Source organism: Sorex araneus, chromosome 6 (genome assembly GCF_027595985.1).
Source record: "Sorex araneus isolate mSorAra2 chromosome 6, mSorAra2.pri, whole genome shotgun sequence".
In the NCBI taxonomy this organism is placed as follows: domain Eukaryota; kingdom Metazoa; phylum Chordata; class Mammalia; order Eulipotyphla; family Soricidae; genus Sorex; species Sorex araneus.
The window spans coordinates 156255721-156399899 of record NC_073307.1 but is presented as its reverse complement, the minus strand read 5'-3'; the positions used below and the strand labels follow the sequence as shown (position 1 = coordinate 156399899).

Here is a 144179-nt window from a genome sequence, read left to right as displayed (position 1 = left end):
AAGATTCTTAGGAATTAATTTTTGTTGATACAATTGCAAATAGAATTATGTTATTCATTTCTTTTCTTTTAAATTTTGTTGCTGGTATGTAGAAATGCAAAGCACTTTGTCGATTTGTAACCTCCACTTTGCTACATTTTATTATTATTATCATGTCAGGGGCGGCAGATCTCTGCCCGGGGAAGACTCAGAGAGACAAAAGAACACAATCAAGACAACTCTTTCTGCAAACACACGGGGTTTATTTAAGCCAATATAGCTATATTGGGACCTTCAACTGTCCCTCAATAGCGTCGCATAGCATAGCCGAAGGCCCCAACTCAAAAAGCTAGCTGTTTTTATACCCTTTTGGGGGAGAAATGAAAATATCACATATCAAAGGGAATCACATCTATAGATCAAAGGGGATCACACATAGGTCACTTAATTTGCATATCTAAACATTTGTTGACTGTTAACTGTTTCCCAGCAAATGTTTGCTTACAGTTCCTAGGGCAGTTTGTTGGCCCATTTGGTGACAGTTTCCTGCCCAGCGGGAGGTCGTGAAGAAAACCTTTTGCAAAGCAGTCAAACAGTTACAAAGGAAAATTTAACCCTTAACCTGCCCTCCTCTTCAATTATTATTATTATTATTATTATTATTATTATTTGCTTTTTTGGCTCACTCCCAGTGATATGCAGGGGTTACTCCTGGCTCTGCACTCAGGAATTACTCCTGGCAGTGCTCGGGGGACCATATGGGATTCTGGGAATCCAACCCAGGTCAACCATTTGCAAGGCAAACACCCTCCCTGCTGTGCTATCGCTCCAGCTCCCATTTTATTATTTTTATTAGTTGCATATAATTAAGCCACTAGATTTTTCTATGCATGTTACCATATCTAAAAATTATGATAATTGAGAGTTTGTTATTGTTTTGGGACTTTGTCAGGGCTTACTCCTGACTCTGTGCTCAGTAATCAGTCCTGGCAGAGCACAGAAGTGATAGGGTCCCTGAAGATCAAACCTGGTGGGTCACATGTGAGATAAGCACCCTACCGGCTGCAAGATCTCTCCACGCCAAGATTTAAAAAACTTTTTTTCCAATTTGGGAAGCTTTGCTTTTTTTTTTATTTCCAAATTTCTGTGTCTAATACTTCCACTACTATACTGAATAATAGTGGTGATCATAGACATAATTGTGTCTGATTTCTGAGGAAATGTTTTTAGTTTTTCACTACTTAGTATGGTGTTAGTTGGCAGTTTGTTGTACATGTACAGAAAAAATAAATAAGTTAATAAATAAATAAATTAAAATGGACTTTCATTATTACCCAGTTATGCTGTTCTTATGTATTTCTATGAAGGCAGTGAAATTGCCTTTATTTCAAAGGCTATTTGCATCTATACTTTGTAGCAGCATTATTCACGGCAGTCAAAACATAGTATCAATTTAAACATCCATAATATTCATCTACAGGTGACTGGATAGAGGACTGACTACATATGTGTGTATGTATATATACACATATATATGTATATTGAATACTATACTGCCAAAAACAACCCGAGTGCCGGTAACAATTTAATATCTCAACATCCATGTAACTACATTGTATTGAATAATTGAATATGTTGCAATAAGTGATCATTTTAGTAAATGTATAAACTTTCAAAAAAATTTTAAATGACAATTTTCCATATATGCAATGGAATACCACTGCAACTATGAGAAAAGATGAAGTCTTACCTTTTGCTACAACATGAATATAACTGGAGGGTGTAAAAATAAGCAAATGAAGTTAAAAGAAGAAGGACAGATTCCAGATGATCTCATTCATAGGTAGTATATAAAGAAACAAAGCCAAGGAACAGACAATGTCCAATAAAAACAAACCCTTAGACTCTGACAACAGAATTGAGTTTATCCAATGAGAAAAAATCAAAAGGAAGGACCCCATGAGCTGAGATATTGACACATTGGTGATGGGTGTAATGTGTGACGCCGTATTCTTAAAACAAGAATTTTTATACTTAATAAACTATGTAACCTCATTATATTCAAAATCAAATCATGCCTTCTGAAGTAAAATGAATTTAACTTGAAGCGGTTATGCTAAGTGTAATAATAAAGAATCGAGTGATAATCACTGAGTGAAAATATGGTGGTTAGAGTAGTAAATGAAAAAGGGAAAAAATTTAAAAAATAAATTTTTTAAAAAAAGGAAAAATGGGTAGAAAGAATTAGTAGAGGGGTCTTGTTGGTGGATGGATGGCTCTGAAACATTCATGGTGGGAAAGGGAACAATAGATAAAAGTAGGATGCTAGATCCTGGAAATCCCATAATGTTGTAAAACAATGACAAGTCAAAAAGAAACTTTCCGATGAAAATATTTACCTAAGAATCTGTCACTATCACTGTCATCCCGTTGCTTATCGATTTGCTCGAGCGGGCACCAGTAATGTCTCCATTGTGAGACTTGTTACTGTTTTTGGCATATCAAATATGACACAGGTAGCTTGCCAGGCTCTGCTGTGCAGGCGAGATACTGTTGGTAGCTTGCCGGGCTCTCCAAGAGGGGCGGAGGAATCGAACCCAGGTTGGCCTCGTGCAAGGCAAACACCCTACCACTGTGCTATCGCTCCAGCCCAACCTAAGAATAGTCCAGCTAAAGCTATTAAAGTAATCATATTAAGCCTCTCTAAGTTTATATGAAATAAAGAGGGCAGAAAAGCATATTAAACAATACTAATAAGACTGATTGTAATATTGTCATTAACATGGGTGAACTCATGAATATCTGGGCTGCAGTTACATTATCAAAAAATAGAACAAAACAAAAATAAAACAAAACAGTTGGAGAAGTAACAAAGATCAAGGCACTTGCCTGGTTTGCAACTGACCCTTGGGTCCATCCCTGGTATGCTTATGGATCCCTGGGCTACCAGAAGAAACTCCTGATCACAGAGCTAGGGTAGTATGCCTTGAGAACATCTGGGTATGGCCTAAAACTCAAAGAATTTTTAAAATATAAGACAGGTATTGAATATAGAAAAAAATTAATTTAATTTAAATTTTAAATAGGATAGTATATGTACATTTTATAATAGAATTTGCAGTTTCTATTATAATTGTGTAGCAAAAGCAATAATAAGTTCATATATTATATGACCTCAATTTTAATCAAAGTATTACCATAAGTAATTTGGAAATCAACATAATAATATTACCAAGAATAAAATTCCAAGCATTACCACGCACTTTGCAAATATCGCTTCCTTTAAGTTCACCACGGTCCTATTAACTACTAACTACTATTATTCTAAATTCACTCTATTATCAACTTAATTTTACTGACTAAGTAATTGAGGCACAGAGAGATTAAGTAAAAAAAGAATCAAGGTCACATAGCTCATAAGGAATTTTGTCAGAATTCAGCTTGGTTGGATTCAACCCAAGTTGAATTCTTGGGTTGAAATTCAAGGTTCAGGGCCCGATTTCATAATCACCAAATATACAGCAAAAGAAAATTGAAGGCATCAACTGTTGACTGACCACACAATCTGGTTTGCCTCACACAGTCTTAATTTTTATGTTTCTTGTCCTGACAGGACTATTAATAGTTCTACTTTCCATGACCCAAATTATCCAACTGGATGATCAATGCTGTAATCACTCTATTTGGAGAGTTTGTCTTAAATCTATGTTTCAAAAATTCCTGAAGGTAAAGATGAGCTTGATTCAACTAGGTCACGTGGGGGATCATGACAGTGTTTAGAAATGGAATCGACTGGGGACATACCTCTATTGTTTGCTCCATCCATCACTCTAGAGAATAATTAACAGATAATGGCGCCTTTCTGTTAATTGCCTCATCTAGCTATCTTCACTAAGGACCCCGCATTTAAGAGAATCTGTAGTTGGAATCACCTCTTCCAAATATGATATGGCTGCTAGAGTCATATTCAAAGTCTCAGAGCCCAGAGGATGTCCATCCTGAACGCTCATATTCATGTTCGCGTGCTCTCACTCTCTAAAGAACTCTGTGCACTTCTGGCACTTCTGGTCATCCAGAGTGCAGTTAAGATTTGGGTCCAGAAGAAAGCAGCTGTGACGGAAGCATCCCCTCAAATTTGCCAAAACACTCCTGTCCAAGTATTAACAAAAATATCTAGGTGGGTAAATTCGCCACATGACAAATTTTCTTCCTCTCTCCCTCCCTCCCTTCCTTTCCTTCCTTCCTTTCTTCCTTCCTTTCTCTATTTCTATCTCTTTCTTTTTCTTTTTGTTTTCTTTTGCATTCGTATTCTCTAAACTCAGCACAGAAACCTCATGTCTTCAAGGTTAATTGTTATTTTTCTTTTTTATTTTTTGGAAATGTTACTACAATAACCATGTTCCCTTTTCCCCATCCCTGTGAGATAATTTGAATTCATATATATATATTTGAATTTCTATATTATATATGTTCATAAATCCAAAATATAACAGAAACCAAGATATATGTGATAAAATAAAAAATATAACAGGAATTTCTGACATCAGAAAGTAGGTGGAGTGAGAAATGTATTGCATAGAAGTTTATGTAAGCAAAAAAATGCTTTAACTTTTTATCACCAAATAATCCTATTCTTTCCCTGTAAGAGATTTTGGTTAAAATTAAAAGATGTAAAAGACTTTTAGTTGAAAGAACATTTAAGATATAATCAATATTTTTACTTATTATATCAACTGCCATTTTTGAGAGTTTATTATGTGAACTGCTCTCCATTGCATATACATACTTAAATAGGTCTTTACCAAAAACACTTACAAAGTGATAATCATTTCTTTTTCACAGATCGAGAAATAGATGGAGATGATGTTATGTGCCAAAAATCATAATATTAATAAATATATTATTTCTCAGTAATTAATGTTCCATTTATATTCATCAAAGATAACTAAAATTTCTAGATTAATCTGAAGTAGAGTAGCAGAGAGAGGTGATGTAATATTACTACAGTTCAATTTTATGATATTATTTTTGCAAAATATATAACTTTCATAGCTTTGGGAAATATTAAAAATTATCCCCAGTGTCTATCTTTATAGGCCTGAACGATGATGATCATAGTAGTTGATGTACTGGGTGTTTTCCTTTCCAAATCTATTCATATATGTTTATAAATTTAAAAGAATCTTCAAATTTTAAATACTTATATATTTTATGAAATATATACAAAGCTAATATATATTCACAGTCTTTTAATGCAACTTTTTTGCATGGTGTAATTGTTAAATGCACCACCAGCATGCTAGTCTACTTGACTAGATTTTTTTTTTTTGAAGTAAAAGATTTTATTCAGAGATTTCTAAGAGAGGGAGGAAGGGATAAGTGGAAAAGAAAAACCAGTAGGAGTAACGCGCTCAAGAGAGAACGCGGGCTTCTCCAAGGGTGGAGGAAGCCTACTTGACTAGATTTTTAAATTCCAAGTTTATGGGCATGATAAATTCTCCAATTCCATCTACATTATATTTAGATAGGGCTGTTGCAAAGATGTAATGGATTAATATATGTATTAGAAGCACGACCAGATCATCAAGTTCGTAACTGTCAAAGACAGAAATAAAGTGTAGATATCCACACTCTACCCAAAAAATTATAGTTGATTTGACTGATATTCAAACCCTATCAGAATGCAATCTCTTCTTGGTTCACAGTAGTTTGCTTCATTTCATAATATCCAAGTATTTTAATAAGAAACAGTATTTATTTCACATTTATAGTCACGTGTTTCTGACTAAATTCCTTGTCCTACTTAGAACTTAATATTTATGGCATGTAAATGAACTATCCCAATTCTTACCCAAGTCCTGAAATGTGGAGAACTTCTATAATCAATGAACTAAATGTTCCTCATTGTTGATTTACATCCTTTTCTTTCCTAAGTGTGGCACTTCTTAAGATATGGACATCATTACTATTCTGTCTTATCACTTCCTTCGTTTTTTTTTTCTTCTATTTCCTTCCTGCAAGAAATAAAAGGAGAAAATGACTTATGAAGGAGAAAACACATTTGCCTTTGATAATTTAAGGCATTTACATTGGGCGGTCTTTTCTAATGGTTTACAATGAACACTGTAAATCATAATGACACCATTTATTGCATGAAAGGTCCCTAATTAGTTAATCTCACTAAAGAAAACATCCTCAAATCCCAAGAGAGTCATTGTCTCAGAATTTTTGGAGTCCCTGTCCTGGGAAACTAATTTAGCAGAAAACATAAGGACAAATTGTGCTGCTTCCAAAAAAATGGGATATTTTTCCATTTTATCTCATGCTATTGTCTTAGAGAAACTTGAACTTTGTTTCTCAGTCTGTAATAAAATATTTGGAAGTTTGGGGACACTATATACACAGTAAATATATATATATATGTATATACATATATATATATATTTCCCTCCAGTGGTGATATTTCAATGAATTAATCTCTTACAAATCTTATTTAGCTCTGTGAATATGCTTGTTTTACAACATGAACTAAGATTTGTCATATTTATACATAGTTTGAATATTTATAAAGAGAAATTTCATTATCAGTTTGAAATATCTTAATCTTATATTCTGACAACCTATTGGTCATATGTATATCCTCATTGAGAAAGTGTTCTTCAGTTCTTTCCCATTCTTTGATAGGATTCTTTGTTTTATTGTTGTAAACTTTTGAGAGTGCTTCATATAACTTGATTATTAACTCTGGTCAGCTATATGGGGAGTAAATAATTTTTCCAGTCACTAGAGTATCATTCTATCATAGTCTTTTGCCCTTTTGCTATGCAGAGGTTTCTAAATTTGATACAGTCTCATTCGTTTATTTTTACTTCTGCTTTCTTGCTTAATGGCATTGAGTCATTGAAGGTGGCTCTAGAGTCACTATCCCCTGTTCATAGACTGGAAGGATTATCATTATTCAAATGACCATTCTACTCAAAGCCCTATAAAGATTCAATAAAAAGTACCAATAAAAAGTACTGGGCCTTGTTTTAAGGATAAGGACTAAATACTGTTAATATTTATATGGAGTAATAAAATATCCTGAATGGAAAAAATAATCCTTAGGGAAAAAGGAAAATAGAAAACTCTTTCTCCCAAACTTTATATTATAAAGCTATAGTAATCAAGAGGCATGGTACCCAAATAAAGGCAGACTCTCAGGTCAAATAAAATTGAGAGCTCAGAGACAACCCTTGTGTCTCTGAGAAACTGTTACTGTCACTGTCATCCCGTTGCTCAACGATTCGTTCGAGCAAGCACCAGTAACATCTCTCGTGAAACTTGTTGTTACTGGTTTTGGTATATCCAATACGCCCCGGGTAGCTTGCCAGGCTCTGCCGTGTGGGCGCGATACTCTCGGTAGCTTGCCGGGCTCTCCGAGAAAAGATCTAGATCTAGATATAGGTATATCTAGATATATGAATTGGAACAAGGAATGGTGCTGGGGAAACTAGTCACATGTGAAAAAAGATATATCTAGATGCCTATCTCACACCATACTGAATAGTTAGCTCAAAACCCATTAAAGACCTTGATAATTTCCCATATCCATAAACTATATTGAAAAACTATAGGCAGAATTCTTAATTTGTAGATATTTCACAAACACCGATGCCTGGCTTCTAGTCCTGAGTCTCTGATTGAGTTGGTTTGGGCACCAGATGGTTTTTATGCAGAGTCAAGACTGAGCACCTCTACTTGAGAGCAATAATGTTCAAGATGGGTTGAGTGAGCTATGAAGAGTGAAGATATACCTGTTATGGCAACAGGAGGAAGAGTGAAGATATATTCTTGATAGCAACTTCCTCCTGTGCCACTGGACTATAACAGTATTTGAGAGCAAGACACTGAAGAGTACAGTTAGATGGATTTAGACACCTGACTCAAAGTTAAATTATAGGGATAATGTCAAGGACTCTTGTAACTACCTTCTCTTTCACTTTTCTCTTGTCCTACAAATTGCAGAATTGAGAATTTTATGAGACTGTTCATGAATTAATCAGTTACATTCTGGATATAGAATTTTAATGAGTTGTAGAATCAAGGTGTAGGGTTTTAATTTTTTTTCTATTTATTGTATTGTTAGTTATATTTACTGACTACACAAGACTAAGACTTTAAGCAATGTGGTCTTTACAATCAAAGTATTTTCTCCTTTTATGATTTTTTTGTTTTAAATTTACTTCTAGATAAATATTCTTAAAAGGCTCAAAGGCATAGAGACCTTAAGTTCCTCATGTTTAAATATGAATGTAAATTTGCTTTCAGTCTTGAGTAACAGCTTTCTTAGGTACCAAATTTGGAGCACCACACTTTATCACCAAATTTCATGAACATTATTCTTTACTAGTCTATTGCTGAATGTACACGAAGAAATACGTGGTGGGCTGATTTTCACCACCTCCTGTAACTTGATAATTTTCTAAAGGATGAATGATACTTTTTTTAAAAAAATATGTAAATTTTTGCAACATAGTGCACAAGTAGATTTTGACTTTAACTCTTTTTCATTCCAGGAAAATATAGGTGAAACATTTTATAAGTACTTTTTCATTTCCCTTCTTTGGGATTGATTTTCTTTAGTGACATCAATTTAATCTTCCATCTGTGTTATATACTCACTACTCCTTTTTAACTCTTTCAATTTTTATTTTGATTTGTAAGCTTAGTTATTTTGTGTTTCACAAGTCTTCAGTAGCTCACGGTCTCAGTCTATAAATCCTTCATAAGTTTATGTTCTGTTATTGCCTTTCTTAAAGACTTGTACTCTAGGTATTTGTTTCATGGATCATTTTTCTCAGTGAGCACTTAAATTTCATAATATGTTAGTCCACAATTTCCATCTGCCATGGAAAAATATTTTCCTGCTATCTTCCTCTGCTGTTTGTTTTCACTGGTCCATCAATCATGTTTTATTTCAATATTTTGTATTTGTGCTAATAAATTTTTATTACAGAAGTTAAGGCTACAGTAAATCAGGAATAGTTATTTGTGGGGAGATGTTTTGGAAGAAGAAGACATGTCCTAACTAAATGGGAATTTTAGTCATCGATAATATAACTATGTGTGTGTTCATTAGTGTTTAATTCTTCACCATCATCAAAATAATGTAAATTCTAGTTTATCATTAGCTTAGCATTAATTTTTTACCAATTCATTATGTGCTAATGAGCATTTGAATATAGAAAATTATTTTCCAATGGTAAATTTGTTACTTGTGCCAATTTAATAAAGTCTGAATTTATACAATTTATATAATAATTATTTGGGTTTGATCAGGCAATTTCTTCTATTACTGGGTAAAACCCCAAAACAAACAAAAAATATTGTCTTCCAATACATGAACATGATTTATCATTCCATCAATTTTCATGGAGATTTATAATTTCATCCATCAGGACATTTTTATCTTTTGCTAAATTTATTCCTGAGTATTATTTTAAATGGTTTCTTTAGCTTAAACTTTTAAGCTGTTTTTGTGGATTCTACTATTTTTTTATTGAATCACTATGAGATACACAGTTACAAGGCTGTTCATGATCAGATTTCAGGCTTATGGGCCACACACGGTGGTACTCAAGACTCGCTCCTGGCTCTCCACTCAGGGGTCACTCCTGGTGGGCTCTGGGGACCATATGGGATGCTTTGGATCAAACCCAGTTTGGCAGTTTGCAGAGTAAACGCCCTACCCTCTGTACTGTAGCTCTGGTCCTACCTATATATTCTTTTGAAATTTCTACATAGACATTTAGATCATCTGGGAATAATTATATATTCCAATAATTGATATAAAGTTTCTTTGGGTTTTTCTACAAAGAGAACCATATTTCCTAGAGTAATGAAAGTAGGATTTCTATGAAATTCAAATTCTCATAGCCTTTAATAACAATGTCAAAAGAAACAACTAGATAAATTGTGTGGATATGTGACTTTTTTATCAATAAACTAGTTTGTTTTTAATATTTTTATTATGAAAAGAATGTTAGTTTCTTTTAAACTTAAGGGCATACATATCAGATAATTCATCTCCAACTTATTTAGCCTTAAGATACATGTCTGTACAGTGATTTGCTGATTGACTTCCATAAATTGTTCATTTATAAGAGCTAAATATTAGAAAAATATGAATATCTATTAAAAGGTCGATAGAGGAACACCTTGTTGAATATATATGTGTATATGTGTGTGTGTATGTGTGTGTGTGTACAGGGTAATATTACTGAGCCAGTGAGATCAACTAGTATTTGTCTTTTTCCTTCTGACTTATTCTGCTTAATATGGACTCCTTCTAGGTCCATCCAAGATATATTAAAGCACAAAATTTTATCTTCTTTTAGAGCTGAATAGCTTTCATTTATGATATTATGTTTCAGGTATGCTGCATCTTATAATTTTACCTCTGCATTCACTGAGAAATTATTAGCTCCCAAATATAATTCTCATGCAACATCAAAAAATTGATTGCCATTTATCTAATCACCAACCCTCCCCCCCGTGTTTATATACTACATTTTAACCCATTTATCCATTGATTGGATCTCTTATAAATAACACCTTTATGAACTTAAGGATATACATGTATTTTTAAGGAGAATTTGTACATTCTTTAGAATATTTTTTTAGGGTTAGGGAACAGTTGGATCGTATGGGATTTGGTCTTAACTCTTCGAGAAATTGTATGTTTTTCACGCTACACCAATGTACATTCCTACTCACAATTTATAAGGGTCTTCCATTATTTACATCCTTGACAACACTGCTATTTCATGTCTTCAGGAAAAGAGCTGTTATCATAGAAGTGAGATCATTGCTCACTGGTATTTTGATTTGCATTTCCCTAATAGTAATAATGAACCTCTTTTCATGTGTCAACCACTTTGTATGCCTTCTTCAGAGAAATTATTCAGATCATCTTCCCACTTTAAAATTGGGTCTGAATGGTAGTCCAGTATGTAGGACATTTGCCTTGCACGTGGCCAACCTGAATTTGATCCCTGGCACCCTCTACAGTTCCCCAAGCCAAACAGGAGTAATCCCTAGGGCAGAGCCAGGAATAAACCTTAGCATTGCTGACTGTAGCCCAAAGAACAAAACAAAATTTATAGAATGTCATCTAGATAGCCAACTCTGTAAAAGTTTAAAAGCCTTTACAAATCAAAGGAGTTTTACAAATACTAATTATCAAAATATAATAATAAGAGTATCTCTGGCTTACTATGTATATATGTATATATATGTGACAAAAACATTACCTGAATTAAAACCTATAGATAGTTTCTATGATCACAATTTACATATGAAATTAGTAGTCATAAAGATAAAATATGACCTTCTTAGAGTCATGTAACTTTTGAGTAACTTGGCTACAATTCTGTGTGACATCAAAGGCTTATAGAAGGGAGTTAAAATTTCATTACCAATGTACTAAAATTTCTAAAGCATCTTTTAAGAAGAGCTTTTCAAGCTATATTTATTATACTTTGTTCTTGTAAGAGTATTATGGGTCAGTAATGAAAGCTTCAATTGTTTTCTTTTGCATGACACATAGAAAATTAATACACGGAACCAGTGTTATTCAAAGGTAAAGTTAAATGGCTCTATTTCTCCTAAAAGGGCTCAATTTTTCTCTTGGTTCTGTCATCAGTGTGCATAGAGGTGATTAATTTCCATAGAAATTGAGATAGTGACTGGTTTAGAACATTATTCTTTTATTTCACTACAGATTCTAGAATCACCAATCCAATGTCTGAGGAAAAGAACAGTACAGCAGTTACAAAGTTCATTCTCTTGGGATTCTCTGAATTTCCGAAGCTCACCATTTTTCTCTTTCCAATATTCCTAGGAATCTATATCATGACAGTATCCTGGAACGTGGGGCTAATCACACTCATTACAATGGACTCCCATCTACACATACCCATGTACTTTTTCCTCAGTAATCTTTCCGTACTAGATATTTGCTATGTTTCCACTATTTCCCCCAGGATGCTGTCAGATTTCTTCAAGAAACAGAAATTCATCTCCTTTCTAGGGTGTACCATGCAATACTTTTTCTTTTCTGGCCTCGGTCTGACAGAGTGTTGTCTCCTGGCCGCCATGGCTTATGACCGATATGCTGCCATTTGTAACCCTCTGCTCTACACAACCATCATGTCTCCCACGCTCTGTGTGCAGATGGTGGTGGCTTGTTGCGTAACTGGATTCTTGGGCTCATCAATCCAACTGTGTGCCTTATTTCAGCTCCATTTCTGTGGGCCAAATGTCATCAACCACTTTTTCTGTGATCTTCCTCAACTACTGATTCTATCCTGCTCCGACACCTTCTTCTTTCAAGTTATGACCTCAGTGCTCACAGTGATTTATGGACTGACATCTGTTTTGGTCATCATGGTATCCTATGGTTATATTGTTGCCACTGTGCTGAAGATCACTTCCGCTGAAGGCAAGTCTAAAGCCTTCAACACCTGTGCTTCTCACATAACAACAGTGACCCTATTTTTTGGCTCCGGTATCTTTGTTTATATGTATCCTAACTCTGGTGATTCCTTGAGCCAAAACAAATTGGCATCAGTCTTATACACTGTTATAATCCCCATGCTCAATCCATTGATCTACAGCCTGAGGAACAAGGAAATCAAAGAAGCCCTAGGCAGATGGAAGAAAAGAGCCTTTTCCTGCTGTTATTAGTTATGGAATTTATCGCAGGTTTATGTTGCCTGAGAAAGAGCAATTAAACACAGAGATCAATACTCTACCAATTGTGAATTACAAGACAGTGAACACATTGTTCTAACAGGAACTCACAATTGCCACAATGACAGAAAAATGTATGAGAACTGTGTGGGAGCTCTATCTCTCCATTCTTTACCAGTTAAGGGTCTAAGAAATCATTAAGCCAAGCAATCTTCAGAAATAATGTAGCTAGTTGTTGTGGTGTAATCTTTCACTTTCAATATTCCTCCCCTACCTACTTCAAGGTTCAGAGATGCCAAGACTACACAAAGATGCCAATAGTACAGCAGACCTCACTATCCAGTTTTAGATGGAAGGGATTACTACCAATACTGAGAAAATTTTTAAAATAATTCCTTATCTGATTTTTAATATGCTCTTCATCTCTGAAAATGAAGTTTCAATTTATTCACTTGTGGGTTAATTCAATGCAAAAGTAATCATACTGCATTAAAAATTTGTTAACTTATACAAAATAATCTAGGAGTGTTTAATATAATATAGGAGTATTTAACATCTGTTAAGGTTTGTGACTACGTGGTTCAATTATCCCTGGATAATTCCTTGACTACTATAGCTACAAAGTCATCTTTTTTCTGTATCTTCATCTTACAACCAGAAAGGAGATAAGAAACTGACATTATGTTGATGAGATGATTTAGTGCCTGATTTTGGTTCCTCTAACAATTTGTTAATGCTCCTTTTCTTTTGTTTCTTTTATGAAATTTTTATTTTGTAATGTAATTTGCAACACTTTCCATATTATTATTTTAAACTTAAACACTACCACTGCACCATGTCAATAATCTACTATTACTGTGTCAAGAACCCCTCTGCCCTCCTCTATCTCCATAGATCTCTGTTCTGTTAGCAACATTTCAATGCTTGTTACCTTTAGAAACGATCATTCATGATCTTTTACCTTCTCACTCACTTCACTTTGTATGATACCCTCAGACTTCATCTAGGTTGCAGCTAGTTGCATGACTTCATCTTTTTTTATAGTTGTATCATATATATGTGTATATATATCATATATATGTGTATATATATCATATATGTATGTGTTTATACATATATATGTGTGCCTCATAATTTCCTTATTCATTTATCTGTTGTGTCATGGAATTTCTATTCTTAATTTTCTGAGAAATCTCCTCATTCTCACACCATTTTCCTTAAGGACTGGACCATATAAAATTCCTATGAATATTGAATGGTCATCCATTTTCTATCACATTCCTGCCAACACCTGTTGTTGGGAGAGAGGGATGCTGGGGGGCTAACCAGTGCTTAGAATGTCTGGGGGCCCCACCTATCATTCTCTACCAACTGGGTTGATGCTCAAAGGATCTCAGGATGCAGTACTACTCAGGTCCAGTGATGCCAGGGATTACCAGACGGCCTTTCAATGTGGGATCTCCAGGGCCACACCCCTCTGTGCTTGTAGTATTCCAAAGCAAAACCTGGCAAACTCAATGCTTGGGTATTTCCCTTCTTTCTGATGAGTCCATTCTCACTGGTATGAGACAATATCTCATTGTTGTTTTGATTTGAGTTTCCCTAATAATCAGTGATGATGAAATCTTTTTTGTATGCCGCCCAGTCATCTTTACAGCTCCTCTGAGGAAGTGTCTGTTCAACTTCTTTTCCCAGTTTTTGATTGTTTGGCTCTTGCTGTGAAGAAATTTTGAGTCTGTTAAATACGGTGATGAAAACAGGCAGAATACGCCACCATATTGGCCTCACTTGAATTTTCAATGAGGTGAGCTCTTGGACAAAGAAAAGAAAAGCAAAGAAATAATTGGACTAGATTAAATTTGCTGTTAAAGGAGAAAATAGGATGTTATTTCTCCAATAATTAATTAATCTGAGGTAGACAGTAAAATTAACAATAAGAAGCAGAATTGGTATATAAATAAAATTTAGATTTGATTTTTCCCCTGTCCAGCTATGGCTGGAATTACAAAGCATATTAGCAGCTGGAGCAATAGCACAGCAGGTAGGGAGTTTGCCTTGCCGCGGCCAACCCAGGTTCGATTCCTCCATCCCTCTTGGAGAGCTCAGCAAGCAACTGAGAGTATCCTATCCGAATGGCAGAGCCTGGCAAGCTACCCATGGCATATTCAGTATGCCAAAAACAGCAACAACAAGTATCACAATGAGACGTTACTGGTGCCCACTCGAGCAAATCAATGAACAACGGGACGACAGTGCTACAGGGATACTAAGGAGTTAGAGCTGAGACAGAAGATATATTACTATTGGTCTTTCAATGGGATTATGATATAATCTTAGATGAGGAATAACAAACATATTTAACAGATTGTTTCTTGATTTTTCTTAAATCATTGTAGAATTAGACATTTTTCCCTTTTTATTCAAAAGAGAAAATTCAAAATCCCCATGAGAATTTGTGTGGTAAGAACTTGAACCTTTTGTACAGCTGTAGGCACTACAGTTTTGAAGGTTCTCTTTCCAACATTCCAGATTTCCTTCCATAGTAGAATTCAGTTTTATGGAGCTCAAAGGTGAAAGAGAAAACTGCATTAGTCAATAGCTGAATTGAAGTTGTCAGGTAGTACTTTATCACAGGTGTTAGATACACCTATGTAATTGTTAGGCAGTATTTTATCACAGGTGGTAGCACTAGGAGCTAAATTTCACCTAATGCCTCTTCAGCTCCAGCAGCAGTAACCTTATTCAGACAAATATCAGGGACCTCAGGTAAAGCCTGAATGGAGATGAGAAAGAGAAAAAACTCCCTCTGTGTCATACATTTTGCTTCGTTAGATTCTTAGTGTTTCCATGGTCATGATCTCTGAAGGAAGTCCTGGTTGAAATTAATTATGGGCAGCAGAAATCTTTGAAAAACACAATCATTTTTTAAAAAAAGGATAGCGCTCTTATTTTATTTTTTATGTTGTATTTGTTTTTTAGCTCTTTGGGTCACACCCGGCATTTCACAGGGGTTACTCCTGGCTTTGCACTCAGGAATTACTCCTGGTGGTGCTCGGGGGACCATATGGGATGCTGGGAATCAAACCTGGGTTGGCTGTGTGCAAGGCAAATGCCCTACCCACTGTGCTATCTTTCCAGCCCCAGGGCTCTTATTTTAGAGAGATCTATTTTCACAGAAGACCAGCATTCCTTTTACTCTAAATTTCCATTTTGTTTCATATCATATGTAAAATATGGTTGTGTAAGACACATGTCCCCATGTAGGAGTTGCTTATGAAAAACTAAAGACCTATGGTTAATTAGTCTTGATGGAGATTCTATAATTATATTTCTAGAAAGTACTATATATTCTTTTTTTTAACTACATGGAATTAACATTTTTATCTTGGTGGTATTTTTTTCTTTTTTTTTTCCTTTTGAGTCACACCCAGCAATGCTCAGAGGTTACTCCTGGCTCTGCACTCAGGAATTACTCTTGGCGGTGCTTGGGGGACCATATGGGATGCCAGAGATCGAACCCAGGTCAGTCATGTGCAAAGCAAATGCCCTAACCGCTATACCATCGCTCCGGCCCCATCTTGGTGGCATTTTTAAAGAAATAAGTATCCTTTGTTTAATACTCTACTGGGAGTATGCACTATATCTATTAACTCTACCCAGAGTTATATTACAATATTTTGTATAAATACAATATTTCTGGGGCTGGAGCAATAGCACAGCAGTAGGGCGTTTGTCTTGCATGCGGTTTTGAACCGCCAGGGAAAACAACCCAAGGCATGAGACCCATTCCCACATTGGGTGGCCTGGCATCAGAAACCTAATGCATATTCTGGATGCATTTCTGCCAAAAGCCACATGTTTCATATTCAGCAATACAATGATCAATCACCTATCCCTCCACCAGGGCAAATTTTCCACCACCAATATCCCCATTATCCCCTCCTTTTCCATTTCAGTCCTTACCCTGCCTCTACGGCAGACAATTGTTCAGATACTTTCTATAGTTTTGGGCATTGTATTTTGCTTGGATATTCCCACCACCATTCAAGCCTTCTAGGGACAGATGCTAGATCATTGCTCACTTTGTATAACAGGAAAGATCGCGTGGCTGCATAAGCGGCCGCACAGTTTGGAGAAATAGTCTTGGTCCCCACATACAGGAGCCATTTTTGCAGAAGCTCATGGTCGCCGAGATTCCATCTGGAGGAGGCGGGGAGACTGCACCTTCTCCATCTGGGGCACCTCAGCGATATCAGCTCAGTTTGGGGCCTGGAGCATTCTCCGGTGTTGTGGTGTCCGCCTGCCAGGATTCTTCACTGCTGAGTCTCCAACTGCTTCTTAAGCGCCCTCTCTGCTGTTCCCCAGCTGCGACGCATGCCCATGCCGTGTGTGACCCGTCTTCCTCTCTGCCTCCACACTGCCCCCATGAAAGCCGAGAGACTCAAGGAACTGCTGCAAACTGAAGCTCATCCTGCCTCCTCTCTGCATTCATTTGGGCTTATTATTTTCTTTGCAGTCAAATCAACTGAAAAGTCAGACATGCAGTTACTACCACACACTGCCAGGGAGATGCTGGGGGGGGATGGCACTGGGTCAACACCAGTCCTGAGTGAGAGACACCAATCAATTATCAGTGTGGTCACGCCAGTGCATACTGATGACATACTGGCCTTGTTCGTCAGGAACATTATAATAGAAACAATAAATTTTGCTATGATATCTTTGGGGGGTGGGTGGGGGAAGTAGGAACCTACCAAGCAGTGCTCCGGGCAGAGGCAGGTATGAGGTGGGGCGGGGGGGACGAATGAAGGGGTCACTCCCAGTAGCCCTCAGTCAAATGTGTTTATAGTGTGAAGTTATGAGGATTTTATGGTGCAAGAGATCGCCCAGGCCCTCCATATCTGCTAGTGCTCAGGGCTTAGAGTGTTTAGGGGCACACGTAGTATCTGGAATTAAGCCAGACCGGCCACATACAAAGCACATACTCTAGCCCTATACTATCATTCCAGCTGATAATGCTTGTTAAGTCTGGATGAAGTGCCAGGCACTGTTCTGTGTGCTTTATACATGTTTATTAGTCTAATTCTTATGATCCCAGGAGAAAATTTTTCTTAACTGAGTCACCGTGAGATACAGAGTGATCATGGTCTGGTTTCAGTCATACAGTGTTCCAACACCATCCCTCCACCAGTCCCATCACCAATGTCCCCAGGTTCCCTCCTGCCACCCTCCCCATAACCTGTCTCTATAGCAGGCTTGCTCTTTCTCTCTCTCTCTCTCTCTCTCTCTCTCTCTCTCTCTCTCTCTCTCTCTCTCTCTCTCTCTCTCTCTCTCTCTCTCTCTCCCCACCCCATTGGGGCATTAGGGTTTGCAACATAAATACTGAGAGGTTATCATGTTTGTTTCTTTACCTGTTTTCAGCATGCAGTTCTTATTCAGAGTGATCATTTCCAACTATCTTTGTTATCCTGTGAGAATTTTAATACTGTGATATTCAAACCTTGGGTCAGCTGCATGCAAGGCAAACATCCTACCCACACTCTACTCTCACTCCAGCCATGATAGACTTTATTTAATGCCAAAATATTGGATCAAGAGGCTCTAAGTGTCTTCCCTAATGTTTAATAACTCAGGAATGGAAAAGAGAGAAGTCAAAATAGGTGTGATCTGATCAGATCAAACATTTGCTACAACACAATATTCAGGTTTGCCCTTTTGTTGTTGATTTGGAGTACCATCAGTGCTCAGGGCTTACTCCTGGCTCTGTGCTCAGGAAACAATCCTTGTCGGCTGCATGCAAGGCAAGGGAACTACCCAACTGTAGTATTGCTTCAGCCCCTCAGCTTTTCACATTTTTATATGGTATCAGAAATTTACCAATGTACTTTTAACTTCTTTTAGTTGATTCCTTTGATTTTTCTTTTTGATGAACCTTGAAAATCTTTTTCCAAAGTCAGAAAGTCAGATAGTCACTCAGAACAAAGGAATAAATGATGTGGGTTTTTTAAAAAAATAACTCAAGAGATTGCTTTAGTGAAGACTCCAAGGATTCAAAAGGTCACAAACACAAAAAGTGATGAGCAGAGGAAACCAAGATCTGGGTGAAATATGGAACATCTGAATTCTTTAGTTTGGAGAAGCCTTGTACCCAGTCCCTGATCATTTTAGATTGAGTTAGGATAAGAGCTCTTTAAAGAATACAGAAAAGAAGGCATTCACAGATGTTCTTGGACCAGCCTGGGAAACAGCACAGGTCCTGGAGTTCTCTTATCTCCTACAACAAAACAAATTGCCGCAGCAAGAAAAGTCTAGGAAAGTCATCAGACAGTTCCTCTGAGTTTTCCATAGCTGCAGAGAGGTATGGAAGATCATAAAGTTTCTCCTGCACTCCAAGAAGGATGAGAAACTTCTGGTAGACAAAACTATCAAGATGGATGTTGAGGAAAATGCAGATTACTTAAATTAATGACTAGACACCATCAGTCACAAACAACAGCTCAGTCAATGGGTGTAGACAGAGTTGTGATTGGTTCAATGTCAACATGAAGGAGATAAATGGACAGAAAAATAATGGCTATTTTTTTTCCTGACAACTACCAAACATATTATGCTAAACTACTTAGAAGCTCCTTGGAGTGAGTCTCACTTAGGAGGAAGGGAAGGAGAGAGGAACTGTATCACTGTCACTGTATCACTGTCATCCCGTTGCTCATCAATTTGCTCTAGCGGACACCAGTAACTTCTCCATTGTGAGACTTGTCACTGTTTTTTGGCATATGAATATGGCACAGGTAGCTTGCAGGCCCTACCATGGGGGCGGGATACTCTCAGTAGCTTGCCAGGCTCTCCGAGAGGAGGAATCGAACCTGGGTGGACCACGAGCAAGGCAAACACTCTACCCACTGGGCTATCGCTAAAAATGTAATATTTTATTAAACATATTATGCTAAACTACTTAGAAGTTCTTTGGAGTGAGTGTCGCTTAGGAGGAAGAGAAGGAAAGAAGAAAAAGAAAGGAAAATGGAGGGGAAGAGACAGGTGGGAAGAAGAGAGGAGAGGGGAGGAGAGGAGAGACAGAAAAGGCTAGAAGGTGAGGGGGAGAGAGGAGAAAGTGAGAGAGAGAGGAGAGAGGGGGGAAAGAGGGGAATAGGGATAAAGAGAGGAATGAAACCGGAGAAAATGTCCCATACATTCTGTCATCTTGGAGTATGGAATGGAAGACAAGTTTTATTGGCGCTCTCTGCAGTAGTAACCTAGGATGAGAGTCTGGCCAAAACTAGGCCTCCATCCTTTGCTACTGCAACCAATAAAACTGTGACAGCTGCAGCCACTCATTTGTTCTGGGTACTCATTTCCACACAGCTGCCAAGAGACCGGACCAAAGCAGGCCACAGTCTGTAACAACCCAGAACTGAGTCACAGCAGCCTTCTAATTTGTAGCCAATCATTGACTGCTTCATTTAGATTTTTCAGGGGCCCTTGTGGTAGGAGATTTACAAAGCAATGCTCAGACGACTTTATTTCTCAATCCAATTCAAAAATCTGGATTTAATAGCCTTTGTTCGAATTCATTTGCAATGTACTCAGTCGGTCCAAGTCGGAGCCAGAGCCTGGCTGGGTGGGACGTGATTTTCTGGTGTGCCCCTTGCCCCTTTCTCTCTGTTAGACCCCTGGATTATCAGTGCAGAAAACTTGGGAGTTTGTGGAAATAAGATACCCAGCTACCTCAGATTTATTGGAAAGCTGACTTTGGAAGGATTTAAAATTTATGAGATTTAAATCCCTAAAGTTTCTGCTTGAAGTTCCCCAGTGTCTTAGATATGCACTTCCTAAAAAACATTCATGACCTCTTTCTTTGTCCAGCCCAGCCACCACTAAACAGCACTCACTCTGGGGGAAATGTATGAAGTTCTCACATAGCATTGGAAGATGAAAAAGTGGGAAGTAAATTTTGAGCTTCAATAAAGGGTGAAGAATTCATAGCCTTTTAAAACATTTCTTTAAAAAAAATAATAAACTGGATAGTATAATGGGTAAGGTGATTGCTTTGCACACATGTGACCAGGACTTGGTTCCTGCAGCACATGTGGTCCCTGGAGCACTCCTAGAAGTAAGTCCTGAGAGCAGAGTCGGGAGTAAGCCCTGTGTGAAGAAGGAAGGGAGGAAGGGAGGAAGGAAAGAAGGAAGGGAGGGAGGGAGGGAGGGAGGAAGGAAGGAAGGAAGGAAGGAAGGAAGGAAGGAAGGAAGGAAGGAAGGAAGGAAGGAAGGAAGGAAGGAAGGAAGGAAGGAAGGAAGGAAGGAAGGAAGGAAGGAAGGAAGGAAGGAAGGTACAGAGGAAAGGAGGGAGGGAGGAAGGGAAGGAGGGAAGAATGGGGGGAGGAAGAGAGGGAGAGAGGGAGGAAGGGAGGGAGGGAGGGAGGGAGGAAGGGAGGGAGGGTGGGAGGACGGGTAAGCTAAGAGCACAAAATATCCTATTATCCTGTGGACTACAGAAACAAACTTAATATAAATTTTTTCAGTAAGGGGGAGACGGTGCAATAATACAACGGGATAAGGTATTTACCTTGCACACCACCAACCCAGGTTTGATTCCCCAGCAACCCATATTGCCTTTTGAGTACCATCGGAGTAATCTCTGAGCATTGCAGCATTGCCAGGTATGGTCCAAAGCCAAAAAATTTTCAGACATCATACTTTATATCAATATTTAATGGACATGACTAGTAAACAAGTGCTGAGAAAGATTGATACTATACATTTTTCATAGACTATTTATTCTCAAGTAAGACAGATGAAAATGTCTTGGTTAAAATGCACAATAAAAATTATATACTAATTATGTTACAATTTTAAATCCTGCCTCTAAAACTCAAGGTAGATAAGCCCAGAGTGAAGGTACAGCAGGTAGGGCACTTGCTTTGCACAGACAGCCTGGGTTCAATCTCCGGCACCCCATTTAACCTCCTGAGTCCCAATAGGAGGATCCCTGAGTATAGAGCCCAGAGAAAGCCAGCACCACCGAGTATGGCCCCAAAGCAGAAATCACTGTATCACTGTCACTGTCATCCCATTGCTCATTGATTTGCTCAAGCAGGCACCAGTAACGTCTCCATTGTGAGACTTGTTATTACTGTTATTGGCATATAGAATACACCAAAGCAGAAAAATAAATAAACAAACAAAATTCAAGGTAGAGGCAACCCATCAAATCAAAATGGGCTCACAAACTCTAAGCTATAGTATTTGTCAAGATTTTACCAGAAATCACAAAAAGTCTAACTTGCAAGTACTAAGTAGTCTTCAAATGCTAAGACTATATGCACATACCTTTATCGTTAATAGTGTAAAGCATGGTTTCTCAATAAAATTAGGGAGGAAATTATATTTTATGTTTGTATATACAATTCTCCCATCAATCCTTAATAAATTAGTCTTAATCTTAGTATTCACCTCTAACATTAGCAATCACTCCTTGTTTCATACATCCAAATTTCATACATTTCAACAAAGCATAATATTCCAACTGTACAGATAAAAATAAATAAAAGTATCAAGTCAGTAAAAACTAAAAGAAAATTAGTTAAGTTTTCTTTAATTCCAGGCTGGAACTATAGTACAGTGGGTAGAGCTTTGCCTTGCAGGTCGCTGACCTGAATTTGATTCCTGGCATCCCATATGGTCCCAAAAAAAAGCCCCTGAATTTTTTTTCTAAATTTCTAAAAGAGTAGTATGAGGTTTAAAATCAATGGAAGAAATCAGAAGAGTGGTTTATGGTGAAAAAAATAGAGATTTTTAATATTAGGAAATTATAAATAAAATTAAGCAAAAAACTAAGAAAATAAATTTGTTATAATAAATTTATGCTCCTTTCCTGGAAATTTATTTTACAGTAATTTATCTGGCATCAAAGATTTGAACACTGATGTCAGAAAAACCCTAGATTGCATTTAAAATACAACAGAAAAAGCACTCCAACAAAGGTGAGTTGATTAAAGTAAAACTATAAAACTTAACTGATAACTTAATGATGGTGTCCATAAGTAATCTCAGTATCTACTATAACATGTTGATGAAACATTTTCATACAACATTTCATATTCAAAGACAAAAATACTCAATAACGAGAGCTTTTCTTTTAAGAAGTACATAAAATTAAGGTGCTGTGTACATTTTCTATCCTAGTGATTAGTTTAAATTATGATTATTACATAATATAAATTATTATTATTAAAGTTTCAGAAATGGAACTCAAACTTTCAAAATGGAATCAGCAGGGGAAAACTCACATAATTCTGTCGTTACACTTGAGAACAATTACCTGGACAAGTTAATTGACTCTCTGTCCTCGCCTTGGGTATGAGGAAGCCATTTAAGTGAACCCCAGGTGGAAGCATCTCTTCTCTTATGCAGAGAGATTGCAGGACCAAAACAGAGTTTGGAGGAGGAAGATCCTCCCAGAGGAATGTTCCTTTAGAAGATGGTTGAAAGTAAGTGTTCAATGACTTTCCTGGGAATCTGGGACACAGGTAGAGTCCAAATCTGGAAGGAACAATAAATGCTGCTAGCTTCCCCAGACTCCTGTGGAGCAAAGAACCATCAGTATCCCTCCTTCCTCATAATCCTCTAGGTGAAATTTGTGGTCCAAAGCAGTATGGGGCAGCATCGGAATTATGTTCATTGACCATATGGAGTCTGTCCCCTCTGCGTCGCCATCTTTTCCTGTTTCTACGTCATGCTTTTAATGTGTCCATAGCTCAGGTCATCTCTACTGGAAGTAAAATGCTTTCCCTCCGTAGAGAATTTTAATCTAAACAAAAAAAAGATGTGCTTAAGTGAATGATGTCTTGAACTTAGGAACTTTCTATTGATATGAAGAGCTTGGTGTGGCCCTGAAGGCCCCCAAATATTTCCAAGTTGGCTCTGGTGGACTCCAGGATTGAATTGGCCAAATATTGCTGGAAGTAACCTGGATGTCCCCTGAGCACTATATGGGAATCCCCCTTCAAAATCAAATAAACAATAACAAATACTTCATTTGCTTGATTATTGTTCCTGAAGAGAAAAGTGATCTTGAATTTTTAGAAAAGTGGTATCACTGTTGTAAAATGTTTCCTGGACCCTATTTAACCTTTGGTACACGCTAGTAAATTTTTATTGGAGACCTTTGTTGGCCATGGATTCTCACAGAGAATGAGTCTTCTAAATTCACCAGATATTAACTAAAGAGTAAAATTTAAAATGTAAAGTTCAGACATGAAAAGAATACATTTGAACTTTACAAAGTGTAAAGTAAAATTCATTGACGGACACACAAAATTTTTGTAACCAAGATAATACCAAATTCATTTAAAATTTTTATTGAGCACATTTGTGTTTTTTAAAATATATGTGACCATCATATAAAATAAAAGGATTATTGAACCCCATCTATTAACATATGTCCAGTATCATTGTGTGGGGAATGTATACATCATTAGGAAACTGAGCTCTTAAATGCAGGTATACAAAAATTATCTCTGACTTTCAGAAATAAAAACTTAGCTAAAAAAATCTCAGTGTGTATTATGCATGAAACATAAAAAAAATAATATCTAAGTCTCCTGGAGTTGTAGTGCAAACAAAGAGAAAATAAAGGAACATTTCTTGAAAGCCTACCCTGTCTCAGATAACTTCAGAATATTAGTAACCATTATAGAATCAATCACCTACTTGATACCATAAATTATAGAAGATGCTTTGACCCTACAAAGAATTCTTCTACCCCCAATTCCATGAGTGAAGAAGGCGAGGCTCAGAATGTGAAGTAATTTAATCAATATTGCATAGTAAGAAACTGTCTTGGCAGCCTCTGTGACTTTCCACTGAGACTTCTGCTGACCAGATGACACATCCCAGCCCCTTTCAGGTCTTCCTTATTGCCCACACCCTGACTTTTTGTCACATGACCCAATCACCTTCAAACTCCGGAATTTATCTCTTGCCTTCATCATTCATCCCCCTTATTTTTGGATGAGGATTAAATGGGTCCATTTTAGACATGAAAACCATTCATAGAGATAGGCACTTTGTACTGAGTAATTGTTGATTCTTGACATTGTTGGCTGATGATAAACTGCACAGTATTTTCAACAGTCTCACTTTAAAGTGTATTGTCCACGTACTCACTGGAATAAAAAATGTCCACAAAGATTAGTCATTGGTGCATACCAAGACCTGTATCTCTATTTTGTTTGATTGGTTGATTGATTTTTGTTTGGGGGTCACACAAGTGATGCTCACGTCTTTTTTTTTCTTTTTTTCTCTTTATGGTGTTGGAATCTTCTGTGTAGCCTTCCAGCCTTTTCCTTATAATCACAGAAACAAACATATGTGAGCATTTTTATCATTACTTATTTTATGCTCATATGTATTTTAATGCCAGTAATATTATTATATTAATTAAACAATGTGGCACAATACCATAGGTGCTCAAATATTCTTACTTCTGACTCCACTCAGGGATCACTCTTGGTGGGTCTATTGAGGTGCCAGGGATCAAACGTGGGTCAGCCACATGCTAGACCTGCTGTGGTACCTCTCTAGCTCCAAGATCTATATGTCTTTTCTATAATGATTATGATGATTATTATTATCTAAGCAGATAGGACAAACATTTGTAGAATAAGGAACTCAGATATCAGTTGTGAAAGATGGAGCGAGTAAATGGAAAATTAATTAAATATCATAAATTACATCATAAGGTATATTTTTGTGTTTAAAATTATTTTTAAGAGTATTTTATTTAAATATTTTAGAATATTTACTGAAAAGACTTTTTCAATACTTTTATGACTCAACTTGTTACTAAAAAATAAATGTTTGTAAATCCTAAATGAATGCTGTTGTAATCATATTACCTAACTCTAATAAAATTTTAACTGTTTTAAGTACTTAGGAAGTACTATGTTTTTACATTTTTATATGTTTGAAAAATCAACTATATTTTTTACTTTATCTACACCTATAATTAAGTATAATTTTGTTGGTGTGATCTAGTTAATAACCACTCTTAAGGCCATGATTTTATTGTTTATGGCTTTTGTGAGTAGTTACTCTTATATGAAATTTATAACAAAAAAGAATTATGCATGTTAATTCGTTTTAACATTTAATTTGGTGCTCTTTGTATATATGAATTTGAAACAAAGTGTGTATAAACATATAAAATGGAGATTGCAGTGTGTTTGCCTTTTTGCCTAACTGGTTTAGAAAGCAAATAATTGCTCTGTGGCACTCAGAAGTGAGTATAAAAATACCATTGACATCATTGACCCAATTTTTGGGTCATTGCCAACTAACCCTATTTTTGTTGTGTTCAATCTCTTTCCAGAATCTCGTTGTTGAACTGTCTCATTTTAGGAGTCAAGTCTGGTTGAAGACTCCAAGAGTAAGTACTTTCAATCCAGTATTCTAGATGAGCTATCGAGCCAATTATAATTCCACAAATATTTGTCCTATAACTACATTGTTAAATTCAGCCACTGAACTAACCAAACATGTTCATTGTTGCATTAATGAACACCAATGAACCATACTTTATATCTATGTCCTGTGTTGTCTGTCCCCTTCCAAATCAATTATTTGCTTTCCCATGTGAAGCATCTGCATTTGAGATGGGAGGGAGGGAGCTGGGATGACTATTTGTGCTTGAGACTGGCTTTCTTGGAACTCTGAGGTCATGCTAAGAAAGAATCCAAGATATGTAAAGACAGAATCTCAGTCATCCCAAGAATGCCAGCTGTTCCAAAACAAATGAGATCATCTTTGACTATACTGTTCCATCTGAGGAGAATGCAGCCACATCTAGGGTCTCAGTAATTTCAGCAGATGGACACCTGGTCAACCAAGAAAAATTTGATAAGTAAAACATCTGGTGTTTTAAGCCCATAAGTCTGAAGTTGTTTGTTACACAGAAATAGCTGGTATATTATGTATTTAAAATTCTTATTTAAAATTTTTTTTTAATTTTTATTAGTGAATCACCATGAGGTACAATTACAAACTTATGAACTTCGGTGTTTGCATTTCAGTCATACAGTGATCATTTACCCATCCCTCCACCAGTGCCCATTCTCCTCTACCACTGTCCCCAGTATCCCTCCCACCACCCCCACCCCATCCCCCACCACCTCACCTGCCTCTGCAGCAGGGCATTCCCTTTTGTTCTCTCTCCTTTTGGGTGTTGTGGTTTGCAATAGAGGTATTGGGTAGCCTTCATGTTTGATCTATAGTCTACTTTCGGCACGCATCTTTCAACCTGAATGGGTTTTTGGCTTTTTAGGCCACACCTGGAGGTGCTCAGGAGTTACTCTTGGCTCTGAACTCAGGAATCACTCATGGCCGCGCTCAGGTAGCATGCCAAGGATCCAACCCCAGTCGGCTGCATGCAAAGCAAGTGCCATATTCTCTACTATCACTCCAGTCCATATTTAAAATTCTTTCCCTAAGTCACAGGTTAATGTCTAATGAGAAAAAAAATCACAGAAGTAAAATACAATGAGAGCTGAGGAGATAGTACAGCGGGTAAGGTGCTTGCTTACGTGCAGCCAACCCGGGTTCAATTCCCAGCACTGCACGTTGAGCTTGAGCTTGAGCACCACAGTGATTTATCCCAGAGCATAGAGTTAGAAGTAAACCCTGAGTAAATATTCTTACCCATTCTGTGGGTCATATGAGACAGGGGGAGGGGTGGGATGGAGAGGGGAATACTGAGGATATTGGTGGTGGAAAATGTGCACTGGTGAAGGGATGGGTGCTTAATCATTGTATGACTGAACCTCAAACATGAAAGCTTTGTAACTGTATCTCACAGTGATACAATTTTAAAAAAGAAGTAAACCCTGAGCTCCACCACTCTAAGACAAATAATGGTAACAGTGAGATTCTTACAACACTGGAAAAATACATGGGTGCAGTAGGAACATAGAAGAAAATACAAATTCATAACAAGGAATAGGGTCCCGGGTAGCACTGTAGCATTGTCTTCCCGTTGTTCATCAATTTGCTCCAGTGGGTACTAGTAACGTCTCCATTGTGAGACTTGTTGTTACTGTTTTTCGCATGTTGAATACACCACGGGTAGCTTGCCAGGCTCTGCTGTGTGGGCGAGAGGGACAGAGGAATTGAACCCAGTCGGCCACGTGCAAGGCAAATGCCCTACCTGCTGTGCCATTGCTCCAGCCCTAAAAGCAAAACTAAGTTTTTTCATCAAAAAGTTGGTTTGGGTGTTAGTCTTATAGTCTATTATTCTATATTCCACAGATGAGTGCAATCTTTCTATGTCTGTCTCTCTCTTTCTGACTCATTTCACTTAGCATGATACTTTCCATGTTGATCCACTTATATGCAAACGTCATGACCTCATTTTTTCTAACAGCTGCATAGTATTCCATTGTATAGATGTACCAGAGTTTCTTCAACCAGTCATCTGTTCTAGGGCACTCGGGTTTTTTCCAGATTCTGGCTATTGTAAACAGTGCTGCGGTGAACATATAAGTGCATATGTCACTTCGACTATACTTTTTGGCTTTTCTGGGATATATTCCCAGCAGTGGTATTGCTGGGTCAAATGGGAGCTCAACCTCTAGTTTTTTGAGAATCGTCCATACTGTTTTCCAAAAGGGCTGAACTAGCCGGCATTCCCACCAGCAGTGTAGAAGGGTCCCTTTCTCCCCACATCCTCTCCAACAGCGGTTGCTTTTGTTCTTTTGGATGTGTGCTAGTCTCTGTGGTGTGAGGTGGTATCTCATGGTTGTTTTGATCTGCATCTCTCTGACGACTAGTGATGTAGAGCACTTTTTCATGTGCCTTTTGGCCATTCGTATCTCTTCCTTGGTAAAGTTTCTGTTCATTTCTTCGCCCCATTTTTTGATGGGGTTGGATGTTTTCTTCTTGTAGAGTTCAACCAGTGCTTTATATACCCCAAGAATAGTAGAAATAAGTACCAGGAGATTGTTTCCATGGCTTGGAGGCTGGTCTCTCATTCTGGGTAACTCAGGGAAGGGACCACCAAGTAAAATGTGGTTGGAGGTCATGTGGGGGAAGGGTGAGGTGGGCGGAATACAGACTAGAGACTGAACACAATGGCCACTCAACACCTCTATTGCAAACCACAACACCTAGTCAGAGAGAGAGAACAAAAGGGAATTCCCTGCCATAGTGGCAGGGTGGGATGGGGGGAGACGGGTCTAGGAAGGGGGGAGGGATGTTGGGTTTACGGGTGGTGGAGAATGGGCACTGGTGAAGGGATGGGTTATTGAACTTTGTATGGGGGAAGCATGAGCACAAAGATGTATGGATCTGTAACTGTACCCTCACGATGACTCTCTAATTAAAAATAAACTAATAAAAAAATAAAATTAAATTTAAAAAAATAATTTAAAAAAATGAAGTAATTCAAATTATGTTAATGATAGCCAAAATCTGATGAGGAGAAATTAAATAAATAATCTAAAATGAAATGGTAAGTTTTTTGTAAAAAACAAAAAACAAAAAAAAAGTTGGTTTGGGGAGATAGTACCAAGGGTAAGGCAGTTGCCTCACATGCAACCAATCCATGTGTTCATGTTCAGTCAATCAACTCCATACCACATATCCCCAGTAGGTTAGAAAAATGTGCTTCCCTTTTTACATGTACATTTTCCTTTTTATGCTACATCGCTATTATTTTTTATCTTTTGTTCCGAAAATGTATGAAGAACAATAATGGACTGTCCCAGAAATATTTGAAACACTAACTTAATCTTCCTTCTATTTCTTCCCAGGTGGTTGTCTTTTTTGGTGCCTTAGTGAAATTAGATATTCAGCAAACATCAATTCATTTGATGTGCTAAATAAAAACATTTTTAGGACTTGAATACTGATATAATTAGACTCTTACTAATAGAAATAAATGTGAAGCGTTTAGCTCATGGGGGAATACTATTTTATTTAGGAACTACTTATATTCTGTTAAAGAGAACAGAAAATAAAATAGAATGACTCTATTTAACTGTTAAACTGTTCTCAGTAACTTGTACTGTTCCCTTGGGTTGTCAACACATGAATAATTTATCATTACTTTTTGTTAGTATTCCCAAAGTTTAGGAATTTGTTTCCATGTAGAGCTTACCAGGTTTCATTTTCAAACTTCTAGATCTAGTTTCACATAGCATTTCATACACTATTGTTTAAGGGTGTCTGCAGAGACGCTTCACAGCAAATATTATAAAGTGGTACATTTGCCCCTTGAGATACAGTCTGTTTACTGCTCTTCCTGTTATCCTTTTGACGTCACAGGGGGATAAAATCAATTCTTGGCCCGCCAATCCAGCTCACACACTGGAAGGAAAATGAGAAGGTGGCATTTATTCTATCCGGGACTTTTTCTGTTCTTCCCTTTTTCTGTGACAGCTCAGGTTTGGGATCAAGGCTTTATGTATCAAGAAAGCCAGATATATAAAAAATAATGAGTGGTCAGCACTTCTGGAAGTAGAATAAAATCTTTATTTCAAAGCACTTTTCTTTTTTGCTTAGTATTTTCTTTTCTTGTGTCCATTTTTTTAAAAATTAATTCACTGTCAGAACTGTTTTGAGTAACAGGAAAAACAAGACTTTTAATTTTATTTACTTATTTGGGAGCCACATCCTGGCAGTGCTAAGCGTTTACTGCTGGACCTGCACTCAGGAATCACTCCTAAAGGGGCTTGGGTACAATATGGAGTTCAGAGAACCCAGGTTAGCCCTGTGCAAGGGAGAGCCCTACCAGCTCCAAGGCCTTTTTTTTAATATTGGGGATTTTTTAAATATTTTTTAAAATTTTATTTTTATAAAGTTGTTCACAATAATTGATTACATTCATTATTACAACACCAATCCCACCACCATTACACCTTCCCACCACCACGTTTTGAATGATCCTATCCTGATCCCCAAAACATGCCCCCAAAGCAGAACATAATAATTTACTTTGTATAGATCATTTTCCCCTTCAAATTAAAGAACTGTGATTTATAAAGTTGTTGATAGTTGAGTTTTAGACATATAATATTTCAACACCAATCCCACCACCAGTGTAAACTTCCCTCCACCAGTGTTCCCGTATTCCTTCCCTGGAGCGATAGCACAGCGGTTAGGGAGTTTGCCTTGCATGCAGCTGACCCCAGTTCGATTCCTCTGTCCCTCTCGGAGATCCCAGCAAGCTACCGAGAGTATCCCACCTGCACAGCAGAGCCTGGCAAGCTACCCGTGGCCTATTCAATATGCCAAAAACAGTAACAAGTCTCACAATGGAGACATTACTGGTGCCCACTTCAGCAAATCAATGAACAACGGGACGACAGTGCTACAGTGCTACATTGCCTATTATGAATAATCTGCTAAAGATGATCCAAAAAAAGTTTCCTTAGAGAAAAGTGTGTGAAGACTGTTTTATCTCCCTAAAGTCATTAGCCCATATATAGAGTATGAGATGTTGCAGCTGCACACTCCAGAAACTCTAAGATCTTTAAATAGGGTGATATAGCAATAATTAAATTTTTAACTGGATGGTAACTTTGGGGTTGGTCCAGAGGCATCTCTGCAGTGTCTTGCTCTCCTCCTCTCTCCAGGTTTATAAGGCCTTTTATTTTTTTAACCACAACCAATCCTTTGGGTTGTTGAACGTTTGGTCTTGTATGGACAATAGGAAGTGAAAAAAGGAACATACAAGGAGAGGAAATAAAGTAAAAAAAAGAATTTAGGAATCAATATGAAATATGCTCCATTTTTCTAGTTATTTAACCTTCCTCTGCTACTGATATTTTCATTATCATCATTTAGGGTTTTTTTTAAATTTTCTATCAGAAAATTAGAAAATACTTCAATATTTATTTTGTCTATCTTTTTACTAAAAAAAGTTTATATTTAAAAGTTGTTGGTTATATAATAATAAAAAAAAAACAACTTCATGGAAAACATTTCCTAAAACTTCAAAATTAATCTTAGGAATTCAGGATCTCTAGAGGACACGTGTCTTCAGGAAAGACATGGCAAAAACAGACTGTAGCAGTGCCATGGAGGTAGTGTTTCCAAGGAAATCTTGATTTAATTTCATCAGATATAAGTTAACTGTAATCCCAACTAATGAAATTATTCTGTTTCTATTAAAGGCATGTTCTAAGAATACAACACATGATTCAGACTTTAGAATGGAAACAGTCTAGATCTTAGGGCCTCATTTCTACGTACAATTTTCTCTTTCCAAGTAGTTAGATAATCCTCTTTATATTTGAAACAATGTTCTAAATATCAGATAATTCTTCTTTCAATGTGTTTTTAACAGGATTCTTGATTTCTGAAGCATAAAAACAAATTCCTGTGGAATGATGGATGCATGAAAAGTATAAGTAAAAATATTGTAAGTCCTGGTACCTCAATGTCACTGTCATCCCGTTGCTCATCGATTTGTTCGAGCGGGCACCAGTAATGTCTCTCATTGAGAGATTTATTGTTACTGTTTTTGGCATATCCAATATGCATGGGTAGCTTGCCAGGCTCTGCCGCGCAGGCTTATACTCTCGGTAGCTTGCTGGGCTCTCCGAGAGGGGCGAAGGAATCAAACTCTGGTCGGCCGCATGAATGGCGAACACCCAACCACTGTGCTATGGCTCCAGCCCAGGTGCCTCAATAAAAATGGTAAAATAAAATAAAGTAAAAACAGTTTTTTAAAGTCCCCATAATACAAAGACAATCATTTCAATTGCACATAAGAAAACTGAGGTCATTAATAAGTTCTCTCAATGCAGGAAAAAACTGGAATTTAGGGCCAGTCACCAGATCCAGATGTTTGGTAGTCGTTATATTATAATTTGTTTTAAAGCTGTGATATCATCTTCATTATAACAAGGCAGCAAAGAAAATAAAACAATGTTATTTTCTCATAATTAGAGATAAATGTTAGTAAAATTGCTATTTTATCCAATTTTATCATGAATAGCTCTGAAATAAAAAATATGAGAACCATCTGATGATTTTAGAATGAAAAAATGAGTCTATATTACTTACAGTTATCAAAATGTTCTATAATATATTAATAAATTATGATTAACTATATCAGGTGGCACATAACTAATAAAATTTAAGCAAAATCAGGAACCAACAGATGTCATTAGCCACAAAAAGTGATTTTAATCATTAGAAAAATTATTCAATTAATTGTGGGACAAGTGGCAATCTGTACAGAAAAATAAACCCAAAATAAGCTTAGATTTATGCCTCAGACTGTGCACTAAAATGTCCTAGAAATTTTTAGAGCAAATGTGAGAATGTAAATGAACTAAAATAAGGAATCAAAACAAAATATTTGAGGGACCAGAGAGATAGTAAATGAGGTTAGGCCTTTGCTTTACATGTGGTAGACCTCAGTTCCCACCCCTGGCACTTACGAAGTAATCCCTGAGCACAGAGCCCTGAGTAAACCCTGAGCACCACTAGGTATAGCCCAAAAACAAAACAATAAAGTCTTTTTACATTGTGAAAATAAATATTTTTTAATAATGCTAAAGCTAGAAACTATACCCCAAAAATAAAAATCTAAGTGAAAAAAGAATGTATGTAAAATGCAACATTGATGATAAATTATAAACTTAGAAAAGATTTTAAAAGTGTATGAGGGAAAATGTTGCTATATTTTATACAAAAAAAACCCCTACAAACAGACAATAAAATACACCTAGATGTATAAGCAAGATATGCATGAAATAAAATTAAATAAATAGATAAATAAATAATACTTTTATAGTGTCAGAATTCCAGCTAAATAATTATAGGTAGTGTCGATAATGGATGAAAATGAATACAATGATAATTCTTCATACTGTGTAAGTTGGTCTTGATAGTTGTGTAAGTTGGTATCAATATGCATACAATCTGACAAGATCTTTGTATATATTTGTATTACAAGACTTTTAAACAATATATCCCGACTATCAAGAATAGTTGGAAGATGGGATTACTAGTGTTTTTATAAAATTATTCATATCTTAATATTGTTAAGAGAAATTTATCATAACTGAATAATTTTTGTCCCCAGATATGAAAATATATTCAAAACAGGTAAGTTTCACATATTAAGATAGTCAAATAATTAACCTAAGACTGCCTCCGCAGATTGAAGAAACTTCAGGATAATGGCTGGAGCAAGAAACAATACAGCAGTCACCAAATTTATCCTTTTAGGATTCTCTGATTTCCCCAAGCTCAAGAATGTTCTCTTTACAGTCTTCTTGGGGAGTTACCTCATGACAATCACCTGGAACCTAAGCCTCATCATACTAATTAGAATGGACTCCTACCTACATACCCCCATGTATTTCTTCCTCAGCAACTTGTCCTTCTTAGATTTCTGCTATGTTACCTCCACCATCCCTAAAATGCTTTTTGATTTCTTCCAGCAGCCCAAATCCATCCCCTTTCTGGGGTGTACCATGCAATACTTCTTTTTTTCTAGCCTGGGTCTCACTGAGTGCTGTCTCCTGGCAGCTATGGCTTATGATCGCTATGCTGCCATTTGCAATCCTTTGCTCTACATGACCATCATGTCCACCACCCTTTGTGTGCAAATGGTGGTAGGATCCTATATCACTGGCATTTTGGGCTCATTGATCCAACTGTGTGCTTTATTTCAACTTGATTTCTGTGGACCCAATGTTATCAATCATTTCTTCTGTGATCTGCCTCAGTTGTTGGTCCTATCCTGTTCTGAAACCTTTTACCTACAAGTGATGAAGTTTGTGATAGCGGTGATCTTCGGTGTGATATCTGTCGTGGTCATCATGGTTTCCTACGGTTATATCATTGCCACCATCCTGAAGATCAGCTCAGCTGAAGGCAGGGTCAAGACCTTCAACACCTGTGCTTCTCACCTGACAGCCGTGACCCTTTTCTTTGGCTCAGGACTCTTCGTCTATATGAACCCAAGTTCTAATAAATCCCTGGGCAATGACAAGATGGCATCGATCTTCTATACAATGGTGATCCCTATGTTGAATCCTTTGATTTACAGTCTGAGGAACAAAGAGATCAAGGATGCCCTAAGGAGGTATAAGAAGAGAGCTTTCATTCATTGTCACAGTTAAAAGTCAGGTAAAACCAATGACTCTGGTGCTGAAGTTTCTAGACTTTGTTTGGGACATACTTTGAAGGTTATTCAATATCATGAATTGACAGAATTTAAATCCAGATTGACTCAGCACCACACAAATCCTATTACTTCTTTGTGTTCTGACAATTGATTTTTTTCCCTTATAAAGCAGGTTATTAATCTCCATATTGATGCAAACCTTCATTTCCTTAACCATCCTGGGTGGTTTTTTTTTTCATGATTTCAATCAGCAAGATGGCAGAAAGGGAACTCAATATAAGGTCAGTGATCTTATACATACGCCATGACAGCACAACAGCAAAAGCAGCCCCAGAAGGTTAGTCCCTCCATGTAAATAAGTGAGAATTCACAAATAGGTTCAAAAATATCTTAGAAAGACATTTCACAGTAAAAACTAACAATCACGAACTGCTACTTAGAATCAGATGTCTATAACTGAGAACCAGAAATGGGAAAAAAAGTTCTGTCTAAGCAAATCTGAAAAATCTTTAGATATCAGAATCCCCAGTTGTCAGGGTCCTGGCCATTAGACCCCGGCAAACTGGAGTATGATCCCCCAGCCACCGGACTTACTCCCTATAGGAAAGGGAGTGGGAAGGGAAGAAGCCTCTGCCCTGCCCCCCTGCGCACCGCGGCCACCCTACCGCCGCCACCGAGAAAGAACCACGCAGAGGGGGGAGAGTTGGAGGTCAAGTAACTCTCGATTTTATTAAGCTCACACGCCAATATTTAAAGAAGAAATTTAAGGGAGGAGTGGGCATCATGAACATCTGGTTATCAGCTCTGAAGTAAATATTTTGCTAGGCCCTTTACAGATGTTAATGGATGATTTATGTTCCCTCCCTTCAAGGCCAGGCATGCTTAGCTCAGACAAGCGGTGACTTTCAAGTTTCATCCCACTATCTCCTCGACCAGGGAGCCTTTCTGGGTGGAGTGCTGGCACAGGGCCTTAGGGCCCTGTTTGAAGAGAGCCTGTTTCTGTCTCTAAGGACAGGGGATTTGGCCAGGGTCTCAGACTGGCTGCTAAGACCCCAACACCCAGTAAAGAGAATAAAACTATTAAGACTAATTATGGTTTAAGAAAAAAGAAAAGAAAAAGGGAAAAATTGAATTATTCAAAAATTGAAAGTAAGAGGTTTGGTATATCCATAGAACAGATTATTAGACTATTATAAAAGGAATGATATAGCAATACATTATGCAATTTAGATGAACCTTAAGATATTTTATGCTAAGTGAAAGAGTCACAAAGTATCACTTAATTTTTAATTAATAGTTGTTTTATTATAGTTTAGTAGTTACCATAGTGTTAAAGGTATTATAATATACAATATTACTATTCACAGGGCTGGAGTCATAGCACAGTGGTAGGGCATTTGCCTGGCACATGGCTGACCCGGGTTCGATTCCTTTGCCCCTCTCGGAGAGCCCAGCAAGCTACCTATGGCATATTCGATATGCCAAAAACAGTAACAAGTCTCACAATGGAGATGTTACTGGTGCCTGCTCGAGCAAATCAATGAGCAACGGGATGATAGTGCAGTGACAGTGACTATTCACAACCACCATCAAAGAGCCCACAGCCCTCCACCACTGTCCCTATGTCACCTCAAGTCTGATATTCTCCCCACTCTACCCTGACACACAATGGTGATTTTGTGTTCCAATGTCAAAGGTTTATCATTGTTCAGTACTATTTCTTCTTTTGTTATATCTCTTTATATTTCACAGATGAGTAAGATCATGAGTTACTTGTCCTTCTCCTTCTAATGTATTTTTCTTAACATGATACTTAGTTTAATGAAAACTGCAGGCGAGGCAAAACTATAGAGACAGAAAATAGATTTATGTTTGGTGATGAGCAAGTAGAACTGAATGCATAATGCTTGCCAATGAGTATGTAGCCTCTTTTGATGAGAATACTCTAAAAATTAAATGGTGGTGATGGTTGTTAACCTTTAGAAATATACTAAATACTATTGAATATAGTACTCTAAACATGGAAAATAAGTAATATATAAATTATATCTCAATAAAACCTAAGGGAAAAGGAAAGAAAAAAGAGACTAGAATATGCACAGTCAAATGTATCATTTCTGTGAATATCCCTTAGGGATTTGGTAATGAAAGAGAAAAGGAAAGTGAGTCATGGAAATTTTTCTAAATTTAATTAATGAAATCACTAATTTGTCTGTGGATTGTACTTTGCAAAGTCATCATACAAAAGAAATTTTGTAAATACAAAAGAACTTTTCCTCTTGTGTACCAACAGGAGAAAGTACACAAAGTAAGAAACTTATGTCCTTGTTTTAATATCACAGATCCTGACCCAGTCTAAGCCCCAAATGCCATGAGAATTCTAATAATTCCCCTGCCTATATCACTGTAAAGATCCAGATACATTGTCCACTAACAAGTCATATACTGGACAACTTAACATCCTTGGGACAGAAATGAGCCAAAAAAGAAACTGAGGAGGAGAGAAGGAAAACCACTTTGATTAGAGTAGGAATGAAAAGATTCCCTATAGGCTCCCTACAATAGTACAGTGATAGTATAGTGGGGAAGGCGCTTGCTTTGGACTTGGCCAATCCAGGTTAGATTCCCTGATCCTTTGAGCCTGCCAGGAGTAATCCCTGAGACAAAGCAAGGAGTAGGCCCTAAGCACCACCAGGTGTGTGCCCCGATGCTCCCAGCCCCCCAAAAATGAAAGAAAGTCATTTATATTTATCATCATCATCATCATCATCATCATCATCCCATTGATCATCGATTTTCTCAAGTGGTCTCAGTAAGTCTCCATTCGTCCTAGCCCTGAGATTTTAGAAGCCTCTCTTTACTCATCTTTCCCAACGGTGCCGCATTGGAGGCTCTTTTAGGGTCAGGGGAATAAGACCCATCATTGTTATTGGTTTGGGCATATGTATACACCACAGGGAGCTTGCCAGACTCTCCCATGTGGGCAGGAAACTCTCAGTAGCTTGCCAGGTTCTCCCAGAGGGAGAACTAGGCTATAAGATGTCACTTCCGGGAGCTTGTTTTATAGTCTCTGGATGTTGGCCATTGATGATATTACATGGTGCCAGGAGGCAGTTTCTGGGTGTGACTGTCTAGCTACTGGAAAATGGGGGATCTGGGTGGAAGAGGCCCAGTCCTGATCTGAGCAGGCTTGGAGATCTGAGCCTTGGGTCCCGCACACCTGGTTCCTCTGCCGGTTCCTTCATGTGTGAGGCTTGTCCGAACATGTGGAGAGAGGACTTGAGCATGGCTGTAGCTGGGTTCCAAAGGTCTTTGGCTGAGAGGGCTCTGCTCAGGGCGGGGAGAGAAACTCAACTTGGCCCCCTCTGAAGGGCTGGGGTGAAGACAGCCAGGTGTGGGGACAAGAGACTCTGACAATGTTAATATGTATATTTATATTTATTATTTACATTTATATTGTAAATAAGTAGTGATTTGTCTTTGTGATTTGATTTGTAAAGATAATTATTACACACTGATTGTCAGAAATTTAGAACATGGCAATGAGGACAATTAAACTTAATCCATGACTGCAAAGTAGTGTATAAAATGGGACTAAGTAATATCTATATAGTCATATGTGTTATATCTATTGATTTATAGTAGCTTCTCATAATATATAATGATGGAATATGAAATATGTGAAATATTATTTAACTTTTATTAACCAGTAGAGGGAGGCATATCCCAAAGCCCAATAATAACTTAGAAGTTAACGTGGTGAAGGGTCCAGCTGCTTGACTAGTGATAGTAATATATTTTCACAGCTTATGTAAATGAACATTTAGGTTCTATGACAACTTGACTATAAGCCCCTCATTTTTTTAGTGCTTCTTATATGCAGTTTTTTTAATAATAAATTTATTTATTTTTAATTAATGAATCACCATGAGGGTACAGTTACGGATTTATACACATCTGTGCTTATGCTTCCCCCATACAAAGTTCGGGAACCCATCCCTTCACCAGTGCCCATACTCCACCACCAGTAAACCCAGCATCCCTCCCATCCTCCCCAATCCCATCTCCCCCCACCCCACCCTGTCACTGTGGCAGGGCATTCCCTTCTGTTCTCTCCCTCTAATTAGCTGTTGTGGTTTGCAATAAAGGTGTTGAGTGGCCACTGTGCTCAGTCTCTAGCCCTCATTCAGCCCGCAACTCCCTTCTCCCACATGGCCTTCGACTACATTATAGTTGGTGATCCCTTCTCTGAGTTGCCCTTTCCCCAGAATGTGAGGCCAGCCTCCTAGCCATGGAGTCAACCTCCTGGTAGTTGTTTCTACAATTCTTGGGTGTTAGTCTCCCACTCTGTTATTCTATATGTCATAGATGAGTGCAATCTTTCTATGTCTGTCTCTCTCTTTCTGACTCATTTCACTTAGCATGAAACTTTTCATGCCGATCCACTTAAATAAAAAATTTGTGACCTCCTTTTTTCTAACAGCTGCATAGTATTCCATTGTATAGATGTACCAAAGTTTCCTCAATCAGTCATCCGTTCTAGGATATTCGGGTTTTTTCCAGATTCTGGCTATTGTAAACAGTGCTGCGATGAACATATATGTGCAGAAGCCATTTCGATTATACTTTTTTGCCTCTCTGGGATATATTCCCAGCAGTGGTATTGCTGGGTCAAATGGGAGTCAAATGTTCTCAAACATTCTAATTTTTTGAGAATCGTCCATATTGTTTTCCAAAAGGGCTGAACCAGTCGGCATTCCCACCAGCAGTGTAGAAGGGTCCCTTTCTCCCCACATCCTCTCCAGCAGCGGTTGCTTTTGTTCTTTTGGATGTGCGCTAGTCTCTGTGGTGTGAGGTGGTATCTTGTGGTTGTTTTGATCTGCATCTCTCTGATGATTAGTGATGTAGAGCACTTTTTCATGTGCCTTTTGGGCATTCGTATTTCTTCTTTGGTAAAGTTTCTGTTCATTTCTTCGCCCCATTTTTTGATGGGGTTGGATTTTTTCTTCTTGTAGAGTTCAACCAGTGCTTTATATACCATTGATATCAACCCCTTATCTGATGGGTATTGTGTAAATATCCTTTCCCATTCTGTGGATAGTCTTTGGATTCTGGTCACTGTATCTTTTGCGGTGCAGAAGCTTTTTAGTTTAATGTAGTCCCATTTGTTGATCTCTGTTTTTACTAGATTGCTTAGTTCTGTGTCACCTTTGAAGATACCTTTATCTTCAATATCATGGAGGGTTTTGCTGACCTTGTCTTCAATGTACCTTATGGTTTGTGGTCTAATGTTGAGGTCTTTAATCCATTTTGATCTGACTTTTGTGCATGGTGTCAGGTCAAGGTCTACGCTCATTTTTTTGCATGTGGTTGTCCAGTTGTGCCAGCACCATTTGTTAAAGAGGCTTTCCTTGCTCCACTTCACATCTCTTGCTCCCTTATCAAAGATTAGATGATCATACATTTGGGGTTGTGTGTAAGGGTATTCCACCCTGTTCCATTGGTCTATGGCTCTGCCTTTGTTCCAGTACCATGCTGTTTTAATTGTTACTGCTTTGTAGTAAAGATTGAGGTTGGGGAGGGTGATGCCTCCCATCGTCTTTTTCCCAAGAATTGTCTTAGCTATCCTTGGACGTTTGTTGTTCCATATGAATTTTAAGATTGCTTGATCCATTTCTTTGAAGAATGTCATGGGTATACCTATAGGGATCGCGTTGAATCTGTATAATGCTTTGGGGAGTATTGCCATTTTGACAACATTGATTCTCCCTATCCACGAGCAGGGTATATGTTTCCATTTCCTCATGTCCTCTTTGATTTCATGGAGTAGCGTTTTGTAGTTTTCTTTGTAGAGGTCTTTTACTTCCTTGGTTAAGCTGATTCCGAGGTACTTTCTGGGGCACGATTGTGAATGGGATTGCTTTTTTTATGTCCCTTTCCTCTGCCTCATTGTTTGCATATATGAAGGCCATGGATTTTTGGGTATTGATTTTGTAGCCTGCAACTTTACTGTATAAGTCTATTGTTTCTAAGAGTTTCTTAGTAGAGGTTTTAGGCTTCTCTAGATATAGTATCATATCGTCTGCAAATAGTGAGAGTTTGATTTCTTCCTTTCCTATCTGGATGCCCTTAATCTCTTTTTCTTGTCTAATAGCTATCGCAAGTACTTCCAGTACTATATTGAAGAGGAGTGGTGAGAGTGGGCATCCTTGTCTTGTGCCTGATCTCAGAGGAAAGGCCCTTAGTTTTTCCCCGTTGAGGATAATGCTTGCCTTAGGCTTGTGATAGATGGCTTTGACTATCTTGAGGAAAGTTCCTCCAAACCCCATTTTGGCGAGGGTTTTCATCATGAAAGGATGTTGGATCTTGTCAAATGCTTTCTCTGTCTTATATGCAGTTTTTTTTTAAAACTTATGAACTTTCATGTTTGTATTTAGTTTACATCCCTTCACCAGTGCCCATTCTCCTCCACCAATTAAGCCCCTAATTTTATAGATCATTATTATCATCATCCCATTGATCATCGAATTTCTCGAGCGGTCTCAATAACGTCTCCATTCATCCTAGCCCTGAGACTTTAGAAGCCTCTCTCTCTACTTGTCCTTCCCAACAATGCTGCATTGGAGGCTCTTTCAGGGTCAGGGGAATGAGACACAGCTTGTTACTGGTTTTGGCATATAAATACACCATGGGGACCTTGTGAGGTTTTCCCATGTGGGCAGGAAACTCCCGGTAAATTTCCAGGTTCTCTCAGAGGGAGAACTAGGCTATAAGATATCTCACAGCCTCAAATCCGCCACGCGATTCCGCTTCCAGGAGCTTGCTTTTAAGTCTCTGGATGCTGGCCAAGGATGGACTTACATGGCACCAGGGGTAGTCCCTGGGTGTGACCACTAGCTACTGGGAAATGGGAAATCTGGGCAGAGGAGGCCCAGTCCCGATCCAAGCAGCCTTGGAGGTCTCAGACCCGGGTCCCACACACCTGGGTTCCTCTGCCAGAAACAGAAATTCAGTTCATACTTGCTGAGGCAACCTAGTCAATGGGCAACAAATGAAGGGCAAGACTTGTATGCACGTCAGCATCACCAAAGCATCACCAAAATGTTTTAACATCCCTCCAAAGTCACATAAATTTTCAGGTATATTTTAAGAGATAATTCAGTGCTACAAACCACTTAGTTAAAAAGTATAGGATCGGGGGCTGGAGTGATAGCACAGCAGGTAGGGTGTTTGCCTTGCACTCGGCCGGCCCGTATTCGATTCCCAGCATCCCATATGGTCCCTTGAGCACCGCCAGGAGTAATTCCTGAGTGCATGAGCCAGGAGTAACCCCTGTGTATCGCTGGGTGTGACCCAAAAAGCAAAAAAAGAAAAAAAGAATATGACATATTCTTTTTTCCTTCATTTGACACTTCAGTTGGGATTATCCCTTCAAATATACATGTCAAATAGAGGCTAATTACACTCACATCTGCTCTGTCTCCAGGAGATGTGAATACTTCACTTCATTCTAAAGACCTGTGATCTCCTAATGATTCTATCTGGATCAAGATAAGATAAAGCCTTGTCTTTATCTTGGGTAGGACAAGATTCTAAATATTTACAAAAAAAACCTCTCTTTGAACTCTGCTTGGAAAACATGGGTATAACTAAGTAACACCACTACCTCCTCTTATCCTGTCAAAGAAATATAATAAGCAGAGAACTCATCCACACAGTGTTTAGACTTTGAGCCACAGAAAAATGAGATTATGTCTATTGTTTTTAAGACTTTACATGTGTGCTAATTCCTTAGCAGGCACCTTCCTTCCTTCCTTCCTTCCTTCCTTCCTTCCTTCCTTCCTTCCTTCCTTCCTTCCTTCCTTCCTTCCTTCCTTCCTTCCTTCCTACCTTCCAGTAGAAACAGTATAGAAAAGTTCACATCAGACAAGTCACTGAATATGATGCCAGGACTATGTACAATAGTGGAGGTCAAAGATGAATAATAAACACTAAAGATCCTCAAAGATAAACAATATTGCAACAAAACTATTGTCTGAAGCAGAAAACAATGGAAACCATGACAGAAAAACAAGTGAAAGTTATGAGAGTTCAAAGAGTGGAAAACACCATAACTAGCTAAGTGTGTGGGGAAAGGTTATTTTGAGAATGGCTGTGGGGAATGTGATATGAAATCAAAAGAGACTCAGAAAGAATTTTATGCCACAGTGACTATCTTTTGGAATGAGAGGCCACATTTAAAGCAGCCGATCCTATCATTGGTGTAAGTCTAGAAATAATACTAGAGAAATAACAGACTAGTGAAGGATAGTATTAAAAAAAAAAAACCACTTAGAATCAGAATGCATAATGGGCTCAAGAACTTGGGAGGATTGAAGCAAGAAGTCACGAAACCCAAGAACAGTTTGAGAGCTTCAGAGTAGAAAAACAGGAAGTTTGGGAAAGGGAAATTTTAGAGTTTGAGATTTAAGAAGTAGGCAGTTTCCCATTCTGGTGAGGTCTGGGTTGTGGTTGCCAAGTCACATGAGTGGGGTGGCATAGAATCTAGAGGTCAAGATAATGTGCAATAGGGAATCTGGTTGACATCAACCTGAAAGCCACCTGATACATCTTTCTGGCAGAAGACTAACTATAGAAGACTAAATAAATATTGACTTGAACATCATACAGAAGAATGAAATAATCACGGTGAAATGAAATCAATACGAAAATCTTTCTGCCAGAGTAAGCTTGAAATTTGGTCCTGGGGAAAAACAGTGTGTCATAGGTCATTCCTAGTCCTGTGCGGTTGTTCTTAAGCTGATTGTCCAACCCCATTAATGATCAGCTTGCGAAAAGTAAGGTCGAGAACTTTCTTAAAGATACAATAGAAGCAGAGCACAGAGATAAGCTTGCATGCTGCCTCTGTTTTGTCTGTCTGCCATATGAGAGAATGTCAAGACTAATTTTCGACTCTTTAAGACAAATTCATGGGTCAGTAAAACAGACCCTTGAGGACCTAGCACTATTGCCTCCCCAAATCATCACCATCCATGTAGGAAAAAGTGCCCCCTATTCATTTGACTTTTAGTGGCCTACTGTAAAAAACTAAAGCACGCCGAGGGGGCGCGTGCACTCGCGGGCTCTCTAGGCGGCTCTGTCTCACCGCCCGCGTCCGGTGCCCCAGAACCGTTGTGTGTGCCATCAGTCGAGGGCAGGCGACGGAAGGAAGAAGGAAGAAGGCCAAACTGGTTGCTCGATCCGTTTATTTCATTCTCTCCCTCCGCTTCTCTCCCGCTCTCCTGGGTCTCTCCCCGTGGATCTGCCCCGTGGATCTGGCTCGTGGATCTGGCCCGTGGATCTGGCCCCCAACCCACTCTCACAGCCTAGTTAAATCTCCACAGCATCAGGGGGTTGGGGCCTACACGTAGGTGTGGTCACCATCAATAGGGTAAGGTTCCTTTCCCTTAGGGGATGCTTCTCCTAGGACTTAATTCTCTTTCAGCAGGAGGATCCACCCAAGGGCGGAGTCCCATGAATGTGTTTCTCTTCTCCTCAGCCAGCAAACATATAAGAATTCATAATATTAATTATTTTGTATGGACACAATAAGAGATGCATTAAAGCTTATAGAATTGCTCTCCTGGGGCCATCTCAATCTCAGACTACAGTGCTCAGGCCAGATCAGTCTTTCCTATCCCTGGCAGGGTCCCAGTCTCATAATTACTATTGGATCATGACAGCATTTGTCTATGATCAAGCTCTTAACTTATAGTTAAGAATTAGGCACTTTGGCCAGGCCCATCTCAATGCCAGGGTAGCACATAACTTACCGCTTGCCCTGGATCCTTCCTGTCCCACGTCGGGGACCCTACTTTGGGGTGCTAGGAACTGAGGGCAACTGAGGCTTAAGTGGAGAAAGCAGAGGCCTGGGAGGGAATATTATTTGAGGCCAATTAATTCCCAAGTTATAAAAACATAATATTGTCTTCTTGTGTCTATACAAAACAGTCATAGCTTTAAAGTAAATTATTCAAAAGGCACAAGAAGAGGAGAAAGGCAATATTAACTTATATAATATAAATTCAGTATCCTAGGAAGGTCTGACCTTGCAAATTAGCAGAGTCGGATTAAGGGAAAGCCGAGGATTAACTCTTTTGGGGAAGAGAGCATGGAGAAGTGATTATAGCTAAACAAAGGGATGGGAGAGATTCGGGAACACCTTGATGGGTGAGACTGGGGTAAGCCTAAACTCTGGGTAAAACCGGGACAAGCTACTTGTGGCAAGGAGGGAAAGGACAAAGTAATGTCATCCTACAGCCTACTACAGACAAAGCCTTGGATTCCGCTATGTAACTATTCCCAGCTAACGTTCATCAACCTAACTGCCTGCTGCCTATGATAGCTGCTGATTTTTTTAAATTGAGCTCCACTGACTTTGCATTAAGTTCAGGCTGGTTGTACTAAGTCACACCAGGGAGGATTTTCAGTTTGCTTTTAAGGGGAAGTGCAATGCTTTAATGCACCGTAGTTCATTTGATACATGACTTGCAATGACTCTTGTACCTGGTCTTAGAATGACAGACTTCTTTCTGAAAGGCTTGAGGCTGGCTTTCTCAGGAAAGTGGGGAGGGGGTGCCACGAGAATGCAGCTTCCCAGAAGAGGCTCTACTTTTTCCATCCCTCCCAATGGGACTCGAGCATCAAAATCTCTTTAAAGAATAGACAATAAATACTGTGCAGAATCACATCTGCCCAGCACATGTGGTTGGGCAACAATTTTCTAGGTTTTATCATACTGGTTTAAAGACAGAAAAGTGAAAAAAAAACGATCTCAGAGAAAACCTTCTCCAATTACTCCAGGCCCAGGAAAATAAGTAAACTCTTGTGCTATTTTCTAAGCGCAAAAGCAACTGTTTACAATAGCAGACAAGGCCAACTTTTAAGCAAAAGCATCAAGTCTTGTGAATGCCTTCCCTACCCATACAATGCCCTTCTCTTCCTGGTTTTTGTTTCCTTGGGCAAGCCAGGACGATTTCTTCCCCTCTCATGACTGGAGGCAGAGGCTAAGATTTAAATTTTGCCAATAACTAGTTTGAGGTCATGAGCACCCACCATTTAGAAATGCTATTGCAAAGTATCCCAGTCCCTGACTTTTTCCTTCAGTCTCCAAAATGGTTCCAGTTTTCCTAGGGTAAAAAATTCGTTTTCTAGGGCTGGAGCAATAGCACAGCAGGTAGGGCATTTGCCTTGCATACGGCCGACCCAGGTTCAATTCCCAGCATCCCATATGGTCCCCTGAGCACCACCAGGAGTTAATTCTTGAGTGCATGAGCCATGAGTAACCCCTGTGCATCGCCGGGTGTCACCCAAAAAGAAAACAAAATATTCTTTTTCTGGAAGGTGATGTTTTTAGAAATCGTGTCTAGTTCTCCACTCTGTTCTCTTTTTTTTCACTGCTAAATAGCATCTTACTCTACCATCTGGTTTGACTCAATTATACTTGGTCCCATGTCATTTTTCCCATCTGGGGTTCAAGAGATCCTCTTGAAAATGTGCTGGCTAAAAGTTATGTCCCATTTCCCTCTTGATGAATCCAGGGGCCTTTTGTTTGGCCTTTTTTTTCTGTTTGATTTCCTTGTCACAGGACTTACCCACCAGTCAGAGCTATGAAGATCGGGATGAGAAATTTAGATGTCATCAGCTTATCAAGGAAAAACAAACTAATAAATATTCCTGATTAAGGAATGAATAGGTCCAACTGGATAAATGCAGACACTATTGGGTATGAATTTAGGAAGGTCCATCTTTAGGTTAAGAATTGGATTAAAGAGAAGGAGGGAAGGTGCCTGGAGCAATAGCACAGCAGGTAAGTCATTTGCCTTGCACACGACCAACCCAGATTTGATTCCCAGCATCCCATATCATCCCCTGAGCACCATCAGGGGTGATTCCTGAGTGCAGAGCCAGGAGCAACCCCTGTGCATCGCCGGATGTGACCCAAAAAGCACTGTAGCACTGTCTGTAATCTTGTTGTTCATCAATTTGCTCGAGCAGGCACCAGTAACATCTCCATTGTGAGACTTGTTATTACTATTTTGGCATATTGAATATGCCACAGGTAGCTTGCCAGGCTCTGCCACAAGGGTGGGATATTCTCAGTAGCTTGCAGGGCTCTCCAAGAGGGATGGAGGAATCCACTACTAGAGTAACAAAATCTAAATTTATTGGTCATAAAAATAATCTTCCAAGTTCAAGGACACAGAACTATGAATTTTCAGTCGATTCTTTTGGCAAATAAAATAGTGTCCAGTAAAATATTAGCACTGTAACTGTATAAAGCATAGAATCTAAGTATTTGATTAAAATGTCTTGTTCCCGTAAGAGGTTCAAAACAGGGACATGAGAGGCGCCTCAGAGGAATGGAAACATGTTGAGTCCTTGGCATTGCGCAGTCCCCCAGCACCACTGGGAGTGAGCTCCAATCTGGGAGTAGCCTCTGAGCACTACCAGGTATGGCCCAAAGAAATGAACAAAAGGTCACAAAATGGAAGGGAACACAGACATGCTGAATCATGACCGGTAAGAGATTTAAGGGCCAGCAGTAAGAGATTTGGGGGCCAGTACAAAGGTATGGCACTGTCGTGCATTCAACTGACCCTTGGTCTACCCCAACTTTGCATACACCCTGGGCACTGCCTGGAGTGATTGATCCCTGAGCATAAAGCCAGGAGTACACTATGACCACCACCGGGTGTAATGCAACTTTTATCCTACTGAAAAGAGTGATTCTGGACCTGGGATATGGTGGGCTCAAGGGACGATATGGACACCAGGGACAGAACCTAAGTCAGCCACATGCAAGGCAAATACACACCATACTACTGCTCCAGCCCTAGTCTTCACATACACTTTAAGAACACTCGAGGAACTATTCAGGATGTCCCTCTCAGAAGCAATGCATGCCATTCGGTCATTACAATAGCAGTGCTGGGAGGTGTGCCCAGGCCAAACAGTGAGGCTAGACACAGCATTAGTAGCCATATAAGAGTGAAGTTTTATGTGGACCAGAGAAGGGACCGGTATGACGGTAAGAGTTGGAAATGATCATTGTGGACCCAAATAAGAAAAAAAAAAATAAATAAAGGGCAAAGGACCTCTGAAAAGAATGACAATCACATTAAATCTGTGACACAGAGGACTGGGGTGGAAATATCCCAGAACCTTGTTAATTCCACTGGGGCTGTTTCTATTCTGCAAATATCGAAGAAAATGAAGTTCTTTCTGAAATTTTGCCTTGGAAAGGGGGGAAGAAAAGCATGGCAGAAAGACATAGGCCTTAAAATATCAATAAAACAGCGCACTTTTCCTCTAATGTCCTAGGCTCACACGCTGTGATATGAGTTAGAAGCCAGAGGTTACTTTTTGTCTTCAAGCTACTCCACCATAAAAATTAATTAACTGCAAAACACGGGCCATGATCATTCTTTCTTCAACTCCAGGCCTTTGAGGGAACCCCAAGAATGCAGGCGGAAAGCCAAGTGCTAGGAACTTGAAGAAAGGCTATCTTTTTTTTTTTTTTTTTCCAGCTTCACAGTAGGCCCTTGTATAAAAGAAGAGGGTGGGGCTCTGGAGGAGAGAAGGGAAACTGCAACAGATTTTTCCCATCTGGAGGCAAGCTGAAGGGCTGCCAACATCAACAGGGTGGGGCTGCCACCTTTCACAGATCCTTGAAAGAAGCTACAGTGTCCTGTGGGTTTACACAATGCCCACTTCCTCCTCGTACTTGCCTGGCCCTCCCCGAGGCCCACAAATAGACTTCTAGTCTTTTTAAGTTAGACATTTGATAAATCATAAACAAACCACGGACCCAAGGGAAATCTGACCCTGCTCAAACACCCAACAATTATTTTTCTTTTCAACTTCCTGCACACAGAGCCCTCTGAAAAATGTGGTCCATCAAGGAATCCCCACCCCCGCGGCCATCCATTACTCACTTCTTTATGAGAAGTGTCGGGGCAGTGGACCGAGCATGGACTTTGGATTCTAGAAGACCTGAGGATAAGTGTTGTACTTGTCACAGTTGCTCTGTCTGACCTTTGGCAGACACCTCTCCAAAGTTCCATTTTCTCATCTGAAAATTCGTTTAAGAATGCTTTCCTTTGGGAACTATTGTTATGATATGAGGAAATAAAGTATACAGAAGGCCCGATGTGTACAAGTAAAAATGGAAGTACCTCTCTGTCTTCTCTCTATCGCACAAGATTATAGAATCTTAATCATTTAAAGCACCTGATATTGTCAACTAATTCACACTCTCTTAATGGCAAATCCCTTCCATGATAAGCGTACTGTCTTCTCCTAACTTACAGTGATGACAAATGTGATTCCAGGATATATTCATTCTCTTTAGATTGTCCTATTGTTTTCATGCAAAGGGTCTTTTCTGTCTTTTTTTTTATTTCAATACAACGCAATTTTATTTTATTTTTTTATTTATTTTTTAATTTATTCTTTTATTGAATCACCATGTGGAAAGTTACAAAGCTTTCAGGTTTAAGTCTCAGTTATACAATGCTCTAACACCCATCTCCCTTTTTTTTTTTTTTTTTTTTTTGCTTTTTTGGGTCACACCCAGCATCGCACAGAGGTTACTTCTGGCTCTGCACTCAGGAATTACTCCTGGCGGTGCTCAGGGGACCCTATGGGATGCTGGGAATCAAACCCGGGTTGGCCTCATGCAAGGCAAACGCCCTACCCACTGTGCTATCGCTCCAGCCCCGTCTTTGTCTTTTGACTTTATCTTTGTCTTTGTCTGTTTCTCTTTCTCTTTCTCTCTCTCTCTGTCTGTCTCTCTCTGTCTCTCTCTCACAAACACACACACACACACACACACACACACACACATACACCCTCACATCCTTACTATTTTAAACCTTTGCCGTCATTCAATAGATAATTCTAACATTGAAGAGGCTCTGTTCAGTCTTTAACTGGTGCTTTTCGAAGGTAACTGCTGTTGGAATAGTTACATAATTTGGAGTCAAAAGCCACTATTGGCTTTGACTGCCTCTAGGGATATCTTATTGGACCCAAACCAGAATCTATGAATACAATGGAATCGGGTCCAATAGAAATCCATTCCAACCAAGCAAAGCTGGCTGTTCTCTTTACCCCCGAGGCCAGAGAGCCAGCCAAGTTGCTAACAGGTTCTCTCTGGGACTTGTCAGAGTCCACAACCTACAGAAACCCAAGGGAACCTAGGAGAGAACTGGACTTTCTTTAAAGACCAATAAAGTTCATCCCACTGTGGGCAATTTGACACATCTATATTCAAATTTTACTTATCTCATTGGCCACACCAAGCTCTTTTGGCTAGAAGAGATGGATTTTATTCACGTTGCAAGTGTGGTTTTAGCCACTTTACTGAAACCCAGAGTTTAAGGAGTTGTAGGTGAGTTAACTCTTTGCCATTCCTTAGAAATGGCTACTTGTAGATCCCAGAAATGAAGAATGTGAGAGTCAGAAAGACCTCTTAGGGAGAGGAAGGCAGAGTAGACAAAATGCTATGAGCTTCTTTCACTGGTATACTTACTTTAACCTGAGGAACTAAACTTCTCACTGATGCTCTTATTTTAACCTGAAAAGCTAAACTTTGCCTATTTTCTTTTCTGGAATTCTGCAGAATTATTGTCAAAATGATCTATTTACCAATAGAAATACAGATGAAAAGGAAAACGAAAATGTACTAGAAACTACTGATCTCACCTATTTTCTTTATTGCATAAACTAGAGATGATTGGATTGAAATCTTGAAATGCAAATAAATGTTTCCAAGGTCACACAGCAAAAGGTAGGAGAAATACAACTTGGTAGGCATTTTAGAAAATCTTCCAGGCTAATTGCTTTTCTGCTTTTCTAGAGTCTTGAGTATGTGTGAGCAAGTGTGCACAATTAGACAATTATGTATCTTCCTTGAATACTCTGTAGTTGTCAGTGATACTCTCGTTATTAGAATTAAATAAAATAGGAAACGTGGTCTTAATTTAACCTTTCATATCAATCAGCTGTAGAAACATTCACCCTCCTTTTCTGACTTTAGTTTTATGATATATAATGGATAAAATCAGTTCCTACCTCTGCTATCTTATTTTTTAGGTCTATCCCCAGAATTTTCTGGATTTCCATGTAGGATTTAAATATTTGTTGGGTAATTATAACATGCTGGTCACTATAATAGATGAGGAAAAAGAATTGATTAAAGAAGGAAACTTTTCTGGGGCTGGAGAGATAGCACATCGGGTAGGGCATTTGCCTTGCATGCGGCCGACCCGGGTTCAAATCCCAGCATCCCATATGGTCCCCTGAGCACGGCCAGGGGTAATTCCTGAGTGCAGAGCCAGGAGTAACCCCTGTGCATCGCCAGGTGTGACCCAAAAAGCAAAAAAAAAAAAAGAAAAAAAAGAAAACTTTTCTTTACCAGCATGCTACTCATCCTAGACTTTGTTGTGTACTGAAAAGTCATATGAACTAAAAAACTCTCTGTTCCTCAAGTATTTTATTCATTTTGGAATAACCACATTGGAACTTCAGACCTCTTGCCTCGCATGTAGTCTTTCCTCTTAAAATATAAGTACATGTTACTAGTTTGAGGAAAAGAAAAATCTTTATGAAGATTTTTAGAATTCAAGTTCAATATTACTACTTATTTTTGATGAGGAAAGAACCATACTGAATGCAGTTCCATCTGTAATATATTTATATCAATTGTTCAGACCCATGATCAGATATTTTCATAGCATTCTGGAATAAACATCATGACAGTCACTTAATTCCTTGAGTTGTCATAACCTCAATGAATTTCATGTCTGTGATATGTGCATTTTAGAATGTATACTTTTTTATATATTTAATTAAACTTGTGCATGCAGAAAATATTATTTAATTGTCCACTATGTATAAGGTGCTAAGGTTATAAGCCCTCTCAGATATTAAAGTTAATGATAGAGAAAGAAAGGAAAATAGGTGTAAAGTGTGGCAGGTGTTGTAAAATAAGTCAATATATTGCCATTGATATTGAAATAATATGATATTGAAATATATTTATAGATTACTATAGATTACACTTAATAATACATGATAATATATCAATATATTATTATATATTAAATTATTGACTATAATACATTGGATTATTGAACATAATATTGAAATATATTGAATTACTATTGAATTAATATATTAAAATAATATAAGAAAAGGGCAGGTGTAGGTATATGTATCTGGGTTTAAGCTGAAAATTCTTACAGAGAAGAGTCTGGATCAGAAATGAAGTAGATTTGAGTTCCAATCCTGAGACCACTGATCATTATGTAGTAATACTATTGTTGCCTCTTTTTCACAGGTAAGAAATGACCCAAAAGAAGAGTTGTGGTAATATATCAGCTTGATCAAGGCCATACAACTAGTGAGTTGTGGTATAAGAATTAGAGACCATAGGGACACAGTGATAGTACAGATGATAAGGCTCTTGCTTTGTATTCAGCCAACCCAGGTTTAATGCTCAGCAACCCATATGGTCCCCTTGACCTGCCAGGATTAATTCTTGGGTGCAGATCCAGGAGTAACCTTTGAACATCAACAGGTGCAGCCCAAAACAAACAACCACTGCCAAAAATGTATAAACAACAGGGTATCTGCCTTACACATGGCCAACTGGGTTCAACCCCTACACTACGTATAATCCCCCAAGTCCCACTAGGAATGATCCCTGAGCGCTTATGGGTGACCCATCCCCACCAAAAGAGAATTATAGATTAATTCTGTCTGAATCAAAGCCCTACTTTGGATGATCACAAGTAAAGTAATGAGCATTAAAATGTAGTAGAACGTCAAACATGTGGTAAAGATAAAAAAAATAGTTTTCAGGAAATTGAAGCTATTGCATATATATATATATGTGAATGTGTATATGCATGTATAGTTGCTATTTACTTATTATTTAAGGGATTTTATTATTACAAAAAAGTTACTGCTTATTATACACTATTGTATGCTTTACTTTTATTTACCTGTAGGTCATTTAGGCAAAAATAACCAGATTGTGATGTAAGGGATTTTATTATTATAAAGTCAATGCTTATTATATGCTATTGCATACTATACTTTTATTTACCTTTAGATCATTTAGGCAAAAATAACCAGGTTCTGATGTGGTAAGCATATAAAATATCAGACTATTCAATTTTATCTCACTTAAAAATATAATAGATGACAATTTCACAGATTCTTGAGGTTGGTAGTAAAGCGTCATGATGCATCTTGCCAACATCTATTTTTGGAGATAACTTTAAATATGAGAACTAAAGGGTGCATATTGTGTGGTCACATATGTCTTCTCTCCGCTGCTGCACTCAGAAAGAAGGATGGAGTGTGGAGTGTTTGTTTCGAAACCAGCCACAATTTAAATCATGTTAGCCTTTTTCCCTCGGCAAGCAACTTTTTTTCTTTCCATCTCAACTTGTTTTCACTTCTCTCTTTCACTGCTTCTACACTGCTCTGCTATATTATTAAACACACATGTAACAGCTACATTCTTGTGTAAAAAGAAGCAAGTAAAATTTGAAGGATAACAATCCTTCTAGTTTTCCTCCACCAATAGGAGAAAGATCAAATTCCTTAACACGATATTTATTCAACAAATATCTGTTGATCATCTATTAAATATGAGTCATTTGCTGTTATGTGTGGGATATGTCAATGAAAAGAGAGGCAAAAATTTCTAATCCCAGACAGAGAGATGGTAACCTCAAAGATGGAATGCATGCTTTGCATGCCAGAGTCCCAGGGTCAATTCCTGGGAATACATGGTGGTCCTTGAGTACCACCAAGAACAACCCCAGACATGGCAGCAGGAATAGCTGCCAGGAAACAAAATGACTGTTTTGTTTTGTACCCAAAACAAAATATGGGAGGAAAATTCCTCACCCCAGTCTTCACTAAGCATGCATTCTGGTGGAAGGAACCGGATCAACCAGAATCAACAAATAAATGCTATGCAAAAGAGCAGAACAAGGTAAAGAGAGACAGAAGACCAGGAGTGAAGAGAATACTGAAGTTTGCATATGCACTTATCTGCATGCAATTATCTGTAATAAACAAACAGATGTCCTTGCTGGGTTTGCTTCTGAAGATTGCTCACAGTTTTCCCTCACCCACTGTTTCTCAAAACCGAACTTCTGTCATCTTCTTTTAATCTCATTTACCTTGCACGACTGCCATGCTGAGATTTTAGATTCCTCAAACACCAGGCTTCCCTGCACTTCTGCAAGGGCTTTCCCCATATTTAATATAAATTCTTCTGAACCAACCCACCTCCCAACTCTCCTATATCGTGGCTGAAATTCTACTCAGACACATCTGCTCTTTGCAATCTCTCCCTGCTGTGACCAGTATACAAAGTGCTGCACAAATGCTACTCCTGGAACACCTGTCACTCTGCTTCATGATTTATGTACTTTCTGTACGCACCATGTATTGTATCGACTATTTTCGAACTAAAAGGAATGTCGCATTACTTTTGACATCATCAGCATTTAACTCTATTAGGCACACAGTACACTGTATTGATCAGTTGATAATATATGTGTAAAACGAGCATTAACATTTCACAGTTCAAATATTTCTAAATCCACTTTTCAGTGTTTAAAGGGAATGCCAATTTTTCAGATATCAATGTGCTTCTGTCTACTTAAAGAAGAAAAAATACCTTAGCCCCATAAAACCTGGTCAGAATCTGCTGATGAGAAACATAAAATTGTTCCTCTGGGAATTTTCTACTAATTTTTTTCCTGAGGAGGGTGGATGGTGAGGAGACACATCAATAAGCGCATACTCGCATATAGGAGAATCGCGGTCAATCCACAGAACCACATGGTCTGCAGAGCACCACAAGGGAGCGACCTCTAAGCTCAGAACCAGGAGTAGCATTTGATATTGCTGGGAGAAAGAGAGAGAGAGAGAGAGAGAGAGAGAGAGAGAGAGAGAGAGAGAGAGAGAGAGAGAGAGGAGAGAGAAACGGGAGTCCTTAGTCTAAATATGAATGGTTTAATAATCAAATCACTATGCTTCAAACACCTAAAAACGGTGATGGGACAGCTACTTAGTCTAAGTAGCAGGAATAAGAATGATATTGGAGGGACTGGAGTGACAGTACAACGGGTAGGGCATTTGCCTTGCACGCGGCTGACCTGGGTTCAATCCCCAGCATCCCATATGGTCCCCCAAGTACCACCGGGAGTAATTCCTGAGTGCAGAGCCAGGAGTAACTCCTGAGCATCACTGGGTGTAACAAAAAGAAAAAAAAACAGAATTATATTGGAATTGATATTTTGAGGTTTGTCACTTTTGCACATGCAAATACACCAAATTAGCATAACAGTGATTTCCAATTAATTCTGGCAAAAGAACTACTTTATCAGAGAGAGGTAGGGCATGTTTTCCAGTGTCTCTTCTGTCTCTGACAGTCTCACAGTTCATATTACAACAGCTGCTTCACTGGATTTTCATTGTTCTGAAGATTCTGAAAGCAACAAAGAGAAAACAGGATGGTGGGAAGGAACATCAGCATTAGGCCCAATTTCATCCTTCTGGGATTCTCAGAGCATCTAGAACTTCAAGTTGCCCTCTTCGTGTTGTTTTTGGGGATCTACCTCATGACTCTGTCTTGGAATCTGGTCCTCATCGTCTTGATCAGGATGGATTCACACCTTCACTCCCCCATGTACTTCTTCCTTGGTAACTTGTCCTTGGTTGACATCTCATACACCTCCTCTGTAGCCCCAAAGATGCTCTGTGACTTCTTCAAAGAGCAGAAGACCATTTCCTACGTGGGATGTGCTACTCAATTTTTCTTCTTCATCGGGATGGGAGGCACTGAATGCTGCCTTCTAGCAGCCATGGCGTATGACCGGTACGCTGCCATCTCTAACCCTCTGCTCTACACGGCCCTCATGTCGCCCCCCATCTGTGTGGGAATGGTCATTACGGCATATGCAGGGGGATTCCTCACTGGACTGGTCCAAACCAGCTCTGTGTTCCAGCTCCACTTCTGTGGCTCCCGGGTTATTAACCATTTTTTCTGTGATCTCTCACCGCTCCTAGTCTTATCTTGCTCGAGTACCTTCCTCAGCCAGGTGGTGAACTTCCTTGTCGTGTGTGCAGTTGGTGGCTCCTCGGCTGTTGTTGTTCTGGTTTCCTATGGCTACATCATTGCTGCTGTCCTGAAGATCCAGTCAACGGGAGGGCGAGCGAAGGCTTTCAACACCTGTGCCTCTCATCTGACTACGGTGATTCTCTTTTATGGCTCTGGTCTCTTTTCCTATCTCCATCCAAGTACTAGATACTCACAGGATGATGATAAGGTGGTGTCCGTGGTTTACGCAGTGGTAATCCCCATGTTGAATCCCATTATATACAGTCTGAGAAATAAGGAGATCAAAGACGCATTGAAAAAACTCAAAGAGAGGAAGAAGCAAGTAATCTCTCTGTGCCTTCAAGTCCACTGACTTTTAAAAAATGTTGAATTTCGCTCTATTAAGTAGACACAACAGCAAGTGTGTCACAAATCTGAATAACAAAGAAATTATTTCAAAATAACGTTACCAACTTCAACATCTACTGCAGAATTAGCCTTTATAAAAGTTTGTTTTCTTTCCTTTTTTTGGTTATGGGTTCATAGAATTTCAAATCTTGACTATTAACAATAGAAAACAAGCTTGCTTCTCTATGATTTTCCATATGTTGATGGCATCAGCTGTGTCCAAGACACCATGATTTAGAGCCACTTTGGGGATGGACTAGGTCCACAAGCATTAAATAGAAACACCTTTATAATACAGCACTGCTCAGACCAAGCATTCATCACTTTGAACAAAGTTTCTATTCTCCTTCCCTTATATTGCTTATAACTCTCTACAAGTATTGGTACTGACCTGGTAGGGTAACTTTATACTTTGTAACTCATTTATATATGAGATTCCTAAGTTGGGTTCAGCAATGATTACTGAGATTCATAAGATCAGAGGACTACCTGTCAACCTAGTCTAAAAACAACCAAGGGGTCACATCTGCGGGATCATTAACTCCCTTAGGGTGCCAAAGTTGTAAAGTCACGGAATAAAAGGAATATTCTCCTTGACACTATTTTAAAAGCTCGTTCTTGAACAAATGGCACATATTTCTAAAATTCTGTTTCTTTGAGGGCTTTATACATGAATCACTGTGAATTGTGAGCCTATCCTAAGATACAACAACTTCCGCTATAACTTTTCAGCTTCATTCCTTCTTCAATTCGTGCTGTTCTTTTGCCACTTGGATTATTGATTTATTGGCACATTTTTTTTGAGAGGAGCTATGACTTTAGGTTACTGTTCTTTGTAGAGTCTCCTCTGAATCTGGACTCATCCAAATTGAGTTAAGTTACTGCAATCTGGGAGGAAAAAAAAATATGTTGCTCTACTGTTATTTCATAGGATCCTCCTTTCTCCCTAACAGAATTTATCAGTATTTTTTTATTTGTTTAGTTATATGTCTTCTCCTCAAGTTGTTAACATTCATTTCTAGACCAATGAATATTGTTTCTTCAAAGCATAAGACAAGCCTGGGGGCAAGATATGTTCTTAGTAAATATTAGTTTAACGAGTGAATAAATAAATCCCAAATCATTTGACAGACAATTTATTCATGTTATGCCAAAGGAAGGAATTTAACACTTATTGTGTATTTGGTATATGCCGGGCATTGTTCTCAGCAGCCTTTAAAAATTGTATTTAATTCTATAATATACACACAAGTTCCTTATTTAAAACTCTAAAACACTATGGGCAAGAAAATGTTTCCTTAAATCACAACAGTTAATTTCAAGTTTTCCTGTATTCTCCATAAACTGATTACTTTATATTGGTTTTTAAATTTATTATTTTAATGCATATTAATATTTATATGCACATAAATCTAAATTTTATAATGCTGGATTTTTGTGGTTTTTGTGGCCAGGTACTTAAAAAATAAAACTATAAGCTCATCACAAGTTATATACCAGGAGTGAGGCATGTTATACAGAACAGCATTTTTTTTTAATTGAATCACCATGAGATACACAGTTACAAAGTTGTTCTTCTTCAGAAGAACAGCATTGTTACAACATGGATTTCTCATTTAAAAATTTCTGTAGTCATACTATCAGCACCCTAAATTATATTATTGTATACATAAATGTTAATGCTTTATGTATTAGTTTCTACTCAATTATTTTCGGCTTTTTTGCTTTAGAGGTCACACCCAGCAATTCCCAGGGTTTACTCCTGGCTCTGCATTCAGGAATTACTCCTGGTGATGCTTTGGGATGCTGGGTATCGAACCTGGGTCATCCACATGCAAGGCAAACACCCTACCCACTGTACTATCACTCCAGCCTAGTTTCTGATAAGTTTTGAGTAAATTCTGTGACCCATTTATAGGAAATGTTTAAGTCACTCTGGCATGCATTTAATTCTTTGTACTGTTTTGCCTAAATACTGGCTTTACTCTGCATCCATAACTTTTTTGTCTTTCACCATTTTCCAATCTCTTATCTTGTGTATGTATGTATTATATATACATACTTATATGTATATATAATATTTATGTATGTATATATAAAATGCATTATATATATAAAACTTTAAAAGATTCTTGCACAAACATTTTTTTTTGCTTTTTGGGTCACACCTGGCGATGCACAGGGGTCACTCCTGGCTCTGCACTCAGGAATCACTCCTGGCGGTGCTCAGGGGACCCTATGGGATGCTGGGAATCGAACCCAGGTCAGCCGCATGCAAGGCAAATGCCCTACCCGCTGTTGCACAAACATTTTAAAGCAAAGTAAAATAAAAGCATCCAAGAGTTTGCTTTAACTACTAGGTTGGTATATCAGAAAGTGAATCAGTCGAGATTCTTTGTCATTTTTTTAATTTGTATAACATTGGTTGACATCATTTTATATGCTTTAGATGTGCTTTTCACACCTCTTAAAAAGTCCTGATACCACACCACCACCAGAGTGTCATAGCTCCCCACCAAGTTCTTGGTGTCCTCTATTCTTGGTGTCCTCTATGCCCTTAACCTCTGTCAAGCTCAATTCTGAAGTCCCAAACTAAGGGTGTGTTAGGGATTTACTTCATATGTACCCTTGAATCATTCATTTAAAATTCATATGTGAGTGAAAGAACCTGGTATTTATCTTTCTCTTTCAAACTTCTTTGTTTTACACAATGCCCTTCAACTGCATCCATGTCCTTGAAAAGAGGCAAAATTTTATTTTATTTTTTTATAGCCGAGTAACATTCCATTGTGTATATATACCACAATCTCTTCATCCATTCATCTGCTGTTGGGCACTTGGATTGTTTCCATGTCTGGGCTATTGTAAATAGAATTTCAATGAACATAGGAGTTTGTGCATTCTTTTGAATTCATGTTTTCATATTCTTTGGATAGATTCCTAGGAATGAAATTGCTGGATTATCTTAGTCCATGTACAGCATTTTGGGAAACCTCCAGATTGATTTCCAAAGAGGTTAGACCAGTTTATATTCTGACCAACAATTCATGAGCATTTCTTCATCTTTTAAACCTCTCCAGCACTTGTTGTTCCAGGTCTTTGTTATATAGGTCATTCTCCCAAGTATGAGGTCATGTTCCATTGTAGTTTTGATCTGCGTTTTGCAGATAGTAATTGATAACGAGTATTTCTTCATGTACCTATTGGCCATCTGTATGTTTTCCTTTTTTATTGATTTGGGGGCCATTCCCAGCAATGCTGAGGGTACTGGGGTCACTCTCAGCAGTGCTGCTTGGGAGAAACTGTGGTGCTAGGGATGGAACCCAGGCCTCCTGCATGCGAAGCAAGTTTTCCATTCATGGATTTATTTCTCTGGCCCTGTGTTCTTTCCTTAGAGAATTGCCTATTGAAATCTTCTGCTAATACTCAGTGGAGTTATTTGGGCAGTTTTGTTACTATTGTTGAGTTTTGAGGTCTGTTTATGCCTAGACAAGATTTTTTGGGTAACTTATAAATCTATAATCTCCTCAAATTCTGCACATTTTGGAATCGGTAGTCGTCCTAGTCTCCTTCCCCATCACCCTCGCCATTCTCTCATTCTGTCTGCATGAATCGCTTTGCTTCTTGGTTCTCTTATCTCTGTGTGTCATGAAGGACCACACTCACCCCTGGTCCAAGTCGGGACCCTTTTCTATTCCTTTAGTATCCTGCACCTCCATCAAATGCATACTTGCCCAATGTTTATATTGCATCATGCCATAATCTCCATGACAAAGCAAGTGGTGCCTGGCAAACAATATTTGCACACACGTATTTGTGAGTATATTCATCATTCACTGAATCTCAGGATGTTTTTAGAGCTATAAGTGAGCTCCTAGTGATGAATTGTTTTACTCCCCTCATTGCACAAACAACTGAAGCTCGGAGTGATGAAATAATTTGCTAATGACTCACAGCTGGTTAATGGAACCACTCCTTTCCAGCCCAAGAATCTCCGTGTACTGTGCAACAGCTGGCTATTGCCTGTCAACAGCTTATCCAGAAGGAGGCAAAAGGTTCTAGGAGGAAGAACACAGTCTGGCCTGAAAGCCTTTGCTTCACAGTTTGGCAACTCTGACTTCCTGTGTTCAGGGAAATTCTGCTTCAGCTCTGCTTCACAAATTTTATGACTAGGGAAACTTTCCTTCTCATCATAATTAGGATGTCTCTGCTGGAAGAAAATGAATAAAATATCCAAGGACTGGCCATTTTCCTATAGCGTTCCAGGGCTCTCCAGGGATCTGCCTCCTCCAAGAGGGGAGGAGGTGACAGTCACGAGGATTGGGGATCTTGTCTTCTACTCTACCAAGGTGGTTCTTCTTTCACTTATTTTATTAGTCTCTATTGCAAGTTTGCATTGAAAACAAAGGTTCCACTGCTCAGTATGTTTATGATGGATAAAATATAATGATTTCATTTTGTGAATGAGAAAATAAAAGTCCAGAGAGGAGGAGTTTGTAAAAGATCACAAAGACTGGAACTCAAATTGAGTTTTTCTTGACCCCCAGCATTTATAACATAAACTTTACACTACACAGAGAGAGAGAGCAAAAGAGAGAGAAAGAGAGAGATTCACAAACATACATTGGAAATAAAAGGGCAGAAGGAATAACTCATTTTGTTGATGTCTTCTTGCCAATAAAATTAAACTCCAGGGGCCAGAGTAATAGTACATTGGTTAGGAAACTTGCCTTGAATGTGGCCAACCAAGGTTCAATTCCCAGCAACACATATGGTCCTCCCAAGACTCACCAAGAGTGATTCCTGAGCATAGCACTACAGCTATTTTAGCCTTTCCTTTCCCCCATGTCATTTATGCAGTAGTTAGCTCCTCTTTTTTTCTCCTTGCTTTCAGGAAAAGTCCTGTTCCCATCACTCTGTAATTGTAATTATAAACCCTCTCCATCATTTTTCCTAGGGGTACAGGGAGAGAGAAGGCAGATTCCATGAAAATAAATATGTTACCTGTGAAGAAAGGCTTTAAGACTTGATGAAGGCTTATTGGGATGAAGGAACGGTAACAGAAATGTGTTTGTAAAAATCCTGATATCTCATGTGTGACTCCACTATATACATCTGAAAAAGTTAACAAGAAAAAGTAACCATGACCAAAAGAGAATTTCGTTTGTTGAACTGATGCATAGAAAACTCCTCTCCACTTAGACACACAGACATGGAGATCATTGCCCCAACACAAAGATTCAAACTCAAGAAAGGAATAACACAAAGATTCAAACTCATGAAAGGAATCTTGGAGTGCCAGAGAGAATTCAAAATCAGAGTGGAGGATGAGACCCAAAGCCCTGTGACGAAAGGGCTTTCCTCATCTGAGTCAGATGTGCATCTTACTGTGCTGGATACTGGCACTTTCAGGGTGATGGGTGGTGATCCAGGACACAAGGTTGAACTGTAAGTGTTGAGAAGGACTGTACCAGTTACCACTTTCAAATGTGAAAAACTTATCCCACCTGCCTGGGAAAACTACACTAGTGTCTCCATCATCTAAGAGATGTCAGAATCCAGACCTGTATTGGCAAAGATGTGAGGTCTTAATTCAAAGCAAGGAATGAAGATACCCATTGGTTCCATGTAAGGACTCAGCAGAGACAAAGAGTTTCAACTCCCTCGAAGTTGATGAAGCAGACGACTTGATGACCTAGAGCAAACGGACTTCCACAGTATAGAATCCCAGATGAAAGGAACTCGGGAGTCACACACTACAAACCAGGAAGGAAATAAGTAACCAAGAGGAAGGATCAACAAGAAAACCAATTTGAAAGTTTGTTTCTTTGTTTGGGGGCCACACCCAGCGATGCTCAAGGGTTTCTCTTGGCTTTGCACTCAGGGATTACTCCTGATGGTGCTTGCTGGACCATACGGGATGCCACAGATCGAACCTGGGTCAGCTACATGCAAAGCAAGTGCTGTACCTGCTGTGCTATTGTTCCTGTCCCAAAACCAAATGTTTATAACACGACTAGGGCGAAAGAGAAAGAATATCTTTAAACGTTTTGTTTATTAATTTTTTTCTTTCTTTTTGGGTCACACCTGGCGATGCACAGGGGTTACTCCTGGCTCTGCACTCAGAAATTGCCCCTGGCTGTGCTCAGGGGACCCTATGGGATGCTGGGAATCGAACCCGGGTTGGCCGTGTGCAAGGCAAACGCCCTACCCACTGTGCTACCGCTCCAGCCCCAACTTTTTGTTTATTAATTTTTTAAAGCCTGCATTCAGGTCATTAGGCTGTCACTCCAAACCCGTGTTTTTATTTTATTTTTATTTATTTATTTATTTATTTGTTTTTGGTTTGGGTGTCACTCCCGTGGTGTTCAAGGCTGAACCCTGCCTCTGCATTCAGGGATCACTTCTAGCAGTGCTCGAAGAACTGTATGGGATGACTAGGATCGAACCCAGGTCAGCTGCATACAAGACAAGGGCCCTACCCATTCTATTATAGTTCTGGTCCTTAAACTTTTCAATATATTATCATACACGTGGATTTCAGTGCATGTGAGCTGTAACTGGATTGCATAATTGTGCACCATGCACCATGCAGATGCAGAAAAAGATACAGAAACTTCTTGATTTTATATAGAGAGAAACACACTAAGAGGGGTATTAACTTGTCTAAGGTCGCCATCGGGGTAGAGAGAATAGAATAGAATAGAATAGAATAGAATAGAATAGAATAGAATAGAATAGAATAGAACCTATTCTTTTATAATTGAATCAATTCTATCAGGATATAGGTAGAATAGAATCTAAGTCTTCATGGTCATAGTCCTACAATAATTTTATTGTTCCATGATGCCTTAATTTCCTGAGGTAATAATTTCAAACTTCACTTCAAGAGAGCACAACAAGGAAATAGGCAGAAAGGTCTTCTCATGATCTGAGAAACCCCAAGATCTGGTTTTTGAGTTTTCTTAGCAAAGCTCAGAGTTTGCTCCCTAGTAACCACAACTTTTAAATAAACTCGTCTTATGTTCTTTTTGCCTTATGCACAGATGATTCTCTGTCCCTTTCTTCCTCCACTTTCCTTAGTCCTTTTTTGATTGTTGGAGTGATGGAATTGTCCTCAGAATTGGGGCAGTTCAGTTCTGTAGTATCCTTCTCAACCTCTCTTCTTCATTCTATGTAGGAGCCGAAAAAGAGGAAAGGAAGGGGTAAAATAAGACTGGACACCTTCAGACTAGCTTTACTAGCCAAAGATGCTTGGCAGGGATAAAGACCAATGTAGCTATGCCAGGTGGGTTATGTCGAATCTTAAATATCAAATCAGATATCACTGTATCACTGTCATCCCATTGTTATCGGTTTGCTTGAGCGGGCACCAGTAATGTTTCCATTCGTCCCAGCCCTGAGATTTTAGCAGCCTTACTACCATTTCTTCCCATTTCAGGTGTCGCATGACACTCTGGAGGGTGGCACTGATGAGTTTTAGTGAAATGGTATCACCCTGCCGAATCCCTCTCTTTACATCAATGATCACTTCCTTGTAGAATGGTGGGATCCTGGTGGCGAATCCGTAATACAGCTCGTGGAAGATACTGGTGTACTAAGTTTGAACACCCTATTTGGCTAGGGCTTCAATGACTGCTTCAGTCTCAAAAAAATCAAAGTATGACAGAATGTACTTTGGTTACATTCAATATTTCAACACAGTCCCACCATCACTCAAAAAACAATGCTAGATGATTTGTGTTATATTTCTTGTTGTGGATAGAATATAATGTCAAAGAAATTCTGTGTCATTATCTTCTGGGAGCTTTAATTTATAGTCTCTGGGTCTTGGCCCTTGATGAGATTACATGGCGCCGGGGGCAGTTTTTGGTTGTGACTGCCAAGCTATTGGAAAACTGGGGAACTGGGGGAAGGAGGCCCAGTCCTGATCCAAGTGGGCTTGGAGATCTCAGTCACGGGTTCCTGAATACCTGGGTTTTCCTGCCGGTCTGCTCTTGAGTGAGGTTCATCCCATCTTGGGTTAGTCTTTTCCTCTCTTGGGTGAGTCTGTCCGAGCGTGTGGAGAGTGGCCTTGGGCATGGCGCCGGTTGGGTTCTGAAGGTTTTCAGCTGCTGGGGTTCTGCTTGGGGCAGGGAAGGAAACTCGACACAACCCCCTCCAAGGTGTCCTGGTGAAGACAGCTTGGAGCAGGGCCAGGGCATTCTGCGGTGCTCTCTTCCAGGAGCTTTAGTTTATAGTCTCTGGGTCTTGGCCCTTGATAAGATTACATGGTGCCAGGGGACAGTTGGTGGGTGTGACTGCCAAGCTACTGGAAAACTGGGGACCTAGGGTGAGGAGACCCAGTCCCCTGGGCACCACCAGGAGTGATTCCTGAATGAATAGCCAGGAGTAACCCCTGAGCATCGCCGGATGTGACTCAAAAAAAAAGAAAGCCAACACAAGCGGGTTTGGAGAGCTCAGTCATGTGTTCCCACTTACCTCTGCACTATAGGCCCTAACTGTGTCTTTTGATCTCTTTCAAGATTTATGGGTCTCTAAAATAAGGCCAATAAATGAGCATATATAGCTGAACCAGAGGTGGTTTCTGGGTGTGACTCCCACATACCTAACTTTTGGCTGCTTAACTTCTTGGTAAACTTTGCTCCAAGTTGTTGGGATCTGGCCAAAGGCACGACAGCAATTTTGGGGTATCTGGAAGTCTAAAGGTACCGCCAGGCTGCTGATGTACTCATCCCACAGGCACAGGTTGACCTGCTGGCAGCACCATACCTCCTCCAACTTCACTTTTATGTAAGAAAGATGTGATAAGCGTATTTCTCCTCTTACAAATAGCTTTGTCTTGTAAACCTAACTCACAAGTAATAAAAAATAAATAGATAATAGCTGAAGTCCTCAAAGTAATCACTATGTGTAAGAGAACACGCAACCCGGAGATTCTTCTTCCAGCTATTTATTAAGAAACCTTCTCATGCAAACAGGAAAAAGGACCAACGAAGCATGGACTAAGGACGAACTAAGGAAAAGGAACCAGGGGGCGGCCCCTAGCTAGGCAGCTTCCCTCCTTATATACCTCTCGCTGCTTGTTTTCGCCCACGTGTCTGCATCTGATAGGTTAGTTACAGCTTATGGGCGTGGCAAGACATCCTGTTTCCTTATTAGGAATGGTTTTCGAAGCACACAGGTGTTGTTTACCAAGAAAGGTGCAATTTACAAGCACAGTGCAACTGTTGTTGCAAAGCACGGTCCCGTGGAGGCTCTCCACAACTATGCAAGTACATACACACACAGATGCACACAAACACATACACACATTTGGGTTCATACATTTCTGAAATTCCACATGTCATGGGAAATACATGGGCTTCAAAATAAAGCCTATATTTGGGTAGGGCATTTGCCTTGCATGCGGCCGACCTGGCTTTAATTCCTCCACCCCTCTTGAAGAGCCTGACAAGCTATCAAGAGTATCCTGCCCGCATGGCAGAGCCTGGCAAGCTACCCATGGCTTTTTGGTATGCAAAAAACAGTAATAACAAGTCTCACAATGGAGATGTTACTGGTGCCCGCTTGAGCAAATCTATGAACAATGGGACAACAGTACTACAGTCACTGTCACTGTTATCCCCTTGCTCATCGATTTGCTCGAGCGGGTACCAGTAACATCTCCATTGTGAGACTTATTGTTACTGTATTTGGCATATTAAATACACCATGGGTAGCTTGCCAGGTTCTGCCATGCAGGCAAGATACTCTCGGTAGCTTGCCAGATTCTCTGAGAGGGGCGGAGGAATCTGACCTGGGCCTGCCGCATGCAAGGCAAATGCCCTACCCACTGTGCTATTGCTCCAGCCCAATACGACAATTAAAACCCCACCAAGAATTTATTGCTCATGTAATGTGTGCATATGTAGATTGAGAAAAAAATATCTTGTAAAGATACTTTTTTTGTTATTGCCACTCCAAACACGATGAATGAAACTTTTCTAATGAAAATATGTCCTTAATTCAATTGACTAGATTATTATGATACACTTATGCGTGGAAATGTAAAGAAAAGTCTTTCAGAATCTCACTACCAAAGATAGCTAACATTTAGCTGCAATTCTTTTAGCTTTTCTATGAGAATAAATACTGTGTATATATATGTATATATATACATACATACATCTATCATTTTGACCATTTAATAGTTGACAGTTTAACCAAGTTAATTCACAAAAGTTTATTTTAAGAATTTTTTCATCTTTCCAAACAGAAACTCTCTATCCATTAAACAATAACTCATCCCTTCCTCCACCACCCATTTAAATGTTATTCCATTTTGTGCCTTACAAATTTGCCTGTTCTGGGTATTTTTATTAGTGTAATAGTAGGCTATTTATTATGTTATGCCCCACTAGCCCCAAATTTGACAGGCCTTTAAAGTTGGAATAAAATAATTTTAGGTATATGAATTCTCATCAACTTAACATAAACTGGATGTCCCTTATAAATGGAATGCCTTCGTTATTTTCTGCTATCACCTAGAATTCTGCATGTCTTTGCAAGATTCTTATATTCATTGATTTGTTCAGTTCATTATCCAAGAAATATTTATTGATTGCCTAGTTCTTGCTAGAAACTCAAAAAAGGCAGCTGGTATCATGTAGATATGTTATAAAAAATGTTTCTACTTATAGGCTAACCAAATTTACCAGTACCCTGTCCATTATGATTAATGCCCTGGAAAACCCCCTTGATTTCCAAATAAATAGTTGACTTATAAGAAAGTTTATAATAGCCTTGAACATCTAAATTTATTAGTCAGTCAACAATTTATATAGTCATATACTCATAGGACTTCTAGGCTGGTGGACACCCCCACCCTTCTCTTATTTGGATCTGATATCCAGCATTAATTGCTAACATGGTCCCTGCACAAAAACAGCAAATGGCCACTAGAAGTTTGAATAGACCCTTTTGGAATATTTGAAGCAAGAGTATCCTAAGAATCATAAATGTCTAGAGAGAAGAGACAGACAATTTCCTGCCCTATAGTAGACCTTGGAAGCATACTTAGAACAACCGAATTGGAGAAGGATCAAGTAGTAACTGGAATATATAATTCTATGATTCTAAATTAAAATCCATAAAATGTATAGATTTCAGGTCAAATCCAGGTCAACCTATTATTATAAGTGAAGATTTGGTAGAACGCAATCTACCCATACTTACACTTATATATTATCTATTTTAGCACTGTAATAGAAGAGTTGAGTAGCTACTTCAAAGACCATTTCATTGCAAAACATAAGTACTGACCAGATCAACATTTATAGAAAAAGTCTTTCCATTTCATTGTGAAAGATCCCTAGGATGAATTCTTTGATACAACAGCCTGTCGCTTTCAGTTCACCTGTGTCTTCAATTCAGATAGCATCACTACAAGATTGCTATCATGAAGCAGAGCATGCCTTTGATCAGGATACTAGTATTACTGTATTACTATCATCTCGTTGATCAATGATTTGCTCTTGTGGGCCCAATAATGTCTCCATTCATCGTAGCCCTGAGATTTAAGCAGCCTCTTTTTATTCATCCTTCCCAACAGTACCGCATTAGAGGCTCTTCAGGATCAGGGGAATGAGACCCATCATTGTTACTGTATTTGGCATATGAATACACCACGGGGAGCTTGCCAGGCTCTCCATTGTGGGCAATAAACTATCAGTAGCTTGCTAGGTTCTCCAAGAGAAAAAACTAGGCTATCAGATGTCTGGGAGCTTGGTTTTATAGTCTCTGGGTGTTGGCCGTTGATTACACGGCACTGGGGGCAGTTTCTGGGTATGACTGCCTAACTACTGGAAAAAGGGGAATCTGGCTGGAAAAAGCCTAATCCCAATCCGAGCAGCCTTGGAGATCTCGGCCTACGGTCCTACACATCAGGGTTCCTCTGCCAGTTCCTTCATGCGTGAGACTCGTCCGAACATGTGGAGAGTGGCCTTGAGCATGGCTATGGCTGGGTTCCAGAGGTCTTCAACTGCCGGGGTTCTGCTTGGGATAGGGAGGGAAACTCAACCTGCCCCCTCTGAGGGGCCCAGGTGAAGACAGCCAGGCTCGGGGGCAAGAGACTTTGCGTTGTTCTCTTCTGGGAGCTTGGTTTTATAGTCTCTGGATGTTGGCCTTTGATGGAATTACACGGCACCAGGGGCAATTTCTGGGTGTGACTGCCTATCACTATCACTATCACTATCACTATCACTATCACTATCACTATCATCCCATTGATCCTCAATTTTCTCAAGCAGTCCCCATAACATCTTCATCCTAGCCCTAAGATTTTAGAAGCCTCTCTTTACTCATCCTTCCCAACAGTGCCGCATTGGAGGCTCTTTCAGGGTCAGGGGGATCAGACCCATCATTGTTACTGGTTTTAGCATATGAATATGCCATAGGGAGCTTACCAGGCTCTCCCATGTGGGCAGGAAACACTCGGTAGCTTGCCAGGTTCTCCAAGAGGGAGAACTAGGCTATAAGAGGTCGCAAGGCCACGAATGTGCCTCACACTTCTGGGAGCTTGGTTTTATAGTCTCTGGATCTTGACCGTTGATGGGATTACACAGAGCCGGGGGCAGTTTGTGGGTGTGGCTGCCAAGCTCCTGAAAAATGGGTGTTCTGGGTGGAGGAGTAGGAGGCCCAGTCCCTATCCGAGCAGGCTTGGAGATCTCATCCCCAGGTCCCGCACACCTGGGTTCCTCTGCCAGATCCTCTGCCCCTGCGCCTGGCTGTCTTCACCGGGGCCCCTCAGAGCGGGGTGGGTTGAGTTTCCCTCCCCACCCCGAGCAGAGCCCCAGCAGCTGAAGACCTCCCAGTCATAGCCATGCTCAAAGCCCCTCTCCACATGTTCGGATGAGCCTCACACATGAGGGAACCAGCAGAGGAACCCAGTTGTGTGAGAGACCCTGGGCTGAGATCTCCAAGCCTGCTAAGATTGGGACTGGGCCTCCTCCCCCACCCAGACCCCCCAATTTCCATTAGCTTGGCAGCCACACCCACAAACTGCCCCCGGCTCTGTGTAATTCCATCAACGGCCAACATCCAGAGACTATAAAACCAAGCTCCCGGAAGGGAGAAAAGCAGAATCTCTTGCCCCTACACCTGGCTGTCTTCACTGGGGTCCCTTGGAGCGGAGCTGGTTGAGTTTTTCTCCCCACCCCTAGCAAAGTCCCAGCAGCCGAAGACCTCCACAGCCATGTGACTATCTACCTAGTGGAAAATGGGGAATCTGGGTGGAACAGGCCCAGTCTTGAGCCGAGGAGCCTTGGAGATCTCAGCCCCAGGTCCCACACACCTGGGTTCCTCTGCCGATTCCTTCATGCATGAGGCTCGTCCGAACATGGAATATTAGTAGTTCCTCTAAATCAACATATTTTCATATAGTAAAGGAAAGCCAAGTTCTTGAGTTTTTCTAAGTTGCTTTCTTTCTCATTTTCATCCTGGAAAAACTGAACATAGAGTCAACCCGGATACTAAGACAGTTCAGCAAATTTGAAAGCAAATACTTTCTGAACTCTTACCTGGACATCTAGAGCTTTTCATGCATAATTTCAGTGAATCTTTAACACTTTAATATATAAATAGATGTTTTGTTTGTGCTACTGAGTTGAGTAGGTGACAGCTTAGGGAAGCCCAAAGTGGCATTTGGGGCCAGAATATTGCCTATATATATATATATATATATGTATATATATATATATATGTATATATTTCAATTGAATCACTGTGTGATAGAGCATTGCAAAGCTGTTCATGATTGGTTTCCGGTCATGCAATGTTCCAGATGTTGCCTATATTTAAATGACAAGATCTCTATTTCACATCCATGCTTATCATGTATCAGCTGAGATATTTTGAGTAAGAGTGCAAAATTGAACAAAGTCTAGAGATTGAAAAGACCCTTACCCCAGTCAGTCAGTCAGTGCTCTTAATCTCATTCGTTTTACCCCAATATTTTACTAATAGAGACTTATAAAACTTAATTCTTAAAAAAAGTATAATTAGCATGTCATATATAATTTATTATTATTTATTATATATTATTGTATTATTTTCATTCCAGGTATTTCATATTTTATTTTATATTATGTGACATTATCATCACAATAAGTATAGTTAACATATATCACCATGAATATTTGTAATAAAAATATTTGTTCTTGTGAGAACTTTTAAGATCTAATTTCTTGAAAATGTTCGTGCATACAATGGAGCATTAACAATAGTCACCAAGCTGTACTTTATATCCCCAGGACTTATTCATTTTATAGCTAATAATTTGTCCTATTGTCTCCATCTGCTTTGATCTCCACTCCCAACCTTTGGTAACGACCAATCTATATAATTTTTTTATTGTTGTAGATTGCACACATAAGTGAGATTATTCTGTCTCTATCTGATTTATTTTACTTTAGCATAGATTCATGTTGCTGCATTCATGTTATTGCAAATTGTAGGATAGCCTTCTTTTGTGGCTGAATAGTATTTTATTATGGGTATGACTTATATTTCCTCTATTTATTTGAGTTTTGTGTCACATTCAGTGATGCACAGGGCTTACCCCTGGCTTTATGCTCAGGAATTACTCCTGGTGGGGCTCAAAGGACCATAAAGGGTTCCCAAGATTGAGCCTGGGTAGGCTGCATGCAGGGAAAATGCCCTACTTGTATTATTTCTCGAGCTCCAGCCCCCATCCCTTATATATTATGCATCAAAGCACTCTTAGGTTGTTTCTAGATCTTGGTTATTGTAAATAATGCTGCAGTGAATAAAGGGGTATGTATATTTTTGCAAGTTAGTATTTTTGTTTTCTTAAAATAAATAGCTATTGTTGAATTGCTGAGTTATATGGAAATTTTAAGTTTGATGCTTTGAGGAGCTTCCATATTATTTTCTATAGTGTCTGCTGCAATTTCCTATTAACAGTGCATAAGGGTTCTCTTTCCTCCACATTCTCACAAACACTTGCTATTTCTTATCTTCTTAATAAGCTATTCTAACAGAATAACATGATAGATTTTATTTGCTTTTCTCTGATCATAGAGATGTTGAGTGCTTTATCACATATGTATTGCTCATCTATATCACGTATCTGTATCACATGTATCACATATCTGTAGCACTGAGTGTCCATTCAGTAAATATATTCCGATCATCAACAAATATCAGAAATAATACATAAAACTGAGGCTTGCTCTTTCAAGCCCATGCTTGAACACATATTTCTCTCTTTCTGCTTCCTTTTTCCACTCTGGAAAATTCAATATTATCTCTTGAGCATGTATTTCTCTTTTTCTCTCCCCCACAACTTTCTAAGTAAATATCAGTCAATAAAAACTGTCTCGTGTCACAAAATAAAATTAGGTAAATGCGAATATTTCAGAGAGTCTCTGCCTGCACGCCTGGCTGTCTTCCCCGGGGACCCAGCTTCCCTCCCCAACCCGAGCAGAGCTCCCAGCTGCTGAAGACTTCTGGAACCTAGCCACTGCCATGCTCAAGGCCCCTCTCCACACGTTCGGATGAGCCTCATGCATGAAGGTACCGGCAGAGGAACTCAGGTGTGTGGGACCTGGGACTGAGACCTCCAAGCCTATTCGGATTGGGACTGGGTCTCCTTCACCCAGATTTCCCATTTCCCAGTAGCTAGGCTGTCACACCCAGGGACTACCCCCAGTGTCATGTAATCCCATCCACAGCCAGCATCCAGAGACTTAAAAGCAAGCTCCCAGAAGCTTATAGGCTACTTCTTATAGCCTACTTCTCCTCTGGGAGAACCTGGCAAACTACCGGGAGTTTCCTGCCCACATGGAAGAGCCTCACAAGCTCTCCATGGTGTATTCATATGCCAAAACCAGTAACAAGCTGGGTCTCATTCTCCTGACCATGAAAGAGCATTGTTGGGAAGGACGAGTATAGAGAGGCTTCTAAAATCTCAGGGCTAGGACGAATGGGGATGTTACTGAGACCGCTCGAGAAATTCAACGATCAATGAGATGATGATGATGGTGATGATGATGATGATGATGATGATGATGAATATTTCTATGGAGACCCCAAAGCTCTCAGTTTTAAATTATTACGTGACATAAAAACCACTTCATCCAACTCACTTATTTTCACCTTTAACTTATTTATGATCACTTCAGGTAGAAACAAATACAGTGATTATTTTTACTCAGTTGAATAGAGAAATATATTTTTAAAGGATTCAGTTGACCATTCTATGGGGAAAAAAGTCAGGTGGGGGGAAAATTGAATGCAAGATTGGTTTCATGTTGCCTAATAATAAACAAATACGACATCTTCTGATGAATCATCAAAAGAGGTCAAATGCTATTGAGTCACTTCAATTACTTAAACCTTCTTCAGAGAGGAAGGAGTATGATGGGAAAGACTTGGGAAGTGAGAAACCCGATGAGAAATCTCACTGTGTTTCCAGCATTGTTGTGTGCAAAGCCCTCCACGTTATACTTTTCAGCTGAAGGACAACAGAAGCACTTTTCCTATCTATGAGGTAGATGTCATCAGGAAATGTAAATGGGAAGAAGGAATGAATTAGTTTTAACTGCTCAATTCCTGTGGAATTCAGTTTGGAAAGGAAATGGAAAGGAGGAATCAAGAGGTCTTCCAGACTCTTAAAAAGGCATTTCATTAGACATTGACTGTCCAAAAAATAGCACCTACAATGGGTGTCTGACAAATAACAGATGCTCAATATGTATTTAATGGGTAGATGGAAGAAATTCCACTAGAAATGACCTGGAGAAATGAATTGAAAAGAATAACAAGGCATCCCCAGAACTCAGTGGAAGTTAGTAGTTCAACTGATAAGTCCTGTCTGCCATAACCAGAACAGCTGTTTCCTTCTTTCTTTAAGAGGAAGTCCTATTTTAAATCACAGACTCGGTCCTCCAAACTAAACCATATAAATTTCAGAGAGAATAAAGGATCAGAGAGAAAATAATTGGCGAAGAGAACAATAATTTTAAAAAACTGAGAAGAAAAGAGGAGGGGAAAGTGTTAAAGAAAAACAAAAATACAAATTCTGGCCCAGCTTTGAGTGGGGCTAAGCAAAATTTCACATGGACCTTCTGTTTTTAGTCACAAAATTCAAAGGATTAAAGAGACCACTGTGTTCTTATTTTTGTGGTCAGAAGACAAACAATTCCCTCAGGAGAGAAGAACCCAGCTCAGAGAGGGTGAAAACTGACAAAGAAACTCTCAAAACAGCATATTTGGCATTATTACTTTACCAACTGGATACCTCTTATGTTTTCCAGGACCAAATGTATTCCCATCTATAAAAGTCATAGTTCTCTGACCCATTTTGCCATAGCTCATTTTTTTTTCCAGACTAACAGAAAGGCAAAGAACGCCCGCCACAGCACATCCGACTCTGCTCCCCATTTCAAACTGTGGGTGAAATGCAGAAGTATTTCGCAACATCTGGGCCACCTCCAAGCCCACACAAAACTGAAGCTGTCTAGAGTTATCTTTGGTTCTGTGTGAGTCGATGTTCACCCCGTTGTTAGGCAGTCATATTGACAAAGAAAGCAGGAAGTAGACAGGGGGCTACCCTGGGTCTCTTTTTAGAGGAAGTGAAAACACTCTGACCAAACAGTTGTGTTTTTTCCCTCCAGAGACCAAAGTTCAGAGTTTAGACATAGACTCTTTTGAGTCCAGCCATCTGGAGAGTTGATGCAATTATACTGCATTGCTGTACAAGCCCAAGTGAAGGAAACCGGTGGTGAAGAAAAACACTCTGAGAAATTTGTTCTGTGGCTGCTTCTTTCACGAGTACCAATTCCTGCTGGTTATATGCAAAATTAAAAGGAGCTGAAATTCCCACATGCTCACTTCTCTATTCATTGTTTCCCAATGAATAAAAAGGAGAAAAATACAGAAAGAAACCAGAAATAATTTGTTCCTTTTCCTTCTTCAACGTCTCAATTAAATACTGTTGGTTATTTTCCTGAGTACAAACCTGATGCTTGCTTAGGACTCATACTGTATCTGGTACTAAGTAAATACTCAATAAATATTTGTCAAGTCAGTAGATATTTTCTATTGAAAAATCAAAAAAATCTAAAAATGTAAAAGAATTGAATAATCAAATTTACCAATGAATTGATGATATCCCTTTAGTTATATATGTTTGTGCACAATTAAGATACATCAAACATATATCATGTTTTTTTACTTAACACTGTGGCATAACAATTTCTCACAATTAAAAATTGTTTGAACGTATATTTTATTTGTTAAATGGCAAATAGTGTCCTGGAGAAGTCAAGAAGTTTCGTTTTGGTCAACCAATTTGTTCTTATTTTGTTTGGGGGCCACAACTTGCTGTGTTCAGGGATTACTCCTGGCTCTGTGCTCAGGAATCACTTCTGACAGTCAGGCGGCCATATAGAGTGCAGAAACTTAACCTGAATCAGCTGCATGCAAGGCAGGAGCCTTACCCTCTGTATTATCTCTGACCCTTACTATCAATTTTTTTATTATTACTTTGCTGTAATACAAATGAAAAGTTACCCACCCCACCCCAAAAAAAGAACACCTAGAATTATCAACATTCTATTTTCATGGCAGAAAAATGAGATCTCAGTAGACTATTAAAAGCAAAACAATGAGTAAGAAATTGTCATTTCTTAATTTTTCTTAATTTGAAATGCTCTCCAAAACACTGTAAAAGAATGCTCTGATTCTGATTAAGAGCATTCAGCTCTTAAGTTTTCTAATTCTAGATTCTCTCTACTGAGCTAGAAATCTATAACTATCACTGTCATCCCGTTGCTCATCGATTTGTTCGAGCGGGCACCAGTAACGTCTCTCATTGAGAGACTTATTGTTACTGTTTTGGGCATATCCAATACACCATGGGTAGCTTGCCAGGCTCTGCCGTGTGGGCTTGATACTCTCAGTAGCTTGCTGGGCTCTCCGAGAGGGGCGGAGGAATCGAACATGGGTTTGCCGCGTGTGCTATCGCTCCAGCCAAATCTATAACTAACTGATGTAAAAATCAACCAGGACATCCAGGGCAGAAGTTTACTTCTTGACCCAAGTGCAAACTGGACACTGCTCATAAATTAATCCCTCTTGGGTTAACAGGATAACTAAAGCATGAATATACCCCAAATTTCTATTTGTAGGTTAACAGAACACCATCAGCATTTTAGTAATGACTCGTGAAACTCATGTGATACTGGACAACCAGCAACAGTATTTCAAAACCACATCTTCACTGTAGGATATTTACAAGTGAGTCTGCAGTGTGGTACCTGTAAACTGAAAGTTTACTTTTTTCCATCACACTCCTCTGGTGCATGGTATGATTTCCAGATCCATGAGGTACAATTGAGTGTTTCATTGATTTCCCTATATTTCCTGGTGTGTACTAAGATGCACTGAGGTGTTCCCCCCAAATTAACCAAGTTGGGAATTGATTAGAATTGGTACTAGACAAATATTCTACATTTAGTTCTTGAATAGATCTAATGTGGGCATTTAAAAGGAATGCCCTGGGATTACCTCCCCTTGATGATGTAACAAATTGTTGCTCTAAAGACATGAAGGGGGTCAGGTGCATAGCTCACAGAAAGTGAACGTATGTCTAGTCTGTGCAAGATCCCGAGTTTGATCCCTGGCATTGCAAACCTCCTTCATCAGGACCAATATAGCCCTATTCATCCCCCGATTGTTGAGTCAGTCACTGAACCACCAGGCCCTTACTGCTGGATACAATATTGTTATAAGCATGCCTGTTTAAAAATAATAATAAATATAACAAGGGGCCAGAGTGATAGTCACTGTCACTATCATTCCGTTGCTCACTGATTTGCTCGAGTGCGCACCAGTAATGTGTCCATTATGAGATTTGTTGTTACTATTTTTGGCATATCGAATACACCACGGGGAGCTTGCCAGGCTCTGCCGTGTGGGCAAGATACTCTCAGTAGCTTGCTGGGCTCTCTGAAAGGGGTGGAGGAATCGAACCTAGGTCGGCTGTTTGCAAGGCGAACACCCTACCTGCTGCGCTAGTACAGAGGGTAAAGCATTGGCTTTGCATGCTCCTGACCGGTGTTTTATCCCCAGAACCACACATGCTTGACCAAACCTGCCAGGAGTGATCCCTAAGCACAAAACCAAGACTAAACCATGAACACCACTGGCTGTGGCCTCCAAATCAAATGTCAATTATAATTATTGTTCTAATAAAATAATGAATTCATTACGAAGAGCTACATTGGATTTTATGCACCCATATATATATGTATATATATATACATATATGTCAAAAATATGGAAAATTAAAGCTATAACAACTACCCATTTCTCACCTACCACATATAAACACACTCACATACAGAGACCATATAAGTATACACAACATAGACATATATTTCTTGGCCACTGTCTGCTCTTAGCAAATCAAAATCTAGATTCTATTGTGGATTTCCTCTTTGCTTAAGCATTCCTATCTGAACAAGACAGCACACACAGCACCTGGCCTTAATGCTCAGGGTACAACAGACAGAATCCTCTCAGGCTACTTCTATGTTGCCCCAGACAATGCTTTCTCCCCAGCTGGGGATGGTAGAGCTTATCACCATGAAATCCTACAGGACCTAGTCCAAGATTTTTGCTCCTTTTATCTCCTTGGACAGCCTCTACCATGGGTGGATGAGAAAACCCAGGCCTTGGTTCTGCACTATAGGTAGCCCGGGGATGCTGGAGACAGGGTGTCTTAGTAAGAGCAGCACTGCCATTTACTTCTGCTTTTATGGGGAAAGGAAACTGGTACTGGACTCCCCAGAGAGAGAATAGGAAAATGTGTGAATCATTAAGTCAAAGAGAGCAAGCACAAAGCAAAAATCCTAGCTTCCCTTTAGTGCCAGAAATCTCCCAGGGAGGAAACCTAAAGCATGTGTTCACTTTTTCTGAATGTCCCCCACCCTCTGCAGCAGAATTGAGCTAGAACAGATTAGAGGGATGGGGGCGGGGGGAGGATAGAAAGAGATATGTTTGCATGGCACGTATAAGCATAATTTTTTTTCTGTCATGAAGAACTATATTATTATAATCGACTCTCATTTCCCCATTTTGCATGTAGATGAACCCAAAAGAGGAACTTTTGGTAACTTGAGGACAACCACTGAATTTCGCATTTCAGCAACTGCTCTCTTTCCCTTTTGATTATTGTACACTGAGTTTGCCTGGCATTGTGTAGGAACTCGTGTGTGACCGGAGCCGCCTGAGCTATGCGCGGCTTCAGAGGGTCCATCCTCTGCTGGGCCCTGGCAGCATGGGCTATAGTGGGCACATCCCTGGAAGAGACAGATCAGGAAGGATTCCAGAAATGCAAGGACTCCTTGAATCTCAGTGTTCTGGAAGTCTTACCTGGAGGCGGCTGGGACAATCTGCGGAACGTGGAAGTGGGACGGGTGATGAATTTAACCTACTCCAACTGCAGGACCACAGAAGACGGTCAGTACATCATCCCCGATGAGATTTTTACCATTCCCCAGAAACAGAGTAACCTGGATATGAACTCAGAAATCCTGGAGTCCTGGACCAATTACCAGAGCAGCACCTCCAACTCCATCAACCTGGAGCTCTCGCTCTTTTCCAAAGTCAACGGCAAGTTCTCCCTGGAGTTTCAGAGGATGAAGACCCTCCAAGTGAGGGACCAAGCCGTCACGACCCGGGTCCAAGTAAGAAACCTGATCTATACTGTCAAACTCAAGCCAGCTTCAGGACTAAACTGGAGGTTTAAGAATGAACTCCTGCGTATCTCGGAGCGTCTGGAAAGCAACCAGACACGGATGGCAAACTACTTGGCGGAACTCCTGGTGCTCGACTATGGCACCCACGTCATCACCAGCGTGGATGCCGGGGCTGCTCTCATTCAAGAGGACCACATCAGAAGTTCCTTCCTGCAGGATAGTCAAAGCAGTGCGATCACTGCCTCTGCCGGCATTGCCTTCCAAAAAATTGTGAACTTCAAAGCTCAGGATGACTACCACATACAGGATGACTTCACCAAAGGCTACCTCTCCAACCGGACCGACTCCAGGGTGCAAAGCATCGGAGGGCTGCCCTTTTATCCCGGCATCACCCTCCAGACCTGGCAACAGGGCATCAGCAACCACCTGGTAGCCATAGACCGGGCCGGTCTGCCTCTGCATTCCTTCATCAACTCCGATCTGTTGCCTGAGTTGCCGGGACCCCTGGTCAAGAAGTTGTCTAAAACAGTGGAAGCTGCCGTGAGACGCTATTACACCTTCAACACCTACCCTGGGTGCACGGATGTCAACTCGCCTAACTTCAACTTTCAAGCCAACACCGATGATGGCTCCTGTGAAGGGAAAATGACCAACTTCTCCTTCGGCGGAGTGTATCAGGAATGCACCCAGTTCTCGGGGAATGACGTGGTCCAACTCTGCCAAAACTTGGTGCAGAAGAATCCGCTCACTGGTGATTTCTCCTGCCCCTCCGGCTACTCCCCAGTCCAACTGCTGTCTCAGACCCACGAGGAGGGTTTCAACAAGCTGGAGTGTCATCGCAAATGCACCCTACGCATCTTCTGCAAGACCGTGTGTGAGGACGTCTTCCAGGTGGCCAAAGCTAAATTTCAGGCTTTCTGGTGTGTGGCCAGTGGGCCAATCCCGGAAAACTCGGGGCTACTCTTTGGGGGCCTCTACAGTGGGAAGAGCATCAACCCTCTGACAAACGCACAGTCGTGCCCTGCGGGCTATTTCCCACTGGCTCTCTTTGAAAGCCTCAAGGTCTGTGTCTCTCAGGACTACGAGTTAGGAAGTAAGTTTTCTGTCCCCTTTGGTGGCTTCTTTAGCTGTGTCATTGGGAACCCCTTGGTCACCGAGGCTACATCCAAAGACCCAGGGGTACCTTCTCCCAAAAAGTGTCCCGGGGGCTTCAGCCAACACCTAGCCCTCATCAGTGATGGTTGCCAAGTGTCCTACTGTGTCAAAGCTGGCCTCTTCACGGGAGGGGCTCTGCATCCTGCCAGGCTCCCCCCATATACCCAGCCACCCCTTATGAATCAGGCTGCCACCAACACAGTCCTGGTGATGAACCCGGAAGCTGCCAATGCCTGGATTAAGGACTCAAAGACCAACAGGTGGAGGTTGGGCGAGCCTCTGGAGCTACGCCGGGCCATCACAAGTTTCCAGGAGGATGGCAGTGGACTGTCGAGAGGAGCAGCCGTTGGCGTCTCCATAGGCGTCACCACTGGCCTGGCAGCCGCTATTGCATTGGCCATCTACAGCACCCGCAATTACAAGAAGAAGGACTACCAGGAAATCAAGGCGGAGAGGGAGAGTTTGACTGCCAGCCCCGCGACAGCCCAAGACAGCCCTGAGCCAGAGCAGGACAAGAGTCCAGTCTAAATCCCTCCCGGGAAAGCCTCTCATCTTCGGCCAGAGTTGTCAGTTCATCTTTCACTTCTTCTCTCTCATGTTCTGGCCTCCCAAGTATTGAAGTGGGAAATGCAACAAAAACCAGGTACAGCTCTGGGACTTCTTAAAATCGCTGGGTCAGAAAATTATAAGAGCGACAGAGGCAAAATTGGGAGCTGGGACTGGGAAGCAGGGCAGACTTTTTCAGAGAAAAACAAACCTTCCTGGGATCCTGGGAACTGAAACATGATGGGGTGGGGGGAAGGGTTTCCATGTGTGTGGAGTTCATTAAAATCTCCTGGATTTCTGTGCCTAGAAGAGAGGAGGAAGAAAACTGGTATTTGGGTTGGAAGACTCTGCCTTTAATCTGAGGTTGGTTTTGATTTTTTAATTCACAAGTTATAAAAATTTCTGGCTTTAAATATTAGTCTCCCTGGGGCTGGAGAGATAGCACAGCGGGTAGGGCGTTTGCCTTGCATGCGGCCGACCCGGGTTCGATTCCCAGCATCCCATATGGTCCCCTGAGCACTGCCAGGGGTAATTCCTGAGTGCAGAGCCAGGAGTGGCCCCTGTGCATTGCCAGGTGTGACCCCAAAAGAGGAGAAAAAAAATATTAGTCTCCCTGTATTTGGGGTTGTGTGTGTGTGTTTGTGTGTGTGTATGTGTGTGATGCTATAGAAGGCTAACAGGTTCGCCAGAAGTCACAGAATGTCACTTCTTTCAGCTTGAGGACTTTGTGTATTGAGGACTGTGTCACAATTTTGAGAATTGTGTTGTCACATCATCTAATCAAAAAAAAAAAACTATATATATTGCCTTCACCACGCCCAATTTTTTTCCAACTTCCCTAAAACTTTAAGACTTACTCAGAAAAGACCACTCTTGGACTTTGGACAAGTATCATAACATTTTCTGAAAATATTTTAATTTGACAACTTATTTTAGGTCAAGAGAGAAGGGATGGTTTGGAGATAGCTTTGAGTGAAGCAAAGGCAAAATTTGGAAAATATTCTGGTGCTCATGAGAAACTGGAATTCTTACGAATAAGTCTCTTTAGTTCATCCTCTATAGGGGTAAGAAATAAGTTGCTTTTTGGAGAGATCAAGCAATAGAGTGCCCTGGGCTAAATTGCCAAAGTGTCTCTTGGCTCTTTCATGAGTGATCCTTACTTTACCATTAACTAGCACCAGTGCACGCATGCACACACACGCACACACACACACACACACACACACACACACACAGAGTCTACATGCCAACAGGAACTCTGCATTGTTCTAGGGATGGAACACACAGTCTCTCTCTCTCTCTCTCTCTCTCTCTCTCTCTCTCTCTCTCTCACAGACACACACACACACACACACATACACACACAGAGTCACGGAATACCCACACCTAATCATGACTTCCTCTTGGAGACTTAACCTGAGTAGGAAACACCAATTTTATATCCTGCCTTCCTTTCCCCTCTCTTCAATTGGGAAGAGACTGAGATGACCAAAGTCCAGTTTTTGAAATGAAATGAAAAAGGAATCCAGAGAACTGTGACAACATATTTCAGTGCCCCACCTGACTTCCCTGGGGCCTCTAACAGGATGCAAGATGGTCATTTCAGATTTGGGGCATTGTCCCTTTTCAATGCTGATTTCACCTCCGGGTGACTCCTAGGATGAATAATCGAGGAAAGTTTCCTCAGGTTTTCTTCAAGCTCCTCATTTCTGCTTCCCAGCCACTGTCTTTAAAAATCTTTTATGAACGGTCATTTGTTGTTTTCTCAGTAACATCCACAGCCCAGAGCTTGGGTTCACAGTCCGTTTCACTTATGAGAATCTTGAATTGTTCCAGCCGGAGGGAAGATGAAAAGGAGGAAACTCACGCACAGCCTGCCGTGAAGCCGAGACGAGAAGGGAACGGCATCTGAATCTTGCTCTCCCTGCGGCTCACACAGGGGCACTGATTTCTACAACCTTTTCTCTGAAACTTCCTCAGTCAGAGACTAAAATATAGCTCCCTGACTAATATAAGTTCTCCTTTTAGCTTCTATTTCTGCTAACAAAATTGCCCATATATATGCATTAAAATGCTCGCATGAGGAACGCTGTTGGACTGTTCATTCACAGGAAATCAGCATGTGGGAGCGTGTGCCTCCTATAGATCCAGGCGGCAGGGAGAGAATCCCAACTCGAGAGGCTTTGGACTCTGGCCCCTGAGTGCTGGTTTCCTGACTGCTGATCCCAGGGCGGGATCTATGGACACTAGTCTGTTTTGTTTCTTTGTTGTTGTTTGGGGAGGAGGGGGAGGTTTGCAGGTTTGGTGGGCGGCGGGGCGGGGGTGTTGGCTTTTTGGGTCACACCAAGGTGATGTGCAGGGGTCACTCTCTTCTCTACACTCAGGAATTACTCGTGATGGTACTCAGGGGAACCATATGGGATGCCAAGGATCAAACCCATGGACCAGCTGGAATGCTGTGGATCGAACCAGTGTCGTGGGTCGAATCATGTGCAAGGCCAACGCCCCTCCCCACTGTACTATTGCTCCAGCCCTAGAGACTAGCTCATCTTCCCACAAACCACACTGCATGGTCTATCAAAGAGAGGCACCTTTGTGTGATGCTGAGCGGGATCTGCATTCACAGTTGAGCCGTTCTCCTTCTTGGGGGGAAAATGCTCAATTTTTGATCAAGAGCAGCCTGTAAGCTTTTGAAACATCTGTTCTACCGCAGCCAGGTGAAAGGAGCTTGCTGAGGTTAACAACCACGGCTTTTGAGTCTTGACCTCAAGAGTTTGCTAACGTATCTCCTGCCTCTGCGGTCCGTTTCTGCAGAGGAACGTGAAATCATTAGATCCCTTGTTCAAAGAGTGGCAGAAAATATATTGAGGAAGGAGGGAGGCCTGGAGAGATACAGAGAAAATATTTCCCTCTCCAGACAGTGAAAGGCTGTATGGTCCTCTCAGACCCTGGGGTGTACCCCAGCGGCCACCCAAATAGCTGCTTAGCCACAAAAAAGGAGCAGGCGAACAGTTAACTTGTTGGTTGTTCATTAGTCATTTATTGTTCTGCACATACACCTCATGAGCACCAGGGGGCGATGTCCTCTCACAGAGCAACACCACGGACTTCAACACACACAGGTCACAAACGTAAACAGTGACATTAGGACAGTGATGTGTGCCCTCTCCCAGAACGCCCCACCCCCCTCTCAAACGCCAGTGACCACGGACAAGGAAAGGGGACAGGGCCCTTCCTTGCACTCCACAATGTTATTCCCCAGTCCTCTTGTACAGAACGCTGCAAGGCATAGAACAAGTGCTATGGGCCACGTAGAAAAACCACAGAGAAGTACAAGTTTTACCAAAAAAAAAAAAAAAAAAAAGCGGTAGGGAATGTGAACACACAAAGAAACGTACACACAACCACACAGACACAATTGATCTTTGAAAGCATGAGTATCTGACCAGGTTTGTCACCATCCTGAGAGACTCGGAGAAGAGAGAGGCTGCGGGAGCCAAGACGATGACTAGAAAGACTCAGGGAACAGAGCAGGGCTCCAGGCAAGAAAATTGTCCCGTGTGTGTGTGTGTGTGTGTGTGTGTGTGTGTGTGTGTGTGTGTGAAGGACACACAGGGCCTTTGTTGGCAAGTTCTCGCTGAACCCGAGACTGTCCCTTCCCGGGTCGGCACAAGGAAAAGGGGTGAAGGGAACCACCCCCCCTCCCCTTGGCTGGCACAGTGTTTAAAAAAAAAAATGAAATTCAAGATCCCTTCTGCCCACTGAGTCTCCCGAGAAGAGCATCCTGAAGATGAGGTGGTCGCTCTGCTGAGCATCTCCAGAGAGGAAGAAGAGACTGGGGGGGGGGCACTCCAGACAGAATCAAGACCCCGAGAGAAAAGGCGTGGAGATGCGATTCTCTCAGTGGCACTGCCCCGGTCCACGCTCTGCCTTGTGTCTTCTCTGGGGCCTGGACTTCCCTTGTGCCACCTGTCTGTCCCCCCCTTGCTTCGTCCTCCTGCTGGACACAGGAAGTCGGGTTTCTCTCCACTGCCCCTTGCCTGTCTTGGCCCACCTCCCGCGGCAGAGACAGCCTGCTCACTGGTCCTTGAGGCAGGTGTGGATGGTCCCAGACCCTATGGTGATGCTTCAGGGATCTCTGGGCCCGGCTGGCAAACAGCACGAGCATGACAGCGAGGGCTACAGCCACCGCCCTCTGCCACTGAATGCAGAGAATTCCCCGCTGCCTGAGGTGCAGTGAACGCACGACCGAACCTTCCGGTCTGCTGGTGGGATCAGACGGTGCCGACGCATACAGGAGACACGGAAGGGGGGTGGGAGCAACAATCCTTCCAGGAAAGCTGGAGAAACTCAGTAGCCTGTCCCCAGAAAACGGGGGTCACCCAGGGGTGTCCACTGGCCAGACTCATAGCAAAATGGCTGCATGCACGCTGAACTGCAAGCAAGCCCAGAATCACTGTGAGGAAAACACTGCTTCTAATTTAAGTACCATTTTTGAAGAGTCTTTTGTTACCATTTTTCTTTTCTTTTTCTTTTTTTTTTTCGATGTCAGGAATCGAACCCAGGGCCTCGCACATGCAAGGTGACTCTTTAACGGCTGAGCCCCACCCCCCAGCCCCTTGTTTCCATTTTTCTACCATCATCGAAAAACCTTTCAAATATTATGAAATATATATGCATATATATATACGTCAAACCCCCAAAACATGAGGTATATAAATTCGAAATAGGATCAGAGGAATTTCCCCCGAACACATAGTTCAAAGAACCCACTTTTCAAGGGGGAGTTGGATTTCCCTTCTTGATCTCCCTTCTCTCATCCCTGGACCCCAGTTTATGGGGCTTAGAAGGCAAGAGAAATGTTGGGGAGGGGCATCCCCAGGGTCTAGGGACCCAGGCCAGAGGCAGGTTGGACTGGAACTGTGATGAGGTCTCAGGCCCGTTAGCTAGAGGCCGGAGAGGTCCCCTGCGCGCTCGGGGTGAGCCTGGAAACGAAGGAGATGAGCTTCCAGCACCTCCGCTGGGCACTGATTAGGACTCAGACCTCCACAGAGACAGGAGGAAGCCTGCGGAGAACCAAGACCGGATGGAGACTGTTTCCGAGGCCATCCTGACGGAGCTATTAAAGGGGTCGGTCTAGCCCTCGGCGCTTTGACATCTCCCCCTCGCAAAGCTCCGTCTCCAGCGAGACACAAATTCACTTTAGGACCAACCGGCCAGCGGGGAGCAAAGCCGAGGAACAGCCTGGCTGTCGGGTCCCCAGCAGAACCGAGTTCTGACATCTGGCAAGAGAGTGTAGGGGCAGGAGGGGACGGGCCCAGGGGTGTGTGTGTGTGTGTGTGTGTGCGCGCGCGCATACGCGTGCATATGCACGTGCGCACACACACGCATGCACACACGCACGCACACGTGTGTATGCACACACACAGAGCCCGTGGGAGCGCCACTCACAGTGACTGGATTCGAACTCACGGAATCTGTGAGCTGCTGTGGGGGTCGGCGCGCCGGGAAGGAGGCGCGGGGCTCCTCTCCCTGAGGAAGGTTCAGATGCCAAGTGGGAGGCGGGCTCTGGTCTGACCTAGAGAGGGGCTGGACGCATCCTGGGATGGACCCCAGGAAGAAGCCCTGAGTCCACCCCGGCCACAAGAAACCCAGATGCCTCTTTGGACAGGTCGAGAAGGAGGAGGAGGAAAAGGTGGGGAGGAGGAGAAGGGGAGGAGGAGGAGGAAGAGGAGGAGGAGGGGGAGGAGTAGAAGGGAGGAGGAGGAGGAGGAAGAGGAGGGGCAGGAGGAAAAGAAGGAGGGGAGGAGAGGGAAGAGGAAGGGGAGGAGGGGGAGGAGAGGGGAGAGGAAGGGGAGGAGGGGGAGGAGAAGGGAGAGGAAGGGGAGGAGGGGGAGGAGGAGAGGGATGAGGAGGGGAAGGAGGAGGAAGGGGGAGGGGGAGGAGGAGGAGGGGGAGGAGGACAGGGAGGAGAAGGGGGGAGGGGTGAAGCACACAGGCCAAGGACTATAATGCTCAGGGCTGAAAGTGCTCTGAAAGCATTAACCTCCTTCCCCTCTCAGCACAAGGGGCCTCCTCCTCGCTGGACCCTGAGGCACGGGTGATCTCTATGTCACAGCAGTTTTGCAGTTCGGCCCTTCGTCCCCACCCCGACCCCACCCCCGAAACTCACAGTGAGTGAGGAGAGAGAAGCAGGGAAGGCTGCTCTCACAGCCCAGCAGAAGCAGCAAGAAGCCCGCCGAGGCCAGGAAGCTCGACTTCACGGGGCAGGGCACAGAGCGCCCGTGCCGCGCCCGGCCCCTAAGTGTGCTGACCATGCCCCCAACCCCCAACTTTGGGGAGGGAAGGAGGGGCTCTCACCGACCCGCACCCTGATGGCCCTCAGCCCATGTCCCTTATGGCCGGAGGAGGCCGATATGTGAAGTCACCTAATACCCTCCCTGGCTGAGAGGGACAGGTGGTGGGACACGGGAGAGGACGGGGTGGGGGGGGGGCTACAGGGGTGGGGGCACGGCACCCACTTCCAGCTTGGCTTCTCCCACATCCTGCCCGGCGGTCCCCAGAGCCCCCCCCCCAAGTTCAGTCCTTCTCCTGGGCCATGCTGTCCTCGGAGATGCCCTGGGCGGCCAGCTCAGCCAGCACGTTATCCAAGTAATTGGCATCCGGGTAGCCATGGCCGGTGAGGTTGGAGCCAAACTCCGTCTTATGGTGGACCTCGTTCCAGATGACCGTGTCCGACTCGCCAGTGGTGCTGGAAGTACCGATGGCAAAGATGAGGCGGCGGTCCCAGGCCACGAGGAGCAGTTTGAGAACCTACGGGAAGGCCAACACAGAAGCAAACGTTCCAGTTAGTTACGGAAGGTCCCTGGGAGCATGAGAATCACCCCAGGGTCCAGCCGTGCCCACATCAGGAGGCCTGGAGCCAGGTAAGGCCCTGCCAGGTAGGTGAAACTCTGCTCTGTTAGCAACTGTGAGGCCAACTCCCATCATTTCCCCAGGCCTCTTGTCTCCTGGCAATGGGGAAGGTGGCGGGGGAGGTGAACGGAACAAAGGTTAAGGTGCTTGTCTATTATCCTTGATCAAACCCCAGCAAGGTGCATGATCCCCTGAGCATTGCCAGGAAGGACCGCTGAGAACAGAGGCAGAAAAACTGAGACCACTGGGGCCCAAAGAAAATAAAAGAAGAAAAGAGAAAAGACAGGAAAAGAAAAGTAAAGAAAAGAGAAAAGAGAAAAGAAAAGAGAAAAGAGAAAAGGAAAGAAAAGAAAAGAAGAGAAGAGAAAAGAAAAGAAAAGAAAAGAAAAGAAAAGAAAAGAAAAGAAAAGAAAAGAAAAGAAAAGAAAAGAAAAGAAAAGAAAAGAAAAGGAAAGAATAGAATAGTATCTACCTCTAAAGGATGTGGGCTGTTTTGGGGTCCTCTAGGGAAAAATCATATAAAATTTTATTTAAATCATAAAATCAATTGTACAGCTGATCTCTTCTCTACCTCATCTACCCTTAGCCTCCCACAAACACTTGTGATTAGTTTCAACCACTGACAGGTCCTTCTAGCCCCTGTTTTCCCTGGCCTAGATCGACCAGTATGTCAATAATAGCAGGGAATGATCATGCTGGACAACGTCTGAGTGTTAAAAGTAGGGGAAAGGAGAAGGAGAAGGAGGAGGAGGAGGAGGAGGAGGAGGAGGAGAGGAGGAGGAGGAGGAGGAGGAGGAGGAGGAGGAGGAGAGGAGGAGGAGGAGGAGGAGGAGGAGGAGGAGGAGGAGGAGGAGGAGGAGGAAGAGGAGGAGGAGGAGGAGGAGGAGGAGGAGGAGGAGGAGGAGGAGGAGAAGGAGAAGGAGAAGGAGAAGGAGAAGGAGAAGGAGAAGGAGAAGGAGAAGAAAGAAGTGCCTGCCATAGAGGCAGTCAGGGGATGTGTGGGAGTGATGGGAGGAAAACCCGGGATATTGGAGCTGGGAAATGTGCACTGGTGGAGGGATGGGTGTTGGAACACTGTATGACTGCAACCTAATCATGAGCAGCTTTGTAAGGGTCTATCTCACAGTGATTCAATAAAAAATAAGTAAAAAAAATTATACAGTTGAGAGAGGGGGTAAACATGGGGCAGCATCAGGTCCAGCCACAAATAGGAAGTCCCAGCAGCAGAACTGTGATCTCTCAGAGACAGAGCCCGAGACAGCCCCGGCAGACAGTGAAGTCACTGAGGCAGCTTCGGAGGGAGATACGGAGTCAAGGACCTTGACACAGAGTGGAGAGGAACTGACCCTCAGGTGGTGAAGTGGCATTATGAACAGAAAGAAGACAGAAGCTGGGCTGGACCACAGGACCTCAGTCCAAATCACTGCAACATGAAATTCTGAAAAAATTAAAGTAAAACAATACCAAAGGCAGGATGGAGGCCTTTGGAGACATGCGTCATCGGAGAGTCTCTGAGGCTGTGACCCCCTGCCCTACCCCCACTTTCCAGCACTCCCAACACCACTTGAGTATGGGATTAAAATATCTACAGTGGCAGCTGGGGGACAGCGCCTCGGGAACACGGTTGAAGCGCCATGACCTCCTTCCACGCCATTTCATAATCATTTGCTCATCTGGTCGTTAGAAGCACACTTGGAGGCCAGCCTAGCAGGACGTCTCATCATCCCTACCCTGCAAGGGGTCAGGTCTTAGAAAATTCAGCTTCCTTTCCCCCCATACTGTGCAGAGCAAGAAAGGAGCCAACAAAAGTAGAGAAAGAGTCATCATCCCGTTGATCGTTGATTTTCTTGAGCAGTCTCAGTAATGTCCCCATTCGTCCTAGCCCTGAGATTTTAGCAGCCATTCTTTACTCGTCCTTCCCAACAGTGCCGCATTGGAGGCTTTTTCAGGGTCAGAGGAATCAGACCCATCATTGTTACTGGTTTTGGTATATGAATACATCACGGGAGCTTGCCAGGCTCTCCCATGCAGGCAGGAAACTCTCGGTAGCTTGCCAGGTTCTCCGAGAGGGAGAATTAGTCTATCAGATATCTTCCAGGAGCTTGGTTTTATAGTCTCTGGATGTTGGTCGTTGATGGGATTACACAGCACCGGGCAGTTTCTGGGTGTGACTACCTAGCTACTGGAAAATGGGGAATCTGGGTGGAAGAGGCCGATCCTGATACGAGCAAAATAAATACATAGAGAGAGAGTATGAGGGAAATTGTCTGCCATAAAGGTGGCGGAGGGGTGGGTTGAGGGGGCAATACTGGGAACATTATTGATGGAAAATTTGCACTGATGGAGGGCTGGATGTTCCATCATTGTATGACCGAAACTCAAGCATGAAGGCTTTGTAACTGTATCTCACAGTGATTCGATAAAACAGAAACAAAAAGGGAGGGCAGCCTAGAAACTCATCACAAGCTTCGGCCCCAGCACAAAGCACCCCGCATGCAATCAGCTGATTATCAATGCACCGGGTTCCAATCAGAATGACTCTAGGCCTGGTCAGGGCGGGGAGCTGGGACTCAAGACCGCAGGAGTGATAACAATAGCAGACCCGAGAAATAGCAGCGACCTTGTCCCTTGTCCTGAGTCTTTCCGAAACACCAGGCAATGGGTCTCGGTTACAACCATCAGAATAGACAGGTGGACGGGTATTCCCAGGGCCCGAGAGAGGACTCAAAGAGGCTGGAACGTGGGCGGCGCTGGCAGGAGGTCCGGGTCCACTCCCTAGCACTGCATTCTCTCCAGAGCACTGCCAGAAGCAAGCCCTGAGCAGCAGGCCAGGAGGAGACTCTGAGCACTAGAGGGTGTGGCTCAAACACAGAAACCGAAACAAACCAAAGACACAGGTCTTGTCCTGCTCTCCTCTCTGCAGCATGGGAAGAGGCGGGGCTTAAGGGTACACACCAGGCCTGGCCACACAGCTCTCGGGGAGCAAAGGGCCTGAGCTACCAGCTTACGATCAACAGCAATGCTTTTTTTTTTCTTTTAATTTATTTTGGTTCTGCTTTGAGGCAGGGATTGGGATTCGGGATGAAACCACCCAAAATATGGTGGTGACAAGGTGTGATGGTGGTGGGATTGGTGTTTGAATATTAGTCGTCCCGTTGTTCATCAATTTGCCCGAGTGGGCACCAGTAATGTCTCCATTGTGAGACTTGTTACTGTTTTTGGCATATCGAATACGCCACGGGGAGCTTGCTAGGCTCTGCCGTGTGAGCGGGATACTCTCGGTAGCTTGCTGGGCTCTTCAAGAGGGATGAAGGAATCGAACCGGGGTTGGTTGGTTTGAATATTAAATGTCATCAAATATTGTGAACTACTTTATAAAATAAAATTTTTTAAATTTATTTTGACAAAAACACCATGATTCACAAAGTTTTTTTTGTAATACAGTTGATCCAGGCATTTGGTGTTCCAAAACCACCCTGTGACCTTTCCATCCACCAATGTCCCCCGTCTCCCTCCTACCCCTGAAGCACGTAACAAATTTACTTTATAGGGCTTGCTCCAATAAAACGTAAAGAAACAGCCAATAGAAAGATCGGAAAATGCTTTCATGGATGAACAACAGCTCAGGAACGTCACAGACTCAAAACCAAACTTAAAAGAAGGACTAAAGCAGATACTGCAAGATAAGAAAGACCCCTACAAGCGCAACAAACCCCTACAGAAAGAAAGATGGCACAAAACCCCATGACAATAATTTCTCTCAATGTCAATGGTCTAAATGCACGAATCAAGAGACACATAGTGGCAAAATGGATCCAGAAACTGAAACAAACTTTCTGCTGCCTACAAGAAACACATCTGAACAGTCAGAGCAAACACAGACTCAAAGTCAAAGGATGGAAAACAATCCTGCAAGAAAGATATCAGAAAATGAATGAATCCGTAAGAGCCCATTTGTGACTGCTATCTGATTTTGACCTATGTAAATTAGGAAATTAAAACCATTTAATACAATATAATAAAAGTGCTTATTCTCATTTACATAAGTAGGTTTTCAACTCTGGAATCGAAAGGACGTGGCATTAAATTTTATTTGGTACTCGGATCTCATAATGGAACTACTCTTGGCTCTCAGATGCGGATCGAGATGGATTTTTAGGGAGGAGGATGCTTCTGAGTCTGGGAGGCAGGAGAGGACGGCGGCAGGTGGGGGTAGCCAGTGAGCAGCTGAGTGAACACGTAGGCCCAGATAGTGTGGCTGCAACATTCCTGATTCTCCCACTCTGTAGAGGGGGCCGGAGGCCAGGCTCTGGGAGAATCAGACATGAAAGGCGGGGAGAGAGAGAGAAGAGAAAGCTCTGGTGCACGCAGGAATAAGCTGGGAAGATTGTTCTTTGTGAAGGAGGAAGGAAAACATGCCCAAACGATTTTCTGAGTGCTCATCTAGTTTTTTCCTAACATTTTTTTTTCTTTTGGGGTCACACCCGGTGATGCACAGAGCTTACTCCTGACTATGCATTCAGGAATTGAATTACTCCTGACAGTGCTCGGGGGGACCATAAGGGATGCTGGGAATTGAACCTGGGTCAGCTGTGTGCAAGGCAAACACCCTACCCGCTGTACTATCACTCCAACCCCTAACTTTTTTTTCAACAAGTGTGTGGGGAGCAGAGGGTAGGTAAGATAGAGAAGGGACCAGCATGACAATAACAGTTGGGAAGGATCACACTGGACAGGAACTGTTAAAAGTAGGTCACGAGATAGACATGATCACTTTCCAGTATCTGTGTTGCAAACCACAATGCCCAATAGGAGAGAGAGAGAGAAGGAGAGAGAGAGAGAGAAGCAGAGAGAAGGAGAGAGAAAGATGGGGGAGAGGGAGAGAGAAAGAAGTGCCTACCCCTACCATAGAGGCAGGCTTGGGGGAAGGGGTATGATGGAAGGAATACTAGGGACACTGGTGCTGGGAAATGTACACTAGTGAAGAGGTGGGTGTTGGAACACCGAATGAAACCTAATCATAAACAGCTTTGTAAGGGTCTATCTCACAGTGATTCAATTTTAAAAATTGACTAAAAAAGAAAGACAGGAGGAGGAGGAGGAGGAGGAGGAGGAGGAGGAGGAGGAGGAGGAGGAGGAGGAGGAGGAGGAGGAGGAGGAGGAGGAGGAGAAGAAGAAGAAGAAGAAGAAGAAGAAGAAGAAGAAGAAGAAGAAGAAGAAGAAGAAGAAGAAGAAGAAGAAGAAGAAGAAGAAGAAAAGAAGAAGAAAAGAAGAAGAAGAAGAAAAGAAGAAGAAGAAGAAAAGAAGAAGAAGAAGAAGAAGAGAAGAAGAAGAAGAAGAAGAAGAAGAAGAAGAAGAAGAAGAAGAAGAAGAAGAAGAAGAAGAAGAAGAAGAAGAAGAAGAAGAAGAAGAAGAAGAATTAGAAGAAGAGGAGGAGGAGGAGGAGGAGGAGGAGGGGAGGGGGAGGGGAGGAGGGGAAGGGGGAGGAGAAGAAGAAGAAGAAAGAGGAGGAGGAGGAGAAGGAAGAGGAGAAGGAGAAGGAAGGGGAGGAGGAGGGGGAGGAGAAGAAGAAGAAGGAGGAGGAGGAAGAGGAGGAGGAGCAGCAGCAGCAGCTTGAGTCTAGAAACTGTATCAGGATCACAAACCACAGTACAGGATCAAAGTATTGACTGAGCTGGCAATGGCAAAATCAGAAAAGGAGAGCAGTGGATGGGGTACAGAGGGAGGAGGGTGTGCAGGAGAGGGGCCAAGGAATACAGACTGGGCGGGTACATTGAATCAGAGCGAGAATCCAAGAGGATAAATAGGCTCAATTGGAATCCCGGGGATTCTGGATACCAACCAGAATCCAACAGAATTAGCTCACAGTACGGGGAGAGGGGGCTTTGGAAGAGGACCAGATCTTGGCAAGAGGATGCCAACTTTAACAGCAAATCTTGATAAGGGAACTATGAAGAGCCGTGTGAGACTAATAATACCCAAGGACAGTAGAAACAAGGGCCAGGAGGACTGGCCCACGGTCGGAAGCTTGCCACAAGTGGTGGGGTAGGGGGAGGGCAGCTAGGATAGAGGAGAGACCACTGTGACAAAGATGGCTGGAAACGATCACTCTGGAAAGAACTGAGTGCTGAAAGGAGGTAAAGGGACAGACATGATAACCTTTCAGTACCTGTATTGCAAACCATAATACCCAAAAGGGGAGAGACAGAGACAGAGACAGAGACAGAGACAGGGATGGAGAAGAAAAAGTACCTCCCGAAGCCAAAGATAGTATAGCAGGATAGTGGGTAGGGCATTTGCCTGGCACATGGCAGACTCGGGTTCAATTCCCAGCATCCTTTATGGTCCCCCAAGCACCACCAGGAGTAATTCCTGAATGCAGAGCCAGGAGTAACCCCTATGCATTGTTGGGTGTGACCCCCAAATCAAAATAATAAATAACTAAAAAGAATTTTTAAAAAACTTTTTTAAGTTTTAAAAATAAAAAAAAAGAGTGCCTGCCATAGAGGTAAGCTGGGGGGTGGGGGACTGGAGGGGAACAGGGGACACTGGTGGTGGGAAATGAACACTGGAGAAGAGATGGGTGATGGGACATTGTGTGACTGAAACCCACGACTTTACAATTGTGTATCTCATGGTGATTCATTCTTTTTTAAATAAAAAAGAGTAACAGTGTATGTTTTTCATGAAATTAATACTCAAGGGTATGTCCTGAGTCTGGAAAAAAAATCTACCTGTTTGGGCCAAAGAGGCTTTGGTACTGGCATCATTCCCCCACTGAACACACGGTACTTCATCATGTGGTTTATTATCTCATTGTTCTCGTCTCTCTGCTTCCTGCCCAGTAAGATAAGGGGCTCATCCATCCCCCTGTGCCGGGAGGTGCCGCCCTGTGGACCGCCCTGCCTCTCTCCCTGACTGGGTTTCTCCCAGCCCGAGGCCCGGCTGGGACTGTGAAATCTGAGTGCTAGGGACACGCTGCTGCTGGGCTTGCTTTCCCCTCCCCTCCCCCACCCCGCTCCCACCACCCTCACCCCCAGTTCCTCTCTCTCCCCTTGCAGGCGAAGGGCCAGACCAAGAAGGGTCCGTGCTTCCGCCTGGATCCCAAAATGGGAAGACGCGTGGAATTGACTGAAGTTGACCCACCAGGGCAGCTAAAGCAAGCCACAGACACAGGCATACACAGTGCCGGAGGGAGACACGAAAAGCCCCTAAGCCGCGCGACCTAGGGAAAACTAAGGCGGGGGGGGGGGCGGGGGGGCAAAAGAGCACCCCAAGTGCCATAGTTTCCTAGCGCTGCCGCAAGAAACACATCCCCCCTTAGTCAATGGTTTTCCTCCCTTCAGTGATCTGGGAAGGTATGGGAAATCCAGTCATTTTCTGACCTAATCCACATGCAAAAAAAAAAAAAAAATCACTGTCACTGTCATCCCACTGCTCATCGATTTGCTCAAGCGGGCACCAGTAACGTCTCTATTGTAAGACTTGTTGTTACTGTTCTTGGCATATCGAATACGCCATGGGTAGCTTGCCAGGCTCTGCTGTATGGGCGGGATACTCTCAGTAGCTTGCCAGGCTCTCCGAGAGGGGGCGGAGGAATCGAACCCCGGTTGGTGGCATGCAAGGCAAACGCCCTACCTGCTGTGCTATCGCTCCAGCCTACATCAAAGAAATAATCTCAACAATTTAGACCCTTGTCCCAGAGTATAGTTTCTAAACCTTGAGTGTGCTACCCCAGCACCCGGGATCTCATTAAAAGGAAGCTGTTGCTAAAGATTCTGCATTTCTATCAGACTCCTCCGCGGCGCGTCACTCCTGGGACTGGTCCCAGAACCAGCTGCGATGCAGCCAAGTCCTTGAGGAAAAAATGCTAATAGAGACAAATCATCGCCAGTCATTTCCTGGACAGGAAAAAGCCAAAAGCCTTTCCCCCTATCACCCTACAAAAGAAGAAAAAATAATAGATTCCTATCCACCCTTGTATATAATTGACTCAACTGTGACCCTGTTACATGTTTGACTGGAATTCAAAGAGACCCGGTTCTCTTTCTTTGTTATTTTTCTTTTTTCAGTTGCTGGGAACAGGCTTGGTATACCGGGGTCACTTAGGATTTGAACGCATGACCATAAATAAGCTTGCAAGGCAGGTTTTAAGCTATTTTTTTTCTTTTGGGGTCACACCCGGCGATGCACAGGGGTGACTCCTGGCTCATGCACTCAGGAATTACTCCCAGCGGTGCTCGGGGAAAAATATGGGATGCTGGGAATCGAACCGGGGTTGGCCACGTGCAAGGCAAACACCCTACCCGCCGTGCTATCTCTCCAGTCCCAGGTTTTAACCAATGCAATATTCCTCTCCACCCCCAGCTTGGCCTATGCACCAAGGGAAGCAAAATTTGAACCCCTGCCACATAGACAAATGCCTGGGCCCTCTCCTGAAACCCCTGATCTTACTTTTCTCCCTTTCTCGCTGTCCGGAAGATAACAGTGTCGTGGGAAGCCTCGGGCGCTGAAACTCTTCCCGGGATTTGGGTGCTCTGGCCCCTGAAAGCAAAAAAGAAAGAAAAGGGCATTTTTCAAAATTTTTTTTTCTGAGGGGGAGAGGAGGTGTTGTGAAGGCAGCACCTAAGGCAAATTACGATGGAACGAATAACAAGAGTCTAGACAAGGAAGCGTTCAAAAAGGGCAGAGTGAGGAATCATTCAACATAAGCCACGTTGTGCTTCTCAGAGCCGCTGTGCTCGCCTGAGCCCCATCTGTGAAACCGGAGGATGCAGATGTCTCAGTACAGATGTGAGGGAGTGAGGAAGCTGGTGCAGAGAAAAAACTCAGTCCAAGTTTTTCTGTTGACATCACCGTTGTCAATACTGTGACACTCAGCACCTGTCTCATCACCACTGTCATTCTCATCACAGTCTCCTTTGTCATCGCCACCCCCACTCCCTCCATCATCATCACTATCCTCGTTGTCCGTTGTCGTCTATTCTGGCACTTAGTGTTTTTCCTAAAAGACTAAAAACCACAGTCCAGGAAAGCTAAATAATTTCCATAATGTCAATGACTTTGCCAAAGCTTAAAAGCCCGGGTTACCAAGGCACATTCAGGACATTTTTTTTTAACCTCAAAACACCTCAGAATAACCAAAAAATGTCCCCGAGCCTTGAATCAGGCCATCAGACCTCTTTGAATGATTCTCATGGATGTTGTCCAATGTTTTTCCTGGAGGTTTTTGTTTGCTTTTCTATTTCACAATACGGATTAGAAAACTGACCACTCCAACCCTTCTCAACAACATTTCAATTGTCATCATTCCAAACCCTTATTTTTAAATTGGAAAGGAACAGACAAATAGCATCAAATTATAAGTGTATACTAGTCAGTATCTGTAGACATGGAGAAGCCCTTGCCACGAGACATTCAGTTAACCTCAACCCCCTCACATCATTACAAAATTTTCTTTCTTATGATGTGTCTTGGCTGGAGCGATAGCACAGCCAGTTGGGCGTTTGCCTTGCATGCAGCCGACCCGGGTCCGATTCCTCCGCCCCTCTCAGAAAGCCCGGCAAGCTACCAAGAGTATCCCGCCCGCATGGCAGAACCTGGCAAGCTACCTGTGGTGTATTCGACATGCCAAAAAACAGTAACAACAAGTCTCACAATGGAGACGCTACTGGTGCCCGCTCGAGCAAATCGATGAACATCTGGATGACGGTGCCATGACAGTGCTACAGTGCTATGATGTGTCTTGGTGGTTCTTGTTATTTGTTTTCTGGTCCTCTGGACTATTTTCATGATTTCATGGAGCACCTGTTTCTCCTTGTCTTATTTGTTTTGTTTAACTAGTGGTTATTTTTCTTCTGTTGCTGTTGGGATGGGCGGAGGGGGGTGGGTGGGTAGAGGGTGCATTCTCGGCTCCCTGAATTCTCCGGCTCCACTGTGGCACCAAGAATTTAAGATCCCATTCCTGCTGAGATCATGCTGGTGAGTGGGGGAGGTGCTGGACAGGCCTCAAACTTACTTTTGAGAAACAAGTCCTCCACCTCTGAGCCCAAACCCGGGCCCCAAAGGAGAATTTCTAAGACCTACTCTCTTACTAGCTTCCCAGGACAGTCTTAACAATAGTCACCATGAGACCTAACACATGGACTTTTTTGTTTTTAACTGAGTCACCATAAGATGCAGTTACAAAGCTGTTCATGATGGGGTTTCAGTCATACAATGTTCCAACAGCCATCCCTTCACCAGTGTACATGTCCCACCACCAAACTGCACACAGTTTCCTTCCCGCCACCTCTCCTCCCAACCCCGCCTGTCTCCATAGGTAGGAGATACTTTGCTTCTTTCTCTCCTTCTCTCTCCTTTGGGGCATTGTGGTTTGCAATACAGATACTGAAAAGTTATCATGTTTGTTCCTTGACCTACTTTCAGCATGCAGTTCTTATCCAGAGTGATCATTTCTAACTATCTTTGTCATAGTGCTCCTTTCTCTATCCCAACTGCCTTCTCCCCATCACTTGAGGCAGGTTTCCAAGAAGATCAATCCTCTTGGCCCTTGTTTCTACTGTCCTTGGGTATTAGTTTCATACTGTTTTTTATATCCCACAAATGGGTCCAATCTTTCTATGTCTGTCCCTCTCCTTCTGACTTGTTTCATTTGGCATGACACTCTCCATGTGCATCCACTGATAAGCAAATGTCATTACTTCATTTTTCCTTACATTTGGATGCTGGTACCACTGGAACCCTGTCCACCACTACAGTCCCATTCTGGCCTCTGGCCACCATCAAAAGAGATTTTCTGCATCTCTGAGCTTGCTGTTGCCTTTTTTTATGATTATACACACACACAGGAGTAAAATCATCTAGTCGTTTCTTTTCACTATCCCACCTATCATCACAATGCCCTCAAAGTTCATCCACGTCATCGCACATGGCAAGGCTTTATTGTTTAAATCTGAATGATATTATTTAATCAAAAACTTGACTTCCTAAATTAGGATTCAGAAGGTTCCATAGGCCCCTTTGAGAAGTACATGAAAAATGAAATTATTTTCTCCCAGTGACACTGCATAACCAGTCCAGTCCGGACTAGAGCGATAGCACAGCAGGTAGGGCATTTACCTTGCACGTGGCCAACCAGGGTTCAAGTCCTCCGTCCCTCTCAGAGAGCCGGGCAAGCTACCGAGAGTATCCCGCCCTCACGGCAGAGCCTGGCAAGCTACCCGTGGCATATTGAATATGCCAAAAACAGTAACAACAAGTCTCACCATGGAGACATTACTGGTGCCCGCTCAAGCAAATCGATGAACAACGGGACACAGTGCTACAGTGCAACACTGCACATCACACACACACACACACACACACACACACACACACACACAGATGCATTTGCATTTGCCTAATTTCTGAGCATCCTCACTCTTCTAGATGGCACAAATATAATCCCATGCAGCTCTTGGCAGCTGTTCTCACATAAGTGATCAGTAATGCATCCTGGCTGCATATACAAGTGAATGAACTCATGCATGTGTGAACAAAGGAGGAAATGATCAAGCCTCAAGATTTTTTTTCACTTGTTTTTAATTGAGCTTCCCAGATGATTTTAAATTATGTAATTTTTTTTGGGGTGGGGTGGGGTGAGTAGCTGGATTGCAGACCCTCTGGTTGTGCAATGGTCTGGCAAGCTCCACGGCAGGATAAGGCCGTGAGGTCTCGCAAGGGGAAAGACGACTGAACTGTCAGCGATAACAGCGTCTTCTTGGAGCCACTGGGCTTCACAGCTCTGACCCCCACGGTGGCAGGAAATGGCTCCGCATTCCCAACCAACGTCCTCGGGGCCTCGGCTCTCTCTGAGCCTGTGCAAGGAGCCAGTTCTGACCACGGCTCGGTCTGCTCCTCTCCTGCCCGAGTCTGGCTCTGCTCCAGCAAATCTCTGCACTCTCGGCACGCTGCTAAGTGGGCCAGTCACGACTCTGGCGGCCCGGCTCAGAGATGCTCCCCCCGGGGACGCATCCTCTGCAGTGAGAGCCGGAGCGTCTCAACTCCCCGCTGAAGCCCAGGCTTCCAGAGGAGGCGGCGCCGCATTGAAATCATGACCTTGGACTGGAGGCCCCAGCTGGAACTCTCCCTTCCAGCCCTGCCACACTTTCTCTCTGCTGGGCAACTCTTTGCCTGGGTCTTTCACCTAGGAACGCGCTCCTCTCTTTCTCAGATGGAACTAGTTGGGCATCCTACAACAAAAGTCTCCTCAGAGACACCCCCCTCACACCCCCAGCTGGACCTAGACCTTCCTCCTTCCTTGACAAGCCGGTTACTCAACAATAGTGAGCACTGGGGATGGAGCAATAGCACAGCGGGTAGGGCATTTGCCTTGCACACGGCCGACCCGGGTTCGATTCTCAGCATCCTATATGGTCCCCTGAGTAGCGCCGGGAGTAACTCCTGAGTGCATGAGCCAGGACTAACCCCTGGGCATCACAGGGCATGACTCAAAAAGAAAAAAAAATAGTGAATATGGTCAGGTATGAAGCACCCCTCTACTGGGCTCAGGATGATACTCACATAGAACCTGCTCCTAATTTTATTAAGCCTCTGTGTATTAGTTCACTACACTTGATCTTAGCCAAAAGGCCGAGAAGCGATAGCCCAGCAGGTAGGGCATTTGCCTTGCATGCAGCCGACCAGGGTTCGATTCCTCCGCCCCTCTCGGGGAACCTGGCAAGCTACTGAGAGTATCCCACCCGCACCACAGAGCCTGGCAAGCTACTCGTGGCATATTCAATATGCCAAAACCAGTAACAACAAGTCTCACAATGGAAACGTTTCTGGTGCCCGCTTGAGCAAATTGATGAGCAACGGGATGACAGTGACAGTGATATTTGTTCACATGTGTGCAGATCAGAACACACACACACACACACACACACACACATATGCACATGCACACATATTCCCTCAGAAAAGGCATTTTTGTGGGGTGACAAAAGTTAGACCAAGAACTGGAAGTGAGTTCATTAGATATTTGGCCTTTGGCCACCCTCCTCCCCGCCACTTTGATCTCTGGCATCCCACATTTTCTGCTCTTGGTGATATTTTCCCCAATTGGCTGCTATAACCCTAAAAGAAAAAGCATCATTTTTATTCGCCTCTTTTACTTTTCACTGTTCTCACACCTGCCTCTTTCAGTCAGCCCATCGTCACTGATGACCATTTGGAAGTACCTCAGGCATTTCTCTTCTTTATGATCTCCTTTTGTCCCACCAGAATGGGGGCATTAGGGGAGCAATGAGTAAGTCTGTTTTGTTCACCCATATTTCTCCAGCACAGAGCACACACCTGTGTGTATAATAATCCAAAACACAATGACAAAATGGAAAAAGGAAGGGGCGGGGGACAGTGAAAGAGTGAATGAATAAATATTTGCTCAATCGGTGAATTCAATTAGCATGCCAGGACCTTTAGAAAAAGCTTCAAGGTGGGGCCGGAGCGATAGCACAGCGGGTAGGGCGTTTGCCTTGCACGCGGCCAACCGGCCGACCTGGGTTCGATCCCCGGCATCCCATATGGTCCCCCAAGCACTGCCAGGAGCAATTCCTGAGTGCAAAGCCAGGAGTAACCCCTGAGCATCGCTGGGTGTGACCCAAAAAGCTAAAAAGAAAAAAGAAAAAGCTTCAAGGTGTGAAGGAAGACAACACACTAACACTGACTATCAGGAATAGTCTTCAATGTGTTTCTTAGGAGAATCGGAGCAGGAAAGAAAGACCCATGAAAATCAACGCCAAGGGATGATCGCTCAAGTTACAAATGCAAATACCACTTGACAAATTCCACTCCTAGAAAATAAAGCTACAGGTGGACTCTCACCCGCTCCCCAGGTAATTCATTAGAGCCTTACGGGTGGTGGTAAAAGATTGGGAACAATCCACATGCCCATCAAACGGAGACTGTTGAACCTAAATTATGGCTCATTTATACAATGGATTATTCCACAGACTCAGGGAAGTATGAGGAAGCTCCCTCTATAGAAACATGAAAAGATGGGCAGACTATTGTTCTGGCGAGTGAGAACAAAGTGTCTCCTGTACCACCCTTTGTGTAACAATGGGAGGGGTGGAGGCAGTCTTTGTTGCCGAAGCACAAAGGGTCCTGGAAAGTACAGGAGAAAGGAAGAAAGACAGAGCTGACCATGGAGGGGTGGGGGAAGAGAAGGCTGGATGGATGGGGACGAGAGAAGAAAACTTTTCAGAGAAGAGCATCACTTCTTTCAGGCTGTCACAAGACAGCATCAACTGGGTGGCTTTTCAATGACATCAGTTGATTTTCCTCGGGGTCAGAAGTCCAAGATCAAGGAGCAGGGTCTGTCTGGAAGAGACACTTGCCCACATGACTTCTTGGCTCTCACGGGCTGGTGAGCGGAGAGGAGCTTGCCTCGGGGCGGGGGAGTGAGGCCTAGAGTCTGGGCCAGGTCTGATTTCGAGGATCTTGAGATGAGACTTTGGGCACACACAGTGTACTATCTGTCATGAGTTAAGATTTCAGGGACTTGGGGCCGGAGCAATAATACAGAGGTTAGGGCACTTTTCCTGCACACAGTGGACCAGTGCTCTATCCCTGGGACCTCTGATGGTCTTTCAGCCCCTTCTAGGACTGATTCCTGACAGCGGAGCCATGAGTAAGCCCTAAGCACTGCCAGGCGTGGCCCCAAACTGCACTGTAGCACTGTAGCACTGTCGTTCTGCTGTTCATCGATTTGCTCATGCGGGCACCAGTAACGTCTCCATTGTGAGACTTGTTGTTACTGTTTTTGGCATATCGAATACGCCACAGGGAGTTTGCCAGGTTCTGCCGTAGCTTGCCGGGCTCTCCGAGAGGGACGGAAGAATCGAACTCAGGGATGGAGGAATCAAACCTAGGTCGGACGCGTGCAAGGCAAACACCCTACAAATAAAAAGACTTCGGTGTCATTGGGGATGGAATGAGAGCCTTTTACAAGCAAAAAGGGAATATAACTGGGGGAAAGTAATGCTATAATTGAAAAAAGTTTATGGTACTTCAGAACAAGTATATCTGTTGGTCTCGTCCTGAAGACAATGGTATTTGAGATGGGGGCCTCCAGGGAGCTGGTTATTCCAGGAGGGAAAAGTCCTCCTGAGTGATTAGTGTCCTTGATGGAAGAGACCTTTAAAAACTCCCTCAGACTGTTGCCTTGTTAGAATGCTGCAAGAAGAAATCCATGGACTTCGAAGCTGGCACTCCTCAGACACTGAATATGCCAGGAGCCTGGTCTTGGCTATTCATCCTCCGGGACAGAAATAGAAATAAACAAATTTTTTTCTTAGTTATCTCAACAGAGGGAAAAACACGTTTACCTGCGGACACATGAACCTCAAAGATGAAAGTCAAGAGCAAAGTGTGGGCGAACCTGAATGCCAGGAGGGATGCTGTAGATGATGCGGATAGTTTTGCAGTCAGGGTGGCCAGGCAGAGAGTGAGGGATGAGGTGGTACTCCATCTTCCCGGGGGGCTGGGTGCCTGTCTTCACCCCATAAATCGTCTTACAGGTTGGACACTGCAAACTCCCATCCTGAGGAGACAAGGTCAGGAGCATCAGATTAGAAAAATGTTTTGGGTCATGATTGTCCCACCTAACCCCAAAAGGGCACCATGGATTAAAAGGGGTCCGGAGGACAAGAAAGCAACTCAATAAGGACTAGACCTCAGTTCTTCTCACATTCTTTCCTGGCTTCCTAGGACATTTCTGCTTTCTCCAAAGTGCACTGTAGCACTGTCGTCCCATTGTTCATCAATTTGCTCGAGCGGGCACCAGTAACGTCTCCATTGTAAGACTTGTTGTTACTGTCTTTGGCATATCGAATATGCCACAGGTAGCTTGCCAGGTTCTGCGGTGCAGGCAGGATACGCTCGGTAGCTTGCTGGGCTCTCCGAGAGGGATGAAAGAATCTAACCCAGGTCGGCCACGTGCAAGGCAAACGCCCTACCCACTGTGCTATCGCTCCAGCCCTAACAGAAGCTAAATTTCATAAGCATCTTCCATGCTAAGGGATATAAGAGAGACTGCCATCCAGACAGAGACCTCTGACTAGGCCAGGAAGAATGAATCGGGACTAATAAGCCACTAAGCATCAATCAGTGGAGCAGGTAGTGAGTTCTATGGAACAACAGTCCCCCTATAAGCACCAGAATCACCAGGGATCTCATGAAAACGAAACATGGTCTTACAGGTTGGGGAAGCATGGGGAAGAAGAGATAGCTCAGAGGGCTAGAGAATAGACAGCTTGTAGCCACGAGGCCCTGAGTTTCAACACCAACACCACATAGCCAGGTGGAGTATGGGAGTGTCCATCAGGCCTCTGACACCTCTAAAAAGATCCCTGAGCCCCACACAAGCCCTGTGAAACTGAGTGGGTAGAAGCAGAAAGTACTGGCTATAACTGGATTCTGAAAGCAAAGAAAGTAGCAGGATTTGATTCCTGGCTCTGCCACCAATCTCCTGGGTGACCGTGGACCAATCAAGTAACTTCTTTGGATCTCAATTTCCTTCTAGAGCCAGATACCTCCCAGCATCTATGTTCTCTGAGTTGTTTGGAGGAATTAAACCTATAGAAGTAGGCAGCAAGCATCCCTAACTGTGCGTTATAACTTCAGAGGCATCTCAACACCCAGAGGGGTTTGAAACAGCTCCTGTATGAACAGAGAACCCGGGTGCCATACGCTGGCATAAGCCAAGTTGCCTTGAAAAACAATCATGATGAGGGGCTGGAGCGATAGCACAGAGGGTAGGTCGTTTGCCTTGCACTCAGTAGACCTGGGTTCGATTCCCAGCATTCCATATGGTCCCCTGAGCACCTCCAGGAGTAATTCCTGAGTGCAGAGCCAGGAGTAACCCCTGTGCATCTCTGGGTGTGACCCAAAAATTTTAAAAAAAGAAAAAGAAAAAACACAATTATGATGAATTGACTTGGAAAGCTGGAAGAGCACATTAGTGGATCTATTCTAATCCTCAGGGGCTTGGTTTGGGGAAAAGGGGGGCAGGGGTGGACTCTGCCCGGATGTGGTGACACCCGGGGTCATGGCTTTTCAGCAGGGTCTGGTGAGGGGTCACTTGGAGGCGGGAGCACGGCCAAGATGCTAAATCCGAGGAGGTGAGCGGAGGTCGGCACTGCATGGACTACACACATAGCTGGAACCAAAGCTCTTTAGGACATCCGCCATCACATTCTTGGGAGGCAGGGTCTCCTGGGGCTGCTTAGGGACACTCCCGCTCAACTTCTACTCAGTTAGAGGAACAGTTTATACTTGGGATGAGGGGAAAGTTACAAAGGACAGAACCCAGGGCTTGGGGTTCACAAGTCTAGATTTCACTCACTGCTCTGACTTTTGACTTGTTCTATGACCTTGAGTTGGATCACTCAATTTTTCTTCAGACTCTCTATTCCTAAATTATCTGCTCAGGGTGATTATTTTACTCTCTTTTTTTAAAAAATAAAAACATACTTTTGTTTTACTGTTACTGTTTTTGGCATATCGAATACACCACAGGTAGCTTGCCAGACTCTGCCGTGCAGGCGGGATACTCTCGGTAGCTTGACAGGTTCGGGGTCTTTGAGAGGGACGGAGGAATCGAACCCAGGTTGGAGGAATCAAACCCAGGTTGACCGCGTGCAAGGCAAACGCCCTACCCACTGGGCTATCACTCTAGTCTCACAATGGAGACGTTACTGATGCCCGCTCGAGCAAATCGATGAACAATGGGACGGCAGTGCTACAGTGCTACTTTTGTTTTGCTCTGTTTGGGGGCCAGCCAGTGGTGCTCAGGGCTTATTCCTGGCTCTGCACTCAGGGATTGTTCCAAGGTCACCAGGGAGTCTGGCCAACCCAAGCTGGCCACATGCAAGCAAGCATCCTACCCGCTGGACTGTCACCCCAGCCCCACGATTCTTCATTTTCTTTCATGCGAAGAGCATTTGAAAAGCGTGCTTCAAACAAAGCATTCATGCAAAAGAGAATAATGGGGCACGTCTGAAAAACAGATTGAAGCACCACAAGAATAAATGCACGAATCTAGGTTATCCAGAATAGCCTTACAGACTAGTATTCTAGACTGGATTTTTCTTAACTTTTCTTTTCATGCATGAATCCCCTTGGTGATGACTTTATTTAAATAAAATATTTATTTTTATTTAAATAAATACTTAATTTAACTAAATATTTAAATAAACTCCTCAGCAAGGGGATTCATCTGTGAAATGTACCGTGTGCGACATGCATTGCTTTAAATGCAAAGCAACACAAAAAGCAAACTCCCAGTGAAGTCTGTGAGCGTGGGAGCCAGAAATGCATCAGGCATCTGCAACGGAGCATGGACTCTCTGAGACACTAAGATCCAAAGACAGTTCTTTAGGAACTTCAATCATAAGACCGCACAAAGATGGGGGCATTGAAACAAAATGCAAAGGCAAGATCAATTTGAATAATAACTGCAGTAACCCCTATAAAAATAGGTATTGTTATTATCTCCATTTTCCAGACAGAAGATGATATCTCAAGAGAGGTTCAGAATCTGGCTAATAAGTCAGGATCCAATCTTGGATCTTCAATTCCCTTGCCTCCCCGCTGTCTTTCCTTCAACAAGAGAAGTTCTGAGTGGCCCCTGCATGTCCACCATTCTGGATAGACAGAAAGTGGCAGGATCTCCAAGAATTCTCAGCTTTTGATTCTTCTGGCTAGAACTGGAGAAATGAGTAAGATTGAAATTTTTTGGAGAAGGGGCATGAAGTCTATCCCAGCCATGGAAAAGAACATGAGAAAAGCTGATAACTCAAAAAACACTCGGCTTTTATAAGACTGGAAAAACTTCGGAGACTTCCAGATTTCTAGACATCAGCTTTAGTGGAGGGGAAGCACCCCATGATCATTAATGAATGAGAAGAGGAGCACAGATTGCATTCCCTCCTCAACGGTGGAGTCTTCAAACAGACTTTTCCAGGATTATTTGGAAACCATCTCTAATGCCTTTCAGGATGTCTTGAAATTGTCCAAAGAAAACAAATCCTCACTGAGTACCACGAGCTTTGGAGAAGGCAGGCCGATTGGGAAATCTATATGTGATAGGAAAGTCAAGATGCACCAAGGAATCTGAAACTGTTATAAGAACTTCCTGACCCTTCGCTGATCTCACTGGATCATAACAGTGGACCATCCACTCTCAGAATCCTTGGGAACAGACATCCCTTGCTCTCACACCACTGTGCCCCACACACAAGCTGGGGGAATCAGGGAGTTGGATCCCAAAGAAAGAGAAAAACAGGTCTCATGAATAATGTAATTTGGGGGAAGACTGGTCCTCTTGAGAACACCAGAGGTCATCACTGCTGTTTAGGGGTCTTTGATGACTCCCCCAGTGACCTGGGTGCAACTCCAAGGGATGTTCATCATATCATGCTGTCAACCTGATGGGGCCCAGCATCAGAGCGGGCACTTGGCCCCGGGACTGGCACTCACCTTGTTGCCGTTGTTGTACATGGCGACCAGGCAGTAGATGTGGTAGATGTGGCCGCATCGGGACAGCTTTCCCACCAGGTCAGGCTTGATGGTCGGCTGCGGGCCCTTGTAGCCAGAGGGGGCTGTGAGGCGCTCCATACAGATGGTGCAGTCCTGAGGTGAGCAGGGGCAGAGGGGAGAGGCCGTCAGTGCTTCCCCATGCCTGGGTAGCCAGAACAGCGGCCCCCCGAGTGATCCCAAAGGCCAGGGGAATGGCAGTTTCTCCCCTTTTAGAAAGCGCAAGGCCAGGATCCGGTATGGGAACTCTCAGTATGGTTTTCCCTCAATGACACAACACAGAAGCTCCTACAAAGAAGGCCTGGTGGTGAGGCCTGTTAACTTGGGACTCTCCCCAGGAAGGCTGCCATCACTCTGAAGGCCGGGACCGTGCCCCATCCTTCTTTGATGTCCCTTTAAGTGATTTGTGGAAGAAACAAACATTTGCTGACGGACCCATGGACGAGGTTTATGTAAGCTGAACTTTGGCAAAGGAACTAAATGTCAGGTACACCAATGGGGCGGCTATTTAAATAAATATGCAAGAGGGTTTCTCCGCTTGGCACTACTGACATTTGGGGCCTGAGAACGCTTTGCTCTGGGGGCTGCAGTGCCCACCGTCTGGGGCTGGGTTGCATTTTGGTCTCCACCCGCCAGACACCAGCACTGTTCCTTTCTGTCTCCCCTAAGTCCAACAAAATCACCTCTGGCTGAAAATCTCTGATCCATATCCAGCCCATTTTTTTTTCTTTTTGGGTCACACCCAGCGATGCACAGGGGTTACTCCTGGCCTTGCACTCAGGAATTACTCCTGGTGGTGCTTGGGGGACCATATGGGATGCTGGGAATTGAACCCAGTCAACCATGTGCAAGGCAAACGCCCTACCTGCTGTGCTATCGCTCCAGCCCCATCCAACCCACTTAAAAGTCAGTCCCAGGGCTGGAGCCTTGCACGCAGCAGACCTGGGTTCGATTCCCAGCATCCCGTATGGTCCTCCGAGCACTGCCAGGAGTAATTCCTGAGTGCAGAGCCAGGAGTAACCCCTGTGCAATGCCAGGTGTGACCCCCAAAAGAGCAAAAAAAAATAAAAATAAAGTCAGTCTCCATGGCTGATCCAACCATTTTTCCTAAATTCAGACCGTTGTGTTGAGGTAGTTCCCTTCGCTCTTAACTAAATAGGGAGCTGAAGAGGTTCATGGAGTAACAGCGGCACTACATCTGGAAGCCAGGGTGTCAGCTCAGACCACCTGGGCGCCAAGCAAGACTTGACAAACTGAGGCCCAGGAGAAAATACTGGCGAGGGATCAAGACAAGGAGCCCCCAACTTACTCTCTTGGCACTCACCTCATCGGGCGGGTGTCGCACTTTCTGCAGATATTTCTTCAGCACTTCTTCTGGGGTTTTACCTGTGGGGACAGGGCCATCAGTGAGCTACCGAGCCAGAGAGAAGCGGATCAAGCCACATGGCCACACTGGGCATGAGAGAGAAGGAAGGGTGGGGAGGTTCCCAGTCAGGAGCTGGTTTAAAGGAAGTAAGAAAGGGAAGGGCTACAGCCCCTGAGCAGATTAAAAAACTTGCAAAGGAATCCAGAGGATGGAAGAGGGAGCGGGTCTGAGGAGGCAGGAGGTGTGACACCACCGTCGTCTCTTGCAGATGCTTCTCCGATATCCCCCGCCTCCCCCCACCAGCCTATTTCAGCAAATGCTCATGCTGACTGAGGTAGGCTGAGCAGGTGTCTCTTGAACTCAATTAAAGAGTCTGGACCTGGGGCCGGAGCAATAGCACAGCAGTAAATTGCTTGCCTTGCATGCGGTAGACCAGGGATCGATCCCTGCCACCGTATATGGTCCCCCATGCACCGCCAGGAGTCATTCCTGGGAGTAAGCCCTGGGCATTGCTGGGTTTGGCCCCAAAAAAAGGGGGGGGGAAAGAGAGACTGAACCTGCTCTGGGAATACCAGGGGAGAGTCAGAATGAGCATTATATAAATGGGCTACACCTCACATAAAAGTCTTATCACATGCAATGGGCTCAGGGTTGTTTCCAGAAGTTTCTAGCACAGCAGTTAGACCATGCCACGTGGGTACCTCACGCTGCCTCAGACCAGCCACAAAGGAAGGGAAGGGTGACGCTCTGAAACGGTCCTGCCAGGCTACAGGATCCTGGAATTACTTCGATGACTGGACATAAAGGAGAAAAGCCCAGCCTGGAGGCTGGACATGGCCTTCCGAAGTAGGCCAAGAAGGAAAAAGGGGTCAGTGCCTTCCTGGCACAGCTCACCACTTCTCTCAGCTCCTGTTCTCTCACCTTTCAAACGGGGAAGCACACTGCCACCTCCAAGGGCGGCTCTGACAATTAAATGCGTTCACACGGCCCTTCGGCACTTGACTAGCTACGGGCCCCCGTACATCCTATTAAAAGCACAGGAAGCGCTGGAGAGTGTAAAATTGTGCCATTTCCTATCAGGCCCCGAGCAAAGCAATCCAGTTCACTTCAGCAGACAAATTCTGATGACTAGAAAAATAGGACAACGGTTTGAGGAAGTGGACCGTGCAACAGCCCCCAAAGAGGGAAGCAGGCCCTCATGACCCACAATTCTTTTTTTTTTTTGACCCACAATTCTTTTCTTCTTTTTTTTTTTTTAAAAAAAAAATTTGTCAAGTTTCTGTTAGTAGAGACCCTATTTGCAGGGCCCCGGGCCCAATACAACATACCATATGACCCAAGTGAAGGCTTAGGGATGAGAGTTAAAACACTTAACCAGCAATACCGGCAGGGTGCATCGTAGGAGGGTTAACTTAGCAAGTGACCCTGGCTCAGCTTGGGCGTAGGGAGGAGGGCATTCCGGGAAGATGACTGGAGCACTGAGAACATCTGCAAGGTCCAGGACAGTGGGTGATAACATCTTTCAGGAGTGACTGGGACAAGGGCAAAATGGGTGATACTACCCTAAGGGGGTGCTAGGGCGCTGGGAGGTCCAACTGGGGAGCGCTTTCTGTTCATTTGCTTAAAGAAAGCTGATACTTAGGGAGGTTTTGAGTGACAGATTTATCTGGAAAGGGTGTTAGAGGCCTTTACTGACGGCTCTATTTAAGCTTGGGCACCTCTCATATGCTCCAGAAGTGAACAGACAGAGGTTCCCTGGACGCATCCCATGGCATCCCTGCCTGGTACCTGGAGTGTTTTCACCCCTCGTAAAGGTCAGAAGACAGAGGCTCTTTGAGGTCACACCCCTCACAAGTCACAAGCTGGAACTTGAATCCAACCTGCCTTGGTTTAAAAGCGAGAGGAGGACTAATAAGTGGGCTTTCTCACGTGGACCCTTGGCGTCACCCTTTATATTTTTTTTTTTGCATAATGTCTGCGCTACATCTTTCTGTTTCTCCAGGTGACTCATTGGGTCTTTGCAAAATCCACCTGGGTGGACTCCTCAGAGCCGGCAGAACCCTTGGAGCCCACTTGGGAGATACAGAAACTAAGGCACAGGGAGGGACACGCCAGAGGTCTGCCCCTCTGTGGGTGAGTCACAGTGCTGGGAACCAAGTCTTCAACCCCTGGGGCTCCGGAGGGTGGAAACCGATACCTTTCTTGGCTTGTTTCTTGGTGGTCTTGCGGCTCGTGTTGGAGACCCCCGGGATGGACTTGATCTCGCTCTTGCTGACGGGCGGTGGGTGGAGGACCAGCTTCGGTGGCCTAGTGAGGCACACGGGCAACCCCGCCGCACTCATGAGGATCCCCGTGATTCCTGCAAGGGTGCGAGAGTGAGCTCCCGACAGCCCCCCCAATTCCTCCCTCTCTATTGCCCAACTTTCCTCCTCCTCGAGTGCTCAGATCTAACAGATTGTCTGTCTGTCTGCAGCTTGACTCAAAAAACACACCGGTTGCATCGGCAACCGCAAGCTTTGCTCAAGCAGTTCTGTTCCCCCGACGCTTCCTGCCCTCCCAACCCAACTCCTAACATCGCTACCTTGTTTTTTGGGTTTGTTTTGTTCTTGGGGGGATCTTTTTGGTCTTTTCGGAAGTGGGAGTGGGGGTGTGTGGTCTCAAGTGGCGTTCGGTGGGGCATAGGGGATTTCCTGCTGGTGATTCAATTCTTAATCAACAGAAGCGGTAAGTACAATGCAAGCGCCCAGGATGCAGAGCTGGGCCGCCTGGTCTGAACTGACATGGGAATTCTCACCACTTACTGTGCCTCGACGGCATTTTTTTCTCCCCAAAAAGAGACCAGCCCAAGGATTCTCTTACCTGCCAAGGCAGGGTTGACAGGACTGGACCCATTGAGGTTCTTCACCGGGACGGTGGGGACCCTGCAGAAGGCGGAAAGGGCAGAGACAAAACAGCATCAGCAAGTGGGACAAAGGCCCCCCCCAGACTTCCACCCACCGTGCAGTTCCCCTTTCTAAGAGGAACTGCTCATCCACAAGAGACGCAGCAAGATAGAAGCACACACTTGAAGTGTCGGTTTAAGGTGACACTTCCAAAGCCGCAGTCAGACCATGTTACTCCCCACCTCGGAACCTCCAAACCCAGAAGGGCGCCTCAGTTCCGCTCAGAATGGCGCCTCAGTTCAGCTCCACGCCAGCTGCAGCCTCCGCGGCCCCGGCCTCCCCCGTCAGGCCGCCGGCCCCATCCTGCTCACTGTTCTCTCCACACGCCAGGCGTCCCCCTCCCTGCCTCTCGGCCAGCCCGTGTGTCGCCTGACATCCTCCAGATGTCTGCCCAGCTCTCCTCCAGCTGCTTCAGGCTCAGTCCCGGACCCTCCTCGGGAACGTTCCAGAAACGCTTGTATTCAATACTGCTTCTACCCGCTCCTGTGCCCAGCCCTGCAACGCCTCAGCTCTCTTAACCCGACTTCCGCTCTCATTTTCTTCTTTAGCTCTGAGAACTAAACAGATTTTTTTTTTTCAAAGTGTTGGGGCCGGAGCGATAGCACAGCGGGTAGGGCGTTTGCCTTGCACACGGCCGACCCGGGTTCGATCCCCGGCATCCCATATGGTCCCCCAAGCACCGCCAGGAGTGGTTCCTGAGTGCAAAGCCAGGAGTAACCCCTGAGCATCGCTGGGTGTAACCCCAAAAAGCAAAAAAAAAGAAAAAGAAAAGAAAGAAAGTGTTACTTCTGATCTCTCCTTCCGGAATCTAGGACTCCACAAAAGAGCAAAATGCAGAGTCTGACGCTCACAGGCTGACAACGGCCGATCGCTGTGGAAGGGATTTCAAAAGAAAAGACCTGGGTGCCCATCAGAGGGCACAGCCGAGCCCATGGCAAGGAAGAAGCCTTGACGGAGCCCCGAAGCCTGACTCCCAACGCCAGCTCGAGGGACACAAGAAACTGCATTTTGACCAGCTTCTGCTGAGAGACGCACAGGCCCGCCCGGAGCCAACAGTTGGAAGCCACGGCTTTCCCAGCTGTCGCTTCTCCTTCTCCCTGAGAAATATAAATATCAGGCAAAGCCGCCTCCCTTTTCTGTCTCTCTCTCTCCCCCGGCAACTTGAGCCAGGCTGGAGAGGAGAGGGCCCAGCTGTCTGGGAAAGGCCAGGCCTCCCACAGAGCCAACTAGAAAACTAGGGAGCGTGTGGGACAGGCTCTTGCGCCATTCCCCTACCACCCAGGCTCCCACAGCTGGGCCGGGGGTGGGGTGGGCAGCCGCGTGGGCCTGAGAGGGCCAGTCCGCTGGGTCATGCCTGACGCCAGGAGCCGGGCAGCCCGTGGGAAGCCGACGGTTCTGTTCAGGGAACAAAACAGCAGCGGTGGGGGGGGGGCCTGGGGGGTAATGGACCCTGTGTTGATTTGCTGCCTTGCCCTATTCAAAATGCACTTACTGAGCCCGACGTTGGGTTGGACACAGTGCTCCATGCTGGGGACACAGCGGTGATCAACACAGCTTGCGGTCCATCAGACCCAAGCTCTCGTGGCCAATATGCCTCCAGTTACCTCGCGCCCGATGGGCCTAACTGCTCCCCGGAAGTGAAACCTCGGAATCCATGCAACGTCTTGTGCATGAGGAAGCACTGTAGCACTGTCGTCCCATTGTTTATCGATTTGCTTGAGCGGACACCAGGAATGTCTCCATTGTGAGACTTGTTGTTACTGTTTTTGGCATATCGAATATGCCACGGGTAGCTTGCCAGGCTCTCCGAGAGGGACAGAGGAATCGAACCCAGGTCGGCCATGTGCAAGGCAAACGCCCTACCCACTGTGCTATCGCTCCAGCCTGTGCATGAGGTACTGTTCTTAAGAGTCATTCCTCTCTAACGGGCGGGGAAGAGAGTGGAAACACATGTCTTCTGTTACGGAAGAAGGAGCAGTCGAGGATAAGGTGCCAGGAGAGCTGGCTTTCGAGGCCCTGGGTTGAATTACTCCTGACGCCATGCCCTTGTGTCTGCAGGACCTTGTCTTACCTCACACTGCAGACACCCATGAAGCAGACCACAAGGCTTAAGAGGGGTCCGGAGGGGTCTGTGGAGGAGCCTCCCCAGCTGGGCTGCCTTCCAGTTTCCATTCCTCTGCCGGGGGATGACCACGTGTGCCCCGAGTTTGACAGAAGGATGTGAAAATAACGAGTGTAGGTGTGTTTGTGTCTCAATGGAAATAAAACCTGGAGTGTGTGTGTGTGTGTGTGTGTGTGTGTGTGTGTGTGAGAGAGAGAGAGAGAGAGAGAGAGAGAGAGAGAGAGAGAGACTTACATGCCAAGTTCAACCAGGAGACAGACAGCTAAGAAACAAAGACCACAGGCTTGATTCTGGACTCTGATTCTTCCACACACCAGTGTGAGGAGTGGCAGGGGTGGGGCGGGGGAGAGAGAAAGGGGCAACTGGAGTCTCAAGCCTACTGGCCACACCTCACCACCTCACAAATTCAGTTAACTTCCCTGAGCCTTGATCTCCTTTATCTTGTAGAACTGGGAGACTCTGGGGCCTTATCTGTAGAACTAGGCGGGCTTTGGATCATTTCTCACCCCAGTGAGACATTCCTGTGCCTGTCCCCTCTCCGTCCACCAGGGGGCAGTGCACCGCCCAGTCCTGCCCATCTTGCTCTGCCCCCTCTTCCCCCCCCCCCCCTTCACTTTCTCTCAGGCCCCCAATCCAGCTGATAAGTAGATCTGGGTGACAAAAGCTACCTTTGTTCCCACAAACTGGACTGGCAGGTTTCCACACCCAATCTGGTTAACCAGGAAATAGTCAAAAATCCCCAAAGCACACCACCCAGGCAGGCCAAGAATCAGTCTGGGGTGGGGGCACGGTCTGATGAAGAGCAGGGGAGGGGTCTGCCATCACATGGACCCCTGGACTGCCGGTCCTGGTGGAAGAGAGCGTCGGGGTCTGTACAGGACCTGCTAGGAAGTTTCCAGCTCAACCAGAAAGGGTTGGGGTCTTTTTTTCTGGAGGGAGGGGGGCGCATAAACTCTGCACCACCTTAGCCACCTCGGAATTACCCCAACTGTCAATGGGGTAAGTGACAAGTCTCAGTCCTTACAGGGTCCCTACCTTGATTTAGGCTCTAGGTCAACTACTTTGTGAAGGACCCAGCAAATCTGGGGGACTGAACCATTCTGGTCTCCCAACTCCAAGAGGAAGTTGGGCTTGATAAAGCCTCTTCCTGCTTTAATATTCCGAGGATGGCAGATTCTCGAAGATATCAAGTGTAAGCGCTGAGTGCTGGGTGGTGCCTTGCCTTGCATTGTCCAGGGCACCTGGGCAACCTCCCCCCTATTCCTGGTTCAAACAAGAACACACACCCCACCCCACCCCACCGCAGAAAGGCCTTCCCAGCTGCACACACCCCATTAGGGGGCCCCCGGCTAAATATGCCTGAGTTTCCTTCTAGAAAACAGCACCCCCCCCACACCCACACCCACACAAGCACTCACGCATACACATGTGTACTTCTAACTGCCCCTAGTGTTCTGGTCTGTCTTCCAGGCGGAAGACCCCCAGTCTCCGTTCTGTTTGGACTATTCCCAGATATACAGAGGACACAGGCTTTCATGACTGGTTCTAAAATATTAAAGCTAAGAGAGTTGTCAAGGGGGGGCTGGAGCCATAGCACAGCGGGGAGGGCATTCGCCTTGCACCCGGCCAGTCTGGGTTTAATTCCCAGCATCCCATAGGGTCCCCCAAGCACCGCCAGGAGTAATTCCTGAGTGCATGAGCCAGGAGTCACCCCTGTGCATCGCCGGGTGTGACCCAAAAACAAACAAAAAAAAAAAAACAGAGTTGTCAGGGGGCCATGACTGGAGGTGATGATAAGAACACATCTGTGCAGACATCAGGCGGGTATCAGAAACCCCCTAGCACAACAACAGTCTACCTCTTCAGAGGCCCCCATGGAGCTGCCCAGATCTAGTGGCCAGTTCCGGGAGGAGAGGGCTGCGGGTCTGAGAGGCGACTTGGGGGCTTGCAGCACTGCCCGCCTCTCTCCTCCTCAAAAACCCCCTGCTTGTGTCTCTGAATAATTCACAGGATCTTTTGTTCCCCACCCCCCACCTCCAACCCCTTCTCTTCACTCCACCTCTCCCACCAGCCCTGGTTTTCCTTTTTTTTTTTTTTTTTCCGTGGGAAACTTGCTGGAAGAGGTCATGGGCAGAGGGAGGAGGGGGAGGGCTGGTCCAGGACAGAAGGTCGATGGAGACACAAGACAAAGGGAATGAACACACTAATTAATTGCCCGAGCAAGTCTGGGGGGCGGGGAGATGGTAGTAGGAGTGAGGGGAGGTGGTCAGAGGTGAGGAGGGAAAGGCTAGACGGGGCGCGGGGGCGTGAGGGGCCTCCCTTGTCAAGAAAATAGAGCAGCAGCGAGAGGGAGAAAAACAACTTATTTCTATGGAACAAACCCTTTCCTTAGAAACTCACTGCCCGGGCCTCCACCCTATTCTCTTGCTCCTAATTCTACTAGCCTGCCGAGGGAATAAAGAATCAGATTAAAAAGCGAGGAACGCCCTCGGTGAGATGTAAAGCAACCCGGGGGTACTTTTCCCTTGGTGACGGCATGAGGTCACTTGGCATTCGGCAAAAGTGGCCGTTGAGGCTCTGCTCAGCTTTGACATCAACAACGGATTCAATCAAGACCTGTCAAGGCCCACGACAGTGGCAGCCAGACGGGACGCTGACGGGACTCCTCCTAGGCGCCAGGTACTGTCCAACATGGCCAGACTGAATTTTTCATTTAATTCTCATGTTCATGTAAGGACATACCCTGTCAGGAAGGTCTCAACTAGCCCATTTTACAGATGGACAAGTGCAAAGCAAAGGATGCAAATCCTTGTCCCAAGAAACACAGGAGGAAACCTGGAGTCCAGGTAGTCAGGCTCTGAGGGCTGTACTTACTCCTGAGCAAGCTTCCCACCCACACCCCGAACCCCTACCCCAACCCCATTTACCCCAGCAATCTCCCTGAACGCCCCCAGAGCCTCTTATTCCTCCATGCTGTCAAGGGCAACATGGAGGAATTAAGTGACCTGGTGAGGTATCAGGCCCTTCTCTGAGGTAAGTCTAAGAGCTGACAATTCACATGAACATCCCGGGCTGCTGACCAGCATCTCAGCATGGAGAAATTGTCTTTGCACAGAACTGAGCTGGGCTTGAGCTAAAATAAACAACGCATCAGGAGATGAAATCCTGGCTTCCAGATCCAGTCTGGAACACACAAGCCAGAGCTATGTGGCCCTCTTTGGAGAGCTCATTCTGAGTACCCCAGCCCCAATGCTTGCATCGTAAAGAAAGGGAATGCTGGGGCCAGAGTGACAGTCCAGCGGGGAGGGCATTTGTCTTGCACGCAGCTGACCTGGGTTCGATCCCCAGCATTCCATAAGGTCCCCGGAGCACCGCCAGGAGTAATTCCTGAGTGCACAGCCAGGACTAAAGTAACCCCTGAGCATCGCCGGGTGTGACCCAAAAAGAGAAAGGAAGGAAGGAAGGAAGGAAGGAAGGAAGGAAGGAAGGAAGGAAGGAAGGAAGGAAGGAAGGAAGGAAGGAAGGAAGGAAGGAAGGAAGGAAGGAAGGAAGGAAGGAAGGAAGGAAGGAAAAGAAAAGAAATGTTGTGGAAGAGAGAGATGGTACAATCCCCAGCACCCTATAAGGTCTCTCCCAAGCCCACCGCAAGTGATCCGTGCACACAGAGCCAGGGGTAAGCCCTGAGCACCACCAGGTGTGGCCCCAAAAACAAAAATGAAGAAAAAAGCCATGGGCTCGTACCAGAAGATGCCTCACAGAAACCGTCAGAGGGAGAACTCCCTGGGTGGGGCTGCACAATGACCCCAGGGACCAGGGAGGCAAGACCTGCCTTCATACGCCAGGGCTCCAGAGGAACGGCAGTGCACCCCGATTCCACAGCGCACCCTCCTTGCTCTGTGCAGCCTCGTCCCAAGCTGGGTCTCCAGACACAGAGTCCAGGGGGGGAGTGGGGGAGGGCAGCATACCTCACTGTAAGCCATTCCTCTGAGGAAGCCAAGAGAGGACAATGCCAAGAACCCCTGAAGAAGAATCCAAGGGCTGGGGCGGAGAGATAATGCAATGGATCAGGCGCGTGCCGTGGCTGACCCGGGTTCGATCCCCAGCACTACATGAATGTCCCCTAAGCCTACCATGAGTGATTCCCTGAGCGCAAAGCCAGGAGTAAGCCTTGAACAAAACCTGATGTGTAACCCCTCCCCGCCCCCCCCCCAAAAAAAAGAAAGAAAAAGAACTCAGAGCCTAGCAAATAAAGGCTGAAGCTGGACAGTGGAGCCCTGGGGTCCTTCCCATTTTACGGCCAGCGTGTCCAAGAAGAACATGAAAAACAATGAAAATAAATTATCGCATCTTTCAAAAACTGAAATCCTTCTAGCCCTGCAGCCAGTCAACGTATCATTTCTCTATCGCTAAAATGGGATCAAAAAGCCTTCTCTGCCATGAATGGGAATGTAAATTGGTACCGCCTTGGTGAAAAATGGAACAGAGATACATCAAAAAAAGAGAAAACTAAAAATAGTAATACCAGATGATGCAGCCATATCTCTCCTAAGCATTTATCTAAAGAACATGAAAAAAGGCGAATTCAAAAAGATTCCCGCACCCCTACGTGCTCAGCCAAGAACCAAAACATGGAACCCGTCTCAATGCCTAGCCCTGGGAAATAGAGGTTGTGGAACGGATGCATTGGAATTCAACTCACTGAATAAAAAGGATGAAATTTTGCCTTTTGCTACAACGGGATGTTGCTTGGTAATGGTGCTCAGTGAAATAGGTAGTGGTGCTCAGTGAAATAAGTTATGGCATAAAAAAAAAGGGAGGATAGGAATTCATAACCCCCGGGGAAACCTAAGGGATGTGATTTTCATAACCCTCGGGAAACCTACAGGCCTCACCACCAGCATTTACATCTGAAACTTTCTGGCGCTTGCACAGGTATACTACAAACAACGCAAGCCAAGGAAGTAACAAATTCCAGAAAAAAAAATCACCCTGAGACTCTTTGCCAAATACAATGATACTGGGCCGGAGTAATAGTGTAATGGATAAGGAGCTTGCTTTGCATGCCGCCGACCCCGGTTCAATACGGCACTCCATAGGTTCCTGCAAGCACCACCAGGAGTGATTTTTGAGCGCAGAGCCAGGAGCAACCCCAGAGCATCACCAGGTGTGGCAGAAACAAAAATAACACAATGGCTCTTAGGGGATGTAAGTGAGGAGGTTGTGGTGGGGAGGTCAATCTCAAAGTGGGATGGTGGAGAGTGTGAAGAGACATAGCCACACCAAGAGGTGAGGTGTGGGGGGCTGGAGTGATAGCACAGCAGGTAAGGCATTTGCCTTGCACGCGGCTGACCCAGGTTCGATTTCCAGCATCCCATATGGCCCCCCGGAGCACTGCCAAGAGGAATTCCTGAGTGCAGATCCAGGAGTAACCCCTGAGCATCGCAGGATGTGACCCAAAAAGTAAAAAAAATGGTGAGGTGTGAAAAGGTATGCAACACTGTGAGCCCATGGCAAACCCACAACATTTTAATTAAAGGGTAGAAAGAAGGAGCGGGGTGGTCCCCTTTCAGGTTGGGGAAAGGATGAGAGCACGAGGGTCCCATGAGGGAGCGCCTAGTTGATCCCCTGCACCTCTCCCAGAAGCAGCCCCACAGGACCTCTGTGTGGGGCCCCCTCAAAGATAATGATAAGTATGAGAACCGGGGCCGGGGAAACAGTCCAGGGGTTCAAGTGTTTGCCACGCACATAGCAGACCCGGGTTCAATCCCCAGCATCACCGATGGTCCCCCAAGCACAGAGCCAGGAGTGGGCCCTGAGCACTGCAGGGTGTGACTCCAAACCCAAACCAAGACGAACCCCAAACTAGAACACAGTGGGTCGATGTGATCTTTATAAACCCCCTGGAAACGCTAAGCGCCTCAAGACCGCAGCATCGACATCTGGGACTTTCTGGCGCTAAGCATCTGCCGGAAATCCCAGGCGGACCTGCACAACCCAAGAGGCAGAGCCCAAGTACCTGCATCCAGAGGACGCCGAGAGCACGGCCAAGGGACAAGGGGGTGACACTCAGAGGCAGCCAGGTAGTACCTACCCAGAGGCGATCAGCACCCGGGACTGGGCAATGGCCAGTCGCTGCAGATTGGTTCGATTTAAGGTGGCCAGGGCCACCCTTCCGGGCTTTCCATTGGCTCCCGGGGGGCTGGCCGGAGAACCCGCAGTCGCCCCCGTGGACGCGCTGGACATCTGTCGCCGGGCGAGCTGCGCGGGGACCGTCTTCACGGGGCCTCGGAGGGTGCCAGTGCCGTCCAGGGGCTTGGCCCCGGGGCCGGGCGGCACGGGCAGCTTGAGCGGCACGTTCACGGCGGTGGGCACGTTCTTGCGGGCGCCGGGGGGCTTCTGGGGGCTGACCACGGCCGCCTTGACGCTCATCACCAGCACGCACTGCGGGCAGGAGCAGGGCGGCCCGGGGGGCGAGGCGGCCGCGCCCGGGCTGGCCGGCCACGACGGGGCTTTGGGCAGCGTGCCCGTGACCAGCGGGTAGATGAGGTCCAGGCGCCGGCGCACCCGGCGCTGGCGCTGCGTCTGCCGGTTGATCTGGCCCATGGTGTTGAAGTCAATGACGTAGCTGAAGCCGATGGAGGTGAGGTCGATCCAGGGCTGCTGCTTCTCGTAGGCGTGCTGGATGGTGATGCCCACCTCCATGTCGTAGGGCGTCCAGGACCCGTTGTCGTTCTCCCACTCCCACACCACGCCCTTCCCGGGTGCCGACGACGGGTCGTAGTAGTTGCGGCGAACGGGGCGGAGGGTTCCTGCCGGCAGGGGACAGAGGAGAGAGGAGGACCGGGTCAGCCAGGAATGCCAAGGGAATGAAAGGGAACTGCATCACCTCTAAAAGGTCGGGGGTGGGGGGGTGGGGAGGGAAGGCTGGGAGGTAGTACAGGGGACAGGGGGCTTGTCTGGTATGCTGCCCACAGGGTTTGCTCTCCGCCACCCCATTTGGTCCCTGAGCCCCTCTAGGAGTGATCCCTGAGTGCAGCGATACCCTTCCAACAAAAAGTGAGGGACAAAATGCCAGGAGATCAGAGATGGCATAGAAGGTAGGGCTTTGCCTTGCAAGAAGCAGACTAAGGTTTGATCTTGGCACCCCAGATGGTTCCAGTGCCTTGCCAGGAGTGATCCCTGAGCTCAGAGGTCAGGCTCAAACACAGGCACACACACACACACACATACACACACGAATATAGCCCAAGAGATGGTTGAATGCATGTTTTTGCATGAACCAGGGCAGGATTCAATCCCAGCACCAGCAGGAACCACCCCTCCCCCACACACACCAAGCAGTAGTAACCCCTGCCTGAGTACCACCAGTGGTGACCAAAAATAGAGGGCAGAGGGTGGGCAGACAGATGGTACATCTTGGGTGGGGCGCGGATGCCACCTTGCATGTACTGGGCCTGGTCAGTTTTCTAGCACTACATACGGTTTCTCGTGCAGAGAGTCATGGGCATTGCCAGGTTCCCCCCATAAAAAAAAAAAAAGCAAATAATGTTTTTTAGAATTCTAATATGGGGGTGGGGGGCTGGAGCGATAGCAGAGTGGGTAGGGCATTTGCCTTGCACACATTTGAACAAGGTTCATTCCCCAGCATCCCATGGGGTCCCCCAAGCACCGCCAGGAGTAATTCCTGAGTGCGTGAGCCAAGAGTAACCCCCATGCATCGCTGGGTGTGACCCAAAAAGCAAAAACAAACAAACAAACAAACAAAGAATTTTAATGCAGGCAGAAAGATAGTCCAGGGAGCAAGGCCCATGTCTGGCTCGCTGTCAGTTCCCATCACATGTGGTCCCCAAGCACGACCCCAACACAGAACTCTCAGCTACCTCAGGGCACAGCAGGGTGTCACCCAAAGCCCTCCTCTCCAAATGGTAGTAAAAAGGGGCATGTACCTCTTTTTATATTTTGGAGGGGTTTGGGGTCACGCCCAACAATTCTCAGGGGTTACTCCTGACTGCACTCAGGAATCACTCCTGGTGGTGCTCGGGGACCACGTGGAATGTGAGGGGGGGACTCAAACCTGAGCCCGCAAGGCAAATGCCCTATACACAGTGCATTGCTCTTCCCCCAGGGCCATGGACTTTTGAATGAAGAGTCTTTCCAGCCTCTGGGGGGGTCTAGAGGGAGGAACTCCCTGTGGGAGGGAGGGAGGTGGGCGCCAACGGGGGAAATGAAGAGGACAGCGTCCAGTCTTTCGATGAGCATCTCCCAGTGAGCATTTCCAAAGCCTTGATGAGCAGCCAAACCTGCCACTTTAGCGGCTCCTATAGAAGCCCCCACCTCCTTCTCTCCCCTGAACAACGCGCTAACAACCTCTCCTTGTGGGGGCCGGAGCAACAGGAAAGTGGGTAAGGAGCTTGCCTCACACGCAACCGACCCAGGTTGATCCTCGGCACATAGAAGGTCCCCCGAGCATGCCGGGAGTGACCCCTGAATGCAGAGTCAGTGGTAAGCCTGAGCACTGCCAGGTATGACCGCCCACCCCAAGAAAAGGAACGATGACTCTTCAGGCCTTGGCCAGGGTCATAACCCGCTCTTCACCCTATCTCCAAGTCCCTCAATGACCCAACCCCTCCTCAAGGTTCGATTTGATGCTGAGAATGAAGATTACACTCATTCACTGAGTCATTCAACAACCATGTCTTTGTACCTGCCAGGTTCCTGGGTTGGTTGTGTGCTCTGTGATTCTCTGTGGACAGGCCATGGGTGCTCATAAATCTCACACCTCTTCCTGCCTTTCCGCTCTCGTCCCGCCATCCCCCGTGCCCCACGGGCCGGGCAGAAGGGAAGACGCGCAGATCGCTGTGGCTTTGCTCTCCCAGCCCATTGCCACACCTGAATTCAGACCCTTTTCCAACCAGGCCTGAGTTCACAGGTGTCATCATCAAGATGGCACAGGACTGGCCCAGCGCAGGGCGAGGAGGCCAGCGAGGGGCCCCCAGGGATGCTGGCATGTCTGCATCTGCCTGCTTAAGCGCCATCCATCAAAGCGGTGGGAAAAGGCTCCCCCTCACCCGCCTCTGACCCACCCCCTCCTCCACCCAGAGGGAGACACCAGCGCTGGGGACAGAATCCCATTCAAGGGGGGAAGAAAAGGAACAATGGCTATTCAGGCCTTTGCCAGGGTCATAACCCGCCCCCCCACCCCATCTCCAAGCCCCTTAATGACCCAAAACATCAACATTCAGAAGCTGGAGGAGAAGCAGAACAATCCACTATTCAAAGCCGGCATCTCTCTGCTGGGGTACATGGGGGTAGCGGGATGGGAGGACAAGAGGAGGAAGGGGAGGGGGGTAGAGTTCCCTGGTTTGCCTCCACTTCCTTCCTAAGTAACAGTTTTCTGGGAAACAAAGAGTCCAGGCTTGAGTCCAGCCGCGAGGAGGTTCGGTCACTTCCAGCTGTGTGATTAGCCTCAGTTTCCTCATCTCTTTGGGTCCTGGGTAGTGGTTTCCAAGGGTGGATTTGTGGATTAAGCAAAGGAATGAATTTAAAGCACTAAAATAACACCTGTCGCCCAGTCATATGGCAAGAGCTCAATCCAAGCTGGCGATTATTATTGTAATTTCTTTTCCTTTGTATGTGGAAGCAGGATATGGAGAAGTCTCTGGGGCAAGTTTAGTTCAAGGGATGTGGGAGAGGGTGTGTGTGAGAGAGAGAGAGACAGACAGACCCAGAGAGAGAGAGGAGAGGAGAGTGGAGAGATGGCTAATCCTGAGACTCTCGACCACAGAGAGAGCGCTTTCACCCCTCCCATCCCACCTGATCTTCCCGGCAATGCTACTGAACGCCTTTTAAAGAGCTTACGTGACATTCTGGATTCCCCCTGAGGCACCAGACAACAGTCTTCAGCCTTTTCCACAAGTGTGCTTAGATGACTCGTCAATAACAGTGCTCACACTTTCAGAAATGCCCATAAATTCCTCAGAACTTCTGGAAATGACAGCGTTCACTCTAGTATACCTTCCCAGGTTCATCTTCCTCCTATGCCTCTGCTCCTGACAATCAGACACCCCTTTTATCCTTTTTATCCTCACACACCCCTCAAACTTTTCCATCCTCCTCCTCCTCCCCTACTACCACCGGGTCCCTTCTTTGCTGCTTTTACCTACTGGTATTCACCTTCACATTCTGATTCGATTCGTTCTGATTCTGTGGATTTGTCATCCATATCCTGAAATGTTCTCCTAGTCAGGGACCCCACCCTCAGAAAGTCCGGGGTACATCTCTGTTTTCTGTCACTGTGTACCTCTGTATCTAAGCAATTTTATCACGGATGCCCAACGTGCAGGCTGGGACCCCATACCCCAATACACAACCCTCTGCATCCTGGTGGCTGATGCAGTATCCGGCAGTGATGGGCATATCGTTGCTGCAAAGCATGTTGGGATTGAGTGACTTCCCACTACTCTGGCAATTAATCTTTGATCTGAGTACCTACTGGTTAAGGTGAACAAAGCAAGGATGCAGGCACCCTCAAGTCACTTACAGGCTACAAGATGAATATGTGAGTGACAATATGAAGCACATGCCACAGGAAGGATGCCAACCAAAACACTGGTACCCAGTGTGAGACCATAAATCATAAGTCCAGGTCCCTTCTGTGACTCCTCTAGGAGGGACTGCCAGCATCTACCAACCCGCGTGGCTACCTCCTCCTGTACTGTCTCCTTCAGACCCACCCGCTGGTCTGTCTCTTGGATTCTGGGTCTTCCCCCCTGGGCCCCCACTCTCTCCAACAAGACCCTGGCATCCTCTTCTCGGGTATATCCTTCGGATTCCAGCTCATTTCCTCAAGGAAGCTTCTCTGACCAGGTCAAATTCCTGATCCTGTCGGATAACACTAAATCTCACACACGGGTCTGGAGAATGGAGTGGATGGACGGCTGTCTCCCTCACGACCCTCCCCGGCTCACCTCTAGGTGTTTCCTCATACTGAGACCAGCCCTGTTCCGCACGTCCCAAGGGCTTATGAAATAATGATTGAATAAATGAAGTCACGACGGTTTAGAGGACACTCCGAGAAAGGGATGACTAATAGCATGGGGCCTGAAGGAGATGAATTTCAATCAGCCAACATGACCTTGTGGACGGTTCGGGGGAGGGGAGGGTTGTCGGAGAGCTCTAATGAAGATAGGGTTGGCAGGAGCAGAGGGAAATAGAAGACACAGAAGAAGATCACCAGGAAAAGTATGTGGGAGCCGGGGCACAGACAATCTGGAATACCAGGAGGTAACAGTTGTGTGTGTGTGTGTGTGTGTGTGTGTGTGTATGTGTTTCTTTAAATCCAGTCAATTTATTTGTAGGGAAGTTGGTCACACTGGGAGGTGACAAGACCCAAGCTGCTCTTTAATTAGTTCCAAGTGAGAAAGAAGAAAGGTGCCAAAACCCAAAAAAAAGTGACAGACAATTGGGAAATGGGTCAGATTTAACCGTGAGTCGCTGAACGCTTTTCAGGAGAGGTTCTGGGACCACCTGCTTCCAAGTCTCCTTGGGCCGGGCCCAGCAACACCCTCCAGATCAGAGTCAGCAGAACTGGAAACCAACCACTCGGCACCCAGAGCCCAAGAACTGGGCCTGAGAGTGAGCCTGGGCACTACCTCCCAGCCCCTGCGTCCTCTCTGCACCCAGTACACTTTCAACTGAAGCGGAACTGAGTGGAACCGAGTAGGCGCCCACAGAAGTGGCAGTGAGACACACGCTCTTCAAAAGCAAAGTTCCCTGTCAGCAAAGTCCCTCTGCCCCAATGGGAGAAGGAAAAAAAAAAAACAGAAAAAGAGAGGAATGTCCCCCCCTCCCTACACAGACACCCCTTTCAGCCTGGGGAGTTCCAGTTCTTTGTTTATTTATGGGGTGTTCTCTGCTTCCCAGCATCAGTTAATCCCGAATAATGAAAACCACGCACTAAATGAGCCAGAGAAATTCGTTTGGTCCCACGGTGCAGAGATACAAGGGAAAAGGCTTCTACTGGGGTAAGGATACAAATTAGTTCATCAACTAAGGAAAACAGAGAGAAAACCATCTTTCATCACAACACAAACACCTGCAGCCCGATGCATGCAGATGTTTTGGCTCTTGACTAAGAGGAGACAGCACCCTCCAAGGACGTCACACGAGCCCGGGGGGCATACTCCCCCGCCCATAACTGGGTTGGAGTCGATCCACTGTTCCCAAGAATTCCCAGGCTGGCTCTCACAGTCCCCTTTCCCCTGACTCAAATGTTACACAAGGAAAAAAGATTTGGCCATTCGTTATTGCTCCATCCCAGAGACCTGGAACAGTGCCGGGACAAAGTTCAGGGAACAAAGGCGCAGAGAGCGGGGGCCTTGGTTTGGAACCTCGGTCCCACATGTTCTCTTTGATTCACACGAGGGCAGGGAAGATGAATCAAGATCAGGCGTGCGATGTGCTTTGGCACAACCAGGGTACACGCTGCTCCTCCCCCCAGCGTCCGTCTACACCTGCGCTCACAGAGGAGGGGTGGGAAAAAAGAAGAGTCTGGGGTGGCACCTAAATATCAGCTTTTTTTCCCCCCCCAGCCCTTTCATCTCCTGCCACCAGACCCTTCTCACCACATGAAAGACACGAAAGAGGCAAAAGTCGAATGAAAGGGCTGGAGTGGTAGCACAGTGGGTAGGGCGTTTGCCTTGCAAGCGGCCGACCCGGGTTCGATTCCCAGCATCCCATAGGGTCCCCCGAGCACCACCAGGAGTAATTCCTGAGTGCATGAGCCAGGAGTAACCCCTGTACATCGCCGGGTGTGACCCAAAAGCAAAAAAAAAAAAAGTCGAACGAAGAAGCTGAGCCGAAAAGGATCCTGCCTCGCACCGAGCCACTTCGTCACCCGGGCAGGTGCAGGGGCCAAGCCTCTGGGCCGAAAGGGACAGAAGGATTCTAATCATCCTACCAAAAGGGGAGGCCAGGGCAGGTGAGGAACTGGCTCCGGGCCCCGCAGAAACCCAGTGAGTCCGGGCTGGGCACTTGAGTCCACATCCCCACTCCCAGCCTCCGTCTGCCCCCTGACATCCCGCCGCTGGGGCCCTGAAAACGGCAGCCATCAGCTTCCTCTGTTCAAACGACAGCGCTGCAGAAGCGTTCCATCCCGGCCAGGCCAGGGGCCAGGGGTCAGGGGAAGTAACCCTGCATGGAGACGACCCGAGCAAGGCTTGGGGAAGCCAGTGTGATTTTTTTTTTTAATTTTTTTTGGAACCTGGCCTCCACTCTCACCCTTTCCCCGAATCTTTTAGCCCCAAATGCCTCTAGAAGAGACGGCCATTCCCAGGCTGTCTGGAAGCGAAGGGGCCCGGGGGTGCCACAGATCTCCTCGCCATCTCCCTGGAGACAGGCTGGATGAGGTCAGGAGCCAGAGGGGGAGAGAACAGAGTCAGGAGGCACTTGGCAGCGGCCGAGGAGGCAGCAGCAGGACAGACAACTTCTAAAAAGAAAAACAAAGCTCCCACGTCAGGAAATGTCCCCCCACTGGAGGAGGCCACAAAACAAGAGAGGAATCGCCTCTGGGCAGGGAACTTCCAGTTCCCCTTTGTGTGCGGGGTGTTGCTGGTTCCCAGCTTCAGACTGTGTCTGGTGGGGGGGCGGGAGGGGGGGGCGTGGGGGGCATTTCATGAAACATTGCCAGGGCTTGGCCGGGGTTGCCTGGGAGCTGGTGATTTAAAGTTCTGACCAGCCCTGTCACAGCCTCATCAAAGAGCTATAGTGAAAGGAGCCGTGTCTGCGGGGGTGGGGAGGGGGGGAGAAGGGGGTGGGGGTGGTCAGACCCAGAGATTCTATTCCAAGATGACAAGTTCCCCGACAGAGCCAGCATTCTTGGGAATTCGGCCCAGCACCTTGGACACCCGGTGGAGGACCTGGTGTAGGGGTGCGGAGTGCGGGCTGGGGGGAGGGGACAGTGTGGAAGGAGTGCTCAGCACATGTTGACCCCTGACCCTTCAAGGAGCCGCTGAAACCTCAACTCTGCCAAGCCTCTACAGAAGCCCTCGGCAGGGAAGAGAGGCGGGAAGGCGTCCTTTCTCTCTTCCATTCAGTCCAGTTCTGGCCACCACTGCAGAGAGAGCCTGGGAGGCCCTTCCTGGTCCCAGGTGGATCCCCGAGATCCCAAACACCCCTGAAACGTCCACCCTTCAGAAGGGCCGGGGCTCCCGAGATCCCAAACACCCCTCAAACGTCCACCCTTCAGAAGGGCCGGGGGTCTTTGCCTCACCAGGCCCCTTCCCAGGTTTGAAGCGATGGGGTCAGGAATTGGAAAAACACACACACACACACACACACACACACACACACACACACACACACACACACACACAAACACCTGCTGGTCTGTTTTCAGCAGAACTGGATTTCCCAGTCAGGTATCACCAAGTGCTGGATTCTGTGTGCTTCCCTCCTGGCCCCCCCTCCCCGCCCCTCAAGCACCCAAGCCCCACCCCCAGAATCTAAAACCACCCCTCCATCACGGGTGGATCCAAACTGCACAATGCCATTCAGTTGCCTTCCCCCAGCCCCCAGCTACACTTAATCCTCTTTCTCAATCTCCCCTCATTCCCCCTGTATCCCAACTTCCCCCAGTTGCTCCCAGCTACACGCCCCCCCACCCCACCCCCAACTCTTCCCTTTCCCACCCGGGGCCTTAAGCCCCTCCGGATGCAAACAAGCATCTGGAACCCTTTCTCCTGCCACCAAAAGCCTGGCTCCAGGGCCCAGTGCCTGCAAAACTCCTGGGCCAAGAAGCCGAGTTCTGATTAAAGATGGGAACTTGAGGCTGGAGCGAGAGCGAGAGATCCCCCTTTCCCATGACCGTCCTAATTAGCACACCGGATGTGGGGGCTTGGCGGGGCTGCTCAGATGTCCCACTCAACAGCTGCTCTCTGACCCCCTGAGCTGCCGGGGGCCAGTCTGGCCAGTCCCCCACCGCCCCACACACCGCCAGCCACACACCTGCTCTCCAGCCGGGCCCCATTCCACTCCGGGAAAAGTCCCGCCGCATTCCAGAATCAGCGCCCCCCACCCCCCCCACACACACACGAGGACGGAGAGGGAGAGGACAGGCGTGGCCCCCATGGTCAGTTAAGCAGGGTCACCCGGGAGACCCAGCAGACAGGCTGTACTGCCCTCCTCCCCCACCAGGCCCACCCTCCTGACCTCCCCCTGCAGCTCCGTTCCTAACCTGACCTGTCAGCGGCGGGGCCGGGAGGGGGGACACGTGGGGACACTGGGGGAGTGGAGTGGAGCGTGGCCACCGTGCCAAGTCGATTTCTGCGGGGCGAGGGCGGCGGGTGGGGGGGGGGAACGGGAGGGGAGGGACCCTTAGTGTCGGAGCTCTGGGATACCAGAGTCCCGCTCTCGGATTTCAGCAGGAGGCTCGGGGACAGTTTCTCCTCCGCAATCCGCCTCCTCCGGGGACAAAGGGAGAGGTTTCCCCGCCGGGCATTCCCCAGCCCCGGCCCGCCCCCTCCTCCCTCCATCTGCTCCGGCCTGTTGCTTCAGCACCCGGCGGTGCATCGGCATCCCGGAGGGGGGCTACGTGCCCTGGAATGCCCGGGTGCCAGCCTCCGTCCCCGGGGAGGCCAGGGCCACAGGCGCCCCGGAATTCCTCCTTCCTTCCCCACTGGCCACAAGCGGGACCCTGGGCGGGAAGAAATGAGACCGGGTGTGTGGGGGGGTGGGGTGGGGAGGAGACAGGGGAGACGGGGGAGGGCGTGTGGTGCGGGTCTGGGGGTGCGTGAGGCCAGGCAGGGGTGTTGAACCTCCACCGAATTGGGGGGTGCGAGCAGGAAGCATGCCCGAGGGCCGGGATTGCTACGGGGTGGGGCAGCCTAACCGTTTCCCCACGGGAGGACTCGGGGCCAGCAAGTGCTCCAAAGGGGCGTGGAGGGGGGTGTTCTCGGGTGGGGGGGCTCCTCTGCAGCTCGGCTGACACCCCCCCCCGCGGCCCCGAGCTGACTCGCAGCGGCATGGGTGGCGGGGGTCGGGGTAACGGAGACGAGGACTCAAGCGCCCCCTTCCGCGACCATCTCTCGGCGACAGCCCTGCACGGCGTGGTGGGTGTCGGGCGGGATGGGAGGGGGGCGAGCAGGTGGCTACGGGTAGGGCGGGGAGATGGGTGGGCGCGCGCCCAGCGGGGCAGGTGTGGGGTTTGGGGGGCGGAGGGGTGGGGGGAGGCGGGCTCACCGGTGTCCTGGCGGAACTGGTTCATGGACTGCAGGTCGATGATGTAGGGCGCCAGCCGGCTGTCCACCTGGCCCAGCACCACGCTGCCCCCCGCGCGGGGGCCGGCGCGGACCACCGCCTCGATGTGGTGGCTCACGGCCGGGCTGTAGGGGCGCCAGCGGCCGTGCTCGTTCAGCCATTCCCAGACCACCACGGCCGAGGCCAGGAGCATGGCGAGCCCGGGGCTGCGGCGGCGGTGGCGCTGGCGGTGGCGGTGGCGGTGGCGGTGGCGCGGCGCTGGCCGCCTCCCGGGCCCGGCGCGCCCGCCCTCCTCCGCTTCCTCCTGCGCCGCCGCCGCCGGGCCTCGACCGCGCCCCCCGGCCCGCGCCCCGCCGCCGCCGCCGCCGCCCCGGGCAGCCTCAGCTCCGGCCCATGGGCCCCTCCCCGGCCGCGCATCCACCGGGGCCCGGGGACCGCCTGGCTGGGACCGCGCAGCGCCGCCGCCGGGCTCCGCCGCCGCCGCTGCTGCTGCTGCTGCTGCTGTTGCTGCTGCTGCTGCCGCCGCTCCGTGGGGTCGCGCGGCTTCATGCAAAGGTCGGGCTCTAGGCGAAAGCCCCCCCCCCCCGCCCTCAAGCCCACCCCGCGCCTGGCCCAGCCACCCGGCGGCCGCGAGCAGCACGCACGGCGCCCGGCAGCCCTCGCACCAGTTGCGCCTCGGGCTCTGCAGACGCCGGGGCGGGAGGGTTCGCGCCGCACCAGCGCGCTCGGGGAAGACACGCGGGGCTCCCCGCCCCTCTCGCCCCCGCCCTCCCCGCGCGCAGGGCTGTCACGGCGAGGGGCGACGGCTCTCCCCCCTCCCACACCTCCACCCCCCCACCCCCCGTATAGCTCTCCCGCCCCGCGCCGACGCGCAGCCGCGCTCACCCACCCGGGGGCTTCCACCCCCCCTACCCCACCCCAGGGGCTCGGATGCAGAAAAAAACCACCCTCCACGGCACGGGCAGGGCCCCCCGCCACGGAGCAGACGTCTGCCCCGCCGCGACTTTGCAACTAGGCTCCCAGAAATGGAATTAAAAAAAAAAAAACACTTAAAAAAATTTTTTTTAATGCATTGTGATCGGTGTCCACAGCGCGAGCTCCGACACTCATAAGTGTCCCCGGCTCGTCCCCACGCTCGTGCACTCCCCAGCCGACACTCCAGACATTCTCCTGGCTCCGGCTCGTATTCTCTTTTTTTGCCCCCCGCCACCTCCCCATTCTCCCCACCATCCCGCATCCTTAGCTGTCCATCAAGGATACAGAGCCACGCCCCCCTCACTACTCGGCCGGCGCCCCGGATCGCAGGCGCCCCCTGCTGGCCCCAAAGCGACAGTTGCCCGGCGACGGCCGCACCATAGCTCAACTCCAACCTCTGCTCATGAGACCCAGTCCAAACGGATGAGGCAATTTAGTGGGTGACAGGTTTGTATCTTCTATGTTTAGAGCGTGTGTGGGCTGTTACTGGGGGTTCTGGGGGGCTTATTGCACATTACTCACGTTGAGAAGGCATGTGTTAAATTGACTTATTCTAGGTTTCCATGACCAAAGTCATTAAGACTAGCCAAGACTCCAGCTATAATTGGCTATTTGGGCAGATGGCTAATGTGTAACAGAAAACAAGCGAGTTCTGATTAAAAGTGCAGATTGACATCACGACCACATAAAACAATATTTCCAAGATTCAGATAGGTTACAGAAAATAACAATGGACGGTTCAGGTTATGAATTTTTATCTTTAATAAAAATAGACTATGTTAGGGCTGCCGATTTTATTGATCTCTTTCATGATATCACACATTTTTTAAAGTTATGTTTTCCGGATCCTTGAATTAGTCATTCTTTCCTTTGGTATTAGTATTTTCTTTTTTTTTTAAATTTTATTTTATTAAATCACCGTGTGGAAGATTACAATGCTTTCGGGCTTAGGTCTCAGTTATACAATGCTGAAACAACCATCCCTTCACCAGTGCCCAAAATATACCACCACCAAAAAAAAAAAAAAAACCACACAGTACACCTCCCATCCCGCCCCCCCACCCCCTATCTTGTAACTGATAAGTTTCATTTTACATTCTGTTTACTTTGGTTACATTCAATATTTCAGCACAAACCTCACTATTGTTGTTAGGAGTACCCCACTAGATTCAGACCTATTGTGAAGACAAATAAGGTCGCGTGGCCGAAGTAGCGGCCGCGCGGTTTTGAATTTCTGTACTTTAACAAGAAGTCCAGGGAGATTTCTTCCAGATATTAGATAATTGCAGGCTTGAAAACCCAATCTGTGGTCGTCTTAATATGGCGGCCACCGCGCCCTTCATCCCCGGAGAGAAAGAGGCGAGAGAGAGAGAAATACCTTTCCCCTCCTGGGCGGGCACGGGGCCGAGGCTTAGTTCTCAGGCTGGAGACATTCTTCGAGGAGTTGCCCACGCCGAAAGAGGTTTTGCTGGGTCTGGATTCACGCTTGTGCAGCTGCAGAGAGGCCGCACATGCGTGCGGCCCCCGGGATCACATCTCGGCGGTGGGGTATTAGTATTTACTATAGCTTTTTCATCCAGTGTCTTCATCTCCCTCTTCACTGAGTCCCATACAGAAAGAGAAAAGAACTCTTGAGCCTCAAAAGCACCATACTCAAAGTTGTTCTTACTGCTGCTCTTGACCAGAAATTTCTCAGCATGTCTTCTAGAATCTTCAGCCAGTCTTCCTGAAGGCTGGGTTCAATGAACTCAATCAATAACATTATTTATTAACAATGAATTTCAGAGTCTGGAAAAATGATACAGTAGGTAAACATTGCATGTGACTGACCCAGGTTAGATGTTGGGCACCAGGATGGTCCCCAGAGTCCTCCAGGAGTGATCCCTGAGCAGAGTCAGGAAGAAATCCCGAGCACAGCTACGTGTGGTCCCAAGACCATACAGAACAAAACTACAAAGAAAAAACAATATATTTCAAGATTGGAAAGGTGAAAGAAAAGCAACGGGGCAGAATCTGCTGACCCTGCTCCAGGATATCTTCACTGGGACCCCTCGGAGGGGGTGAGTTGAGTTTCTCTCCCCACCCCAAGCAGGGCCCCAGCAGCTGAAAACCTCCAGAACCCAGCCACAGCTATGCTCAAGGCCGCTCTCCATACGCTCCAATGAGCCTCACCCATGAAGGAACTGGCAGAGGTACCAGGTATGCGGGACCTGTGGCTGAGATCGCCAAGCCTGCTTGGATTGGGGCTGGGCCTCCTCCACCCAGATCCCCAGTTTTCTAGTAGCTTGGCAGCCACACCCACAAATTTCCCTCAGTGCCATGTAATCTCATCAACAGCCAAGCTCCAGAGACTATAAAATAAAGCTCCCAGAAGAGAACAATGCAGTATTTCCTGGAGCATGCAGTCGCATTTGCGGCCATGCAACCTAATGATGTACATACTGATGTACATGTACATGTACATACTGATGTACAACCTAATGATGTACATACAACCATACTGATGTACCTAAGGTAGCACACATTTGTTTGGTTTTTAACATACTTGCTTGTATTTTCTTATATATGGGCTTAAATGGCTCCAAAATGAAATACAACAACCTTCACACACTTTCCTCTTATTGTGGTGGGAAAATGCTCGCTGCTGGGGTGGGTTGGAATATTATCTTAATGAACTATTGTGAACTAGTTTATGAAAATAAAATGTATAAAAATCGACAAAAAAAGCGAAGGATATGCCTCACGTGATCCTACCAAGAGCCATTCTTCTTCCCATTTTATAAAAGACTAAGTTTTGGGCATTTAAGCCATTTGTCCAGATTTCCTATTTAGTCAGAGAGGGAACGGGTATTCAAAAGTTAGACTCCTAAATCAATGTTTCTCCATAACACAAATTATGACATAGAGGTGCTACAAGAAGAGGCAAGGTATAGTGCAGTGGAGGGAGAGGGGAATAAATCAAATAAGTTATTTTCTTAAAATTTAAATTCAATTCCTTTCTATTTAAACACCATGAGATACACCATTATAAAGCTGATCATGATTGGGTTTCAGTCATACAATGTTCCAACACCCATTCCCTCACCAGTGTACATTTCAACATACCCAGTTTCCACATTCACCACCATCAATGTCCCCAGTTTCCCTCCCTCCACTCCACCAGCCTGCCTCTATGGCAGGCACTTTTCTTCTTTCTCTCTCTCTTTCTCATGGGCATTATGATTTTCAATATGGGTGCGGGCTTGTGGAAAGCGGCCTGGAGCGTGGCAGCGGTTGGGTAGTAGAGGTCAGCAACCTGAGCTGGGTCCCTTGGGGAGGGGAGGGCTCTTACCTGGCCAACTGTGGGGTGGTGCCAAGTTTGGTGGCGTGGTTATGGGGGCTTCATTTTATGCTCCCTTCCCGGAGAAACTCGGGCCAAGCTTCATGCATGATCCAAGTCCCATGGAATCCAGGTAATGAGGAACTTTGTGATCTTGGACTCTGGGCTCAACAGGACCCGGGAGGAGAGAACCTCTGCCTGCGACTCAGGGGTCACACTCATAAGTCATCTCCTGCTGGTGCCAGATAATCTCATCGGCCACCCTCCAGAGCTCACAGCTGCTTCTCCCGGAAAGGAGCATAAAATAAGGCCCCTATAACCATGCCAACAGATTCCATGCCAGGCTGTTTTCACTCAGGGCTCCCAAGAGGGGGGTGGGTGAGAGCTCTCCCCACCCCAAGGGACCCAGGCCCTGCACTCCACCTCCACTACCCAACCACCCCCATGCTCCAGGCCGCTTTCCACATGCTCAGGCATGAATAAGTGAATGTATTCCTGAACAAATCATAAGACACATCCCTACCCATTTCCATAAAATCATAGAGGGATATATATATACATATATATGTATATATATGCCTCATGGAGAGCCCGGCAAGCTACCAAGAGTATCCTGCTTGCACGGCAGAGCCTGGCAAGCTCCCTGTGGCGTATTCAATATGACAAAAACAGTAACAATAACAGGTCTCACAGCCCTGACCCTGAAAGAGCCTCCAATCATTGGGAAAGACGAGTAAGGAGAGACTGCTAAAATCTCAGGGCTGGGATGAATGGAGACATTACTGGCACTCACTTGAGTAAATCGATGGACAATGGGATGACAGTGATACAGTGAATATGGGTACAGAGAGGTCATCATGTTTGTTCCTTTACCTACTTTCAGCACACGGTTCTTATCCAGAGTGATTATTTCTAATGCCATTGTCCTCTTGGTCCTCCTTTATCTTTTCTATCCCAACTGCCTTCTCCCCCAGCAGGAGGCAGGCTTGTAACCATGGACCAATAAATTGTTGTATTTCATCATGGAGACTGAGGCTAACAAATAAATTCTTAACTAAAGGCTAATTTCATGAAGGAGGTCTTGAGGGCCGAAGGTTGTCTTTGAAAAGTTATTTTCATTTAAACCTTTCCCATAATGGCATCTCCCAAGAAGGACCTAATCCCTTTCACTCTGAATGTAAATCTTCATCTCCTTATTTTACAGAACTTTATTTGGTAGCCTCCCTCACATATCTCTCTTCTTCCCATTATCCCCTATATTTTCGAAGCTGTTTAAAAATGGTATCTTCGGAGCCTAAAAGATGATACAGAGAATAGGGTGTTTGCCTTGCACACAGCTGATCCAGGTTCGATCCCCGGCATCCCATATGGTTCCCCAAGCACCATCAAGAGTAATTACTCAGTGCACAACCAGGAGTAACCCCTGAACATCACTGGGTGTGGCCCAAAAAGCAAAAAAATAATAAAAAATTAAAAATTAAAAAAAATTAAGGGGCCCAGAGAGACATCCAGCAGGTAAGGCACTTGCCAGCCGAACAGGGCTTGATCTCCTGCATCGCATATGGTCCCCTGAGTTGGACCAGGAGCAATCCCTAAGCACAAAGATATGAGTAAGCCATGAGCATGGCCAGGCGCAGCCACAAAGCTAGAATTAAATAAAATAAGGATGGTAATTTTGCTGGGTCTCTCTCGCCTATGTTATTAACATATTAACAACATGTGTTAGTAAGCATGTTATTAATCAATATCTCCTTACTTTTTGCACACTCTCTGCCACCCTACCCAGGTACCAGCCCGGGCCAGGGCTCCTGCCTGGAGCCACGTTTTTACCCAGTTCCCAGGAAAGCCAGTTTTCACCCTTGGTCTTCGGCGGACAGGAATTGAGGGACATCACGCCGCAACCAAAGCTGAAACGTTCCGCACACTCTCTGCCACCCTATCCAGGTAACAGCCCGGGTCAGGGCTCCTGCCCGGATTTGCAGCCACTAACGTGGCCATGAGTTATTCTCTACCCTCCATATCCCACAAGAACCAGAAGTTACCCTCTTAGCTGGAACTTTCACCAGGTTAGTTTAACCAACAGAAACACATTAGCCAATATCTCATTAAGCCCACTAAAATTAAAGTTGCATCATAAACAGAATAGTAACAGTGAGTGTGAAGGGCTGAGCCACATAGGTCACAATGGTAACGCAGATCCCCACCAAGCTTACTTATTGAAGAGGCTAGCCCAGAAGACCCCAAAAGCAATGAAGTGCTATACAACCTCTCTGACAAGGAATTTAGGAAGGAGCTACTGAGGATGTTTAGGGACCTAAAAGAAACAATTCTAAAAAGAAGCAATACCAATAAAATATAAGAAGATTTGAAGGTAGAGATGCAGAAAATACAAACGGAAATGTCAGACTTGAAAAACCTGGTAGGAGAATTTAAAAACTCACTGGACGACCTCAGCAGCAGAGTAACATCTGCTGAGGACAGAATCAGTGAGCTCGAAGATGAAGTCCAGAAACTCTCTAGAAAACAACAGAAAATGGAAAAGAGACTGACAATCCAGGAACAGATGGCAAGAGAAGATCATGATGAAGCCAAAAGGAGTAATATAAGAATTATCGGAGTCCCAGAGGGACAGGAAGAAAACCCGGATGACAGTTTCTTAACTGTCAAAGACATCATTGCTACGATGTTTCCAGAGCTGAAGAAAACATGTGGCCACATTCAGGAGGCCCGAAGGGTACCAGCTAGAAGAAATCCAAATAAAAATACCCCAAGACACATCCTGATCAAAATGACCAAAACCTTAGATAAAGACAAAATCCTGAAAGCAACAAGATCAAAGAAAGAAATTGCCTATAAAGGAATATCCTTAAGATTCACAGCCAACTTGTCTGATGAAACCCTCACTGCCCGAAAACAGTGGTGGGATATAGTGAAAAAAAACTTAATGAAATAAATGCCTCATCAAAAATACTTTACCCGGCTAGACTCTCATTTATAACAGAAGGTACAGCACACAGTTTCACAGATAAACAACAGCTCAGGAACTTCATAGACTCAAAACCATGGTTACAAGAACAACTGAATGGGCTACTTTAAGACAAGACAGGACCCTAAAATACACCAAACTTCAGTAGAAAAATGGGACAAAACCCCATAACAATAATCTCTCTCAATGTCAATGGGTTAAATGCACCAATTAAAAGACACAGAGTGGCAGGATGGATTAAAAAATTGAACCCAACATTCTGCTGCCTGCAAGAAACACATCTCAACAGTCAGAGCAAACACAGGCTCAAAGTCAAGGGCTGGAAAACAATCCTAAAGGCGAAGAACTCCCATAAAAAAGCTGGGGTAGCCATCCTAGTATAAGACCACATTGATTGACTGAAGAAGGTCACAAGAGACAGTGAAGGTCATTTCTTATTGATAAAAGGATGGTACAACAGGAAAAACTAACAATACTAACTATATATGCATCTAATGAAGGACCAGCAAAGTACTTAAAACAAATACTCATAGACTTGAAGAAAGACATCAATAGCAACACAATGCTAGTGGGAGTCTTCAACACCGCATTATCACCTCTTGATAGATCAACCAGACTCAAGCTTAGCAAGGAAATACAGCATCTGAGGGGAAAAAAATGGAAGAAAGGAATTTAGTAGATATATACAGGACACTTCATCCTCAAAAAGCTGAATATACATTCTTCTCAAGTGTGCATGGAACATTCTCCAAGATAGACCACATGCTGATCCACAAAACATACCTCCATAAAATGAAGAAGATAGAGATTGTATCAATGATCTTCTCAGACCACGATGCACTGAAATTAGAAATAAATCACATACACAAACAGAAAACGAAATCAAACGCCTGGAAATTAAACAGCTCACTATTGGACAATGAGTGGCTTAGAAAGGAAATCAAAGAGGAAATCAAAAGATTCCTGGAAACGAAGGACAATAAGGAAACGAGTTACTAAACCAATGGGACACAGCAAAAGCTGTGGAAGGAAAGCTCACAGCTCTACAAGCATTCCTCAGGAAGGAGAAGCGAGCCCACATAAGTAACCTAACCTCACAGCTTCAGAGCTTGGAGAATAACCAACAAAAGGAGCCCAATCCGAACAGGAGGAAGGAAATAATAAAACTCAGAGCAGAAATTAATGAGATGGAAACAAAAAAACAATCCAAAAGATCAATGAAATTAAGAGCTGGTTCTTTGAGAAAATAAACAAGATCGAAAATAAACAAAACCTCTAGCAAGACTCACAAAAAAAGGGAGAGAGAAAACTCTAATAAACCGAATTAGAAATGAAAATGGGGACATTACAACAGAAATTACAGAAATTCATAGGATCTTCAGAGATTACTTTGAGAATCTTTATGCCACGAAACATGAAAACCTAGAGGAAATGGATAAATTCCTAGACTCCTATAGCCTCCCAAGACTTAACCAAGAAGACCTAAAATACCTGAACAGACCTATCACCATTAAGGAAATTGAAATGGTAATAAAAAGTCTCCCCAAGCTCAAAAGTCCTGGTCCAGATGAATTGACTAGTGAATTCTTCCAAATCTTTAAAGAGGACTTACTCCAATCATCTTTAAGCTTTTCCAGGAAATTGAAGTATCAAAAACACTTCCAGTTTCTATGAAGCAAATATCACCCTGATATCAAAAGCAGACTAAGATACCACAAAGAAAGAGAATTACAGACCGATATCCCTGTTGAACACAGACGCAAAGATCCTCAACAAAATATTAGCAAATAGAATCCAACGACTCATCAAAAAGATCATACACCATGACCAACTAGGATTCATCCCAGGGGTGCAAGGATGGTTTAACATTCCCAAGTCAATCAACATAATTCATCATCTTAATAAAAGAAATAATAAAAATCATATGATCATATCAATAGATGCAGAGAAAGCATTTGACAAGATTCAACACCTGTTTATAATGAAAACTCTCAGCAGAATGGACATCGAAAGAACTTTCCTTAATATAGTCAAAGCCATCTACCAAAAACCCATGGCAAGTAGCATTCTCAATAGGGAAAAACTGAAAGCTTTCTTTCTAAGATCAGGCATAAGGCAAGGTTGCCCGCTTTTGCGACTTCTATTCAATATAGTACTGGAAGTCCTGGCCATAGCAGTTAGACAAAAAAAAGATATCAAGGGCATACAGATAGGAAAGGAAGAGGTCAATTATCACTATTTGCAGACGATATCATACTATACTTGGAAAACCCTAAAGACTCTACAGAAAAGCTCCTAGAAACAATAGGTTGATATAGTAAAGTGGCAGGCTACAAAAACACCCAAAGGTCCATGGCTTTCTTATATACAAATAATGAAAGAGAAGAAAGAGACACTTAAAAAACAATCCTGTTCACAATAGTACCTCAGAAAATCAAGTACCTTGGAATCAGCTTAACCAAAGAGGTGAAGGACCTATACAAGGAAAATTACAAAACACTACTTCAAGAAATAAAGGGGGACACTAGGAAATGGAAACACATCCCCTGCTCATGAATAGGGAGAATTAACATTATCAAAATGAAAATACTGCCCAAAGCACTATACAAATTTAATGCAGTCCCTATCAGGATAGCCATGACATTTTTCAAATTGTCTATTTTCATCTGTCTATTTTTCAAAGAAATAGACAAAGCACTCCTGAAATTTATATGGAACAATAAACCCCCACTAATAGCTATAGCAATCCTTGGAAAAAAGAAGATGGGTGACGTCACCTTCCCCAACCTCAAACTCTACTATAAAGCAGTAGTAATTAAAACAGCATGGTATTGGGCTAGAAACAGACCTGCAGACCAATGGAGCAAAGTTGAATATCCTGTCACAGACCCCCAAATATATGGACACTTAATCTTTGACAAAGGAGCAAGAAATGCAAAGTGGAACAAGGAAAGCCTCTTCAACAAGTGGTGCTGGGAAAACTGGATAGTTACCTGCAAAAAAATGTCTAATGCCAGGCACAAAAGTCAGATCAAAGTGGATTAAAGACCTCAACATCAGACATGAATCTATAAGCTTCATAGAAGAAAATGTAGGCAGAATTCTCCATAGGTTCAATTTAGCTAAAAGCATCTTTAAGGATGAAACAGCACTGACCATGCAAGTGGAAGCAAACATAAACAAATGAGACTATATCAAACTAAGAAGCTTCTGCACTTCAAAAGAGACAGTGACCAAAATACAGAAAAAGCCCACAGAATGGGAAAGAATATTTACCCATTACTTACCTGATAAGGGATTAATATCCAGGATATACAAGACACTAGTAGAACTGTATAAGAAAAAAACCTCCAACCCCATCAAAAAATGGGGAGAAGAAATGAACAGAAGTTTCCTCAAAAAAGAAATACAAGTGGCCAAAAGGCACAGGAAAAAAATGCTCCACATCGCTAGTCATGAGGGAGATGCAAATCAAAACAACAATGAGATATCATCTCACACCACAGAGGCTGGCACACATTCAAAAGAACAAAAGCAACCAGTGGTGGCGTGCATGTGAGGAAAAAGGGACGCTCCTTCATTGTTGGTGGGAATGCTGACTGGTCCAGCCTTTCTGGAAAACAATATGGACAGTCCTTCAAAAACTAGAAATTGAACTTCCATATGACCCCACAATACCACTTCTGGGAATATATCCCGGAGAGGCAAAAAAAAAAAAAGCACAGTAGAAATGACATCTGTACCTATATATTCACTGCAGCTCTGTTCACAATAGCCAAAATCTGAAAACAACCTGAGTGCCCTAAAACAAATGATTGGTTAAAGAAACTTTGGTATATCTATACAATGGAACACTATGCAGCTGTTAGGAGAGATGAAGTCATGAAATTTGCTTATAAATGGATTGACGTGGAGAGTATCATGTAAGTGAAACGAGTCAGAAAGAGAGGGACAGACACAGAGGGACTGCACTCATTTATGGAGTATAAAATAACATCACATGAGGCTGACACCCAAGGACAGTATATACAAGGGCCGGGGGATTGCCCCATAGCTAGAAGACTGCTTCATGAGCGGAGGGGAGAAAGCAGATAGGATAGAGAAGGGATCACTAAGAAAATGATGGCTGGAGGAACCAGTTGGGATGGGAGATGCATGCCAAAAGTAGATTATGGACCAAACATGATGACCTCTCAGTGTCTGTGTTTCAAGCCATAATGCCCAAAGGTAGAGAGAGAATATGGGGAATATTGTCTGCCATAGAGGCAGGGGGAGGGTTGGGAAGGAGGTTATACCCGGGATATTGTTGATGGGGAATGTGCATTGGTGGAGGGATGGGTGTTTGATCATTGTGAGATTGTAACCCAAACATGAAAGCTTGTAACTATCTGACAGTGATTCAATAACATTTAAATTTTTTTTTTAAATCTCCTTACTTTTTCTTATCAATCCCTCTGATAATTGGTTATTCTTCTAGCTCCTGAAACCACAGAAGGTACAGGATGATTTGTTTTGTGCCCCAATAATGTCGTACATGGTAAGACAAAATGTTTCCGTGAAAGGAGGGAGTGAAAATGAGGATAAAATGTCCTGACAGTAGGATTGGAGAAAAGATAATTTCAAGTTTTATTGATCTAGTTTTACTTCTAGTCTTTTGGGGGGAGTTTGGGGCGGGCTGTTCTTAGGGCTATTTCTTGGCGCTGCACTCAGGAATGACTCCTGGCAGTCTTGGGGAATCAAACATGGTGCTGGGGATTGTGAAGTTGGTGACTCCCAGAGGTGACTTATGTGACTCAGAGAGGAGAGAGATGGTCACTTTCTCCTGATCCACCTCTGTTGTCCTGCGACCGGCTAGGACAGCTGGGACTGATAAGGTCTGAGGACGAGCCCCTGCATGTCATGGATCCAAGTCCCGCCAGCTCGACAAGGTCACTGTCAGACCACAACTGACGTCCCTGGGTCTTCCCGGTATGGGAGTTGATCCCCACCACCCGATTTCCAAGGGAGCCGCCAGCTCAGACTGGAGTGAAGATTTGCTCTTTGCAGAATAGGAGAATCAGTCCTAGGTCTAGACCCAGAGTTTCCAGGTACTTGTCCTACCACATAGAAAAGTATTTCAGGAGCAGACAAGCAGTGAAGTAAAGCAGATTTTATTTAGAGGCTTTAGGGAAGGGGAAGAAGGGAGATGAAAGGAAGAGAGAGATTAATGTACTTAAGAGAGAACTTGGGCTTCACCAGAGACAGAAAGAGCCTAAATACACATCTCAAGAGGGGAGATGCAGGTGACACATGTGCTCAGGCACCACATGTGCTCAGCCACACGGGCAGGCAGAACATGGGCTCAGGCAGCATAGATGCAAGCTTCCTTTGTTCAAGGTGGCAATTATAGAGATTTTCCCAAGATGCCCCAAGTGGGGCTTTCTAGTTAAGTAAGAGTTCACTGCTAGGGTAGTTGCCAAGGGAGTGAGTTAGGAGTGGCTGGTGGTCCTCTTTCAAATTCCTTTTCTGGCCTTTGTTCCTGTTTCTCTCTGAGGAGGGTCCAGCCTTCTCTGCGTTGGTGCCACAGTGAAAGTCTTATCAGGCCTTAGTTCCTGTTTCTGCAAGATGGATCCTGACAGCCTTAGGGAAAGGTAGTTTTTCTACTCCCTAAGAATGTATTGCCATGGTGGGGACGAGGGGGCCCTTCCTACCTACCTGCCTGCTTATATCAATTGAACCCAGGGCTGGCTGCATCAAGGCAAGCGCCCTCTACCCTCTTTACTATCTCCCCAGCTTCATACTTCAAGTCACACAACCAAAATTCTGAAGACTCCAGGAACTTTCTTGTGATCTAGGTAGGTATATATCCAAACAACATAAGTAATGGTTTAAGAGGATACTAGAAATACTGAAAAAAGAAACAAACAAACAAAACTACTTAATGAGCTGAACTAGAAATTTCCAGGTGGAAAAAGTCTAAGATTAATGAATTTTAGACAGAGTGTTTTGTTTTGCTTTAAGTTCTTGAGGTTTGATTTTTGTTTGCTTCTGACCATATCCATGCAGTGCAGAGGGCTGATCTTTTTTACCAGATATTCTAGTATCAGCCTTGCTAATCAGGATGGTGTATTACAGTAGAACAAAAATACCCACTGACACATCAGAGGGGTTGTACATAGCCTGTCTCCGTTTTAAGAGAATAGAAATAATATCTAGATGACTTGACATTAGTAATCAAACCACTGTAAACTGCTTGTATTTTTATAAGCCATGGTAATTTATAACTAATAACAAACTTTGTCTAGTGTTAATTACTAATTAATGTCAATAATAATAGAGATCAACATGTATATACAGTCCTTAGATCTTCCAAGTCAATCCTAATATTCAGTGATCTAAACTAAACTATCCTGAAATTTTCAGGGGTCTTTTTAATCACATGTGTAATCCTTGATGTGAGATGAATCTCAAAACCAGACAGGCGATCAGACCAAACACCCACATACGGTCTTTGTGCTACTACGTGGCTTTCACGTTCTTTTGAGGTTTCCAGTGATGCAGTAGTTAAAGGCAGAGATTCTGTCGCTGGTGCTTGAGCAATAGATATACAGCAGGTAGGGTTCTTGCCTTGCTCGTGTCTGGTACAGGTTCAACCTATTCACATGCTAGAAGGTTCCCCCAAGTCCCTGAGACAGAGCCAGAAGTAAGCCCTGCTTAGATGTCCACAAAAACCAAACAAACAAGAATACGTTAGGTTGCGATGGTTTTTTATTTTGAAATATCGGTATATTTCCAAACAATTAAAGAAATGACAGTACTGTCACACAAGACAGAACTTTTCCTGAAAACTAGAGCTTACAAAGATATAAAAACAGACTTAATATCACTGACAACTTTAGCAGTTTCCTTACCTTGGATAAAATAGAAAACTTTGAAAATTTTAACAAATCAATTTCTCAAATTCAAAGTTCTGTTTTATCAAGTTCTAACACATTTTGCACTGAAAAGTGAGGTAATGTATTTTAAAACCATTTTGCAACCTTTTTTTTTTTTCTTTTTGAGTCACACCTGGCGATTCGTAGGGGTTACTCCTGGCTCTGCACTCAGGAATTACCTCTGGCAGTACTCAGGGGACCATATGGGATCCTGGGAATCGAACCCGGGTCACCCACGTGCAAGGCAAACGCCCTACGCACTGTGCTATTGTTCCAGCCCCTCACATCTTACTTATCCATTGTCTTACAAAGATTTTTAGGGTCACCAGGAGGCAGCTTCGTGGTAGGCTCTCCATCTGGATGCCAAATAATACATATCAAGTCACCTTATGATGCAGGAGTAGGTCCCTCACAGGGTCCAGAAAGAATGTGGGCTCCTTCTCCTGTGTCCAGTTTCAGCACTGCATCATCAACTTCCCACAGCACCTCAAACAAAGGGTCAAGAGAGAAGCAGTTCTCTTCCTTCTCTGTGGACTCTTACTAACCATAGGACACCTTTACACACTCACATGCCTGCCCACTCAGTTTGATCTCTTCCTTCTCCCACAATATCACTTGATCCCTGGTGGTGTCATAGGATGAGGCCCCGTTAGCCCCCCAAACACCAAACTCTCTGGCTCTCACCATGGTGAGCACCACTAGGCAAAGTGGGCTGTGACATTCTCTCTCTGGCAAATTAAGAAGATAACTCCAACTTGGCAACCAGAATTCTTTCACTTTGCAAAATCTATCCAAACTGTTCTTTGTGAATGCCAGTCAGATACTTGAGTATGGAATGAGTAGCTGCACAACTTGTGCAACCATCATTTCTTTTCTAGAAGATAAACTTATTTGATAGTTATACT

At 44.3% G+C, this 144179-nt stretch overlaps 6 protein-coding genes across 7 annotated transcripts in view; 4 read left to right on the top strand and 2 right to left on the bottom strand.

The window, feature by feature from the left end:
- Positions 1-11763: 11763 nt before the first annotated feature.
- On the top strand, positions 11764-12708 carry LOC129405828 (olfactory receptor 1440-like). The gene has a single exon (XM_055143433.1). The coding sequence runs from the start codon at positions 11764-11766 to the stop codon at positions 12706-12708; it is 945 nt and encodes a 314-aa protein (XP_054999408.1).
- A 21191-nt stretch (positions 12709-33899) lies between these two features.
- Positions 33900-34847, top strand: LOC101553735 (olfactory receptor 1440-like). The gene has a single exon (XM_004620479.2). It carries the CDS (start codon positions 33900-33902, stop codon positions 34845-34847), a length of 948 nt encoding a protein of 315 aa, XP_004620536.2.
- A 20590-nt stretch (positions 34848-55437) lies between these two features.
- LOC101553471 (olfactory receptor 5A1-like) lies at positions 55438-56397 on the top strand. Its single transcript, XM_004620478.3, has one exon. It carries the CDS (start codon positions 55438-55440, stop codon positions 56395-56397), a length of 960 nt encoding a protein of 319 aa, XP_004620535.3.
- Positions 56398-77721: 21324 nt separating this feature from the next.
- On the top strand, positions 77722-81966 carry MPEG1 (macrophage expressed 1). Of its 2 annotated transcripts, none has more exons than XM_004620477.2 (2): positions 77722-79997; positions 81737-81966. In XM_004620477.2, the coding sequence occupies exon 1, from the start codon at positions 77735-77737 to the stop codon at positions 79880-79882; it is 2148 nt and encodes a 715-aa protein (XP_004620534.2). In that variant the 5' UTR covers positions 77722-77734; the 3' UTR covers positions 79883-79997; positions 81737-81966. The 2 variants fall into 2 exon arrangements, with proteins under 2 accessions (XP_004620534.2, XP_054998396.1); XM_055142421.1 differs by having other exon boundaries at positions 77722-80263.
- A 4093-nt stretch (positions 81967-86059) lies between these two features.
- DTX4 (deltex E3 ubiquitin ligase 4) lies at positions 86060-129416 on the bottom strand. The gene is made up of 9 exons (XM_055143091.1): positions 129063-129416; positions 118918-119635; positions 110622-110683; positions 109960-110121; positions 107721-107782; positions 106340-106492; positions 102240-102401; positions 95270-95359; positions 86060-86713 (listed from the first exon to the last, which is right to left on the bottom strand). The coding sequence occupies exons 1-9, from the start codon at positions 129271-129273 to the stop codon at positions 86480-86482; spliced, it is 1854 nt and encodes a 617-aa protein (XP_054999066.1). The 5' UTR covers positions 129274-129416; the 3' UTR covers positions 86060-86479.
- A 13935-nt stretch (positions 129417-143351) lies between these two features.
- Positions 143352-144179, bottom strand: part of LOC129405799 (serine protease FAM111A-like) — a 9700-nt gene continuing 8872 nt past the window's right edge. The window contains exon 3 of the mRNA XM_055143254.1: positions 143352-144179. This exon is cut by the window's right edge and continues 1712 nt beyond it. The gene's annotated coding sequence lies outside the window, so the exon portion shown is untranslated.

Bases quoted from the DNA above. Each gene is read 5' to 3' on its own strand.
- LOC101553735 (XM_004620479.2), top strand. From the start codon at position 33,900: ATGGCTGGAGCAAGAAACAATACAGCAGTCACCAAATTTATCCTTTTA.
- LOC129405828 (XM_055143433.1), top strand. From the start codon at position 11,764: ATGTCTGAGGAAAAGAACAGTACAGCAGTTACAAAGTTCATTCTCTTG.
- LOC101553471 (XM_004620478.3), top strand. From the start codon at position 55,438: ATGGTGGGAAGGAACATCAGCATTAGGCCCAATTTCATCCTTCTGGGA.
- DTX4 (XM_055143091.1), bottom strand. From the start codon at position 129,273: ATGCTCCTGGCCTCGGCCGTGGTGGTCTGGGAATGGCTGAACGAGCAC. The intron at 110,122-110,621 runs GTAAGAGAATCC...GCACCCTTGCAG, and splicing joins TGTCAACCCTGCCTTGGCAG to GAATCACGGGGATCCTCATG. The intron at 95,360-102,239 runs GTTCGCCCACAC...TTTTGCTTTCAG, and splicing joins GCATCCCTCCTGGCATTCAG to GGGCCAGAGCACCCAAATCC.
- MPEG1 (XM_004620477.2), top strand. From the start codon at position 77,735: ATGCGCGGCTTCAGAGGGTCCATCCTCTGCTGGGCCCTGGCAGCATGG.